This window comes from Leucoraja erinacea, chromosome 16, assembly GCF_028641065.1.
Source record: "Leucoraja erinacea ecotype New England chromosome 16, Leri_hhj_1, whole genome shotgun sequence".
NCBI lineage: Eukaryota > Metazoa > Chordata > Chondrichthyes > Rajiformes > Rajidae > Leucoraja > Leucoraja erinaceus.
Window position 1 is genome coordinate 30,209,524 of NC_073392.1, and position 144,179 is coordinate 30,353,702.

General features: G+C 44.2%; 1 protein-coding gene across 2 annotated transcripts; it reads right to left on the bottom strand.

The window, feature by feature from the left end:
• Nucleotides 1-462: 462 nt before the first annotated feature.
• camkva (CaM kinase-like vesicle-associated a) lies at nt 463-102,227 on the bottom strand. Of its 2 annotated transcripts, none has more exons than XM_055648049.1 (11): nt 101,872-102,227; nt 47,609-47,716; nt 40,430-40,561; nt 35,201-35,275; nt 18,763-18,901; nt 13,460-13,580; nt 8,931-9,006; nt 7,024-7,160; nt 6,105-6,183; nt 5,925-6,021; nt 463-3,387 (listed from the first exon to the last, which is right to left on the bottom strand). In XM_055648049.1, exons 2-11 carry the CDS (start codon nt 47,701-47,703, stop codon nt 3,127-3,129), a joined length of 1,212 nt encoding a protein of 403 aa, XP_055504024.1. In that variant the 5' UTR covers nt 47,704-47,716; nt 101,872-102,227; the 3' UTR covers nt 463-3,126. The 2 variants fall into 2 exon arrangements, with proteins under 2 accessions (XP_055504024.1, XP_055504025.1); XM_055648050.1 differs by having other exon boundaries at nt 466-3,387; nt 5,934-6,021; nt 101,872-102,220.
• Between the last annotated feature and the right edge of the window lie 41,952 nt (nt 102,228-144,179).

The following is a 144,179-nucleotide window of genomic DNA, read 5'->3' on the forward strand; positions in this document are numbered from 1 at the left end:
TCTCTTTCTTGAAAACATCCAGTGAATTGGCCTCCACTGCTTTCTGTGGCAGAGAATTCCACAGATTCACAACTCTCTGGGTGAAAATGTTTTTCCTCACCTTAGTCCTAAGTGGCCTTCTTCAACTTTATTCTTTAATTATTTTATTAAAGTTTTAATCTTAAACTGTGACCCCTGCTTCTGTATCATATGCCTTTAATTCTGCCGCAAGCAAGATTTTCAGTGCACCATTGATTTTCATGCAATGATTTTCTTTACATCTTGAAGGATTTTCAAGATTTTCGTTTGCTCTCCATTTTTAACTTGAGTTTGGTTTGATAGTACTGTGTACGTACAGAGTAATCTGACTAATCTGGATATCATGCAAAACAAAGCTTTTCGCTGTACCTCAATACACTTTACAATATTAAGCCTAAAAGAAGCATCTGGGAGGGGGGCAACAAGGAGACAGAACATGGGAGGGAATTCAACTTGCATCTAGCGTGAGAAAATAACACACCTTGAAAGATTTTTTTTGTTTATTTTTTTTAAGAGCCAAAATACCTTTTCTTCAAACAGTAGTTGTTCAAATTACAGGCCTAAATTCTTCAGCGATTTTTCAAACTGTTTTTTAAAATGGACCTGAATTATTTTACATGTTACAACACAATAAATTACATCATGTTAACCCACTGTTTTAATGTGACAAAATATAAGCATGCAATTACATGTACGTTACAAATTGGCGCGCATGCAACAGACCGCTTCTGTGTGCCTTGTCTTCTCCACAGCACAGAAGAATCTGCACATTTCCGCCACTGATATTTTAATCTCTTAACAAATATATTTCCAAATACATACACGTTGTTACAAATTTAGCGTCCTTAAAATTATTTAGATGTTTATTTTTTTGTTTGCACGTTTCCGCAGTTTATCGGTTTGGAGATAATTCTGAGCAGCTTCTAGTCTGTGTGTGGTTAGTCTGTGCCGAGGCACAGGTACACCAGCGATTTTTAAAGTACTCCCAAGCAAGCCACCGAGAATTTTTACACAAAAGAACTGCATTGCTTAAAATAATGCTCTATTATTACCAGCGTATAAAGTTAACACTATAAAGCACTGAATGCCCTTTCTCCCTCTGTCTATCAACACCACCCCCTAAACTTTCAAAGTACGTACGTTTTAATTCATAGAACATCTGCCGAAGGTATTGCCTTTAAAATCTGTATTGCAGGGCATGAATTAAAGGACATTTGGGATGCAGTATTCCAGGGATTGATATAGTATCAGGTACTGTTATCTTATACTACAGCCTCTTTTGTCAGCTTATCCATGGAGAGCAACAAATGCCGGTAGAAAACCAAGGGTCCGGCCTGATTTTGCCCATGACCTGACACATTGATGCACGAGGCACGGCAATGCATAGTATTGTATCCAACAAACACAAATATGCTTTCATATTCAATGGGAAAGTGGATGAGTTGAAACTAGCAATAAACAGCATAGTACGTCAATGCCCATGTGGAGAGGTCTGTGAACTGAGAGAATTCTACTGGGGGTGATGGTGTATATTGTAACAAGGGGCTGCTTTTTAGCAGAGCTGTGGGATTTAAGGTCAGCTGAAATTCTGCACTGTGGTACTTTACTTGAGATCTTTATTTTACTTGCATTACTTCATTTTTAAAAATTGTATTATCGTTTGTATTTATCAATGCTATGAATAGGGTTCACTCTGTGAGCTTCATTCGAACAAGGATTTTCATTGCACCTTGGGGAATATGGCAATGAACTAAACTGAAATCCAAGGTGGCAATCTGTTTGCTTTAGGATTGGGGAACCAATGTGCAAATTTATTTTCTCAAGGGCATTTTCCATTCTGCAAAGTTCAGGAGGTTGGGATTCGTTCCTTTGTGATGTGGGTTGGGAGCATTGCCAGCTGTATATGGAGATCAGGGAATTGTAAGCATGATTGCTTCTCCTTAGTTTAGTTTCATGTATTGTCATTTGCACCGAAGTACAGCGAAAAGCTTTTTGTTGTGTGCTTTCCAGTCAGCGGAAAGACATTACATGATTATAATCGAGTCGGCCACGGTGTGCAGACACAGGATAAAGGGAAGGTAAGAAATGCTGCTGACAGACCCAAAATGCTAGAGTAACTCAACAGGTTAGGCAGCATCTCTGGAGAAAAGGAAAGGTTAACATTTCAGGTTGAGACCCTTCTTCAGACTGAGTCAGAGGAGAGGGAAACTGGAGGTATGGCTAGAAGCCATACTTTCTTTCTCCTTTGGATACCTCTGTTTTCCTCTCCCATGACTGAAGATGGGTCTCAACCCGAAACGTCACCTATTCCTTTTCTCCAGAGATGCTGCTTGACCTGCTGAGTCACTCTAGCATTTTGTGTCTATCTTCGGTGTAAACCAACACCAGCAGTTCCTTCCTACATATGAAATGCAGCTGTTGGAGTAGAGGTTTAAAATAGTGGAGCGATTGTAATGAGTGATTGCAGATCCGCTTCTGGGACCAGCATACATAGAATCACCTTGCTTGGGTGCCATGATTCCCTCACCGAGAAATCAGGCAAAAATCAGAAAAGAAGAAAAAAAAAAGAAATCAGGCAGAGCAAATACCTTTTCTAGCACACGAGGCAGAGGGCAAAGCTCCCAGACACAAGCATGACATAGTAAAAGTATGCACAGAAGGTCTAGTTGAATCAGGCTGATATTAAGCAAGGTGTATCTGCAGATTGCTTGAGGAAGTGAAATTCCAGGTGTTGCAAGAAGCTAATATGTGGCATGTGTTTTCAAAATAATAGATGCAATGTCAGTAAAATGTTCTAACAGTATGGCAAATAAGACAGGAAGCACAAACAAGTTTTGGCCACAGTTGTTCCTCCTGGATTTCAATCTAGATTCATTTTGCAGAATCAGTACCCACAATTTCCAATTATTGCTTCAAACTTCACAGACCTATTATCACATGCCTTGCTGGATTTAACTGCGGCAATCGTTGCATCTGTATACCACTTTGAATTGTTTTATTAATGCTTATGATCGGTTTGACCGTGCCTGCCATTTTAATAATCGATAAAAATTTTGAACTACTTTTTTAAATTTTACACAATAAGTTCGCTGCGCGAGGCGGTGTGAATCAGCCGTTCTGCTCCTCCCACGCTTCAGCGGCGGGTTTGTGAGGGCTGGCCGCTTCTCCATTACACTTGGGGGAGGCTTTAGTCGTAACGCCGACCTTGGCTGAGTTGTCCGTCTGACTTTCTGGGGGAGGAGTGCTGCCGGCGGCCTTGTTCTCAGTTCCTTCCTGGGGCGCGGGCACTGAAGCTGGGGAGGCATTGGCCGTCTCGGTCTGTTCGGGTGCCCGGAGCCGCTTCATGATTGTTGTTACTCTCACCGCTTTCTGCATGTCGGAAGTATAAAAGGGAAGCGGAGATTAATCTTGGCTGTTGGTATGGCGAGCAATAGTGGTGGATTGTGGGTGAAGGTCGTGAACGAGATGATACGATGCAAAATCATTGAGTCAAAACCATCGTTCACCCACATGGCATCCACCCAGGTTTTATAGTGCAGGGCTTACAGAGGTAGAGTTGCTGCCTCTCAGCAACAGAGACCCGGGTTCATCCTGACTACAGGTACAATCTGTACTGAGTTTGTACGTTCTCCCTGTGACCGTGTGGGTTTTCTCCGGGTGCTCCGGTTTCCTCCCACACTCCAAAGACGTACAGGTCTGTAGGTTAATTGGCTTTGGTAAAATTGTAATTTGTCCCTAGTGTGTAGGATAGTGCTAGTGTACGGGGTGATCGCTGGTGGGCGTGGACTCGGTGGGCTGAAGGACCCGATTCCATGCTATATTTCTAAAGTCTAAAGTAAAAGGGTTCATCTTAACCTCCAGACATCATTAGGTCAGACATTGGACATTGGGGGGGTGGGGATGGGGAGGAAAGGAGGTTGGGAAGGATAGTGGGTGAAATAGGTGTGCACCAGTGTCAGAAAAGAGTTGGAGGGACAGGGGGGTGGAATTTGCACATGTCCTTGTAGTTACATGTATGGTATTAGGCAGATGCCCCCCTAGAGAACTGTCACATTTACATGGGTTTTAATGGTGACCACTAGGTTCAAGAATAGCTTCTTCCCAACAACCATCAGGCTCTTAGTGTTGACTACACAACACTAACCTCAACCATGACCTGTGGAGTGTCTTCAGTTGCACCAAGGACTTTGGGTTATTTAGCACTAGGATTGCAATTATTGCTCCCTGTTGGATTGAAACCTTGTCGTGGTTGGGGAGCTTGTGTGTCTCAGTGACCCCAAGAGCTATGCCAGCGGGAGATTCGTCTCCTGTTAGGGTCTACCATGCTGGACAGGTCGAAGGGTAGAGGCGAGAAGAGGAGCGATCCACTGGTCCTCCAGGTTGGAGGTTGAGCACAGGGCTAACAACTCTGTCTCGTAAAACAAATATGTTACGGACACAGCAACTACTGGGTGTGATGGACTTCCAGACAAATGCTAGGATGAATGTCAATGGTGAAAGAAGAGAACCAGACAGCATCCCAAGAATAGCCCTGCATTGAACACCGGAAGGAAAAAGGAAAGTAGGGAGACCCAAAACCACCTGGCGTCGAACTGTGAAGGAGGAAATGAAAACAATGGACCTGACCTGGGGTAGTGTCCAGAAGCTAGTCCAGAACAGACAGGAGTGGAGAACCTTTGTTGCTGCCCTACATGCCAGCAGGCATAATAGGCAGTAAGTAAGTAACTTGCAATTGTTGACTTGCTGAATTTCCCTTTATTATATATTATCTATTCCAATCAGTATAAAGAAGATGCTGCCTGACCTGTTCAGTTATTCCAGCACTTTGTTTCTTTTTTTGTAAACCAGCATGTGCAGTTCCTTGTGTTTATGTGTATTGTATGTACAGGTCTGTTACGCTGCTGCAAGTAAGGATGTAATTACACTGTTGTCAGTACATATGACTTGATTGAAAAGAGAATGGGCAATCCTTGAACAGACTCAGTAATGGATTTTTGGTACAAAATAATACATTCATCTACATGTCATTTTAATGTTCATTGATCCACACACTTTTATGACTTCCAGACATGTAACAGGTACAAATGTAAATCTTAATAAATGTTCTCACAAAGATGAGTACAACATTTCAGTTTAGCTTAATTAGTAACATTATGCTGGAAGGGGCGGCAGAATGGCGCCAGTGCCAGAGACCCGGGTTTGATCCTGACAACAGGAGTTGTGTGTACGTAGTTAGTACGTTCTCCCCGTGATCGCGTGGGTTTTCTCCGGGTGCTCCGGTTTCTCCTCCCACACTCCCAAGACGTAGGTTAATTGACTTTGGTAAATTGTCCCTAGTGTGTAGCATAGCGCTCGTATACTGGTGATCTCTGGTCACGGGGAGAACGTACAAACCCCGTACAGACAGCACCCATGTTCAGGATCTATCCTGGGTTTCTGGCACTGTAAGGCAGCAACTCTACTGCTGCGCCATCATGCCGCTTGCAGTAAGAAAACGACATTTTTTAGCCGTTAAATTGAACTTTATATTTGAAAACAATTTGTTGTTTTATGGAGGAACTGCTGGGTGGTTGCAGCGAATCCCTTACTCTGTTATAGAGGACAATCGGCAATGACTGACAGCATCTCCCTCTCCCCCCATGGTCTGTTATAACAAGGGATACCTGTATATCACATTCTATTATACAGATGTATAAAACAATGGGCCACTTGCCCAGTAGGCGTTTATCATTATTGCCGAGTACAAGTTTCTAATATTGGTTTTATTTACGTTAGGATCCATGAATGATGGAGGTAAAGTTTATTGAATGAATCAAATGGCAACATGTGTAAAGACAGACACATGCACAATGCTACAATGGTGGTTCATGCAACACACAATTAAAGCCAGTAAAAGTGGTATTTACTTCAAGTACCTTCCATTTCGCTTTGGCAAAGTTTTTCTCAATCTGGGCGCAGACTCCGTCTTTGATGTTCTTGTCTGAAGCGGCATTTCCTGAAATCCTGAGAAGGAGAGTACAATCAGGGTTCTTAAAAGCAATTCCGAATGTTTTGACAGGCCTTGGTCATTCCAATTTCACACTCACCATTCATGATTAATGGCTTCTTGAGCTGTTATCCTGGAATCCTGGTCAACTTCCATCAAACGGCTCACCAGATCCTTAGCTGGGAGGGAACAAATGTATTATCAAAAGTTATTAATCTGAAAAACCCGCTTGTCTCACATTAGCCAAAAATGAGGGAGTGCAGTGTAGGCTCGCCAGGTTAATTCCTGGGATGGAGGGACTGACATATGATGAAAGAATAGATCGACTGGGCTTACATTCACTGGAATTTAGAAGGATGAGAGGGGATCTGAAAGAAGCATATAAAATTCTTAAGGGATTAGACAGACTAGATGCAGGAAAATTGTTCCCAATGTTGGGGGAGTCCAGAAGTCACAGTTTAAGAATAGGGGGTAGGCGATTTAGGACTGAGATGAGGAAAAGCTTTTTCACCCAGAGAGTTGTGAATCTGCGGAATTCTCTGCCACAGAAGGCAGTTGAGTCCAATTCACTGGATGTTTTCAAGAGAGACTTAGATCTCGCTCTTAGGGCTAAGGGAATCAAGGGATATGGGGAAAAAGCCAGAACGGGGTACTGATTATGGATGATCAGCCATGATCATATTGAACGGCGGTGCTGGCTTGAAGAGCAGAATGGCCTACTCCTGCACCTATTTTTTATGTTTCCATGTTCTGCAGAGATGCTGCCTGACCCGCTGAGTTACCCCTGCACTTTGTGTCTTTTTTTGTAAACCAGCATCTGCAGTTTCTTGTTTCTAAATTAAATTAAATACTTGGGATGTTGTGGGAACATTATAGCAGATCAACACATCTTCAGTTAAATATGTAAATCAAGAAATATGGTAATTGAATGGAGTTGAGTTATCGACCAGACATAATTCAAGTGATAATAGAGACCAGACTCAGGGCCAGAGTGACCTGAGCACAGATTTAATGCTCACCTGCATCTGAAATGTCATCCCAGTATGGGGAATCAAACTCATAGTCTCCAGCCAGGATTTTCCGGAACAGGTTCTTGTCATGATTTTCGTAATCCTCATCATCATTTTCGTCGTAGAAAGGTGGATTCCCTGATAACCTGAGAGTAAAAAGGAATAAAGGACTGAATCAGCTTCCATTTGATTTAAAATTAGTCAAGAGTCAAGAGTCAAGAGTCAATTTAATTGTCATTTGGACCCCTGGAGGTCCAAACGAAATGCCGTTTCTGCAGCCATACATTACACACAAATAGACCCCAGACACAACATAATTACATTTTACATAAACATCCATCACATAGCTGTGATGGAAGGCCAAAAAAACTTATCTCTCCACTGCACTCTCCCCCCCCCCGATGTCAGAGTCAAAGTCAAAGCCCCCGGCTGGCGATGGCGATTGTCCCGCGGCCATTAAAGCCACGCCGGGTGGTGCGAGGTCGCACACCGGGTCTTGGTGTTGGAGCCCCCGGTGTGCGCTCGCAAAGTCCCGCGGCCATTCCAGCCGCACGGGGCAGTGGTGTCAGGCCCCGCTCCAGGAGCTCTTCAACCCCGCAACACGGGTGGGAGAATTCGCCGTTGCAGGAGCCCTGAAAAGCGGTCTCCCTCCAGGGATCCGCGGGCTCCCGGTGCCGCCGTCCGCAGACCCGCAGTAGCAGCCTTCGCATCAGCAGCAGCATCGGCAGCAGCAGCAGCAGCAGCAGCGGCGGCAGCAGCAGCAGCAGCAGCGCTCCTCCACCGCTCCACCCGCTCCGGTCTCGGCCAGCTCCACGACGGCAACGGTGAGTCGGCACCAGAGTCCCCGGCTTCTTCCTGCTGGAGGCCGCTCCTCGTTGCGGCCTCCTCAACGACAACTGAGACCCGACGCGAAAAGGTCGGGTTCCAGTGCAGGGAGAGATTCAAAAGTTACCCCCTCCCTCCCACCCCACCCCCCATCCCCCCACACAACACCCCAACATAAAATAACAAAAACTACATAAAAACACAGACAAAAAATAATAAAACACGGACAGGCTGCAGAGGCCGGTGCTGGTCAGAGCCGCGCCGCCTACTCACTAGCTGGAGTTGAAATCAGTAACTCATCAGGGATCCACTGCAGGAGTTGAAGACCTAATGCTCACATCAATGATTGTGAGGAATAGCGTTACAGCCTTTTCAGCCTTGATTCTAAATGAGGTCCCACTGATCCTTGTGGCACCCTTCTTGTTACAGCTTCCCCACTATAAAATAACACATTTATTCCTCACCCCTGTTCATTCAACCAATTCTCAACCCACACCAGTGGATTGGGGTGGCACGGTAGCACAGCGGTAGAGTTGCTGCCTTACAGCACCAGTGATCTGGGTTCAATCCTGACTACGGCTGCTGTCTGTATGGAGGTTGTACATTCTTCCCTGTGACCATGGAGGTTTTCTCCGGGTGCTCCGGTTTCCTCCCAAACGGCAAAGACAAAGGTACTTGTGTGTAGGACAGTGTTAGTCTACGGGGATTGCTGGTTGGTGCAGACTCGATGGGCTGAAGGGCCTGTTTCAATGCTGTATCTACAAACTGAACTAAATATGAAACAATCTTTATGACTGTTTCAGAAAAAAAATCCCATAATTAATGAAGCAGCCCTAGAGGGAATGGGAATTCAAAATGAATTATCATTCATGAAAAAAATAACTACTGAAGAAATGAATATAACTGAAAGGTGATTCCCCATCCTTGCATCTCAAGGTTTTGAAGGTGGTGGATTGAGAGATGATGGGTGCAGTGGTTATCATCTTCCAGTAGGTAGCAAGGACAAGTTTTTGCAGTAAAAGCTAGCAGACTAATTGAAAAACATTCCCAATTCCTCCCGTAATCATGAGCCTCAGGGATGGCGTACGTACAGTATGTACATGATCACTCCGATGGCCCAGCAGTCAACTGGCCGTCCATATTTCTGTCGCCCGACAACCTCTGGAGCTGGAAAGAGACACAAAACACAATCACGCAATCCTGAGCAATATGGGGGAAAAGTATCCACCCTCACTAATAGTGAACATATTTGGGAAACTTCACTTAACAAAGCACTCTTCAGGTTTTGCGAACCGTTCAGGTTCTTGGTTTCTTGGTCCTCCAAAATATTCCAAATGGAATTTAAACTGGAGGTGGTGGAGGGAGGACTTAAGCCAGAAAGGGTTATTGGGAAGAAATAGCTACTTTAAATTTAGTTGCATCTGGTTGGGTAACTATAGTAGGGTGGAGATTATTCCATGCTTTAATTGTGCGGGGGAAGATCAAATTGCTGTACACATCTGTCTTTGTAGCTGGGATCACAAATTGGATCGAATGCCCTCGTCTGCTCCTAATTGGTTTGGGTTTTGGTGTAGGTCTTGTAATCTATGTCGAGCTGACCATTTAACATTTTGGATAGTATCAAGTGAAGTGAAGCCATTTCCTTTAACAGATGATTCAAGGGCTTGAGCTTGCAATGTTTAGGTTTTGAGCAGAATCTATAAGGTGGTTGTGACGATCCCAGAGAGAATTAGATTTAGCTCTTAGGGCTAAGGGAATCAAGGGATATGGGGAAAATGCTGGAACGAGGTTCTGATTTTGGATGATCAGCCATGATTATATCGAATGGCCTAATGGCCTACTCCTGCACCTATTTTCTATGTTTCTAAGATAGGCAGAATGTGGTCATGATCTGGAACTCACTACCTGTGGAGAAGTGAGAGCCAGCCAGCACTTTCAAAGGGGAAATAGAAGGCAATCGAAAAAGAATAATTGACAGGACCATAAGGAATGGGGGCGGCAATGGAACTGATAGGATTACTCCTGTAGGAGCCTGCCTTGTTTCGATGAGCAGAATGGCCTCTTAAGCCATAGAAGTCTGACGAGAGACAAACAGCACACAAACAGGCCTTTTGGCCCAGCTCAACCATGCTGACCAAGGTGTTTGTTGAGCTAGTCCCATTGGCTACATTTTGCCCATATCCTTTGAAACCTTTTCTATTGATGAGTCTGTCTAAATATCTTTTAAATATTGTAATTGTATCCGCCTCTACCACTTCCTCTGGCAGTTCGTTCCATAAACCAAACAGCCCGTATGCGAGAAACAGCCCCTCAGGTCTCCTTTAAATCTTACCCCTCTCACCTTAAACCTATACCCTCTAGTTTAAGGCTATTCTACCCTTTCCCTTATCTATGTCCCTCATGAGTTTATAAATCTCTGTAAGATCACCACACAACCTCCTTTGCTAAAATAAAACCCAATCCCAGCCGATCGAGTCTCTCCAACTTCAACTCAAGCCCTCCTGCCCTGGCAACATCCTTGTGAATGTTTTCTGTAGCCTCTCAGGATTAATCACATCTTTGCTACAGTATTGTGACCAAGACTGCCTACAATATTCCAGGTACAATCTGACCAACATCCCCTACTGGTATAACATGCTGTCCCAACTTTGGCACTTAATGTCAAAAGAAAGCTAGTCGGCCAAATGCCTTCCTCACCACCCTGTCCACTCGCGTTTCCACTTTCTGAGTCACCCTAAGGTCTCTCTGTTCTACAACACTTTCCAGTGCCCTGTCATTCATTGTGTATGTCCTGCCCTGGCTTAACTTCCAAAAATACATCACCTTGCATATTTCTGAGCTACATTCCATCTGCCATTCCTTGGCCCACTTTCTCAGTTGGTCTAGAATCTAGACTCTTGATTTTGTTCTAACCATTTTCACTATCCACCACACCACCAATTTTGGTGTCATCTGCATACTTCTGGATCATGCAAACCGATAATGTATACTGCAGTAGGCCATCAACAGAAACAATGGTTCATGCTTTAAGAGGAGTTCAATCCAGCATTTAAAAAACATTAGAGCAAGGATAAAAATGTTTAATCCTTCACACCACTTGTGACAGTTGACATGACTCACGGGCCCAGCCAGCGGGTTTTTCCTGTGCTTACAAGCACTTGATGGAATATAATTTGCAAGACTGGGAGGGAAAGAGCTAGAGAATGGGACTGATTAAATTGCTCTGCTCAGAGCCAGCACAGACTTAATGGAGCAAATGGCCTCCTTCTATGCTGTAACAATCTACCATTTTATGGTTCTCTCATCGATAGAAGGTGTCTCCAGTGGCAGTAGAGTTCATGAAATCATGAAAGGTTATGAAATGATTGCTCTGCATTTCTCTCCACAACTTGGACTTCAGTGAGGCATTCGACAAGGTTCTGCATGGTAGGCTGCTCTGGAAGGTTAGATTGCATAGGATCCAAGGAGAGATAGCTGAATGGATAGCAAATTGGCTCCATGGAAGGAAGCAGGGGGTAATGGTGGAAGATTGCTTCTCCGATTGCAGTAGGATCTGGAACGATTGGCCAGGTGGGTGGCGGAATGGTTGATGGAATTTAACACAGAGAGGTGTGAGGTGTTGCATTTTGGGATGGCGAACAAGGGCAGGACCTACATAGTAAATGGTATGCCTCTGGGTCGTGTTTTAGAGCAGAGGGATCTAGGAGTACAGGTGCATGGTTCCTTGAAGGTCAAGTCGCAGGTAGATAAGGTGGTCAAAGAGGCTTTTGGCACTTTGGCCTTCATCAGTCAGAGTATTGAGTATAGAAGTTAGGAGGTCAAGTTACTGTTGTATAAGACATTGGTGAGACCGCATTCAGAATATTGTGTTCAGTTCTGGGCACCATGTTATAGGAAAGACATTGTCAAGCTTGAAATGGTTCAGAAAAGATTTACAACAATGTTGCCAGGACTAGAGGGTGTGAGCTATAGGGAGAGGTTGAGTAGGCTGGGGTGCAGGAGGATGAGTGGGGATTTTATAGAGGTGTATAAGTTCATGAGAGGAACAGATCGGGCATAGTCTTTTGCCCCGAGCAGGGGAATCGAGGACCAGAGGATATAGGTTCAAGGTGAAGGGGAAAAGATTTAATAGGAATCTAAGGGGTAACTTTTTCACACAAAGGGTGGTGAGTGTATGGAACAAGCTGCCAGAGGAGGTAGTTGAGGCTGGGACTATCCCGTTGTTTAAGAAACATTTAGACAGGTACATGGATGGGACAGGTTTGGAGGGATATGGATCAAGCGCAGGCAAGTGGGACTAATGTAGCTGGGACATTGTTGGCAGATGTGGGCGAGTTGGGCCAAATAGCCTGTTTCCACACTGTATCACTCTATGTCTCTCTACTGACTATTTCCAGCATTTTCGGCAAATGCAGTTTCATACTTTTGTATTCCTGATTTTACACAGTAGGGGGAGATAATGCCTTCACAAAAACCATTATATGCAAGTTCTTATTAATTCCCACTGCTGAACCCTGTACATGCATACGTTCATAGGTTGTAGGAGCAGAATTAGGCTTGTCAAGTCTACTTGGCCATTCAATAATGGATGATCTATCTTTTCCTCTCCATCCCATTCTCCTGCTTTTTTCCCCCCATAACCTCTGACAACCTTACCAATATGTCCATTAGCGCCTAAAAAAAAACCCAGTGACTTGGCCCCCACAGCCTTCTGTGGCAACGAATACCACAGATTCACCACTCTCTGACTAACAACATTTCTATCTTCATTCCCGAGGGCTGTAGTGATAATTCAACTATCAATGTGGCCGGGAGATTGATCAATGCACAGAATGTGGATCCCTTCTTGAAATTTACTTTGAATTTATGATCGTCTTTTGCCCTACATCTTACAATCCTACTTCAAAAAAAAAAAATGAGTAGAAACTTCACAGCAAGCAGATAGCAACAATATTAAAAACACATGGTCTCAGTCCAATTCACCATCTGCTACCTCATAAAATAAACTACAGGTGGAACAATTTTGTTCCAATAGTTTAGCTGGTGATTGTTTGTCTTTTAAGGCATTAACCAAAATCTAGGACTGAGGAGCAGGGGAGTGTTCCCCAGTCCTGTCCTGTGCATTTCCAGAACTAACCTAGATATCTTGATGTTTATCTGTACAAATCTCTTGCAGTACAATATATTAAATGTAGAATTTAAGGGCGGCATGATGGCGCAGCGGTAGAGTTGCTGCTTTATAGGGCCAAGACCCGGGTTCGACCCTGACTACAGGTGTACGGAGTTTACACGTTCTCCCCGTGACCACGTGGGTTTTCTCCGGGTGTTCTGATTTCCTCCCACAGTCCAAAGATGTTCAGATTTGTCGGTTAATTGGCCTCTGTAAATTGTCCCTAGTGTGTAGGATAGAACTAGCGTGAACGGGTGATCGCTGGGCGGCGTGGTCTCAGCCGTGACCCTGTTTCCACGCTGTATCTCTAAGCTAAACTAAACATTCAGTGAGCACACTTTGGAAATCACTTCATTGATTGTAAAATGCTTAAGAAAGTTCTAAAACGTATATTAAAGGTACGCTGGTCTCTCCACTTATCTCTCGCACGTGTATCTGCGGAGGTCTCACCTAGATACTCCGGCGTGCCACAGGGCTCTTTGATCAGACCGTTCTCCAATTTTGCCAGATGAAAATCGCTTATTACGATCTTGGAGTTTTTTAGGCGATTGAAATAAACTAAGTTCTCCAGCTGAAAGAAGCAGCAGAAGATTGCACAGGTTCAGAAGCATTGGAGGGAAAGGACAATTATTGTTAGTAGTCGCTGAATGTCAAGGCTCATCAGCTGTCTGGTTTAAGCAAGGACTGACAATAATCAGTCAGTACATCACATCACATCGACAATTTAAAAACAACATCGCAGAAACAACAGAAGTGGTTTTAAAAAAATTAAAAACTTGGTTGTTGTAATCAGTGTGAACAACACGGTGCTGGAGAATAATATTCTAGTGAGAGAATTGATTATCGGACAGGAAGAAAAGAATGTTAAAAAATAGACCCTTCACAGTTTGACAAAATTGTGTTATGTGAGCTCCTGGTTGCTAAACACTTTAACTTCCCCTCCCATTCCCATACTGACCTCTCTGTCCTGGGCCTCCTCCACTGTCAGAGTCAGGCCAAATGCAAATTGGAGGAAGCATCTCATATTTCGCTTGGGTAGCTTACAACCCAGCGGGATGAATATTGACTTCTCTAACTTCAAGTAACCCTTGCTTTCCCTCTCTCTCCATCCCTCCCCCATCTTTGTTCTGCGACTAGTTTCACCTTCCTCCTGATTAAAGTTTACTGAATGTATGCCTTGTTGTCACCTTCCCTTCAGCTAACAATGATCTATTCTACATTTTCCTTGAACTTTGTCCCCTTTGACTGCTCGTTTTCACACAATTACCCTTCCATATTTCTTAGTCTCCCTCTCTCCCGACTCTCTGTCTGAAGAAGGGTCTTGACCGAAAATATCACCCATTCCTTCTCTCCAGAGATGCTGCCTGTCCCGCCGAGTTACTCCAGCATTCTGTGTCTATCTTGGGTGCGACCAGTGGAGTTTTCTGGGGTTAGTGTTTGGGTTCCAGCTGTTCACCATGTCAACGATATGGCTGAGGGAATACATAGTTAAATTTCCAAGTTTGTTGGTGATACTAAATGAGATGATTGTTGATTAAGAACGGAGTGAAGAGGTTTCGGGGTGATGTGGATAATTTGAGCTAGTGGACCTGACCCACAGCACATGGAATATAATGTGGCAAATTGTGATTTTACCTGCTTTGGTGAACATAATAGAAAAGCAGAATATTTGTTAAAAGGTGAGAGATTGGGTGGTATTGATGTTAACGTGCTCCTGGGGTGCGTTTATTCAAGTCACTGAAGAGGGATGTTAGGGTCTTGCACAGGTAGACACAAAGATAGACACAAAGTGCTGGAGTGACTCAGTGGGTCAGGCAGCACCTCTGAGAAAAACGATGGGTGAGGTTTTCAGTTGGGACTTCAAGTAGGTTAATTGACCTCTCTATATTTCCCCTAATGTGCAGTTAGTGGGCTAACATGGAACTAGTGTGAACAGGTGATTGATGGCCATTATGGACTCGGTCATCTGAAGGATCTGTTTCCATGCTGGATAACTGCTGTATACTTGCAGATTAGCATGATGGCACAGCGGTAGAGTTGCTTGCTTATAGCGCCAGAGACCCTGGTTCAATCCTGACTAAAAGGTGCTGTCCGTACGGAGTTTGTACGTTCTCCCTGTGACCGTATGCGTTTTCTCCGGGTGCACGGGCTTCCTCCAACATTCCAAAGTCGTGCTGGTTTGTAGGCTAATCGGCTTGGTATAATTGTAAATTGTCCCCAGTGTGTAGGATAGTGTTAGAGTGCGGAGATCGCTGGTTGGCACGAACCCGGTTGGCTGAAAGGCCTGTTTCGGTGCTGTATCTCTAAACTAAACTAAACTAAAATTCAATAAATAGTAGCATCTCAAGATATCCTGCAACTGGGAGATGGAATAAAATATTCTGGTGCATTGTGTATATTGTGCAGCACTTGCCCGGTGAGGTAAGGGTTAAGGCATGGGTATAATCATAGTGCAAAGCATATGGAGCCCCTGTGCATGTAGAAGACTGAGATGTAAAGAGCTAGTCATAGACTTGTTGTGGAGACATATGGAGCGCTCGCTGTCGAGCTGGGTATATTTTGAATACTTTTGTTTAAATCATGAGTGTTCTGACGCCAGTGCAGATTGGCTTGGAAGGGCTTTGAGCAGCAGCAGAGCTGACGGTATGAATTAAAATTTAACAAAAAATAGCTTGGCCCAAACATTTGCTAAAAGTCACTTGATAAACATCTTCAATGATGTCACCAAATCTCTCTTGCCGTGGGTTTGGCAACCTGCCAATCTCTCTGTCGTCAACACCTACCACATATAAAAATAATTGGAAATAAAATCTACAAATAGAAATTTGATGTTAATATTCATCTTAAAGGATTACTCATTGTGAGACTCCATCAAAAGATAATCGTTTTAAAAAAAAACTCTGTTTAATACCCGTCCCTGCAACTGATTGTGGTAGGCAGGCTATCTCAGATGCACTTAGATTCATTCAGAACTGGGTCTAGAGTCGTGTCTAGGACAAACCAGGGCAGGACAGTATGTGTAGGAAGGAAATGCAGGTGCAGGTTTATACTGAAGAGAGGCATGAAATGCTGGAGTAACTCGGCGGGTCAGGCAGCATCTCTGGAGAATAGGAATAGGTGACGTTTCGGGTTGTAACCCTTCAGAACCATGCCTTGGGTCTGATGAAGGACTGTGACCAGAAACGTCACTGATTCCTTTCTCTCCAGAGATGCTGCCTGACCTGCTGAGTTACTCCAGCATTTAGTGTCCATCTTAAGGTCAGTATCCATCCTGAAGAACGTTAATGAAGAATATATGGACTGTTTAAGATGATACTCACCATTACTGATTATTGGGTTTCATTCCAGATTTCTTTAACTAACTGAATAAAACAATGTCATTAGCCGTAGTGAAATTTAAACTCATATGGCTGCATTATTTATTTATTTCGAAAAGCTGGACACCGTTAGGAAGGTCAGCACTTATTACTTACCGCTAACTGCCCTTGAGAAAAGTGGAGGTGAACTGCCTCAGGTGAAAATAGTCCCATGTTGCAGTTAAGTAAGAAACAAACTGCTGGAGGAACTCGGCAGATCAAGCAGCGTACGGCAAAAGAGGAGTCGTGCTTTGGGCCGAGGCCCTGTATAGATCTTGTTGCAGGGACCCAACCCAAAATGTCAACTATCCCTTTGCCTCCACAGAAGCTGCTTAGCCAGCTGTATTCATGTTCATGTTATAGGAGCAGAATTAGGTCATTCGACCCATCAAGTCTACTCCACTATTCAATCATGGCTGATCTATCATTCCCTCTCAATCCCATTCTCCTGCCTTCTTCCCATTACCGCTGACAGCTCCAGGAGTGTGACTTTTCCACCAGATTACTGCAGTTTCTTGTGTCTCCGGATTGCTGTTGGGTAAGGGGTTCCAGGAATTGAACCCAGCAATGATGAAGGGATGGTCATACAGCTCCAAGCGAGAATAGTGCATGAATTGGAGAGCAAGCTGAAGCTGGTGGTGTTCCCATGCACAGCTTGCCCTTCTTTTTGACTTTCACACTATTTCTATGTTATCGCACTTTCACACATCCACTGTCTACACTAGGGGCAATTTAAAAAAAAAGCAAGGAACTGCAGATGCTGGTTCGCACAAAAGGACACAAAGTGCTGGAGTAACTCAGTGGCACCTGGATAGGTCATGTTTCCCTTCGGGACCTTTCTTCAGACAATTTTCATTTGAAGGCAAATATTCTAACAATGAATTGTTACAATTTATACATCAAAAATGTTTTTATTTTTATTTATCAGTGAAAGTTTTTCATTTTCATGACAGTTTTTGGCATGAAAACAAAAATGGCAACATTTATAGAGGGCAATTAACCTACAAATCTGCACGCCTTTGGGATGTGGGAGGAAACTGGAGCACTCGAAGGAAACCCATGCGGTCACAGGGAGAACGTGCAAACTCCACACACATAGCACCTGAGGTCAGGATCGAACGAGGGTCTCTGGCGCTGTGGGACAGCAGCTTTACCAGCCATGTCGTGTTGTCTCCACAAACTTACCACCCTCTACTTTTGCTGGATGATGCTGCGGGTTTGGGTGGATTGCAAGTGGGGAAGTCTAAGTGAGTAAATGCAGGACACACTGTAGATGGTGCACACTGCTGCCATTGTGTGTCAAAGGTAGGGAGAATGAATCTTTCGAGTGGTGAGTGGAGAAGCAATCAAATGGACTGCTTTATGCTGGATGGTGCTGACTTTCTTGAGACTCATTGGAGCCACATTTATTCTGGTAAGTGAAGAATACTCCTTCACACTTCTCACTTGTGTCTTGAAACAGATCGAGAGGCTTAGTGGTCTCAGAAGGTGAGACACTCAATGGAGGTTACCCACATCTGACCTGCTCTTGTAGACACGGGGTATGTGTAGCTGTACCAGTAGGGTCTCTGGTCATTGGTAACTCTTAGTTTGTGGTCATGCACATGATTAACTGGTGTTTTGATATCAAGAGCAGTAACTCCAATGTAGCCTCACCAATTAACTGGCATTTAGACCAACAACATAAGAACGTTAATTAAAGCAGGTATAGGCCATTCAGCCCTCTGTGCCTGCATCACCGTTCCACAATGTCGTGGCTGACCATCTACCTCTGTAGTGTTTGTTTTGCATGATCACCTTATCCCTCGATTGTTCTCATACCCAAAAACTGATCAATCCTTGGTTTTGCGGCCCCAAGGTATTTCAATCTGGGACAAGACACCAGCCGCAGCCCTCCAGGATAGGGAATTCCAAAGATTCTCCGTTCGTCTGATGGAAGAAACATCTACTCCTTTCAATGGGCAATCGGCACAGTGGTGCAGTAGTAGAACTGCTGGCACACAGCGCCAGAGACCATGGCTCGATACTGACTACGGGTGCTGTCTGTGCGGGGTTTGTACGTTCTCCCTGAGACAGCGTGCGTTTTCTCAGGATGTTCCAGTTTTCCCCCACATTCCAAAGACATGCAGGTTTGTAGATTAATTGGCTTCTGTAAGTTGCCCCTAGTGTGTAGGGAGCTGATGCCGAAGTGGGATAACATGGAACTAATGTGAAAGTGCGATTGATGGTCGGAGTAAAACTCGGTGGGCCGAAAGGCGTGTTTCCACGCTGTATTTTAAACAACGTGGCAAGAGTTTCCTTAAAGGGGCAGTAAGGCTGAGGCACGATTGACCTGATGGAAACAATTTGGTGCAAATCCAATTGAGTAAAGGACTAATTGATTTACTTATCGGTTACCTTCAGATTTCTGTGGACAATCTTGAGGGAGTGCAAGTAAGCCACAGCCTCCAATACTTGTCGGATTACATTGCTGGTATCTCGTTCTGAATAGTATCCTTGGTCCAGAATCCAGTCAAAAACCTCCCGACCTGTGGCGCTGAAAGAAATAGAAACAGTTAGTCATGGAATCTACCCAAAAGTTTTAGTTCCAATTTTCCCAATGTGCTGTCGTTAGGCATGGTAAGATGCAATGATTAACATTTTAGGAGAGTCTGAAGAAGGGTCTCAACCCAAAATGTCACCCATTCCTTCTATCCAAAGATGCTGCCTGTCTCGCTGAGTTACTCCGGCATTTTGTGTCTATTTTCGGATTAGTCCAGCATCTGCAGTTCCTTCCTACAAAATTTTAAGATGTGTTTTAATTCCAGCAATTATAATAACCGCAAAGGAAAAAAATTAAAGTGAGGATAAAAATATTGAATCCATCACATTAGTTGTGACAGGTGACATGACTCACCAACTCAGTCAATGTGTCATTCCTTTGCACACCTCACAGAGTGTGTCGTGTAGCTTTTGCTTCCATGGCAACACCTGCCCTTTTAAAATTACCAGCGCCATTAACAGTAGCTCCACATCAAACAGCAAAGATTTGTTCGAATGGAACAATTCAGTCGCTCAAATGGTGCCAACTCTGCTCCAACCAGATACTCAGTGGCTATATATTCATTTACAAGGAGTGGGCATTGCTGGCAAAGCTGGCATTTGTTGCCCATCCCTAATTACCCCCCCCCCCCCCCCCCCCCCCGATAAGATGGTGCAGTCTTTAGACTTTAGAGATACAACTCAAAAACAGGCCCTTTGGCCCACCAAGTCCATGCCGACCAGCGATCACCCCAGATACACTAGCACTATCCTACACATTAGGGACAATTTATATTCTTACCAAACCCAATTAACCTACAAACCTGTATATCTTTGGACAATCTGCTTGGCAACCTTTGGCAATCTGTAACATTTTGCTCCTTTGTTCTTGATGGCTTTGAGTGTCTTCAGCGCTATTAGGAGCTTCATTCACTGAGCCAAGCAGAGAGCATTCCATCAAACTCTTAATGTGGCTGGTAGTCAAAAAGTCACGTTGTTACTTGGGTTTCTCAGGCACAGGTAACCTGTAAAGGGGGGCTTTCAGAAGATATTTGATCTCTGGTCCAAACCCTACTAAGTGTTAGTTGTTACACAGTTGAAAGATTGCTTCTGGCTTCTGACCCAAAACATCGCCTGCCCCTTCCCTCCAAAGATGCTGCCTGACCTGCCGAGTTTCTCCAGCACTTTGTGCTTTGCTCAAGATTCCTGTATCTCCAGTTCCTTGTGTTGCCATTACCCTGTCCCCAACATCCTGGGGTCACCATTAACTGGCACAGCTGCAGAAAACAGATATTGGGTATCCTCTCTGTTCCCATTGTCGTCCCGCAGTTAAAATAATATCAATCTATTTGAGCATGACTGCAGCTTCTTGGGATTATTTTTTTCCCCCAATTTCCTTTCCTGCTTATGGAACAGATGGTCTTTCTAGGTCCTTTTTTATGCTCAGTAATTGACACTAATTGGGGCTGCACAAGTGGCACAGTGGTGGAGTTGCTGCCTTACAGTGCCAGAGACCCGGGCTCGATCCCAAACATGGGTGCTGTCTGTGCGGAATTTGCACGTTCTCCCTGTGACCAGGTATAGTCTTCTCCGGGTGTTGCGGTTTTCTCCCACATTCCAAAGACGTGCAGGTTTGTAGGTTAATTGGCTTCAGTAAATTGACCCTGGTGTGTAGGATAGAATGGGTGATCGTTAGTCGGCATGGACTCGGTTGGCCAAAGGGTCAGCTTCCATGCTTTATCTCTGAATAAAAACTAAACTAAAACCAAAACTAAACTAATCCATCATCATTCCTGTGTGCTGCGTAACGTTGCCTGCATCAAAATCTTTGTATGATTTTGATATCTAACATGCGTTTCAATGTAAATTTAAATTACAGGTGTTTTTCTGATCTTCAGCTACTTCTAAAAGCCTATTTACGTGCAGCCTATGCTTTACACACCCATGAACTGGAACTAAATGATACAAGCACTCCATAAGCAACTCTATGGCACAGATTGTGTTTTTACTATGCACACAAATTCTAAACAATTTAGTTGTGAGAAATTGACTCCACCATCTATATCGGAGCTAGTTAAACACTATAACGGATAGCACTGTGTAAATGAACAGCCTGACCTTTATTCCTACCTGTTAAGATGGTTCTGAATCCCAAGCGTAATTGATTTGAAAGGTTACACTGTGGCACATTGAATCATTGTTCATCGAGATCTGCTGGAAGAACATACTGCCAGGGCTTATTTCTGTCCATTAGGAAATGATTTAGATAATCCAGTGGTTTCAAGATGAATCTATAACATTGCACCAGCATTGATAGTGTGCTTAGTTTAAAGCACTGCACAGGAGTGAGTGGACTCCATTGAAAGGCTATGGGATCGAACCTCATCCCAAAGACATAACACTCCAACCAGGAAGGAATTTCAAGGCAGATGCATGGAACTGCAGATGCTGCAACCTTGAGCAAAACACAGTGGAGTAACTCAGCGGGCCAGGCGATGTTTCGGATTGGCACCCTTCATCATACTCCGATGTCTGATTCTGAAGAAGGGTCCAGACCTGAAACATGACCTGTCCATTCCCTCCACAGATGCTGGACGACATCTGGCATGAAGATGCTTCAGACATCTGAGTCTGAGGAAAGGTCCTGACATGAAATGTCGCCTGTCCATTCCCTCCACAGATGCTGCCTGACCAGCTGAGTTACTCTGTTTTTTTGCTCACCAGTTCCACTGTTCGTGTCCTTGTATCCCTCTTGCCCTCTTGTCATCACACCTTCCTCAGCCAACAATGGACCATTATGGCTCCACCCTTCCTGAGGTCATCTGTTGCCGCCCCTGATTCATTCAGTCCTTTTCTCGCCATCAGTGCATTCTCTCTTCTTCCCCCCCCCCCCCCCCCCCCCCCCCCCCCCCCCCCCCCCGCCCTTCCCGCCACCTCTACTTTCAGTCTGAAGAAGAATTCCGACTTGGAATGTCACCCATCCTTTTTCGCCAGAGATGCTGCCCGACCTGCTAAGTTACTCTAGTATTTTGTATCTAGCTTTGGTATGAACATGCATCTGCAGCTCCTTCATACATGTTTTTTGCTATTCCTGTAAAGAAGTTTGCTTTACATCTCCCAGAAATTAGACAAGAGTCCAGTACTGCAAACCTGATGTGTTGGGTGAGTGGTAGAATCTGGGAGAGGTGATGAGAATCTGGGGGAAATGTTTAAAAATGGGATTGATGAAGTAAAACATCAAACAGTACAGCAGAGGAACAGACCGTTTGGCCCACAGACATTGTTCGCTGAGCGACCTGTCCCTGTGGTGTATTTGTGATCTCTGCAGTCTTATTCAGCAAATAGCCTACACACTATATTTGACACAAAGTGTTGGAGTAACTCAGTGGAACAGGCAGCATCTCTGGAGAAAAAGGATGGTTTCCTCCCACACTCCAAAGGCGTACAGGTTTCTAGGCTAATTGGCTCGGTAAAATTGTATAAAGTTGTCCCGGGCGTGTGTTGGATAGTGTTAGTGTGCGGAGATCACTGGTCGGCAAGGACTCGGTGAGCCAAAGGGCCTGTTACGGTGCTGCATCTCCAAACCAAACCAAACTAAACTAAAAGATGCTGCCTGACCCGCTGTGTTACTCCAGCATTATGTACGTATCTATCTTTGGTAGAAATCAACATTTGTAGTTCTTTGTTTCGACACTAATTTTTGACAATAAATAAGAACAAACAGGGTAAATTGTGAAATATTAATGTCATTAGCTGCTGATCTATAACCATTCCCATCACTAATATTAGTGCTTCTGTGATTTAGATTTCACCTCCAGGTGCCTAGTTATACTGTATCTTTTTACCGTAATTGAACACCGATTTTACCCATGAACCAGTATAAGGGTCATCTTCAAATTCCTATTATGGACAGGAAAGATCAATATCTATTTGCTTCTTTAATGTTAATTAATTTCTGCTTAAAAGCCCCCCTTGATGTGCCACTCAACATCCTAACCATGTTCTCTGCCAGTGTTGCTGGCAAATGTTGCTTGGAGACTTTCTGCATTGCTGCCAAAGAAATTGTTTGCATATGAAAATTGAAAAGAAAACGCAGATGCTCTCAATCTAAAATTGGAAACTGAAAATGCTGCAAATAGGCAGCAGATCAGGCCACAGCTGTGGGAAGGGAAGCGGAGTTATCGTTTCAGGTCACAGACACTCCGTCAGTTGGGGATAATCACTGAACAGAAACTTAACACAACTAGCCTAAGCTGCACTGTGGCTACAAGAGTAGGTCGGAGATACGACCTCCTTAAGTAAGTGACTCACCTGCCGACTCCACACAGCCTTTCCACCTTCTGCAAAGAATAAGCCAGGAATGGCATAAGCTGTTACAGGAAGGGGTGGAGCAGAAGAGGTTTACTAGAATGTTGTAGGAAGGAACTGCAGATGCTGGTTTAAACAGAAGATTGACAGAAAAAGCTGGAGTAACTCAACGGGTCAGGCAGCATTTCTGGAGAAAAGGAATGGGTGCCATTTCAGGCCGGGTGATGGGTCTTTACCCGAAACGTTTACCAGAATGTTGCCTGGCCAGGAGGGTAATGACTATAAGGCGAGGTTGGACAGATTTGGATTGTTTTCTCTGGAATGCCAGAGATTGAGTGGAGACCCTATCGAACAAGTTGAAGCTAGAGGCCTGTTTGTGTGCTGTACAGCGTGGAAACATGCCCTTCGTCCTATCTTGCTCACACTGACCAACATATCTCATCCTCACCTCGCTAATCCCACCTGCCGGCATTTGGCCCATATCCTTCTAAACCTACCCTATCAACAACCTGTACTGTTGTAGAAAAGCCATGACATCAAGAATCATGCGCTACTGAAAGCTTCATATATAGTTCCTAGTTCCCCAATCCAGTCATTTACTTGAACACAAGTGGCATGTACTGTCGTATATTTTTATCCTGTGGGACATCCTGGGGGGGGGGGGGGTCGAGAACAAAGAAGGGCATCGGGATTATGATGAATACTTTTGTAAATTTGTCAGCGCCTGCACTCTTCATCATCATCATCATCATCACCATCATCATCATCTTGAAATGCTGCTGACAACACATTTGTGACCCTGTATCAAGCGTGTTCAATGTTGGTGGAGCCTTGCGTAAGAAACCTGAAGATTTGCGCTCCCTTTCTCACAACTGACATCCGTCATCTTAATGAGGACAAAATGTAAATTTGGAAAGTTACATTTTCTCAAGAGCTAAAATTATCACGTTGCCATGGGGATGGAACGCTGGTTGCTGACAGCATTCATTTCAAACCAGTTGGGAAGGTATTGTTGAAGCTTTCCAAAAATACAATGGGACAGGTACGATTGGATAATCCGCGGCCCTCGAAGGAGCCCAGGAGATACTAAGAACTCAACTTATTCATAAAAATGTTGCCGCAACTCACAGGCAAGGGATATTGGGGGAAAGGGATAATCTTGAGTTGGGACATTGATCGGTACAGCACAGCAACAGGCCAGTGGTCTGAAGAAAGGTCCCGACCCAAAACATCACCATTCCTTCTATCCAGAGATGCTGCCTGTCCCGCTGAGTTACCCCTCCGTTTTGTGTCTATCTTCCATGTAAACCAGCATCTGCAGTTCCTTCCAACACAGGAACAGGCCCTTTAGACCTTAATGTGCCGAACATGATGCCAAGATGCCAACGCTAGTCCATCTGCCTGCGTTTGGTCCATATCCCTCCAAACCTGTCCTATCCATGTACTTGAATAAATGTATTTTAAATATTGTAATTGTTCTCACTTCTGCAGCTTCCTCTGGCAGCTGGTTCCATTTACCAATCACCCCGTGTCAAAAAGCTACCCCTTCAGGTCCCCTTTACCTCTCCCCTCTCTCGTTAAATTCATTCCCTCTTGTTTTAGACTTTAGACCTTATCTACACCCCTAATCATTTTATATACCTCTATAGGGTTATCCCTCAACCTTCTATGCTCCAGGGAAAAAGTCCCAGGCTATCCAGCCACTCCTTTTAACGCAAGACCCCCAGTCCTGCCAGTATCCTTGTGAAGTTTTTCTGCACTCTTTCTAGCTTAGTGATAAAGTTCCTGTGCTGCACATGACATTCCAAGTGTTGTCTCACCAATTACCTGTACAGTTGTAACATAAGTTCACGTTATAGGAGCATAATTTGGCCATTCAGCCCATCAAGTCTACCCCACCAAGCAATAATGGCTGATCTATCTTTCCACCCCAATGAATTCCCTCTCAATTAATTTCACCACCTTCTGACTTTTAGATAGAGTGGATGTGGAGAGGATGTTTCCACTAGTGGGAGAGTCTAGGACTTGAGGTCATAACCTCAGAATTAAAGGACGCTCCTTTAGAAAGGAGATGAGGAGGAATTTCTTTAGTCAGTGGGTGGTGAACCTGTGGAATTCTTTGCCACAGAAGGCTGTGGAGGCCAAGTCAATGGATATTTTTAAGGCAGAGATAGATAAATTCTTGATTAGTACGGGTGTCAGAGGATATGGGAAGAAGGCAGGAGAAATAGTTTACAAGGGAGAGATAAATCAACCATGATTGAATGGCGGAGTAGACCCGATGGGCTGAATGGCATAATTCTGCTCCTATCACATGACTTTATGTCTAAAGAAATTCCTCATGACGTCCCAACTCCGGCACTCGATGCCCTGACCGACGAAGGCAAGCATGTCATAGGCCTTCTTCACCATCGTCTCTGCCTGTGTCAGGAGGTTTAATACTTGACCATATGCTGGTACACATAGGAACCCTGTGGATTTCCTTGAGCTACAAATTGAGTTAAGCAGACACAAGGAACTGCAGACGCTGGTTTACCAAAAAAAAGATACAAAGTGCTGAAGTAATTGAGTGGGTCAGGCAGCATCTCTGGAGAGCATGGAGTCAAACGTCCTAGAGAAATAGACTCAGAAGACAATAGAAGAAGACACAAAGTGCTAGAGTAACTCAGCGGGTCAGGTTGCACCCCTGGAGATCATGGATAGGTGACGTTTCTGGTTGGGACCCTTTTTCAGACTCCGAATCTTCAGACTATTCTCCAGGATCTCCAGTTTCCTCCCACACTCCAAAGACATATAGATTTGTAGGCTAATTGGCTTTGGTAAAATTGTAAATTGTCCTTAGTGATTGTGGGATGGTGCTAGTGCACGGGGATAGCTGGTCAGAGCGGACTCCCCTGGCCGAAGGGCCTGTTTCCACGCTGTATCTCTAAACTAAACTAAACTAAACTAAGCAGGCGATTTTCTTCTCCAAAGCTCATTCATGAACCAGATGCATTTTTATAACAATAATTCTTGGCCACAGACGTTTCCCTATATTCCGGATTCCAATCTCCTGCTGCCTCCCTGGGTTTTGAACTCATGCCATTAGATCAATAACCCAGGCCCTGCGTCAGTAGTGAAGGAACAAACTACTGTGCTACTTCACCACTGATTTAATCCCTCAGGCTGTGCAACAGAATTCAAGTCCAAGAATACATAGCCTGAAAATATCCCAAATCTAAATTACAAATTTATAAATGTTAACAGATGCTGGAAGTAAACATAATGAAAGTTTTATGCAGACACAAGGAACTGCGGATGCTGGAACCTTGAGCAAAAAACACAGTGCTGGAAGTACTCAACGGCGCAGCCAGCATCTGTGGAGGGAATGAATTGGCTTCATTTTAGGTTAGGAACTTTCTTCACAGTGATAGCGGTGGGGAAGAGAAAACTGGATACGAGAGGTGGGGTGGGGAAACAAAAGGCAGGTAAGTGATAGGTGGATACAGGTGAGAGGGGGTTGAGGGGTTGATTTGCAGATGGGTTGAATAAGTGACAAAGGCTAGAGGTGAGAACGGGTCAAAAGGATGTCAGATGGAAAAGTACAGCGCAGGACAAGTCCCTTCGGCCCACATAGTCTGTGCCCATAGATTGTGTCTGATATGATGCCAAGTTAAACTAAACTCCTCTGCTCCATGTCGAAGCATCTAGCATAGGATGAGTGTAGAAAACCCTCTCGAGTTGAGTAGACTCATAGTCATACAGCGTGGAAACAGGCCCTTCGGCCCAACTTGCCCACACCGACCAACATGTCTCATCTACACTAGTCCCACCTGCCTGCATTCGGCCCATATCTCTGCTTAAAAGTTGCTCTCGTCCCTGCCTCAACTACCTCCTCTGGCAGCTTGTTCCGTACACCCATCGTAGAGCTGCTGCCTCTCAGCTCCAGCGTTGTACATTAAATCCCAGCTGAGTGGAGTTTGCACATGTTCTCTGTGACTGTGTGAGTTCACTCCGGCATCCCACAAATGTGTGGGCTGGTACTTAATTGGCCATTGTAAATTGCCTCTAATGTGTAATGTGGCAATTATGTTCTGTACTCCACATCTTCCCCTTTGCTCTATCTATTTTTGAGTTTGACTTGACTGTATCTATGTATGGTATGTATATCTGATCTGTTTGGATAGCAGTCAAACAAAGCTTTTTGCTGTACCTCGATACATGTGACAATGTGGGACGACAGATGGCACAATGGGCTAAGTGTTCGGCTGGCGACCGGAAGGTAGCCGGTTCGAATCCCGCTTGGAGTGCATACTGTCGTTGTGTCCTTGGGGCAAGACACTTCACCCACCTTTGCCTGTGTGTAAATGTAATGTAATTATGTGAAGCACTTTGGGGTCAATGCAAGTTGACTAAAAATGTGCTATATAAATAAGAAAAAAAATAAATAAATAAAAAATAGTAAACCTAAACCTAAACCCAAACCTGAACTGAAGTTAAACACAAAATGCTGGAGTAACGCAGTGGGTCAGGCAGCATCTCTGGAGCAGGTGACGTTTCGGGTCAGAACTGGTCAGGTCGGATCAGCCTGAAAGATGCAGAATGCCAGAACAAAACAGGACCGGCAACAGATGACCTCACGAAGGGTGGAGTCCATAATGGCCCATTATTGGCTGGGGAAGATGTGCTAACGACAGGGATACAAGGATGTGAACAGTGGAACTAGTAGGAAGACTTGGGGTTACCAAAGGGTTGTAAGCTGCCAAAGCAACATTTTGAGTCCATATTCTCCAGAGACGCTGCCTGCCCCGCAGTTACTCCAGCACTTTTTTTGGTATGAACCAGGATCTGCAGTTCTTCATTATTACTGCTGAGAATGTTATATGTTTTGAAACGGTCACCTCTTATTATTTTGTTCTCAGTCTAGAATAACCAATCTCTTCACATAACACAGACTCCATGTCCTGGGGACTATTTGGTGTATCTTCATTGTACTTCCACTACAAGACTCCCTTTGTAGCAAGTACATTGTTTTTAAGGTGAGTGGCCCAAAACGGTACACAAGACTTAATATAATGGTAGGAAGGTATCTTTCTCAAATCCCTGTGCAATAAATTAAAAATAAAGCTATTACAAAGTTGGAACCCAATAATTAAATTTGATATAGCAAACTCCCACAAACAATGATGAAATAAAATGTTGCTTGAAACTAAATTATTGGCCGCCGAGAACAAAGAGGGAACCGGCAGGGGGTGGGGGCGATGCACCGAGAACAAGGAAGGATCATTGGGACTATAATGAGTACTTTGTAACTTGGTTGGCGCCAGATATGTGGCAACTCTTTGCTTACTTTGTGTATTGTAGACATAAACAAAGCATTTCACTGTGCGTAGGTACATGTGACAATAAGGTATGATTGAATAATTGAAAAGTCTTCTGATCTTCTTCAGAAGAATGCAGTGATATCTTACATATTTCCCCGTGAGACTAAATGGATTGTTGCCAAGATGACCCGATCCGAAACGTCGCCTGTCCATTCTCTCCCCAGATGCTGCCTGTCATTGAGTTCCTCCAGCACATAATGTGTTTTGTGTTTTGCTCAAGATTCCAGCATCTGTAGCTTCTTGTCACCATAGTTGCACTCAATGGCGATTTCTTTAAAATAAAACCTTTTTATTGAAAGGTTAAAATTGTGTGTGCGATTTATAAACTCTGCTGCAATCAAATGCAAGAAACATTTTACTCTGTATTTCAAAGGATAATGTATTGGAGTAACTCAGCAGGTCAAGCAGCACCTCTGGAAAAATTGATAGGTGACATTTTGGCTGAAGACCCTTATTCTGACTGAAGATACCTATCCACGGCACATTGACCTTCATCAGTCAGTGTATTGAGTATAAAGGTTGGGAGATCATGTTGCAGTTGTACAAGATGTTGGTGAGGCCGCATTTATAGTATTGTGTTCAGTTCTGGGCCCCATGTTACAGGAAAGATTTTGTTAAGATGGAAAGGATGCAGAGAAGATTCACAAGGATGTTGCCAGGACTCGGGGGCTGAGCGACAGGGAGAGGATAAGCAGGCTGGGACTTGGAGCTCAGGAGGATGGGAGGTGATCTTATAGAGATGCCCATTCTAGTATGGGGATCAAGAACCATGGTTTTAGGGTGAGGGGGGAAATATTTAATAGGTTCCTGAGGGGTAACATTTTCACACAATGGGTGGTGGGTGTATGGAGCGAGCTGCCGGAAGAGGTAATTGAGGCAGGTAGTATCGCAACGTTTAAGAGGCATTTGGACAGGTACAGGGATAGTATAGGTTTAGAGGGATATGGGCCAAATGCAGGCAGGTGGGACTAGTGTAGATGAGACATGTTGGTCGGTGTGGGCAAGTTGGGCCGAAGGACCTGTTTCCACACTGTATGACTCTTTAACTCTATGTTCTCCAGAGATGCTTTCTGACCTGCTGAGTTACTCCAGCACTTTGTGTCCTTTTGCTTATTAACCGGCACCTGTGGCTCCTTGTTTCTACACTCTTACTCTGTACTTCACTTAGTGCCAGCCAGAATTTTTATGGTCAATTCTTTTGTACAGATGCAAATATTTCTGGATCGTGGTCCAGCAAAAGAATAAATTAAACGTTTGGACAGATATGAGCTTAAATTCTCCACAGGAATTGTTAGATGGGGGAAGAAGACAAAGTCAGAGTGCAAATTGGAATGAAAATGTTAATGTACTTAATCTGGTAATGGGTTGAATTTTCTCAAAGCAAGTTTACGAAAAAATAAAAGCAGGGGGCAAAAAAAGTATCTGTAAATGTTGGATCAGATGCACTTTGAATCTGCAATGAATCATACATCAAGAGTGTGTCACATTGAAGCTGCCTCCAGACCTGCAGTAAACATGCAACTTCAAAAGCATTCCGAGGCTTTCATGGGTTTGACACTGTGGGACTTTATTTTCGCCAATGTAAGCTGGTACACAAGCACACAACAAAACACAATCCTCCGTGTCGGAGCAGATTCATCTCTCACTTTCATGAACCTATTTAAGTATGGTGCCTTGGGCGGCTTCCAGTCCGGGTGGAAGTTATCTGCGGCAGAGAGCTTATTCAGCAAATATTTAATCAGGGCAGATGGCTGTGAGAAATTAAATAAAGATGAATCAAGACTTGGCAGGTGAAAGAACGATAAAATATCAGACCAGTGGCAGTGGTTTCAATTGAATCATCCTCACCTCTGAATTGAAGGTCCAAGGCCTGATCTGAAGATAACATAGTGTAGTGCAGGAACGAGCCCTTTGAGCCATGATGATTCAATTCAATGATTCAATGACACTTTATTGCCACTTCAACCTAGGTACAGTGAAATGCACACAACCCGGTAAAATCATGCGGCAGACCTCACCCAGGCAGGACACGAGAGTCGCCACCTTTCTGGCGCCGACAAAGTTATAAAAAGTTCATCGAACAGCCATCTTCTCGCAGCGGCGAACCAGGCTTGCCACCGCCTGTGACAGCAGTTCCCCCCCACGCAGGGTCCCCCTTCATTCTCAGCGGCCACCCGCCCCTGGCTGAATGTCGGTGCTAAACATGATGCTATTTAACTAATCTCCTCTGCTTGCATGTGATCCGTATGCTTTCATTCCCTGGATATCCATGTTATTGAAACTGCTACCACCACCACTCCTGGCAGCACGTCCCAGGCACCCAACACTTTCTGTGTAACTAAACTGGTCCTGTATATCTCCTTTGATCTTTGCCCCTCTGACCTTAAACCTATGCTCTATATCCTCTGCACCACTGTGTCGCCCCAAGGTATTCCACTTGGGTAGATTAACAACCCAACTGTAAGAACATTGAATTTTCCAATTTTTAGTAATATCCTTCCCTCCATTGACAACTGGCCTATGGTACTTCGACTTCCCCTTTCTGAAGTCAAGGATTAGCACCTTGGTTTTGTTGACGTTGAGTGTGAGGTTGTTTTTGCGGCAGCACTCAACTAAGTGTTCCACCTCTCTCCTGCACGCTGACTTCTCACCACACATAATTTGGCCAACAACAGTGGTGTGTTCAGCAAATTTATAGATGCATCAGACGTGTGCTTAGACACAGAGCCGTGGGTCATTGGGTGTAAAGAAAGTAGAGCAGTGGACTAAGCATGCTGCCTTGAGGTGTATGTGTGTTGATGGTCAGTGAGGAGGTGTTGTTACCAATCCACACTGATTGAGCTCCACTGGTGAGGAAGTCAACGATCCAGTTGCAAAGGGAGGTGCAGAGACCCAGACCTTAGTACATGGTGTGGATTTTGGAAGGGATAATCGTGTTGAATACCGAGCTGTAGTTGATGAACAAGAGCTTGATGTACGTGCCCAGTTAATCGGGGGGGGGGCGGCACAGTGATGCAGCGGTAGAGTAGCTGCCTCACAGCGCCAGACCCTGGTTCGATCCTGACTATGGGTGCCGTCTGTATGGAGTTGGTACCTTCCCCTTGTGACCGCGTGGGTTTTCTCCGGCTGCTCCAGTTACCTCCCACACTTCAAAGATGTGCCGGTTTGTAGGTTAATTAGCTTCTGTAAAATGTCCCTGGTGTGTTGGATAGAACTAGTGTGCAGGCCATTGCTGGACAGCGTTGGCCGAAGGGCCTGTTTCCATGCTGTATCTCTAAACTAAATTAAACTGATTGCGTTTGCCGATGAGGAAGTCAAGGATCTAGTTGAAAAGGGAGATGCAGGGACCCAGGTCTTGGAGCTTGGCGATGAGTTTGGAGCAGATAATTGTGTTGAACACCGTGCTGTAGTCAATGAACAACAGCCTGATGTATGTGTCCCATTAACCAGATGATCCAGTGTGGATGGCTGTGGGATAGCATTGAGTTTTGACGTTATGGTGAAAGACAATTTGAAGCAATTCTGGGTCATTTTTGAGGTAGTTCCAGGTCATTTCTGAGGCAGGATTGGAGTTGACTGGTGCCATAACCAACCTATTGACACACTTCATTACAGTGGATGCAAGTGGTACTGGAGAGTAGTCTTTGATGCATGTCACCATGGTCTTCTTGGGTAATGGTATGATAGATACCAGTGACAAATCTGGTGATATCTATACACTCATGATAAAATGATTTGGTCTCAGAGGTTGAAACAAAGGAACCCAAAGTGCTGGAGTAACTCAGCAGGTCAGGCAGCATCTCTGGGCAACATGAATAGGTGATTTTGGGTTGAGAGCCTTCTTCAGACCAATCAGCCTGAAGAAGCATCTTGACCCGAAATGGCACAAATCTGTCTGCAGAAGGGTCTCAACCTGAAACGTTATCTATCCGTGTTCTCCAGAGATGCTGCCTGACCTGCTGAGTTACACCAGCACTTTGCGTCTTTTTGTGCACTTTAGTTTAGTTTAGTTTAGATATACAGCACGGAAGCAGGCCCTTTGGCCCACCGAGTCCGCACTGACCAGCGATCCCCATACACTAACGCTATCCTACACACTAGGGACAATTTACAAATTTACAGAAGCCAATTAACCTACTAATCTGCACGTCTTTGGAGTGTGAGCAAAAAACCAGAGCACCTGGAGAAAACCGTCACGATTATGTGGAGAACGTATAAACTCCACACAGACAGTGCCCATGGTCAGGATCGAACTATGGTCTCTGGCGCTGGAAGGCAGCAGCTCTACCTCTGCGCCACCGTGCCACCCTGTGTATTAACCAGCATCTGCAGTTCCTTGTTGGAAGGAAGAGAGCTCCCTTCACCATTACAACAGTCCTGCTGATGCACATCACCTACTACTTAAATTCATGTTTCAGCAAAGCTGCAAAAAGCAGCTGAAATCTCTCAAGACCAAGCCAGCACCGACCCTCAATCTCTCAGGACCAGGCCAACATCGACCCTCAATCTCTCATCGACCCTCAACTGATCTCACGAGCACAACTGTGATTAAGAAATTAGATACGGAGCAATTGTTGAAAATCCCCTGGGGGCTAAATGTTGACAGTCCCTCAGCCACGGAACACCCTGTTCTCTTATACAAATGGAACACACAACCTTGCTGCAGGAGCTGCCATTGCTGCCAGCTACTTAATATGAATGATCATGAGCCTTACAGTGTGATAACTGCAAAAAGCCTCCTAGGAGACCCCGGTTTATGCTAAACATTCCTCCTTCAATCTCACACCCTGGAGCTTGTTATATACCAACGCAGTACAGAGTCAAATCAAATATAATTCATCTTTAGGACTGGGCCTCACTTCTTGATCATAGCCACAGTTCATGTAGATAACCATTCTTCACATTCTTTAATCATTTAGAGACACAGCATGGAATCAGGCTCTGCCCCACGAGTCCATGCCAACCATCGATCGCCCGGTCACACTAGTTCTATGTTATTCCACTTTCTCATCCACTCCCTACACACTAGCATCAATTTGCAGAAGCCAATTAACTTTAAATCCGCACATCTTTGGGATGCAGAAGGAAACCGGGGCACCCAAAGGAAACCCACGTGGTCACAGAGAGAACGTGCAAACTCCACACACAGGCAGCACCCGAGGTCAGGAACGAACCTGGGTCTCCGGCGCTCTGATGCTATGGCTCTACCGCTATGCCACAGTGCCGTTCTATTTGTGGCGTTTCAGGTCAGGGCTGGACCTCTCTACGTGATCATCCCCACAGTTCACCACTGTTCAAATGGGTCCCGACTGAAATGTAACCTATCCATGTTCTCCAGAGATGCTGCCTGACCTGCTGAGTTACCCCAGCATTTTGTGTGCGCTGCAGGTGATGGTTTGTGTAAACCAGCATCTGCAGTTCCCTTGTTTTATCATCCTTTGTGCTGGTGCTTTGTGGAATGGTTACTAGGAAAATGTACAAACTCTACGCAAACGGCACCTGATGTCAGGATTGAACCTGGGTCTCTGGCTCTGTGAGGCATCAGCTCTCCCAGCAGTGCTACTGTTCCACCTCTTTGTTCCTCTCTACAAATGCTGCCTGGCCTGCTAATTATCTCCAGCGTTTCCTGAGTTCAGATTTCCAGCACCTTCGGTTTTTTGCTTTACATAGTTCACTATGTATTAGGCTGGAAAAGATTAGAGATCTCAGCGAGGATAAAGGATGCATTTTGTGTATTGGCCCTTTAGGTTGCTTTAGGAGTGAGGCAGTTCTTTGCCTGCTGGCTTCAGAAGATCTACATACAACTATTGCAATCGATCCACTCTTTTAAATCATTATTCTAACGATTAGCTATTATTCTTATGTCACTGAAGATAGACACAAAGTGCTGGACCAACTCAGTGGGTCAGGCAGCATCACTGGAGAAAAGGAAGGTCACGTTTCGGGTCAAGACCCTTTTTCAGAACCAACAATGGACCATTGTGGGCTCCACCTTTCCTTGGTCATCGGTGCCGGCTCTTGATTTGTTCTGAACCTTTTCATACTAGTTTAACTTTCAGAAGCCATGTGCTAGATATACAAATTGTGCAAGGATGTTGTTCTTGTGATGTAGGCATCATGGATGACTGTGGTTTAGTTTAGTTTTTCGTTTTGGTTTTGGAGATACAGAGTGGAAATAGGCCCTTCGGCCCGCTGACCAATGATCACCCACACATTAGTTTAATGCTACACACTCTTGGGACAATTTACAGAAGCCAATTAACCTACATGTCTTTGGAATGTGGGAGGAAAACAGAGCACCCGGAGAAAACCCACAATGTCACAGGGAGAACGTATATACTCTGCACAGACAGCACCCATAGTCAGGATCAAACCCGGGTCTCTGGCGTTGTGAGGTAGCAGCTCTACCACTGTGCTACCCTTTCCTTGAAGTCAAATCCTCTTCAGTTGTTAATAGACTTGTTATCCAGCCAAAGATCAGAGAATTAAGTATACATGTAGGGTTCCCGTAAAATGATAACACCATTTGTCAAAACATGTAAAATGTCAGATGGATAGATCGGGAATTGGTAGCCATTTGGTCATCATTCATCAGGTCAGCTCCAGCCCTCTCCCACCCCAGCCTTCCGATGCTGTTAACTCACAGTTCCAGGAAGATGAAATATTCCTTGCGTGTTTCAAAGACATCCACCAGCTGCAATATGTTTGGATGCTTCACCCTGGGAGAGAGAACAAAGTGTTTCAGTATTGGCTGAAGAAACAGGAAACCTGCGCTCCCTGAGGGCAGGGAGAAGTGAGTCAATACTAATGATGGTGAGAGCAGCAAACATCTCCAAAAGCAACAGTCCCTTGCGAGGACAAACTAAACTTTTCAAAATACTCCTATATCTAATGTAATCTTTTTTAGCTTATTCTGATCATTTATTGAGCTACCGTTTATTGCATATTTCTTTCCTTAATTTTTTGCGTTAATGTGCCTGTAAAACTGCAGCAAAAGGAAGATTTTTTCCGTTCCTGACAATCAAACACTCTACACTCTCACGCAGGGACATAGATATCGCTGGTAATACTCTCTTCCCCCCTCACGCATCAGGTAAGAGGGTACAGAAGTTTGAAAACAACTTACCTCCAGATTTAGGGACTGTTTTTTCCCAGCTGTTATCAGGCAGCTGAACGGTCCTCTCATCAGCTAGAGTTTGGTCCTGATCCCCCGTCTACCTCATTGGAGACCTTTGAACTATCTTTAATTGGACTTCATCAGACTTATCGGTGTTATATCTTTGCACTAAATGTTGTACCCATCATCTTTTATCTGTATAATGTGGACAGCTTGATTGTAATCAGGAACGAATGATTCCACAAATGAGTGGGTTAGCATATGACGAGCGTTTGACAGCACTGGGCCTGTACTCACTGGAGTTTAGGTTGGGGGGGGATCTCAGTGAAACTTACAGAATAATGAAAGGCATAGAACGAGTGGATGTGGAAAGGATGTTTCCACTGGTGGGAGAGTCTAGGACCAGAGGTCATAGCCTCATAATTAAATGCCGCTCTTTTAGAAAGGAGGTGAGGAAGAACTTCTTTAGTCAGAGGGTAGTTAATCTGTGGAACTCATTGCCACAGAAGGCTGTGGAGGTCAAGTCAGTGGATATTTTTAAGGCAGAGATAGACAAATTCTTGATTAGAAACGATGTCAAGGGTTATGGGGGAAAGGCAGGAAGGGATGAATTCTACAGCACAGGAACAGGACGTGTGGCCCAACCTGCCCATGCCGAGCGAGATGCTCCATCTACACTACCCACGTTTGGCCTGTATGCCTCTAAACCTTTCCTATCCATGTACCAGTCCAAATGCCTTTTAAATGATGTTATAGCACTTGCCTCATCTACCCCCTCTGTCAGTTTGTTCCAGATACTGTCCAACCTCTGTGTGAAAAAGTTGTCTCTCTGGTTCCTATTAAACCTTTCCCCTCTCACCTTAAAATGAATAAAAGTCTACAGGTTCACTGTTGAAAGTATCCTAACTGGTTTGCATGGTGCAGTGGAATGCAAGAGGCTGCAGAGAGTAGTGCACCCAGCCAGGTCCATCATAGCGTGTAGGAAGGATCTGCAGATGCTGGTTTACACCAAAGATAGGAACAAAATGCTGGAGTAACTCAATGGGATCAGCAAGTCCAGGAACAATACTCTCTATATTAATAAGGGTCTTGAACCAACTTGCCTACCCTTAATCCTACCTCAATATAAAACACTACAGACCACCTCTTGCATTACCATGTTTTTTTTCTAATTGTGATTTGCAATGATGTTTAGCTTTGTTTAGTTGAGAGTTGCAGCACAGAAACAGGTCCTTCAGCCCATCAGTGTTTGCCCCGACCAGCGACCCCCGCACACTAGCACTTCCTACACGCACTAGGGACAATTTACAATTTTACCAAGGCAATTGGCCTACAAACCTGTATGCCTTTGGAGTGTGGGAGGAAATCGGAACACCCGGAGAAAACCCACCCAGGTCACAGGGCGAATGTACAAACTCCGTACAGACAAGCACCATTAGTCAGGATTGAATCCGGGTCTCTGATGCCGTAAGGAGACAACTCAACGGCTGCACCACCGTGCCGCCCTGCCACACGTCCCATTTTATTTTACCTTGTCTTTTCATCCCTTTTTTGCGTTGTCTTTTATTTTTGCCTCGCAGAATTTATATGTATTTTATGGTCAAATCTCTGGACTTGTGTGCTGCCCTTGATGCTGCTGCACGCAAGATGTTCATTGTGCCTGTAGATCACCGAGTCTGTGCACATGACAATAAACTCAAATTGATAAACAACAATACTTACAATGATTGAAACAAAGAACTGCAGATAATGGTTTATACCAAAGATAGACATTTAGTGCTGGAGTAACTCAACGGATCAGGCAGCATCTCTGGAGGGAAACGAATAGGTGACATTTGGGGACGGTACCCTTCATCAGATGAGTCTGAAGAAGGGTCTCGACCAGAAACGTCACCCATTCTTTCTATCCAGAGATGCTGCCTGACCCCCTGAGTTACTCCGGCACTTTATGTCTATTGTTGGTATACTAATGTGATATCTGCAGCAAGTATGAAATGTACTTCACTTTAAACCAGATATAACATTAAAAAAAGAGGAAATTATTGTGTTTTTTGTTTTAGTTTACAAAATGACCAAACCAGCACAGAATAATTATCTTTCTGCAAAACGTTGAAATTATTTTTATTAATTGTTAAACTTACAAACAAAATCTCTGGATTTACAGACACGCCAAATGGATTTACAGAGCTGTTGATTAAGGATTAGGAGAAGGCCTGTAAATACCAGGATTATGGGTGGTTTGTGTGATAGCTGATATGGAGAAGGTGGAGATGTCAATGCCAAATACTTATTTGACTGGCAGGAGCGGCGAGCTTGGTGACGGCCTGTATTTCCAGCTTGCTGGGACTCAGCAACTTCCTTGGAGTGGAAGAACAGGCAGGCACGATTGAGACAGACTAGTGCATCAAGGTAGACTCAAAGTGCTCAGTGGTTCAGGCAGCATCTCTAGAGAAAAAGGATGGGTGACTTTTTGGGTCAGAACCCTTCTTCAAATGGATCTGAAACGTTATCCATCCTTTTTCTCTCGAGATGCTGCCTGACTCACTGAGTTTCTCCAATGTCTATGTTCAGTGTTGCTGAGTGTCTATGTTTGGCATAAACCAGGGTCTGTGGTTCCTTTCTACACATGGTGCATCAAGGTAATGGATCATCATATGAATGTGATGCTATGTACACAAACACACAGGTACAAACGCATTTACAAATGTGTTCACCAAATAACTAATTTCAAATGAAACTATTCTTTTCTTGGAAAGTGGAGTCACATTGGCATTGATGTGAGGGAAAGAACTGCAGATGCTGGTTGAAATCAAAGATAGACACAAAATGCTGGAGTAACTCAGCAGGACAGGCATGATCTCTGGAGAGAAGGAATGGGTGACGTTTCGGGTCGAGACCCTTCAGACATATCGGCATAGACATCTCCAAAGGATATCAGCAATCTGCAATTTTACTGAATGAGATGAAATCATATTCATTTCAAGAGTCAAGAGGGAGGGTCAACATTATTTTATTGTCATATGTTCCAAAATTGAACAATGAAATTTCAATAATAATTGATAATTTAATAAATAAAATAGTGATCATTTAATTAAATAATGGTTCATTTAATAATAACCTTTTGATCTGAAACAATAAGTAAGCAAGGTGATTGGCTACACTTGATTTTTGCTTAATACTTTATTAAATGCCGCAAATACTTTACTTTCGAGTGAAAACTAGTCACATAATACACTCAAGTTAGTTTAGTTTCAGTTTCATTTAGTTTATTATTGTCACGTGTACTGAGGTAGAATGAAAAGCTTTTTGTTGTGTGATATCTGGTCAGCAGAAAGACTATACATGATTACAACGGAGCCATCGACAGTGTACAGGTACAGGGTAAAGGGAATAATGTTTAGTGCAAAATAATGTCCAGTAAAGTCCAAGTAAAGACAGTCCGAGGGTCTCCAATTAGTTACTTGTGGACGCTGAAACAGTTAAGACTGCAAAAGGCATTTTTGAAGAATTGGCAATACATTTAATGCAGAAATCCTATTTGTGGATAACTTTAATTGACTGCCTCGAAACAGATTTCTTGGAAGTGTTACATAAATAATTTGTACGAGTCTATCCTTATCTTTTTTGCAGGTAATAAGGAATGCACTGAAATGGATTAAACAAAGTGGCATTGTTCATGTACACATTTTGTCACAAAGAGGTAAGTGAAACAAGGAATTAGAACAGTAATGAGCTGGAAAAAACAGGGGAAGATTTGCGATGGAGATGAGACAGGGATGAAAGTAGATATTCACTATGGTGTCCAATAACGTCAGTGTCTGAAAGTCAAAGCAGGAAAACGTGCCTCTGATCCCCACAGCAGGTGCAAAGGAGCATATTCTTGGAGGAGGGAGATCACAAAGCTGAGAATCCTACTCTAAAGATCAGGCAGAGATGCCAACAATTATTTTCAAAGCCTCAAATCTTAGATTTGCCAGCATGTTAGGTGACCGAGAGATAGCAAAATCATTCTGCATGGATAATCATGAATCATCATATGAATGTGAAGCTATATGCACACACACACACACAAGCACACACAAGCACACACTAATGTCATTGCCAGCATGTTAGGTGACTAAGCGATAGAAAAATCATTCTGGACAGCAGCATAGCTTTGGTTCCAGTTGGGACCTGTTAGGCTTGAGCCTGAAGGAAATGGTTTCAAGTTCCAATACAAAATCTGTTCCAAATCAAAAGTAAACTGGCAATTCTGTGCATCATTAATGGACACGCATTGTTATTTTTGATTACATGCGGCTTTTGGTTTAGTTTAGTTTGGAGAGACAACATGGAAACAGGCCCTTTAGCCCACTAAGTCCACGCCAACCATCGATCGCCTGTTCATACTAATTCTATGTTATCTCACTTTCTCATCCACTTTCTACACATTAGGGGCAATTTCCAGGGGCCAATTAACCTACAAATTAACACATCTTTGGGATGCGAGAGGAAACTGGTACACCTAGAGGAAACCCATATGGTTGCAGGGAGAACGTGCAAACTCCACACAGACAGCGTCCGAGGTCAGGATTGAACCCGGGTCTCTGGCACTCTGAGACAGCAACTGTATTAAAAACAATGAAATGTTGACTTTTCTCCTGCCTGGGTTCACTCACGTTAGGCAAGGAAATCAATATGTGGGTTGCATGTAACTTAAATGATGGTGATGGATTAACTTCACAACGGAAGAGGTGACACAAGTGCAGGGACTTACATGTTTAAAATCATAATTTCATTTTTTGCTGCTTTTCTAACTTTTCTTCCATCTTTCTTTAAAAACTTCTTGCAAGTGTACATTTTCCCAGTAGATTTCTCTTTTGCCCTTAATATTTCGCAGAACTCCTCCCTGTTTTTGAAAAAGAGAGAGGATTAAAATGAGAAACTCCACAAAATGTCATCATTTAATTTCTGAGGTTCATTAAGAAATTCAACTATCGGACCAATGTTCATTATATATAAATGAACAATATACGTTATACATAAATGCATATTATTCATTATGTTTTAATGTATATAATTACTCGTATATACATTATTTTTTTGAGATTCAGCGTGGAAACAGGCCCTTCAGCCCACCAAGATCATGCCAACCATTGATCACCCTAACACTGGTTCTATCCTACACACTAGGGACAATTTACAAAAGGCAATTAACCTGCAAACCTGCAAGTCTTTGGATTGATGGAGGAGACCGGAGCTCCCGTAGAAAACCCACGTGGTCTCAGGGAGAACGTACAAACTCCATACTGACAGCACCCATGGTCAGGATCGAACCTGGGTCTCAGGCGCTGTGTGGCAGCAACTCTACTGCTGCGCCACTGTGCCACCTTTGTGCTTGGGTCTTTTTAAACATTGAGAAAAGGTACGACTGGTGAGGAGATAGCAGGAAAAGTTGTGAGGACACTGGCAGACTAGTTAAATGGGCCCACACCTCATACATTATTTAATGCAGAGAAACCTTAGATCCTACATTCTGGATAAAAGAATCAAGATGGAAAGGCAATGTAATCTAGAACAAAAAACTTAGAAAACCACATCACAGGAACAAGCCACAACGTCTATGCTGAACACAATCACAAGATAAACTAGTCTTCCCTGCCTGCACTTGATCTATATCTCTCCATTACCTCCTGTATAAAAGATTCTTATTTACCATCATTGTATCTGCCTACACCACTACCCTGGGCAGCTCTTTTTGGGCACGCACCACCATCTGTGTAAAGAAACTAGCCTTCATATTTCCTTTAAACTTTTCCCCTCTCGCCTTAAAGCTCTGCCCCAGAGTCTTTGACATTTCCACCATGGGAAAATGATTCTGGTAGCAATATTCTGATGAAGATGGAAGTACAAAGGGTCTGGGGTCAAGATTAACACATCTTTAAAGATGACGGAACAGTTTGAGAAGAGATTGGATACTAGGCTTTGTAAATAGGGGCACTGAGCACAAAAGCAAGGAAGTCATTCTAATGTCCTCTGGATGAATCGGTCTCAGTTGGTGTATGATGAGCATTTGGCGGCCAGTACTCACTGGAGGGGGAACTTCATTGAAACATCGAATAGTGGGAGAGTCTAGGACCAGAGGGTACAGCCTCAGAATAAAAGGACATACCTTTAGAAAGGAGATAAGGAGGAATTTCTTTGGTCAGAAGGTGGTGGATCTGTGGAATTCATTGCCACAGATGGGGCCATGAGCGTTCACTAATCTTTCCACCACCACGCACAAGAAGCAGATGCCGAGAAGTGTGTTCAGCTCTGGCTAAACAACTTCTAATCTTGCGTGTGGACTCAAAGAAGAAGAAGATTGCCACAGGTAGCTGTGGAGGCTGACATGGGTATTTTTAAAGTGGACATTGACAGATTCTGACTTGGTAAGGTTGTCAAAGGTTGTCAAAGGTTATGAGGAGAAGGCAGGAGAATGGGGTTGAGAAGGAAAGATAGATCAGCCATGATTGAATGGTGGAGCAGACTTGACGGGCCAAATGGCCTAATTCTGCTTCTATGACATATGAATTTATAATGTGCCATGTAGAATTTTCAACACCGCGGCTTTGACAGGGTCACATTAATAATTTGTTGGGGGTTTGACGAGGAAAGATTATACATGCTGCGATTATTTCCTGAGAGCAGAGAAAATTAAAGGAAGGTTTGTTTATAATTTGTTCATTTGTAAGTTGAGATATTTCACATCATTAAAGTTTCCGATAAAGAAAGCAGAATTTGTTCATTTGCCAAGTGGGTAATTGTTTCAAATATTTTTTAATTAGCACTAAAGTGGGAAGTGAGCATGGTTCTTTTCCAATAGAGGGTGTTCAGATCCAGAATGGAATACCTGAGAGAGTCAGAGTCATACAGCGTGGAAACAGGCCCTTCAGCCCAACTTGCCCACACCAATCAACTTGCCCATCTCCACTAGTCCCACCTGCCTGTGTTTGGCCCTTCATCCCTCTAAACCCGTCCTATCCATGTACCTGTCTAAATGCTTCTTAAATGTTGCGAAGGTATCTATCTCAACCACCTCCTCTGGCAGCTTGTTCCATACACCCACCAGCCTTTGTGTGGAAAAAGTTACTCTTCAGGTTCCACCCCTTAGGGGCGGCACGGTGGCGCAGCGGTAGAGTTACTGCCTTACAGCGAATGCAGTGCTGGAGACCCGGGTTCGATCCCGTCTACGGGTGCTGTCTGTACAGAGTTTGTACGTTCTCTCCGTGACCTGCGTGTGTTTTCTCCAAGTTCTTCGCTTTCCTCCCTCACTCCAAAGATGTACAAGTTTGTAGGTTAATTGGCTTGGTAAATGTAAAAATTGTCCCTTGTGTGTTGTAGAATAGTGTTAATGTGTGGGCATCATTGATCGGCGCAGACCCGGTGGGCTGAAGGGCCTGTTTCCGCGCTGTATCTCTAAACTAAACCTTTCCCTCCTCACCTTAAACCTATGTCATCTGGTTCTCAATTCCCCGACTCTGGGAAAAAGACTGTGCGTTTGGCTGATCTATTCCTCTCATGATTTTGTATACCTCTATAAGATCACCCTTCATCCTCCTGCGCTCCAAGGAATAGAGTCCTAGCCTGCTCATCCTCTCCCTATAGCTCAGGCCCTCGTGTTCTGCCAATATACTCATAAATCTTCTCTGCACCGTATCCAGCTTGGCAACATCTTTCCTATAACATGGTGCCCAAAATTGAACACAGTACTGACAATAGCTAACACCATTCCAAAAATAAATGCTGAAACTCCAAAGCCACTTCATCAATACTTAATGACACCTTTCATAAACTTCTATTTCTATTTCCCATCTCTGACAAGCGTGAATTTATTTTATTTTTATTGGTTCCACGTTGTGTTATGGACATGATGAGATACCAAGTGAAATTCGACGTTACTCTAGCCTGGATTTCAAACACATTTCCTCAGGGACAGTTTTTGCAGAGGATAATAGGTAGTTCAAAAAGTCACTTTGGTGCAGTGGCACAGCGATAGAGTTGCTGCCTTACAGTGCCAGAGACCCAGGTTCGATCCCGACAACTGGTTGTGTCTGTACGGAGTTTGTACGTTCTCCTCGTGACTTGCGTGGGTTTTCTCCAGGTGCTCTGGTTTCCTCCCACATTCCAAAGACCTGCAGGTTTGTAGGTTAATTGATTTGGGTAAAATTTTCCCAAGTGTGTATAGGATAATGTTAGTGTATACGGAAATAGCTGATCGGCACGGACTCGGTGGGCTGAAGGGCCTGTTTTTGTGGTGTATATCTACACTAAACACTAAACTAGCTTCAAAAAGTCACTTGTTGAGCAACATTAGAAAATCCGCTAATCTGCGATACCAACAGAATTTCAAAAGGTGGTTCAGAATTTAAATTACATTGTTCAGATCAATTGAAACCTCAATTAACCTTTGTATTCAAGAGTGGCACATTTCTACAGGTAATATTTCCTCAATCAAACGAAGTGGGTTAGAAAATCCATTCTGGGATGAGAAATCCAATAACTACTCACAATCCCTTCTAATCCCTTTCTAATGCAGATTTAAAAAAGATGACTTTTTAAGAACAAAAGGCCAACGATTTATGTTCAGTCAACTCAACCACTCAGGAATTGACAATCGAACAGTCGTAACCAGTAGGCTCCTCAACAATGCACTCCATTAAATTATTTCATTGCCCTGTTAATATTGAGAGCAAAAACATTCCTTCAGAATTTTGTCACCCATCGAGTCATACAGCACCAAAAACAGACCCTTCGGCCCAATTCTTCCATGCTGACCAAGATGCCCCATCTAAGCCCATCCCATTTTTCCGCAGTTGGCCCGGAGAGAGTCATAGAGGTATACAACGTGGAAACAGCCCCTTTGTCCCAACTTGCCCAAGCCGACCAACATGCCCCATCTACACTGGTCCCACCTATCCGCATTTAGCTCATCTCTCTCCAAACCTTTCCTATCCATGTACCTGTCCAAATGTGTTTTAAATGTTGTTATAGTACCGGCCTCAACTACCTCCTCTGGCATCTTGTTCCTATACCTACCATCCTCTGTGTGAAAGCGTTTGAACCCAGGTCTCTGGCGCTGTAAGGCAACAGTTCTACCGCTGTGCCATTGTGCCTCCCAAGCTTTGCTTTGTAGCAGAAACGGCCAGTTCACATGGAAAATCCATTTCACCCTCTCCACAGGTAGACAAAAATGCTGGAGAAACTCAGCGGGTGAGGCAGCATCTTCTCCAGACTGGAGAAGGGTCTTGACTCGAAACGTCACTTATTCTTCTATAGATGCTGCCTCACCCGCTTTGTTTCTCCAGCATTTTTGTTCACCTTCGATTTTTCCAGCATCTGCAGTTCCTTCTTAAACATTTCTCTCTCTCCCCAGATGCTTCCTGACCTGCTGAATATTTCCAATTCTTTTTTTAGTTCACATTTGCGAATGTAGTGTTCTTTGATTCACAAATCAACACAATACGACTGTGACATTAAAGAGGCTCTTATATCGGCAGGTGGAAGTGCAAGGAATGGAGGGATATGGATCATGTGCAGGCCTGTGAGATTAGTTGGACTTTAATTTAGACTTTAGAGATACAGCATGGAAACAGGCCTTTCAGCCCATCAAGTCTGCGCCGACCAGCGATCACCCTGTACACTAGCACTATACTACACACTAGGGACAATTTACAATTTTTTTTACCAAAGCCATACAAACATGCACATCTTTGGGGTGTGGGAGTAAGCTGGAGCACCTGGAGAAATCCCACGCGGTCACAGGCAGAACATACAAACCGTACACATAGCATCCGTAGTCAGGATCGAACCCAGGTCTCTAGTGCTGTAAGGCAAAAACTCTATCGCTGCTCCACTGTGTCATGGTGTCATGTTCGGCACAAACATCGTGGAGGAAGGGCTTGTTCCTGTGCTGTACTGTTCTATGTAATTCCAGCACTGCCTTTCTCACTCCTCACAGTTCTCATTCATCTCCATCTACAATGCCTACACTTCCTCCCATTCAGAGTTGCTGCTTGTAACAAGTCTCCCACACCCTCATTCAGTCCGCACCACCACCACTTTTGACATTAAGTCTCATTCAATTCCCACCCACTGCAGAAAGCCCCCCCTGCAATTTTCCCCATCTCTAAAATGGTAGCAAGGAAGGCAAATGCAATGCCAGCATTTACTAGACCAAGTGCGGACCTGTTGGGCCTCGTATCTGTGCTGGCGTTTGGAGCGGGTCTAGAGGAGGTTTATAAGAATGATCCCAGGAATGATTGGTTTGAGCATTTCACGGCTCTTAGGTCTTACTCACTGGAGTTTAGAAGGATGAGGAGGAACCTCATTGAAATTTACCGAATAGTGAAAAGCCTAAATAGAGTGGATGTGGAGAGGATGTTTCCACTAGTGGGAGAGTCTAGAACCCGAGGCCACAGCCTCAGAATAAAAGGACGTACCTCTAGAAAAGAGATGGAGGAATTTATTTTGTCAGAGGGTGGTGAATCTGTGGAATTCATTGCCACAGGCGGCTGTGGAGGCCAAGTCATTGAGTATTTTTAAGGCGCAGATTGACAGATTTTTGATTAGTAAGAGTGTCGGGGTTTATGGGGAGAAGGCAGGAGAATGGGGTCCAATGGGATAAATAGATCAGTCATGATTTAATGGCGGAGTAGACTTGATGGGCAGAATGGCCTAATTCTGCTCCTATAACTTCTGAAATGTTAAATTTGCCCAAGCTGGGATGAAGGATCATCAATATGAAATATTAATACTGCTTCTCCCTCCACCATTTCTACCCAACCTGTTATTTCTAGCATTTTCTATTCTTAATTAATTTCCAGCAGCAGCAGTTCAGTTTTTACTTTCCAATAAACAAATATTGCTATTTAACATTCAACAGTGGCGCAGGTGGGAGAGTTGCTGCCTCACCGCGCCATAGACCGACCGGGTTGCATCCTGACCTTCGGTGCTGTTTGTCCAGAGTTTGCACATTCTCCCTTGTGACCACATGGGTTTCCTCTGGGTGTTCCGGTTTCCCCCTCTATCCCAAAGATGTGCAGGTTAATTGGCCCTCTCTAAATTGTCCCTAGTGTGTCGGGGGGTGGATGAGAAAGTGGGATAACATAGAACTAGTGTGGATGGGTGATCGATGGTCAGCATACTCATGGTGGGCTGAAGAGCCTGTTTCCATTCCGTATTGCTAAAACTGAACTCTAATGAGGGCATTCAACCTATTTTTTTCCTTTGCGTGTTTTGTAATTTATTTGCATCAATTCAGCATCAACAGCAGAAGCTGGAATTGCCTTAAACAAGTCTTTTATAATGGAGATAGAGTAGAGATTTTCTCTTCATTGGTTGGATTTAAGTAACTGGCCCAAAAATGAAGGGACACGTTATAAATTCACCATGTCTTGTTCAATTATCAACACAGTTCAAATTTATGTTTACCATTCTGTACGACCACATTATATCTCAATAAAACGATGCTACCATGTATTTGCAGGTAATATCGCAATGTTTAAGAACCATTTAGACAAGTACATGGGTAGGGTAGGTTTAGAGGGATATGGGCCAAAAGTAGATAGATGGGTTTTGTGTTGATGGGGCTTGTGGTCGGCATGGGCAAGCTGGGCCGAAGGGCCTGTTTCCACGCCGTATGACTATGACTCTCGATGACTGTATATTCACATCCATCTTATTCGTGTTTCCAGCAGTCAAGCTTTGTAACATATTCATTGATTAAACTCTCTTCCATTCAAGAGTCGTCAAGGGTGTTTCATTGTCATATGTCCCAGTTAGGACAATGACATTTTTACTTGCTGCAGCACAACGGAATATTTAAACGTAGTACATAACGGGAGAAGAAAAACATTTTTTTTTTACCATGATGATTATAATCTGAAGAAGAAAAGATATCTCAGTGTATACTTACGTCTTGACTGTTTGTCCCAAGTCATATTTGTCCGTTACATCTGAAGGGTTATTATAATCCTTTTTGTCACCAAGTGTTATGCAACCAAAAGGCATTGCTGATGTTGGCCTATGTGAGAAGCAAAACAAAGCCTTTGGTTAGAAAGTTCTGCCTTCCCAAGGTCCACATAGATTCAGGATGTTCATTTTAACTCCACCATCTTGAAGTGGTCTCACCATCAATGGGGAGGCGGCATTGAAAGCCTTTCATTAAGTTTTGGTCGCCATGCTGTGGGAAATCTGTCATTAAGCTGGAAAGGGTGCAGAGAAGACGTATGAGTATGTTGCCAGGACAACCGAGGGCTTGAACTGTAGGGAGAGGTTGGGCAGGCTAGGACTTTATTCCTTGGATTGCAGAAGGCTGAGGGTTGAGGTGTATAAAGTCATGAAGGGAATAGATAGGATGAATGCACAGAGACTTTTTACACAGAGTAGAGGAACCAAGAAGCAGAGGATGTAGGTTTAAGGTGAGAGAGGAAAGCTTTAATAGGAACCTGAGGGGAATCTTTGTGGATACAAGCTGCCACATGAGGTAGTTGAGGCCGGTACTATATTAGCATTTTAAAGACACTTGGATAAGTGCATGGACAGGAAAGATTTAGATGGATATGGATCAAATCCAGTCAAATGGGACTAACTTAGATGGGGCAGCATGGACGTTGGGCCTAAAGGCCTGTTTTCATGCTGTATGACTCTAAGATAATGTCAAGGCCTGGCCAAGCCAGGTTTGAATCCCAGTGGCCCAGGAGCCCAGAACCAGAACATGATATCTGGTATCTAGGAGAGACGTTGGGTTCAGGAAGTCTTCCTACTGTCCATGGTGGACCGTTATATTTATAATTCAGCAGTGTGGCATCCACTGGGTGCACGCAACTAAAAAGCAAATATTTTCTACACATTTTCCCTCGTTATAATGGACCACACGGGGTGGGGATGGTATCTATTATGCCGAATGTCTGGTATAAACTGTACAAAATCATGCGAGCAAGTGTATGAAGTCATGAGGGGAATAGATCGGGTAGATGCACGGAGTCTCTTGCCCAGAGTAGGTGAATCGAGGACCAGAGGACATGGGTTTAAGATGAAGGGGAAAGGATTTATTAGGAATCTGAGGGGTAACTTTTTCACACAAAGGGTGGTGGGTGTATGGAACAAGCTGCCAGAGGTGGTAGTTGAGGCTGGGACTATCCCAAAGTTTAAGGAACAGTTAGACGGGGATAGGATAGGCTTGGAGGAATATGGACCAAACACAGGCAGGTGGGACTAGTGTAGATGGGACTTGTTGGCCAGTGTGGGCAAGTTGGGCCGAAGGGCCTGTTTCCACACTGTATAACTCTAAGACTCTAAACAAATAAAGGGGTTAATATGCACATTACTATTGCAAAAACAGCCAATAAATGTACACTGGGTAATAAACAATAGAAGACACAAAATACACCGTACCTTGGGACGGCACAATGGCGGCACATAGAGTTCCTCACTTACAGCGCCAGGAACCAGAGTTCGATCCTGAACTGGGGTGCTCCCTGTGACTGCGTGGGTTTTCTCCGGGTGCTCCAGTACACTAGTTCTATCCGACACACTAAGGACAATTCACAGTGTGTAGGATAGGCATACCAAAAGATATGACCACTACCGTAGTGATGTGGGAGGATAGATAGAACTATACAGTATAGTTCTAACCTACACGCTGCAAATTGTCTGTAGTGTGCAGGATAGAACTAGTGTACGGGGATCGCTGGTCAGCATGGACTTGGTGTTTCCACGCTGTATGTCTAAATTAAACTAAGCTAAACACTATTCAAATGTGTAATTCTCCAAAGTATTCAACATTTTTTTTTCTGTGCAGTAGTTTAGTTTAGGAATATAGCGCAGAAACATGCCCTTCGGCCCACCGAGTCCGTGCTGACCAGCGATCAGCCCATACACCAACATTATCCTGCACACTGGGGACAATTTGCAACCTTACCGAAGCCAATTAAGCTACAAGCCTGAATATCTTTGGAATGTGGGAAAACCAACGCGGTCACAGGGAGAACGTACAAACTCCATACAGACAGCACCTGTAGTCAGGATAGAAGCCAGGTCTCTGGCGCTGTAAGGCAGCAACTCTACCTGTGTGCCACCGTGCTGCCCAGTAAGGACAGCTGAAGGAACCGAGCAACATTAATGTACAATATCAGTCTGAAGCAGTGGTCTCCATAGATGCTGCCTCACCCGCTGAGTTTCTCCAGCATTTTGGTCTACCGTTAAAACAAGGGCTTACTGTACACGTGTACAGTTTCAAGGCACAGGTCACTCCTACTGAAGACCTGTGGGTGCTGGTGTCTAATGAAGGGCTCCAAGCTAACCCTGTGCTGCTGCCTTTGAGATTGAAGTGATTAGAGAACGTCTCCTTTGGTGTCTGTCCATCCCCACCCTCCCACTTCCCAGCCAACAACATTGACCATGTTTCTGCTCTTTGCTTCAGCTGATCTCTGGACTGGCCAACCTCTGCCAATCCCAACATTGTCAACTGGGTTCCCCAATTCTCGTACCACCCACTACACTAGTTGCCAATATTAGAAGGGGGCGCTGCAGTGGCAGCAGCCTGTCAGCAGCGCGTTAGTTTTTTCAACTTTTTAAATTTTTTTTAGTATGTTTTAAAGTATGTTTTTTAATGTTTCTCGGTGTGTTTTGTGTGGGGGGTGGTGTGGGGGGGTAAGTGGGAAACCGCTTTGGTCGCCTCCTCCACGGAGAGGCGACTTTTTCCAGGTTGCCTCCCCCATGGCCTAACAGCAAGGATCGGCGCGGCCTTTTCCCGGAGACGCGCACAGGGTCAGCGGCTCCTAGTGAAGACTCTCGGCGCGGTGCGGGTGAGCCCTCGCTGGGGTCGTCTAAGCGCTCCGAAGCTGGCCCGGGGCTCGGCAGCCTGAAGCGCGGTCTGCAGAACTCCCTGGTGCTGTCTGCCGTGATCCCTCGTTGAGAAGAAAGTGACTTAGAGAACGGTCTTACCCTTGGAGGGGAGTCTGTCCATCGGCCCCAGTCTACCTTCTTGCTGCGGCGCGGCGGGAACCTTAAATCTTCCCAGCCCTACAACAGCCGCATCCGGTGACCAGCCGATTCTGGACTTACCTCTTTGACTTTGTCCCTTACCATCTGGACGCCCGCAGCAACGGCTGCGGAGGTGGCGGTCCCGACCACGGGGGAAAATGGAGGAGGTCTGACCAAGCTCTGTGCCTTCCACCACAGTGATGACTGCTGTGGGTGATGTTTGTGTAAAATGTTTATTGTGGTTGTGTGTTCTTTATTACTGTACCGCTGCTGGCAATCCAATTACCACCGACCCTGGTTGTGTGGCAAATAAAATTCTATCTATCTATCTATACCTTCCACCCAACACAACAGTAGGATGCAAGCAGCAAAGATCAAGAGTGTTCATTTGTCATATGTACCAAAACGGAACAATGAAATTCTTACTTGCAGCAGAATAATAGGTTTGTAAAAACTGTACACAATAGATAACATAATAATAAAGAAAAAATGTATTTATTAGCACAAAACAAAACAAAAGCCCCTGTCCCTCGACTCTCTCTTCTCCCCAAGAGGTACAGAAGTGAGAAAACGCACACCTCCAAATTGAGGGACAGTTTTTCCCCAGTTGTTGTCCTTTATCTGATCCAACAACGAGGGAGCAGTCTTGCGCTACCATCTACCTCATTGGAGACCTTCGGACTATCTTTAATCAGACTTTACTGGACTTTATCTTGCACTATATATTATTCTCTTTAACCTGTATCTGCACACTGTTGATGTCTTAACATGTAGTCTTTTCGCTGATAGGATTACACGCACCAAATTGCTTTTCACCGTTCCGCGATACACGCGACAATAAACTAAATAAATTAAATTAAACTTGTACAACCAAGATAGTTTGTAGTTTAGTTGGGTATTTGTAGTTTAATATTCTGCTTGTTGGGGGAAAAGTTGCTCCTGAACCTGGGCGTTACAGGTTTCAGGCTCCTATACCTTCTTCCCGATGAGTGAGATGAGAGTGCGGCCAGGGTGGTGAGGGTCTTCGACAAAGATGACTGCCATATTGAGGCCTCTAGTAGATCCTTTTGTTGTTCATCTAGACCAGCACTTGAATTGTCCAGGCATTGAAGACTATCGGGCTGGATAGAGTACATGTGGAGAGGATGTTTCCACCAGTTGGAGTGTCTAGGACCAGAGGCCATAGCCTCAGAATAAAAGGACGTACCTTTAGAAAGAAGATGAGGAGCTATTTCGTTAGTCAGTGGGTGGTGAATCTATGGAATTCATTGCCACAGACGACTGTGGAGGCAGTCAATGAATATTTTTAAGGCGGAGATTGACAGATTCTTGATTAGTAAGCGTGCCAGGGGTTGTGGGGAGAAGGCAGGAGAATGGGATTGAGAGGGAGCAATAGATTAGCCACAATTGAATTGTGGAATAGTCTTCATGGGCCGAATGGCCTAATTCTACTCCTATAACTAATGAACATGAGACCAAATGCTAGTAAATGGGACTAATATAGATAAGTACAATGGCTGGCAGGGGCATGGTGGGCTGAAGGGCCTCTTTCTATTTTGCATGGCTCTGTGACTCTGCAACTCAAAGTGCGGGAATGGGATTGATGGGACTGTTGTGAAAGCCAGAACGGACTTGACGGGCCAAATGCCCTCCTTCGCCATTGTGAGAAAATATAAGAGAAATCTGAAAAATACGAGAAAATAAATCAGTCCCTGAACCAGGCAAACACTGGCTTATTTGTTATCTAGGATGCTCTGTGAGAACATGTGCCTTCTATTGAAAGCCACATCCTTAATCCAGTCAAAGACTCCCGAGAAGAAATAAATGTAGTCTCCCAGAGTTACGCAGTGTTACCCATGAGTTAATAAAGAAAATGTAAATCAGTTCAGTTTAGTTTATTGTCACGTGTACCGAGGTACAGTGAAAAGCTTTTTGTTGCATGCTAACCAGTCAGCAGAAAGACTATACATAATTACAATCAATACATTAACAGTGTATAGATGAGGGAATAATAAGGGAGTATGATTTACATGATAAGGGAATAACGTTTAGTGCAAGATAACGCCAAGAACTGTCCGAGGGATATCAGAGGTAGATAGCAGTTCAGCACTGCTCACTGGTTATGGTAGGATGGTTGAGTTGCGTGCTCACAGCTGGGGAATCATGCTTGCAGCAGAAGGCTTTCCATGTAGAATATCTCAGAGAGCTCACAATGGCAGCAGACGCCAAGCTCATACTAATTGCGCTGAACAAGACAGCACACAACTGATTACTTGTACAGCAGGCGTCAGAGTGAGTTATGATTGTGTTGGGATTGGAGCACTCCCCACTTTCAAATGTGCTTGGTCAGCAAACACGGGTTGATGAGAGCAGCGCTCCAATGAATGTTGGCGGCAATGGTCTAAATGAATGTCCACTTTTATTGCAAGGTTTCATTCCTCATGCGGTATTTCAGCTCGCCTTCCCTTCTGCAATCAGTCTCTGCTGGCAGGCGGGACATTGACCACAGAGCACACAATGAGGACGATGGTTAATAATGCCGGAGACGGAGGGATTAAAAATGAGTTGTTAATCGAGGAAAGATATTGTACAGCTGGTAAGAGTGCAGAGAAGATTTATGAGGGTGTTGTCTGGACTTGAGGGCCTGAGCTATAGGGGGGAGAGGTTATGGGGGTGACACTGTGGCGCAGCGGTAGAGTTACTGCCTTGCAGCACCAGCGACCTGGGTTCAATGCTGATTATGGGTGCTGTCTTTATGGTGCTGTCTTCTTATGGAGTTTCTTAGTGCTGTTTCCTCCCCACTGAAAGACAAATAGGTTTGTAGGTGGCCGGTAAAATTGTAAAGTTCCAAGTTTGCAGGATAGTGTTTAGTGTACTCCAGTTTGGTGTGGACCCACACTCCAGGATCGAGCCCGGGTCTCCGTAAGGCAGCAACTCTACCGCTGCCCACCGTGCCACCCTAATTTATTTATTTTCTCATTCACACTACCTGATCTCATGCATGGTATGATTTACATGGGAAGCATGCAAAATAACATTTATCACTGTATCTCAGTACACATGACAATAGTAAACCAATTATTACCAATTACATTGCAGGATCAATGTGTTTCTTTGTAATTAGAAACATATTGTGATAAATTGATTTTGTGTCAAAATGTTACTCTGGTACATTGTACATACGGCTCGCACAGCCACGCTGAATACCCCAGAAGGAAAATAGAGTAGGTGTTAACAGACAGTGTATGTAGCCTTTATTGAAACTCTTGAGATAAATGACATATCCTGCTGCTCCTTGCTCTGCATCCTTTTACATTTTCATGAAGAGTTCTACAACGGAATCCGTGTAAGGTTATAAATTATACATGATGAATCACAGTTTGTATTACATATTAATAAGAGTGAATATCTTCATGCTGCCAGATTCTGATTGGTGGATTTAGACTTTAGCCTTTAGAGATACAGCGTGAAAACAGGCCCTTCGGCCCATCGAGTCCGCGCCGACCAGCGATCATCCCATCCACTCGCACTATCCTACACACAAGGGACAATTTACAATTTTACCGAAGCCAATTAAACCCACAAACCTGCACGTTCTTGGAGCACAGGAGGAAACCTGAGCACCTGAAGGAAACCCACATGGTCACAGGGAGAACATACAAACTCCGTGCAGACAGCACCAGTAGTCAGGATAGAACCCGGGTCTCTGGTGCTGTAAGGCAGCAACTCTATCCCTGCACCACCGTGCTGCCCAAAGATACTTCACATCTCACTTCCAAAGTCTTAGTGGATCATGGGATATCTCTCAAATGAAATGCTTCTGCTTGTTTTCTGATCTATATAAATTCAAGCTTACTTGGTGGAAACAAGTCTTGATTAAAAAAAAATAATGCAAGACCTCACATTTACAGTATTTCTTCAATAACGGTTTAGATTAGCTTAGGTATACTGCGTTGAAATAGGCCGTCTGGCCCACTGAGTCCACTCCGACCACGATCACTCGTTCTATCCTAGATGCTCGAGACAATTTACAGAAGCCAATTAACCTACAAACCTGTATGTCTATAGAATGTGGGAGGAAACTAGAGCACCGGGAAAAAACTCATACTGTCACAGGGAGAATGGACAAACTCCATACCGACAACGCCCATAGTCAGGATTGAACCTGGATCTCTGGCGCTGTAAAGCAGCAGTTCTACCGCTGTGCCACCGTGTTACCCCGACTAGTTGTCTCAGATTGTATATAGCCACAGTCTGCAACACCAAACCAGTCTCTCACCTTCTTAGCTCTGTCTCCAACCACCTGCTTCTCCCCTTTTACACCTTTCTTCTCCCCCCACCTCCCAACAATCAGTCTGAAGAAGGGTCTCGTCCCAAAACGTCACCTATCCATGTTCTCCTGAGATGCTGCCTGACCCACTTGAGTTATTTCAGCTATTTGTGTTCTTTTTGGAAGCCAGCATTGCAGTTCCTTGCTTCTATGTTCTGGTTAGCTACCCTATCTATGCCTCGCATTGTTTAGTCTAGTTCAGCCATTAGAGGTTTTGGGTCGGAAGTCTGAAGAAGGGTCCAGTCCTGAAACATCACTGAATCGTGTTCTCCAGAGATACTGCCCGACTTGCCGAGTTATTCCCGCACACTGTGTCTCTCTTTGTTTGTAAACCATCGTCTGCAGTTCCTTATGTCTCCACCCCAACAGCAGATTTCCAAATATCACATTTGTTCAGTGGTGTCTACAGCACAAACTCGATCGTGGTCTTGGCATTGCTTTTATTTAAATTATGATTTGAGTCATAATTTAGTTTCTGCCTTCATTTCACCTGTTCTACTCTCTCCTTACAATTTGGCTCAATCGTGCTCTGAGTCACCACATCATTAGTAAGTCAGCAGGAGTATAAACTGTGCTGGAACGTGATGTTATTTTGCAGTTGAGTGAGGTTTGCTTAAGTAATGTCTCCCTGAAAACTTGTGTAGGAAGGAACTGCAGAAACTGGTTGACACCTACGATAGACATATAAAGCTGGGGTAACTCAGCAGGTCAGGCTGCATCTTTGGAGAAAAGAAATAGATAATGTTTTGGGTCGAGTCCCTTCTTCAGGGGAAAGGGAAACTTTAGGTATCACATTCCCCACAGCCAACAATGGACCATTGTGGGCTCCAGAATTCCTTGATCATAGTTGCTGGCCTTGATTTGTCCTTTTCTTCACAACCTGTGTCAGTTGACAACTCATTTCTCAGCTAATAACGCGGCTTCCTCTATATATTTTCGGTCCATCTTTTTATTTCACTCCTTCAGAGCAAGATCTTTGTATGTTTTCTCAACCATCTCTGTTGGTGCAGTCTGAAAGTCATTTTCCACCATGTGACCACTAGAAAGAAGTGAAAAATGATTTACGAGGAAGTTACCTGGTCTGGTAGAGCCATTGAGTCAGAGAGTGATACAGTGTGGAAACAAGCCCTACGGCCCATCAATGTCCCAGCTACCGTAGTCTCACTTGCCTGCGCTTTGTCTATAACCTTCCAAACTGGTCTTAACCATGTAACTGTCCAACTGTTTCTTAAACGATGGGATAGTCCCTGCTCCAACCATCTCCTCTGGCAGCTTGTTCCATACATGTGTGAAAAAGTTACCCCTCGAATTCCCTTTCACCTTGAACCTATGTCCTCTGGTCCTCAATTCCCCTAATCTGGGCCAAAGACTCTATGCATCTACCGGATCTATTCCTCTCATGATTTTGTACACCTCTATAAGATCTCCCTCATCCTCCTACACTCCGTGGAATAGAGACCCACCCTACTTAACCTCTCCCTCCCTATAGGGTGATGTTTCACTTCAAGACCCTTCTTCTGAGGTCTTCTGAAGAACGGTCTTGACCCGAAATGTCACCTATTCCTTTTCTCCAGAGATGCTGCCTGATCCGCTGAGTTACTCCAGCATTTTGTGTCCATCACACTGTTCCCCAGGATAGTGATGTATAAAACTAAATGCCACAGTTTTACATTGAGGGGAAAGGCTTCACATACAGAGGGTGATGTGAACATGGAACAAGCTGCTGGAAGAAGTGTTAGAGGCGGGTACAATAATGACATTTAAGAGGTTCACTTGGACAGGTACATGGAGAAAAGGTTTAGAGAGATATCAGTCAGTGGGTCTAGCTCAGTTAGGCAAGTTGGTCAGCATGAACTAGTTGGGCCGAATGGTCGCTTTCTTGTCTATATATAATTCTATGGTTCTACTACCTTTAATTCGAAATTTCACACCATGTCTGAATTCTTGTATGGTAACCTTGACAACGCAACTGCAATTACATTTAGTTTCAAATTTCTGCATTTGACTGTGGAGTAATATTGCGATAAGAGGATGGCCAAACATTCAAAGGCTCAAATGTACCTTATTAGTAAAGCCAAAAATTGTTAATAAAGGTTTATGGTCCGTGACCAAAGAAAAATAGCTGTCCAAATAGCAATTAACATAAACTTTTCACTTTAAAGATAATTCTCCAAACCTCTCTCATTGTCATAGATTCTTAAAGCCATACAGCATGGAAACATGCCATTCAGCCCAACTTGCCCACGACCACCAAGATACTCCATCTACACTAGTTCCACCTGCCCGCGTTTGGCCCATAACCCTCTAAACCTCTCCTGTCCATGTGCCTGTCAAAATATAATATCTGTCTCATTGGAGACCCTCAGACTACCTTTGATGGGACCTACCGGCATTAAACATTATTCCCTCTATCATGCATCTGTACACTGTATATGGTTTGATTGTATTCATGTACTGTCTTTCCGCTGACTGGTTAGCACGCAACAAAACCTTTTCATTGTACCTCGGACAACGTGACTATAAACTAAACTCTAACTCAAATTATATTATTTGACCGGGTTGTATGCAAAACAAACCATTTCACTGTACCTCGGTACATGTGCCAATAATGTATCATGGAACCATTGAACATTGTAGCTCATACTCATCTTAAGCAGAGATATCTCCCATATGTGACAAAGTCGCAGTTCACCAACTTGGACATTGATCATCACACGATGGAGTACATCGCCAGCTCCAGAAGTGGAAGCGTCATATATAGGTTTCAATGTATGCACAGTATGGTCATGAACTAACAAAGGCTCTTCATAAGTAAGACATAGGTGAGGCCACATCGAGCATTATGTTCAATTTTGGTCACCCTTCTATAGGAAAAAGGCTGGAAAGAGTGCAGAGTAGGTTTATGAGTATGCTGCCAAACTCTAAGGGCCTGAGGTGGACTTTAGAAATACAACACAGAAACAAGGCCTTTGGTCCCCTGCGACTGAGCCAAACAATGACACTAGAGACAGTTTACAATTTTTTTTTTCCCTAAGCCAATTAACCTACGAACCTGTACATCTTTGGAGTGTAGAAGGAAACCGGAGCACCTAGAGAAAGCCCACAATATCACAGGGAGAACGTGCAAACTCCAAACAGACAGCACCCATAGTCAGAATTGAACCAAGGTCTCTGGCATCGTGAGGCAGCAACACTACTAGTTGCACCACTGTGCGGCACTGGCTTCCGGTTGAGTAGACACCCAATGCAGCCTTGAGCCAAAATGTCCACCATCCCTCTGTCTTCACAGATGCTGCCTGACCAGCTGAGTTCCACCAGCAACTTGTTTTTTGCCTCAAATTCCAGCATCTGCAGTTCCTTGTGTCTCCATCTCTCTCTGGCTTTTTGCTGCACACCATTTTCCCCAGTGAAGACATAAAATTACCAGAGTTGACTTAATCACTACCTTGGTTTTAGACTTGGATGTCGAGGATATATATTATTTCCACAGACAATTAAAATGTTTACAATTTGAAATTGCTGCTATTGTGATAGATGGCTTCCATTGCATTCATAACAGCTATTTGCATCAATCTCACTCATGTTTGTTGTTCAGCTTTAAATCTCGAGCCTTGACTACTAGTTTATGATTATAAAATACAGTTGCGATTGTTCCTCACAATGTACAAAATTCATTGCTATTTCAATCCGCCATCTCCATGGATTTCAATTTTGGAAGCAAGACAAATACGAGGTGAAGTGCACTTAATCACTTCAACTGAATTCATTCTTAATTAAACGACAAACAAATTTGACAAAGACAGAACTGTCTAAACATCCAACGTCAAGACAGATCCTTTAACCTGTAAAAAACAAAGAACTGCAGATTCTGGTTTATACAAAAGATAGACACAAAGTCTTGACCTATTATTGACCTATTCCTTCGCTCCATTGATGCTGCCTCACCCGCTGAGTTTCTCCAGCATTTTTATCTACCTTCAATTTTTCCAGCATCTGCAGTTCCTTCTTGAATACAAAGTGCTGAAGTAACTCAGCAGGTCAGGCAGCATCTGAAAAAGGATAGATGACATTTCAGGTCGGTTCTCTAAGACTCTGAGGAAGGGCCCCGACCCAAAATGTCAGCTGTCCATTTTTTCCAGAGATGCTGTCTGACTCGTTGAGTTACTCCAGCACTTTGTGTGCATCTATCAGATCCTTTAATACAATAATATACTTGATTATGGTCTCCGAATTGTCCAATTCCTAGTTCCAGACTTATTATTGTCCATAATTTCTGTGGGTTTATGATTAAAATGATCCTCATGCTTCATCACAACTTCATCATTACAAACCTCCGTTTTGAGGAGAGGCTGAGAGAGCTGCTGCCTCACCGTGCCAGAGACCCGTGTTCTTGACCCTTAGGTGTTTATGTGAAGTTTGCATTTTTTCTATGTGACCGAGTTGAGCGTTTGACGGCACTGGGCCTGTACTCGCTGGAGTTTGAAGGGCGGAGTAGATTTGATGGGCCGAATGACCTAATTCTGCTCCTAGAACATATGAACTTATGAATTTATGAACTGCGTGGTTTTCCTCTGGGCACTCCAGTTCCCTCCCACATCCCAAAGTGCAGGTTTGTACGTTAAATATGAGAGGGCATAGGTCAGATGCTAGAGGGCATAGCTTTATGGGGAGGGGGGGGGGGGGGGGGGGAGGGCGAAATTCAAGGGAGATGTGCGGGGCACCTTTGTTTTTTATACAGAGTGTGTTGAGTGCCTGGAACGCGCTGCAAGGATTGATGGTTGGGACAGAAACGATAGTGGCGTTAAAGAAGCTTTTGGATAGACATGTGCATATGCAGGAAATGAAGGGATATGGATTATACGCAGGTAGATAAGGGATGGTCTTGGCAACAAGTACTGCACAGACATCGTGGGCTGACGGGCCTGTGCTTGTACTGTTCTTGTTCTGTTAATTGGCCACTGTAAATTGCCCCTGGTGTTTAGGGAGTGGCTGCGAAAATTGGTTAACAGAGTTAGTGGGAATAGGTGATCGATGGCCAGAGGGCCTTTTCCCATGCTGTATCATTCAATCTATCAATCATTCCTTTGTTTTCTGAGAGAAATAGAAAAAAAACCTGCTGGAAATACTCAGCAGGCCAGGCAGCATCTCTGTGAAGAGATACAGAGTTTCTGTTTCATGTTGAAGGCCCTTTGTCAGAACTGGGAAAGCAAGAAAGCATTTAGGGTTTCGGCCCGAAACGTTGCCTATTTCCTTCGCTCCATAGATGCTGCTGCACCCGCTGAGTTTCTCCAGCTTTTTTGTGTAACCCAAGCAAGAAAGCATGTTTGTTTTGAATTACAGAGCACATGGAGGTAGTGAATTAAAACATACATCATGGAGAAAAAACCTTCGACCCACTGAGTCCAAGCCGACCATCGATCACCCGCTCACACTAGTCTATGTTATCCCGCTTTCACATCCACTCCCAACACACACGGGGCAATTGACAGAAATCATTTAACCAACAAACCCGCACGTCTTTGGGATGCAAGAGGAAACTGTAGCACCCAGACGTAACCCATGCATTCACAGGGAGAATGTACAACTCCACTCACTGTACCCAAGGTCAGGATCAAAGCCAGTTCTCTGGCGCTGTGAGGCAGTAATGGTAGGATGGGCAGAGCAATGACTGAGGGACTGGATTGACAATCCCATTGTTTACAAGACAGAGAGAGAGAGACAGACAGAGAGACAGAGAGACAGAGAGACAGAGAGACAGAGAGACAGAGAGACAGAGAGACAGAGAGACAGAGAGACAGAGAGACAGAGAGACAGAGAGACAGAGAGACAGATAATCTTTTGGTTTCTATGCTGTTGAAAACATTCCTGTCATCAAACTAATTTTAAGACCCCTGGCAGTGAAAAATAAGTTCTTTATGCTCCTATGTAGCGTCAATTTGTTCCTGTACATTCCCAACATTGTCATCAACCTCCACTATCTAATTTGTTCTGAAGGACATTGCCATTTTTGTTCGATGGCTTACACACATGACTGCACACACCAAGGCTCCCAACACAACCTGATCAACAGAGACACGAGGAACTGCAGATGCTGGAAACTCGGGTAGAACATAAAGTGCTGGAGTAACTAAGCGGATCAGATAGAATCCCTGGTGGGTCATGGATAGGTGACATCTCAGGTTGGAACCCTTCTTCAGACACAGTTTGATCAATACTGAGTTGTCATTTTCATCTTCTAAATCCAATCCCATCAACCTGGCAGAGACCACAAAAATATCCGGCTATTTTCATACACCTTGTAACATTTCTATCTTCATTCTCTTGTCCACTTTGTTCTCATTTCCTTTCTCTTTTTTCCTTTTTTTCCCCCTTCATTCTACCTATTGTACTTGTGGTTGTCTGATTTGATTGCATAGTCATAGTTATAGAGTCCTAGAGAGTTGGAACAGACCCTTCGGCCCAACTTGCCCACACCGACCAACATGTCCCATCTACACTGGTCCCATCTGCCTGCATTTTTGAGCCATAACCCTCTAATCCTGTCCTATCCATGTACTTGTCTAATTGTTTCTTAATATAGCAGGCGAACAAAAGCTTATCACTAAACAAAAAAGACACAGAGTGGTGGAGTAGCTAAACAAGTCAGGCAGCATCTCTGTTTGGGGTCGGGACCCCTCTTCGGACTGCTTGTAATTATGGGAGTTGAAAGCTGGGACAGATGTATATTGTCATTGTATTCATTACTATTATAGTCACCTTAGTACACGTGACAATAATAAACCTGAACCTAGACCTCTTCACACCATGTATTTATGATTTGAATAGTACTGAACCATTGAGATTATTCCTGTACTGACCCGCAGACACCCAAAGTCTTTTCCTAATTGAACTGTATCCAACCTGTTTTACTGCTCTAAGAATTATCTCAGCCCTTGTCCTGAGCCTTGCTATCCACCTGCTTTATCCCCTTCACCTGCACAAAGTATGCCTCATACCAACCCTTGATTATTCACACTAACTGCAATCAAATCTTCACCTGGCCACTGCACATTTGCAGCTACTTCTGTCCTCAATATGCAGTGAAGATCTTTATTTCCCTCTAAGGTAGACACAAAATGCTGGAGTAACTCAGTGGGAGAGGCAGCATCTCTGGAGAAAAGGAATGGGCCACGTTTCGGGTCGAGACCCTTCTTCAGACTGATGTCAGGGGAGGGGGCGGGACAAAGATAGAATGTGGGTGGAGACAGTAAGACTGGTGGGAGAACTGGGAAGGGGAAGGGGATGGAGAGAGAAAGCAAGGGCTATCTGAAGTTAGAGAAGTCAATGTTCATACCGCTGGGGTGTAAACAATCCAAGCAAAATATGAGGTGCTGTTCCTCCCTCTATTCACTCAAGCCTTAAACCTATGTCCTCTGGTTCTTGACACCCCATTCTCTGCATTCACCCTATCTATTCTCCTCATGAATTTCTACACCTCTGTAAGACCACCCCTCATCCTCCTGCACTCCAAGGAATAACGTCCTAGTGTGCCCAAGCTTCGCCTGGAGCTAGGGCCCTTGAGTCCTGGCAACATCCTCGTAAATATTCTATGCACTCTTTCCAGCTTAGTGTCATTCTTCGTATAGCAGGGTGTTCAAAACCGAACAGCTGTCTCCTCCCATCCCTCGGGCTCCTCCTCCTCTTTTTTCCTTCCTTCTCCCCTCCTTCTATCAGTCTGAAGAAGGGTTTCAGCCCGAAACGTTACCTATTTCCTTCGCTCCATAGATGCTGTTGCACCCGCTGCGTTTCTCCAGCATTTTTTGTGTACCTTTGTTCAAAACCGAACATGGTGCTCCAAATGTGGCCTCACCAACGTCTTGTCTTAATCTGGGATGGAGCCGGGGAAAAGGATTACACTATGCCAAATCCTTTGATATCTATTGTCAAATTACACGAGTGCATTATATTTAAAAATATATACATTTAACAAATGTTCACTTCAGCAAACATTTGTTATCCTGCTTATAGTATACCTAATCTCCAACAAATACCAGGCAAACAAACCATCATGCCACATACTGATTAGATTATTATCATACACATACACATCAGATTATTATCTAACTGGTGTCAAGTTGGGAAAAGGGGAAATACAACGGGATCTGGGGGGGGGGGTCCTTGTTCATCAGTCAATGAAAGTAAGCATGCAGGTACAGCAGGCAGTGAAGAAAGCGAATGGCATGTTGGCCTTCAAAAAGAAGAGTTGAGTATTGGAGCAAAGAGGTCCTTCTGCAGTTGTACAGGTCCCTAATGAGACCACACCTGGAGTATTGTGTGCAGTTTTGGTCCCCTAATTTTGCTATTGTGGGAGTGTAGCGGAGGTTTACAAGGTTAATTCACGGGATGGCGGGACTGACATTTGCTGAGAGAATGGAGCGGCTGGGCTAGTATACTTTGGAATTTAGAAGGATGAGAGGGATATCTTATTGAAACATTTAAAATTATAAAGGGTTTGGACACGCTCGAGGTAGAAAACATGTTCCCGATGTTGGGGGAGTCCAGAACCAGGGGCCACAGTTTAAAAATAAGGGGTAAGCCATTTAGATAAGAGATGAGGAATCACTTTTTTCTCACAGAGAGTTGTGAGTCTGTGGAATTCTCTGCAGACTCCGGGTGGTGGAGCCGGTTCTCTGGATACTTTCAAAAGAGAGCTAGATAGGGCTCTAAAAGATAGCAGAGTCAGGGGATGTGGGGAGAAGGCAGGAACGGGGTACTGATTGGGGATGATCAGCCATGATCACGTTGAATGGCGGTGCTGGCTCGAAGAGCCGAATGGCCTACTCCTGCACCTATTGTTTATTGTCTATTGTCTATACTAAGCAATATCGCTGCTTTGATCCAATCTGATTAACGGCTCTCCATCAAGGCAAATGCCTAACAATTCTTCCACATGGAAGACATGCAGAATCCCGCACTAACTGCAGTAATGCAGAATGCCGTACTAAACAGCTTGGCGGCATGTGGCGCAGTGATAGAGCTGCTGCCACAGAGCCGGATTCGATTCTGACTGTATGGAGTTTGTACGTTCTCCCTGTTGCGGCGTAGGTTTTCTCCGGGTGCTCAGGTTTCCTCCTACTCTCCAAAGACATACAGGTTCATAGGCTAATTGGCTTGGTGAAATTGCAAATTGTCCATAGTGTGTGGGGATCGCTGGTCGGCGTGGACTCAGTGGCCCAAAGGACCTGTTTACGCGCTGTATCTCTAAACCAAACCGAACGACTGATTCACTTTCCAACAGGCACCTTCGCAATCTTGCTCTTTAGCAATCACTACTTTGCAATGCTTAATCATTGCATTAATTTAGATTAGTTGGGTTTATTATTGTCACGTGCGCGGAGGTATAGCAAAAAGCTTTGTTGTTGGTACATGATTACAATCAAACAGCCCACAGTGTATAGATTCAGGAAAAAAGGGAATAATGTTTAGTGAAGGATAAAGTTCAGCAAAGTCCGATTAATGATCGTCCGAGGGTCTCCAGCGACGTAGATGGGAGTTCAGGATGCTCTCTAGTTGGTGATAGGATGGTTCAGTTACCTGATAACAAACTGAACATGGAGGTGTGTGTGTGTTTTCAAATTTCTGTACCTCTTCCCTGATGGGAGAGGGGAGAAGAGGGGATGACCGGAGTGAGACTGGTCGTTGATTCTTTGATAATGCTGGCGGCCTTGCTGAGGCAGCGTGAAGTGTAGATGGAGTCAATGGAAGGGAGGTTGGTTTGTGTGATGGTCTGGGCTATGGGCTAATATGATCAAGCGATGATTCCTCTAATTCCCAGAAATCTATGGAATCGTGGTGGGAATTGGCAATAAGGCTGAAACTGGGTCACAATCTAGATACAATGCACATGCTAAGATTACTAAAATCAGTTTATTTCGTTTAATTTAGGTTAGTTTAGACACAACATGGAAACAGGCACTTCAGCCCACCGAGTCCTCGCCGATCAGCAATCTCCCCGTACACTTGTTCTATTCTACACAGTATGAATAATTTATAGAAGTCAATTAACCTACAAACCTGTGGGGCTTTGGAATGTGGGAGGAAACTGAAGTACCCAGAGATGCGGTCACAAGGATAACATACAAACTCAGTACAGCCAAACGCCTGTAGTCAGGATCGAACGTGGGTTTTTTGCTCTGTGAGACGGCCACTGTGCCTCCACTATGTTGACAATTTTTCCATCCCTGTTATGAATCCAACTAATCTTTACCTCCGGACATTTTTATTTTGTTTATTTACCTCTTCATGGGTCTCTGGCAATGTGAGGGAGCAACTCTACCGCTGCCTCACTGTGCCGCCACTTCTTATTTCTTACATTTACAGCCAAAATGACTGTACAACAATCGGCAGCCTTTCTGCTTCAGACAAATAGTTGAACAGTCGGCTTTTGAGTAGCCATGGAGACCATGAACTTAAATCATGAATTGGATCGTCCAGTTTCCTTTGATGAGATGCACATAATCTTTACCCACCTGGCCATCGCGAGTGATGGAGGTTTCTCTTTAAGTTGAGGGAACAAGAATAAATTGACAGCACTCGAATGCCACCAGGCGAAAGGTAACATTTTTAGAAGAGCTATTTAAACGCAGTTTGGCTGGCAGTCCAGCTACCCGCTGTATCGCAATCTGTTACAGTACCAATTCGCATGCAGCAAATGGGACATTAATTCAATTTTTTTTAAAAGAGCTCGGTAAAATCTATAGCCTGAATGTTTTTTTCTTTCTTTCTGCACAAATAAGACCTTTGCAAAATGCTTCTCAGAGTACGAGTGCAGAGCAGGAGAACGGTGCTGGATTGCAACTGAGTGTCATGACAACATCAAGGAACTGACATGGAAAAAAATATTTCCCCCTCATTATTACCGTGCCAATGTTGTTCCTGAGAAATCAGGGTTTCCACTTGCTTCAGATGTCATTTAGACTTTAGAGACACGGCGCTGAAAAAGGCCCTTCTGCCCACCGACTCCGTGTCGACCAGCTATCGTCCCAGCACACACACACACTATCCTACACACTCTGGACAATTTACATTTTTGCCGAAGGCAATTAGCCTACAAACCTGTACGTCTTGAGTGTGGGAGGAAACCAGAGCGCCCAGAGAAAACCCACGCGGTCACAAGCTCCATACAGACAGCACCCGTACTCAGGATCGAACCCGGGTCTGACACTGTAAGGCATCAACTCTACCGCTGCGCCACTGTGATCTTAATTACTGCACGACAGAGGCTATCATTCATCAGTGGTGAGAGAAATAACTAACACTGCCTCCAGCTTTATTCCAAGGAGACCTGCATTTCTTTTTTTGTTAAATTAAGCACATTAAAGATAAATATATTTTAATTTTCCTTCATGGAAATAGAATGGTGTGTAAGAAGCAAGGAACTGCAGATGCTGGTTTACAAAAAAAGACACAAAGTGCTGGAGCAACTCAGCAGGTTAGGCAGCATCTCTGGAGAACCAGGTTAGGCGACAAAATGTGTAGGAAGGAACTGCAGATGCTCTCTCTACATCATCGTCTATATCTCTCGTTTCCCTTATCCCTATCCAATCTGAACACCCATTCCTTCTCTCCAGAGATGCTGCCTTTCCTGCTGAGTTACTCCACTTTGTGTGTCTATCTAAGAATAGGTGATGTTTTGGATTGGGACCCTTCTTCAGACTGGATTACAAGTATTTCACATGCATTAAAAGTTGAGCAAAAGGGCCTGTTTCCCTGCTGTACAAAGAAAGCTCCCGAACCAAAACATCACCTTTTCGTGTTCTTCATGCATGCTGCCTGACCCGTTGAGTTACTCCAGCACTTTGTGTCTATTTTAGCTGAAATAGTAGGAATGGTTACCAGATACACAGAGTCGTAGAGAGTTCCGTGCATTGTCCCACAGAGTCAACGATGCCTTTCAAACAACCATCTACACTAATATTATACTCTTCCCAATTTATTTCCTCTATTCATCTATACTGGAGGGGCAATTTACAATGGCTAATTAGCCTACTGCACAGTAGCAGGGGCAGCATGGTAGCGCACCCTGGTTTGATTCTGACCACTGGTGCTGTCTGTATGAAGTTTGCAGGTTCTCCCTGTGGGGTTTCCCCAGGTGCTCCGTTTTCCTTCCACATCCCAAAATGATAAAAGGTTGATAGGTTATACATTGGCTTCTATACAGTGGAAGTCCGTTGGGCCTCCAGTATTTGAATTTAGGATACGAAACACTATTCCTGAGTCTGGGCTAACAGAACAGCAGTGTCCAAACGCAGGGTGATCTTTGGCTCAGCCCTGGAGCCAATGATCTCTGCGCTGTCCTGGTGAAGGGCCGAAGGGCCTGTTTGCCATGCAGTATGTAGCAGGCTCTCTAAACTAAGGTCAGCAGCAGGTTAGAGTCTGGTTGTGCCTGAGGACCCTCAGCAAGCACTGGGGCGTTGAGGATACAAACGTGGACTAGCAGAACTAGTGCCGCGCAGTCGCCCTGGTACCTGTGCTGTTTCATGCTGTATACTAAACCTGTAGTGGAGTGGGGCTTGATTTCTCCGCGCTGCCCTGTGCTGGATGTAGTGTACATCTCACAGTACACACAGAAATCAGTTATTTCAACGAGGACAAGACCCTATCGTTACGAGTCCAACCTGCAAACACGGTTGTCAAATGTAATCCTAATTTGCTGCTCTTTTTGTGTCCTTTAATATCCTACTCCAGGCCAATATTTAATTCATTTCTAATTCCCGAGAGTTAGCTATCTTAATGTAATGAAAATCTGTGATGGATGTCTGTGTAAATTGTGTTGTGTCTTGGGTCTTTTTTTTCATGTGTGTATGACTGCAGAAACAACATTTCATCTGAGCCTCTATGAGGTTCAAGTGACAAATAAATTGTATTGTGTGTACATTTACAACACTTTGCCGCTGATTCACTGAGCGTAGAAATACATTTTATCATTCCTTCCCTTTTAGCCAATGCTCCACATCTTGTGGTCCTCTTATCTTAATCAGTCTATATTTATGCCACCTTTCCCATGCATTCTATCATCTCTCTGCAATGAGGCACCTAAATCATGGCTAAACTAATCATTGGCCAGACTGTGTTCAGTTATTTCAGTTTAGCGATACAGCATGGAAACAGACCATTCGGCCCACCGAGTCCATGCTGACCATCGATCATCCGTTCAACACTAGTTCTTTGTTTCTCATCCACTCTCCTACACACTCGGGGCAACTTGCAGAAGCCAATTAACCTACAAACCTGCACGTCTTTGGGATGTGGGAGGAAACTGGAGCCCCCCCCCGGAGAAAACCCACTCGGTCACAGGAAGAGCATGCAAACTCTGCACAGACAGCACCTGTAGTCAGTATCAAACCTGGGTCACTGACTCTGTGAGATGGCAGTTCTACCGTTGTGCTACTGTGCCACTACAGTGTTGACAAACTTTCTACTCCTGTTGCGAATCCAATCCCAGCATCACATGGGAGGGCTGGTCACCAACGCAATATTCCACCACTCCAACAATTCCAATATTACTCGCCAGTGGGGGGGCTGTCTGTTGTGCTAGTATGGGTGTTGCGGGCGGAAGGTACTGGTTTCCAGAGGGCTAGTATAGACATTGTGGGCCGAATGGATTCTTGGGCTGGCATCCAACTGTTGCAACGATTTTAAAAGCCAAGCCAAGGCAAACAATTGGGCTGCAGCCACCTGACAACCAAAATTCATTTTATGAACACATTTATTTTTAAAAAGGCGAGGCAAACAATTGGGCTTCAGTGCGTTCAGTGTTATTCGCAGCTCGGAGAGCCATGACCCTCTCGCTTCCTGGGTCTGGCAGAGACTGAGTGAGGGACTACACTTCCAGGTTTTATAGTCCCTCCCCCCTGCCGTCAGCGGGGGCAGCAGAGAGAATGGCAATTCTTTAAAAAACATTAATATCTCTCAGATTTTTCATCGATGGGAAAAATCCTCTGGTCCCAGAAGGCGGAGAGGGGCTCTGAGTGAGGTGGTCAAAATTGACGGCCTTAGGTGGCGGCATTCTCTCGGAAATCGCAGCACGGTGGGCCAAAAGCGGTCAAGATCAGACTTTTAGTAATATATAGATTACAGTGCATTCAGACCCCTTCACATGTTCCACATTTTGTTACGTTACGACATTCTAAAATGGATTACATTTTTCTTTTAAATCATCAATCTACACACAATACCCCATAATAAAAAAAAGCGAAAACAGGTGTAGAAATTCTTGCAAAGTAATTAAAAATAAATAACTGAAATATCACATTTACATAAGTATTCAGACCCTTTACTCAGTATTTTGTTGAGACACCTTTGGCAGCAATTACAGTCTCATGGCTTCTTGGGTATGACGCTACAAGCTTGGCACGCCTGTATTTGGATAATTTCTCTCATTCCTCTCTGCAGATCCTCTCAAGCTCTGTCAGATTAGATGGGGAGCGTCGATGCACAGCTATTTTCAGGACCCTCCAGAGATGTTCGATCGGGTTCAAGTCCGGGCTCTGGCTGGGCCACTCAAGGCCATTCACAGACTTGTCATGAAGCCACTCCTGTGTTGTCTTGACTGTGTGCTTAGGGCCGTTGTCCTGGTGGAAGGTGAACCTCTGCCTCAGTGTGAGGTCCAGAACGCTCTGGAGCAGGTTTTCATCAAGGATCTCTCTGTACTTTGCTCTGTTCATCTTTCCCTCGATCCCGACTAGTCTCCCAGTTCCTGCTGCTGAAAAACATCCCCACAGCATGATGCTGCCACAACCATGCGCACTGTAGATATGGTATTGGCCAGGTGATGAGTGGCGCCTGGTTTCCTCCAGACATGATGCTTGGCATTCAGGCCAAAGAGTTCAATCTTGGTTTCATCAGACTAGAGCACCAGAGAAAACAACCCTTTGGCAAACTCCAAGCGAGCTGTCATGTGCCTTTTACTGAGGAGTGGCTTCCGTCTGGCCACTCTACCATAAAGGCCTGATTGGTGGAGTGCCGCAGATATCGTCCTTCCAGAAGGTTCTCCCATATCCACAGAGGAACTCTGGAGCTCTGTCAGAGTGACCATCAGGTTCTTGGTCACCTCCCTGACCAAGGCCCTTCTCCCCCGATTGCTCAGTTTGGCTGGGCGGCCAGCTCTATGAAGAGTCCTGGTGGTTCCAAAGTTCTTCCATTTAAGAATGACGGAGGCCACTGTGCTCTTCAGGACCTGCAATGCTGCAGACAATGTTTTATACCCTTCCCCAGATCTGTGTCTCGACACAATCTTGGAGGTCTATGGACAATTTCTTCATGGCTTCATATTTTCTCTAACATGCACTGTCAACTGTGAGACCTTATATAGACAGGTGTGTGCCTTTCAAAATTATGTCCAATCAATTTAATTTACCACTGGTGGACTCCAATCAAGTTGTAGAAACACCTCAAGGATAATCAATGGAAACAGGATGAACCCAAGTTTAATCAATTTTGAGTGTCATAGCAAAGGGTCTGAATACTTATGTAAATGTGATATTTCAGCTATTTCTTTTTAATTACTTTCCAAAAAATTCTAAACACATGTTTTTGCTTTTTCATTCTGGGTTATTGTGTGTAGATTGATGATTTAAAAAAAAGGAATTTAATCCATTTTAAAATGAGGAAATTAGAGAAAACTGGGAAAAAGAATTAATGACAAAAATCTCAAAAGAAACATGGGAAAAGTATTTGATATATATACATAAATGTTTGATTAACACTAGACACAATTTAATTCAATTTAAAATATTACATAGATTATATTATTCAAAAACTAGGTTGAATAGATTTTATCCAAATATCTCTCCCATTTGTGATAAATGTCTTTCTCAAAATGCCAATATTACACACTTATTTGTTACTTGTTAAAACGTCATAAATTTTGGTGTTAAAACTTCATAAATTTTGGTGTGATATATTTGATATACTCACAAAGTTATTTAAGATAAAAATGGAACCGAATACCGAAATGATTATATTTGGAGTAAGGGGAGACGGGAATAAATTAAATAAACTCCAAAACTCATTCTTTAATTATGGGTTAATAATAGCAAAAAAACTTATACTTAAATTTTGGAAAAATGCTAATACATCAACAGTTAAAATGTGGATCAGTAACATGTTGGACACAGCACATTTGGAAGAAATGAGACTCCTCCTAATAGACAAACAAGACCAATTCTTAATGAGTTGGTCTCCATTTATTGATTTCTTGGAGTCATGTGGTGCAACAGTATCGTAAAAATTAAAAGTTTCAGGTGTGGGTGAAAGACGACCCTAGAATATAAAAAATCATCTCCTTGTGGCGATTGGATAAACTCCCTCCTGCTTTCCTTCCTCACTTATTTCTTCACTGTTTCCTTTTTCTGCTTCTTACTCACGCACACTAGTCTATCCTTCACTCTTTACTACCTCTTTTTCTTTTTCTCTTCTTACTTTTCTTGTTAAAAAAAAAAAAGGAAGTTGTACAGAGAATGTAATATGTTAACCTAATTTTGGGAACCTGGAAAAAGGTACCACTGTATTGTACTGACTTCTAATAAACAATAAATAAATAAATAAATAAACAAATAAATAAATAAATAAATAAATAAATAGATAAAATAAAATAAGGCTGTAACGTAACAAAATGTGGAAAAAGTGAAGGTGTCTGAATACTTTCTGAATGCACTGTAAATAGTGGTGAGGAGTTGCCTTCTTGAGGAGCATGAGAATCTAGATCTAGCCATGGGGAAGAATGGGTGAAATTTAGTAGGAAACTTGGAGATTCTTCATGTTCATAAATTATAGGGTCGGGATTATGCCATCTGGCCCATCAAGTCTACTCCATGCAATGCAATCTTGGTTGATCTATCTTTCCCATTCGCCTGCCCTCTCCCCATAACCCCTGACACATGTACTAATCAAAAAACAGTCAATCTCTGTTTTTAAAATATCCATTGACTTGGCCTCCAAAGCCATCTGTGGTAATGAATTCCATAGATTCACCACCCTCTGGCTAAATAAATTCCTGCCCATCTCCTTTCTCAAGGTACATCCTTTTATTATGAAGCTATGGCCTGGACTCTCTCACTAGTGGAAATATCCTCTCCACCTTCACTATTCGGTAAGTTTCAATGAGGTGTCCCCTCATCCTTCCAAACTCCAGCGAGTACAGGATGGGTGCTGTCAACGCTCATCGTATATTTGACCCAATCATTCCTGGGATCATTCTCGTAAACCTCCTCTGGACCCTGTTCAACGTCAGCACATCCTTCCTCAGGTATGGGGCCCAAAACAGCTCACATTACTGCTGGTCACGGTCCTCACAAGAGGTCATGGCCTCTTGTCATTCCTAAAGTTTGGATCATTAAGCACTCGTATGGCACCAAAGTGCCTAATATATATTTTCATAATACTGGACCCTTTTTTTTTTGTTCAACATTCAGATGCACATAGATAGTAAAGGATCCTCACGGTGAAGAAAGTTGAGAGGGGAAAAGGAGATCATTAAAACCTCGTCCAGTCTGAAACAGTTATTTTTTTTACAATTGTGTTGCACCATATGATTCCAAAAAAAACCGAATGGAGACCACTCGTTATGAATTGGTCCTCATCCATTAGGAGAATCGCATTTCCTCATGGCCAACATACTTGTCATTTTCCGTTGGTATTGATGTTTAAGTATTAATTTTTTTGTCATAATTAAGGAATAGATTTTGAGACGCGTTCAATTTATTCCCATCTTCCATTACACCAAATATAATCATTTCAGTATTAGGTTCCATTCTTGTCTTGAATAATTTTGTAAGTATTTCAAAAATATCCTTCCAAAATCTATAATGTTTTATGCAGGAAACTAAGGAGTGTGTTATAGTTGCCTTTTGGGCTAGACATTTATCACAAGTGGCGGATATATTGTCATTGTAATCTTGAGATGTGATGTCAAAGTAGCGGTGGTGAGTTGATGAATTGAATCTTGCAGTTGGCATTCGTAGTATTATTTATTGGTTACATACTCCTGTCATCCATCTAAAATGTTAACTCTGTTTCTCTTTTCACAGATGCTGGCCGACCTGTTGAGTGTTTCCGGTATGCTCTGTTTTTATTTAGGATGCCAGCATCTACAGATTTTTTTGATTTTCATTAAGTAAAGAAGAACTCAACTCTACAGACCACTGTGGCAGCATGGTGGTGCAGCTGGCAGAGTTGCTGCCTCACTGCGCCAGAGACCGGGGTTCAATCCTGACCTCGGGTGCTGTCTGAGTGGAGTCCAAACATTCTCTCAGTGTCCGCGTGGGTTTCCTCTGGGTGCTCTGGTTTCATCCCACATCTCAAACACATGTGGGTTTGTACACAATTGGACATGTGTGTGGGGAGTGGATGTGAAAGTAAGATAACAGAACTAGTGTGAAGGATGATCGCTGGTCGGTGTGGACTTGGTGGGCAGAAGGGCCTGTTTCCACACTGTGTCTCTAAGCTAAGATAAACCTAAAACAAATGCTGTACTTTAGCCTTGAGAGATAGGCTATGCTCAGTCCTATTTAAGATCAATCATTCCATACCGTTGAGCAATTTCTCACCAAAGATTATTATAGTTGAGTTTTCAGACTGAAAACATTTATTATTTTGCAGTAAAATAGCTTCAAGGCATCTGTTTTGAAGAATTTATTTTTGTGTTCCGTGGCAGTTTGATCTCAATCCCCTATTGTGAGTAAGGGATTCATCTATATAGAATCAAGGTGGTAAGAAGAGACAAAGGCTGCATATCCAATATGGACCGGGCTCAACTACTCACCACATCTAAAGTATCCCAGAAAAACACATATTCAGGGTCATTCAGGATACAAAGTCAGGTAGCAATGAAATCAATGTGGATGTGAACAAAACAATAATAATAAATTAATAAATAAACCTAAAAGGGGAGAAATATTTAAGGCTAATGAATCTCAATTTAGACATAAGGTGAATATACAATGTATTTTACCCAGGGTAGGGGTACCAAGAACCAGAAGACAAAGGTGAGAGTGAAAGAACTTGAAAAGCAACTTTTTCACACTGAGAGTGGGGGGGGGCGTATGGGACAAGCCGCCAGAGGAGGTAGTTGAGGATAACAGTGTTTAAGATACTTGGATAGATACACCTGGACAGAATGATCAGAGTAAGCATGGGGTGGAGAATTTAAGTGACAGGCCACTGTGCCGCCCACAATTCAGGTCATTCCAATTTTTATTTCAAAATCCAGATTTATTTATTAAACCACCCAATATCAGGGTGGGGAATGAAACTCCAGATTAGGGGACTGGGCGACTGTTTACTAGTCATGTACTTTTAGCACTATGCTCCTGTATACACATTAGATGCTCAGTAGATTTGTAGTTTTAAATTTGATTTTGTTAATCAAACTTAAGGCACAGGTGACAAAGGTAGTCGTAAGGAACCAGGTCACAAATCAATCACGGTCTCAATGAATAGCAGAAAAGACTCAAAGACCTGCTCACGCTTTTGGGCTCTAATATACTATATATAGGAGCTGCACAGTGGTAGAGTTGCTGCCCTGGTTTGATCCTAACCACGGGTGCTGTCTGTTGGGAGTTTGCACATTCTCTCCCTGTGACCTCGTGGGTTTTCTCCGGGTGCTCCAGTTTCCTCCCACACTCCAAAGATGTGCAGGTTTTAGGTTAATTGGATTCTGCAAATTACACCTAGTGTGCAGGATAGAACTGGGTGGCATGGTGGCGCAGTGGTAGAGCTGCTGGCTTACAGTGCCAGAGACCCGGGTTCGATCCTGACTCCGGGTGCTGTGTGTACGTTCTCCTTGTGAATGGGTGGGTTTTCTCCGGGTGCTCCAGTGTCCTCCCACGCTCCAAAGATGTATAGGTTTGTATGTTAATTGGCTTTGGTGAAAATTGTAAATTGTCCCTGGTGTGTAGGATGGTGCTTAGTGTACGGGGATTGCCGGCCGGCGCGGACCCAGTGGGCCGAAGGGCCTGTTTCTGCGCTGTATCTCTAAACTAAAGAACTAAACTGGTCCTTGATTCGCCGTCAGTGACTGCTGAAAATTTTAGTGTTCAGTTGGCATCTTGTTTCCAAAAATTTACAGCAGTGCTGTGGCACGGTATATGTCTCAAAATCCTTTCATTTTGGTTCGCAAGCCAATCTAATTATTACAATGTCAAAGCAACTTCTATGTTCTGGAAGATGGAACCACACTTCCCACTCTGTGGTTCAATTCAATTTTAGACCCAGAAATCAAACACAACCAATATATTCCTCTTGTTTCTTTGTCCTCTCGAAAATGTATAAATAAGTGTTCAGCACAAGCAGTATCCATCAGCCTTCAGAGTGTCAAAATTATGTTTTAATTTTTTTTAAAAAGCAAGCTTACTGCATTTCTGAATTCCATTAGCTCGCTTCTTCCCAAGTGACAGCTCTATTGAGAGGTTTCTATCAATAATTATCCTCTAATTGATTTCGCTGTGCCCATTTGGGGCTACTCACTCAGAGCGTACTGTTTAGCATCAAGAGAAGTGAATCATGGTTTTATTTTAGCAGCTGAACAAGCAACGATCTACATGGCACACGAGTAATTTCTGACTGCCTATCCTAATGAATTTTTCCAGCACTCTCCGCATCCATTTACGATGCTATGTTCTTAAAGTGCCAGTTCCTGAAGTTCACTGCTCCACTGCCTTCTGCTCCCTAAACCAGGTTAGTTAACTTTAAGAAGGGATACAAACAGTGAATCTAGCAGGACAACCAGGGTGTCCTGGGGCTCCTCCATTGTCAGAGTGAGGTCACATGCAAATTGGAGGAAGAGCACCTCATATTTTGCTTGGGCAGCTTTCAACCCAGTGGCATGATATTGATTTTTCTCATTTCAAGTAACCCTTGTATTCTCTCTCTCTCTGTTCCTCCCCCACCCTGGTTATCCTGCTAGTTTCACTGTTTGTATCCCCTCGTTATCATCTCTTCCACAGCCAACAATGGACCATTGTGGGCTCCACCTTTCCTTGGCCATCGGTGCCTGCTCTGATTGTTCTGTACCTTTTCGTACCTCTAGTTTTCCTCACCCTGGATTCTCAGTCCGAAGAATGGTCTCGACCCAAAACGTCACCCATTCCTCGTCTCCAGAGATGCTGCCTGACCCGCTGAGTTACTCCAGCATTTGTGTCTACCTTTGGTGTAAATCCACATCTGCAGTTCCTTCCTACACATTTAGTTTTGGTTAATATTGTCACATGTGCTGAAGTATAGGCAAAAGCTTTTTGGAATACGTTTGATAACCAAAAGTCCTTCAATATCAAATTTAAAACTACAAATCTGCTGAGCATCATTATTTGTTTTGTTGTCATTTAAGTCAGCGAAAAGCCAATGACAATATTCTGAACTAAAATGAAGACCAATTCAGACCCGAAACGTCACTTTTGCATGTTCTCCAGAGATGCTGCCTGACCCGCTGAGTTAGTTTAGTTGGTCACATGTACCCAGTGACAGTGAAAACATTTTTTGTTGCATGCTATCCAGTCAGCTTAAAGACTATACATGAATGCAATCAAGCCGTCCACAGTATACAGATGCAGGATATAGTGTTTAGTGCAAGATAAAGTCCGGTAAAGTCTGATTAAAAACAATCTGAACATCTCCAATGAGGTAGCTGGTCGGTCAGGACCGTTCTCTAGATGGTGATAAGATGATTCGGTTCTCACTGTGACCATGAGGGTTTCCTCCAGGCGTTCCGGTTTCTTCCCAGATCCCAAAGTTGTGCGGGTTTGTGGGTTCATTAGCCCTCTGTGAATTAGTCCTGGTGTCTATGGAGTGGATGAGAAAGTGGGATAACATGGAACTAATGTGAATGGGTGATCGATGTTCGGCATGGACTTGGTGGGGCAAAGGGACTGTTCCCATGCTGTATCTCCCAATTGAATCTAATCAAATGCAATTTGCGTTCCTGGTTTTGCCGAGTGCTCTGTTCACTGGCTGACACCCTGAGTTTTGAGCATGGACCACCAGACTCGGTAACAGCTGCTTCCTCTCTGTTATCAGACTTCTGAATGGTCCTCCCATGGCATAAGCTGGGGTGTGTTCCCGATTTACCATATAATGACGAGGAACTGCTTTACATTAGTTTCATCGCATCCCCCAATCATTCTCGGCGGCCCCCCTGCCGGGTCCCCCCCTTTGCAACTCAGGGGGTCAGGCAGCATTTCTGGACCCCCAACACGTTTCGGGTTGGGACCCTTCTTCAGTCTGAAACGTCACCTATCCATATTGTCCAGAGATGCTGCCTGACCCACTGAACCAATACTATATATTTTGGTTTCAAATATACAACTACCTCTATATACCTGTAGAAACATCTCCACATGGTTTAACATGTAAAGGTACTATAGAAATGCTATTTCCATTATTGGTTTTGCTCAGTGCTCTGTTCCCTGGCTCAGTGACCCAAAGCTCAATGTCTCTGTGAGAAGAGCAGAGAGTGATGTTGGATTGCACACAGCCACAGAGTCATACAGTGTGGAAGCAGGCCCTTCAGCCCAGCTTGCCCACACTGGCCAACATGTCCCAGCTACACTAGTCCCACCTGCCCGCCTTTGGTCCATATCCCTCCAAACCTGCCCTTTCCATGCACCTGTTTAACTGTTTCTTAAATGTAGGGATAGTCCTGGCCTCAACTACCTCCTCTGGCAACTCGTTCCATAAAGCCACCACATGCAGAATGTTGCACCACCTGCATGCTGAATGTTGTTGCAGTACATGGTGAATCTTTTACCTACCTCTTGACATTGGCATGAGGCCGAAGTAATTCTGGAGCAGTGATTGTTTTCAGGAAGCTCATCCTTTAAGAATGCAGAGTTTCAATGGAATGCACCCACATCTTAAAGATGCGGTTTAGTTTAGTTTAGTTTAGTTTAGTTTCGAGATACAGCATGGAAACAGGCCCTTCGGCCCACCCAATCCAGGCTGACCATCAATCACCCGTACACTAGTTCTATCCTACACACTAGGGACAATTTACATAAGCCAATTAACCTACAAACGTGTAGGTCTTTAGGTTGTGGGAGGAAACCAGAGCACCCGGAGGAAACCCACATGGTCACCAGGCGAACATGCTAACTGTAGTCAGAATTGAACCCGGGTCTCTAGTGCTGTAAGTCAACAACTCTACCCCTGCGCCACTGTGCTGCCCATGTCAATGTTATGAGTCAAACTGAGGGGCTGTGAATTGAATTAAAAAGGTGCAGCATGGAAACAGGCCATTCTGCCCACTAAGTGCATGCTGACCATCTTTGATTGACTTTCTCGTCCACTCCCTACACACTAGGGGATCATTTACAGAGACCAATTAACCGGCAAACCCGGACGTCTTTGCGATGTAGGAGGAAACCTGAGCACCCGAAGACAAATTCATGTGCAACACCAGAGAACACGCAAACTCCACACAGACAGTATCGGAGGTCAGGATCGAACCCGAGTCCCAGTGGCAGCAGCTCCACTAGCTGTGTCACTGTGTCACATCTATAGCTCAGAATTCTGGCTGCTCATTACACCAAAATAACATTGGGGAAAGCTAAAGAAGTCTCAAAGCTACCAGGAAGTATTTTTAAATTAATAAGCAAAGGCAGGTAATTTAAGAGAGAGGTTAGGAAATCTCTCCTGGCACAAATCAGGTAATGTTTCAATGATGTAGAAGGAAAAGGTTCCAGATAGGAGCTCAGTCAGTCTCGAATATGCCAAGATCTTACACAGTGGCGGTGCAGTCTTGATGGGATGAATGGTTTGGTGATTCTATAAATTCAGTGAGATTATGTAGAAGGCAACCTATCGAGATTCATCACAACTTGTTTTGGCAACTGCACTCCCCAAGATCGCAAGAAATAGCAGAGAGTTGTGGACGCAGCCCAGTCCATCACTTAAACCAGCCTCCCCTGTCAATCGGATCAGGCTACACTTCAAGCTAACTCGGGAAAGCGGCCAAATACAATCAAGGATCATGCACACTCCCGTCATTCCCATTCTCCCCTCTCTTTATCAAGCAGAAGATACAAAGGTTTGAAAGAATGTGCTGCCAGATTGTTCTCCACTGTTACCAGACTAATGAACAGACCTCTCACAACGAAAGATATAATCCCGATCTCCCAATCTGCCTCATTGTTGCCGCTGCATGTTGTTCAGCAGCACTTCCTCTGAAGCTGTAACATGATATGTAGTTTAGTTTAGAGATGCAGCGTGGAAACAGGCCCTTCGGTCCACCACATCCATGCCAATTGTCGATCACCCGTACACTAGCTCTATATTACCCCACTTTCATATCCACTACCTATACACAAGGGACATTTACAGAGGTCAATTAACCTACAACCCTGTACGTCTTGAGAATATGGGAGATAACCAGAGCACCCAGATAAAACCCGGATGGTTATTATAGTTATTCAGTAGTTCCATTGAGCAGCGCAGAGTACAGAAGCCATTTTTGTGCAGTCTGGCAGTTTCCTGGCTAGCATCACAGGAGCCAGCTTCCTAAAACACCTCCAGATTCAGGGACAGTTTCTTCCCAGCTGTTATCAGGCAACTGAACCATCCTACCATAAATTAGAGAGCAGTCCTGAGCTTCCATCTCCCTCATTGGAGACCCTTGGACTATCTTTGATCGGACTTTACTGGACTTGATCTTGCACTAAATGTTATTCACTTTATTCCCTTTATTATGTATCTGCTTACTGTGGCCAGCTCGATTGTTATCCTGCATTGTCATTCTGCAGACTGGTTAGCACAGCACAAAAGCTTTTCACTGTACCTCGATACATAAACTAAACCCAAATGCAAATTCAACTAAAGACGAACATGTGACTTTAAATCCCTGGCTGTCTTGGTGATATGGTAGTGCATTAGTGGCTCAGAATTCTGACTCCTCTTTACACTACAATTAACAATCACAATACCGTGCCTGTATTCCTATCTGCATGTTTTAATTACGCCCATAGCTATTTCTGGGCAAGACTTCTGCCTGCCCAATTGGAGGTCTGTGGGGGAAAAAAAAAAAATTACAATGGATAGAATAGCACTAGGTAGCCGACAGTTCATTTCTCTTGTGTAGGAAGGACCTGCAGATGCTGGTTTATACCAAAGATACACACAAAATACAGGTGTAACTTAGCAGGTCAGACAGCATCCCTGGAGAAAAAGGGTAGGTGACATTTTGGGTCAGGACCCTTTTTCAGACTGACCAAGGATAGACACAAAATGCCGGTAGGCGGCGCGGCTCTGGCCAGCAGCGGCCTCTGCAGCCTGTCCGCGTTTTATTATTTTTTGTCTGTGTTTTTATGTAGTTTTTGTTATTTTATGTTGGGGTGGGTGTGTGGGGGGAGGGGGGGGGGAAACTTTTGATTTTCTCTCCCTATAAAACTGGAGTTGGAACCTGGCATCCTTTTCACAGTCGGGGCTCAAGGGTCGTTGAGGCCGCAACGAGGAGTTCCCTCAACGGGAAGAAGCCGGGGACTCTGGTGCCGACTCACCGTTGCCGTCGCGGAGCTGGCCGAGACCGGAGCGGGTGGAGCGGTGGAGGAGCGCTGCTGCTGCTGCCGCCGCTGCTGCTGCTGCTGCTGCTGCTGCCGATGCCGCTGCTGCTGCTGATGTGAAGGCTGCTACTGCGGGTCTGCGGACGGCGGCACCGGGAGCCCGCGGCTCCCTGGAGGGAGACCGCTTTTCGGGGCTCCTGCAACGGCGAATTCCCCCGCCCGTGTTGCCATTTTTGAAGAGCTCCTGGAGCGGGGCCTGAAACCACTGCCCAAATGGCCGCGGGACTTTGCGAGCGCACACCGGGGGCTCCAACACCAAGACCCGGTGTGCGACCTCGCACCACCCGGCGTGGCTTCAATGGCCGCGGGACAATCGCCATCGCCAGCCGGGGGCTTTGACTTTGACTCTGACATCGGGGGGGGGAGAGTGCAGTGGAGAGATAAGTTTTTTTGGCCTTCCATCACAGCTATGTGATGGAATGTTTATGTTAAATGTAATTATGTTGTGTCTGGGGTCTATTTGTGTGTAATGTATGGCTGCAGAAACGGCATTTCGTTTGGACCTCCAGGGGTCCAAATGACAATTAAATTGACTCTTGACTCTCTTGACTCTTGACTCTTGACACAAAATGCTGGTGTAACTCAGCGGGTTAGGCAGCATCTCTGGAGAAAAAGAATTGGTGACTTTTAGGTCGGAACCCTTCTTCAGTCTCAAGAAGAATACTCCAAAACCAATCTGCAGAAGAGTTCTGGCACAAAACCATTTTGACTTCATCTCTCTTGATTTTTGTCCTTATAAAAGTGTAGGAGAGGAGTTGGAACCTGGCATCATGTTCAGCACAGCTACTGTGGGCCAAAGGGTCTAGTCTTGTGCTCTACTGCTGTATGTTCCATCATCGACAATTCTGGAATGCATTGATTTTGTAAGCTTCTACATGGTCAGGTTTCCCCAGGTACTCCCTTGCACCGTAGAACTACTGTGAACTGATGATCAATGGTTGCCATAGACTCGGTGGGCCGAAGGGCCTGTTTCCACGCTGAATCTCTAAACTAAACTAAAACTAAACAAATCTGAGACCCGGGAAGAAGGGTGTCGACCCAAAACATCACTATCCATGTCCTCCAGAGATGCTGCTTGACCCACTGAGTTACCCCAGCTCTTTGTATCCATTTTTGATAACTACAATCTTTTTCCAAGGGCTAAATTCCCAAATGCTAGAAGACATATGTTTAAGGTGAGAGGGAGAAAGTTTAATGGAGATGGGTGAGGCAAGTTGTTTTTAACACAAGGAGTGTAGGTTACTCCTGAACAGAGCTGCCAGGGGAGATGGTAGAAGCAGTGACAATAGGATTAACATATATACATGAACATAATTTATACGTTCTTCTAAGAGGTCAGAGGGAACCAAGAGCCAGAGGACATAGGTGTAAAATGAGGAGGGAAAGATTTAACAGGAACTTGAGGCGTAACATTTTCCCACAAATGTTGGTTTTTAATTTTAGAGATACAGCACGGAAACAGGCCCTTCGGCCCACCGGGTCCGCGCCGACCAGCAATCCCCGCACATTAACACTATCCTACACCCACTAGGGGCAATTTTTAACTTTACATTTACCAAGCCAATTAACCTACAAACCTGTTCATCTTTGGAGTGTGGAAGGAAACCGAAGATCTCAGAGAAAACCCACACAGGTCTCGGGGAGAACGTACAAACTCCGTACAGACAGCAGCCTTAGTCATGATTGAATCCGCGTATCCAGCGCTGCATTCACAGTAAGGCAGCAACTCTACCGCTGTGCTACCGTGACTGGGTGTACGGAACGAGCCGTAGTAGTTGAGGCAGGTACTGTCACAATGTTTAAGAAACATTTATACAGGTACATGATGAGGACAGGTTTGGAGGGATACGGGCCAAACATCGGCAGGTTGGACTAGTGTAGATGGGACATGTTGGCCGTTATGGATAAGTTGTGCGAAGGGCCTGTTTCTATGCTACATGATTCTATGACTATGCAAGGAATAGATGGATATTAACCATGTGTAGGCAGATGGGGTTGGTTTGACAGTCATGCTCATTGCAGGCATGGTGAACTGAAGGGGCTTTTCTTTAGTTTAGTTTAGAGATAGTGCAAGGAAACCTGCTCTTCGTCCCACCGACTCTGCGCCTTCCAGCAATCCCCATACGCTAGCACTATCCTACACACTAGGGAGAGTTTACAATCTTTAACAAAGCCAATTAAGCTACAAACATTTTACGCCTTTGCAGTGTGGGTGGAAACCAGAGCACCAGAGGAAAACCCACGCGGTCACGGGGAGAACGCACAAACTCTGTACAGACAGCACCCATAGTCAGGATCAAACCCGGGTCTTTGGCGCTGTCAGGCAGCAACTCAACTGCTGCACCACCCTGCCATCTCTCCTTCTACTACTAAGTTCAAGTACTACCACTGAACATAATTGGCAGCTATTTTGCAGTAACTATTTGTATAGATTATTCCAAGTTCTATTCTTGCTATTATGTCTGTGACTTACAAAGAATCACATTTAAATACCTTCACAAACACTTATGTCTAAATCTCTGGCACACCATCAGTCTGCAGTTTGTCAACGTGGCTGTTTGGGTAGAGTTTATTTTTCAATTTCAGCTCAAAGTCATGAAGATTAATGCAACAGACCTGCTGCTTATCACAACATTACACTGCCTGCTGACTTTTTACGAGACTTTATAAATGAACGCTTTCTCAAACCATTTAAAAAGCATAGATCTCTATTCAATTGTCCTTCCCAGGAGATATGTTGGAGATTTCCAAGAACAATTCATATGCAGATTAACCATCTTGTATTGTTCCATGACAGACAGCGAGCCGGTTAAGTTGTGATTTGAAAGTAAGGGAATTACAATACTTCAATATGATATGTCTGACTACAGCAATGTAACTTAAAAAAGATAGTGATAACGTACTTTAGCTACAGGAGAGACGAGGCTGAATAGGAATGTAATTTGAGAATCGGAGTCAGGAAGTCACAATGCAGCTTTTATAGGACTTTGTGTGTGGGAAGGAACAGCAGATGCTAGTTTACAATGAAGACAGGCACAAAGTGCTGGAGTAACGTTTTCAGTCTGAAGAAGGGTCTCGACCCGAAATGCCACCTATTCCTCTGTATGGGACTTTGGTTGGGCTGCATTTAGAATATTACATGCAGTTCTGCTCACCCCATTACAGGAAGGTATGTGAAGGCTTTGGAAAAGAAGCAGAAGTGGTGTAGATCATAAGATCATGTGATAGGAGCAGAATTAGGCCATTCGGCCCATCAAGTCTATTCCACCATTCAATCATGGCTGATCTATCTCTTTCCTAACCCCATTCTCCTGCCTTCATAACCTCTGACACCTGAATGCATCCTTTTTTAGAGGGTATTTACCAGAATGCTTCCTGTATTAGAGGGTATTAGCTACAAGGAGAGGTTGGACAAACCTGGATTGTCTTCTCTGGAACGTCAGAGGCTGTGTGGAGCCCTGATATAAATATATAACATTATGAGAGGGATAGATTGGGTGAACAGTTAAAACCTTATTCCTGGAGTGCAAGTATCATAGACTAGAGGGAATATTTTCCAGGTGAGAGGAGCAAAGTTTAAAGACGATGTGCGAAGCAATATTTTTTTTTTTACACAGAATGGTGAGAGCCTGAACTGTTGCCCGGGGCACTAGGACTAGACTAGACTGATTTAGAGCATGAAACACCAATGTACCAAGAGATATTCATTGGAGACCAATAGACTCCAAGGGAAAACATTTCACAGCCACAATTTAACAGGGTTTAAATGTTTAAATAAAGTTATTAAAAATGTTCCTTTAATTTAAGCTGGATATCTCAATAAAGAAAAATGCCTCCAGACTGTTGCAAATTACCACAGATAATAACATTAAATATTAAACATTTTGACCATCATAACCATAGCTTAGCTGCAATTTCTTGTTCTTTCATAATTTAAATAAGGCACTCATAATTTATACTTTCATTGTCATCGTGATTGATATTAGCTTTTAAATTTCAGGTTCTATTCATCTCAAGTAATTAAGATCCCTGTCTCTGGTGATCCCTGTCTCTGGTAATTAAGGTCATAAGGGATAGGTGTAGAATTAGGCCATTCAGCCCATCAAGTCTACTCCGACATTCAATCATGGTTGATCTATCTCTCCCTCCAAACCCCAATCTCCTACCATCTCCCCATAACCTATGACACATGTATTAATCAAGAATCTATCTATCTCTGCCTTAAAAACATTCACTGACACGGCCTTTGTTTCAATGAGGTCCCCCCTGATTCTTCTAAACTCCAGCGAGTGCAAGCCCAGTGCCGACAAACGCTCATCATAGGTTCACCTACTCATTGCTGGGATCATTCTTGTAAACCTCCTGTGGACCGTCTCCACAGCCATGTTTTTAACGGGTGGGAAAGTGCGTGTTTTGCCATCCACTAACATGTACCGGAACTCTAGAATGTCCTCCACTTGAGATTTTTGGTCACGTGGGTGCGGATCTACGCTCCAGTGACCTTTAGTGAAATCACCCTATTCGCACCAGTTCACAAGCTGCGCCATGTCCTCTCTATAGGCCGTCTCTTTGTTGTCTCTGATGAGGCCCACCACTGTAGTATCATCTGTGAATGTGATTACTTGGTTGGTGTTGTCTTTGGCGGCACTGTCGTGGGTAAGTAGTGTGAATAGTAGTGGACTACACACACAGCCTCGGGGGGCACCGGTGTTGGTATGGTGTTTGAGGTGTTGTTGCCAACGTTGAGGCTGTGCAGAGGGAGCTTCCCCACCAGCTTCTGATGGATCGTGTTGAATGCCGAGCTGAAGTAAAAAAATAACATTCTAGCGTAGGTGGTTTTTTTGTTGTCTATGTAGGAGAGCGTGGAGGGTGGAGGGTGGGGGAGATGGCGTCTTCTGTGGAGCGGTCAGGGTGGTATGTGAACTGGTGGGTCTAGTGAGGTGGGGAGGCTATTCTTGATGTGTACCATGACTAACCGTTCGAAGCACTTCTTCACGATGGAGGTCAGTGCCACGGGCCAGTCGTCATTGAGGCAGGAGACAGATTACTCTTTTGGCACCGAGACGATGGTGGCGACTTTGAAGCAGGTGGGGACGGTGGCCTGGCTCAGGGAGATGTTGAAAACCCGCCAGCTGGTTAGCACATTCCTGGAGCACACAACCAGGTACGTTGTCTGGTCCTGGGGCTTTCCGTGGGCCCACCCTGGTTAGGGCTCTCCACACGTCGGCCCGCTTTGCTCTCTTGATGGTCCGGGAGAGCTCGGTTCTTGCAGACCTGAGGAGGGGCTGGTTGCCTTATCCCCTGTAGGCAACGTCCCTGGTCATCAGCTGCGTACGGACCTCCGCCGTCATCCATGGCTTCTGGTTGGCTCGCGTGGTGATGTTCTTAATAACAGTCACGTCCTTATTGATGTCGCCGGTCACAAGCGGAGTTGGCATATTCTCCAATGTCAGTGTGGGTGTCGTATGTGGCTGCTTCCCTGAATATGTCCCAATCTGTGGTTTGGGAGCAGTCTTGTAGTTCTGTAGTAGATCCTGCTGGCCATACTCTGATCTGTCCATGTGTTGCTTCTGTCCGTTTAAGTAGTGGGTTGTACGAGGAGGTGAGCATGATGGCGATGTGGTCTGAGTATCCGAGGTGGGGGAGGGGGGGAAGCCATATATGCTTCCTGAATGTTTGAGTAAACCAGGTCTAGTTTGGTCTCCCCTCTGGTTGCAAAGTTGTATTGGTGGAATTTGGATAATACAGCTTTTTGGTTGGCATGCTTAAAATCCCTAGCAATCACAAAGACCCATCAGGGTGCGTGGTCTGTAGATCGTTGCTACCTCCATAAGCTCCCACATTGCCTCCTTGGAATTGGCGTGGGAGAGATATAAACAGCCACAACAACAATGGCTGTGAACTCCCTCGGCAGGTGGAATGGCCAACATTTAACCAGTGGTGAACTGTGTGTCTAGATTGTAGAATAGTTCACAAACCAGTTGTTATTGATGTACACACAAAGCCCCCCTCCGCGAGGCTTACCGGAGGACAACGGCATTCCTGTCCACACGGAACGGTGTTAGCCCCGCTAACTGGATGGCCGTGTCGGGGATATTATAATTCAGATTCAGATTCAATTTTAATTGTCATTGTCAGTGTACAGTACAGAGACAACGAAATGCATTTAGCATGTGGCCACTCTTCTGTGAGAATGAAGACGCAGCAGTCCCACATCACTCAGTTGAACTAGAACAACATAGAACTGGCGATCGATGGTCATCATGGACTTGATGGGCCGAAGGACCTGTTTCCATGCTGTATCTCTTAACTAAACTAATCTTGTGCCAGGACAACAGGCCTTCATGGTCAGGTTAAGAAACTCTGCACTTACAACAACTGGGACTTAAAAATGGTGCCTAACCATTTTTATTCCCCTACTTCTATTCAATAGTATCATACTCAGTAGTGTTCACATCTATCGTTAAACAAAACAAACCCTTACCACTCATGTGACCCCCCTGGGTGCTAATCCACCCCTTATTTGAGGGTTGTCCACTCTGCCCCCTCAATGTCCAGCAGCAGAAGGACCCTGGACTGTGGTCCCCCCCCACAGTGCCTTTGGCGTTGGCTGCACCAAGCTTCAGTGCGTCCGTCAGCACATACTCCTGCAGTCTGGAGGGGGCCAGTCGGCAACATTCCCTGATGGACATCTCGCTGTGGCAGGAGGCCCGCAGGTTTCGGGCTGACCAAAGAGCGTCTTTCATCGATTTGATGACATTCCCGCAGCACTTGAAAATGGACTATGATGGTTCAATGGTTCTTTTATTCATACGTGTACCAAGGTACAGTGAAATGTGTTTTCCCGTATAGATCTGCAAGATTATTGTCATACATAAGTACAATCCCCGGTTAACTACACAATACATAGAAAACAGTCTTTTGGCACAATTTTCTGCCTGAAGGGGATGACCCGAAACACTGCCTGTCCATTTCCTGCCACAGATGCCACCTGATCCGGCTGATCTTCCAGATATTAACATGTAATGTTGTAGATGTTTAAAGAAATAATAGAAAGTGTTTTCCTTTAAAAACAAATATCATTTGGTCTCTTGTAATTCAGATCCATTTTCCAAGATATGCCGATGTTCTTTCTAATGGTACATTACTGGAATAACAGTTAGTGTTGTGCAATTACATTTGTCAGCTCCAGTGGTATTCACTAATCAACGAATTGGTTTTAATTTCAGATTTGGCACTTCATGTTCCATTTGCTGAACAATGATTATTTGGGGAAAAATTCTAAACTACATACAAAAATCTGAATTTAGGACCAGAAGTCAAGGACTTGCCATTGCATAGGATCATGGCTGATGTGAACGTAAGCACCATTCCACTTTAGATTAGTTTATTTTAGATATACAGCGTGAAAGCAGGCCATTCGGCCCACCTAGTCCTTGCCAACCATCGATTATCCATTCACTGTTTTTATGTTATCCCACTTTCTCATCCACTCCCAACACACTATAGGTCAATTTACAATGGCCAGTTAACCTACAAACCCGCACGTCTTTGTGATGAGGAAGGAAACCAGAGCACCCGGACGAAACCCACTCGGTCGCAGGTAGATCATGCAAATTCCACACAGACAGCACCCAGGGTCAGGAACAAACTCGAGTCTCCACTGCTGTGAGGCAGCAGCTCTATCAGCTGTGCCACTGTGCAGCCCACTTTGTACCTACCTAGAGGTGATTTTTCACCCATGCTTAACAAGAATTTATCCGTCTGTCTTAAAAATAATCAAAGACTGTATATTTGGAGTTTGTATATTCTCTGTGACCGTGTGGGTTTTCTCCAGGTACTCTGGTTTCCTCCCTCACTCCAAAGACACGCAGGTGTGTAGGTCAATTGACATGTAAATTGTCCCTAGTGTGTAGGATAGTGCTAGTGTGTAGGATAGTGCTAGTGTGTGGGATGACTGTTGGTCAGCATGGACTCGGTGGGCCGAACGGCCTGTTTCCACGCTGTATCTCTAAACTAAACTAAACCTTGGCTGCCTCACTCGCTCTTTGAGCAAAATAATTCCAAAAGCATGTGACTGTCTGAGAGAAAGGATTTCTGCTTTAGACTGTCTTAACTTGGTGGCCCTTTCAATACAGATTCTCTCTCAAGAACAAAAATATTCTCTCCACATCCATCTCGCCAAGATCCCCTAAGGTTTTATGTTTCAATCACATCACAACCAATACAACATGTCTAACCTTTCCTCCGGACTTCAAACCCATTCCAGGGGCCTCTGGTCTGCAGCCAAATTAATAACATCCTTTCTTACATAAGGAGAACAATGTTATTACACATTGTTGCTTCAGTGACCTATTTTACAGATTAGATAATTGGGTACTAGAGTCTTAGAGTGTGGAAACAGCCCCTTCAGCCCAACTTGACCACACCAACTAACATACCCCACCCACACTAGTCCCACCTGCCTGCGTTTGGTCCATATCCCGCTAAACCTGTCCTATCCATGTACCTGTCCAATCGTTTGTTAAATGTTACAATAGTTCCTGCCTCAACTACCAGCTTAATAAATACACCCGCCTCCCGTTGTGTGTAAAAGCTACACCTCAGATTTAGGTTAAATCTTTCTCCCTTCATCTTAATCCTATGTCCACTGGTTCTTGATTCCCCTTCTCTGGGCAAGAGACTCTGTCTACCCGATCTATTCCTCTCATGATTTTATACACATCTCTTTGATCACACCCCATCCTCCTGCACTCCAAGAAACGGAGTCCCAGCCTGCTCAATCTTTCCCTATAACTCAGACCATCGAGCCCGGCAACATCCTTGTAAAATGCAACATTTCCTTTTTTTATATTTGTTTCTCTAGAGATAGGTTTTACCCAATGCCTTTAATGAAACAGTGAAAAGAAAGGATTTAATGAATGAATTCTAGAGCTTAGGGCAGTTGAGGTTTGTAATCAATAAATATGTGGAAGATCAAGTAGCCACCATTGGAGGACCACGGGTGATGCCGGTTCGGAGTTTGCACGTTCTCCCTGTGACCGTGTGGGTTTTCTCCGGCTGTTCCAGTTTCCTCCCGCACTCCAAATACATGCAAGCTTGTAGGTTAATTGGCTTCTGTAAATTGGCCCTAGTGTGTAGGAAAGAACTAGTGTACGGATAATCGCAGGGTATTAGTGTATGCGTGCTGAGTATTTCTAGCATTTTCTAGTGAGATTTTCCGAAGATACAGCCCAAAAACAGGGCTTACATCAGTCGCCCATTCACACTAGTTCTATGTTATCCCATCTTTTCGCATCCACTCCCTGCACACTTGGGGCAATTTACAGAGGCATGTTAGCCTACAAATCCGCACGTATTCGGGGTGTGGGAGGAAACCAGAGCACCCGGAGGAAGCCCACGCAATCATAGGGAGAACGTGCAAACTCCACACAGACAGCACCAAACGTCAGCATCAAACCCAGGTCCCTAGCGCTGCGTGGCAGCAGCTTTACCAGCTACGTCACCGTGCCGCCCTAATAGAAATAAATCACAAATCCATCTTCCTTTATCATTGCTAGGAACTATTCTTATGCATTGGTTTCAATTTTAACTGCAGCGAAGGTAATGCATTTTGTTTCGTACCATTTAATCTGCGGACCCGCGGTAATATTCCATCCAAATGGAATACCAGCTACACACAATTATATATATTTTTTTAAAGAACCCTTTTGACAAAGATCTCTGATTTCACTTTGGAACACTGCACGCCACATCCAGTTCTACGAAAACATTATTCTTAAATGTTCTGCCCAAGTATAGATCTCCTGACACCCAGCTCATTACTGTTTGCTAATTTAGATTAAATAACAACAAGCACATATAAAAATAACTGCTGGCTTGTAGAGCGCTCGGAGTTGATTCTGGGAAGCAATGAAACTCTCGGCTAAAAACAATAACAAGTCTTTGGTCCTTCGCAAGAGATTAAATACCAACTGGAAAACAACACCAAGTCACCACATTGAAATTATTGTCTCTTTGTTCACTGGACTGATTTTTAATCTATCCACATATTGCGTGTAGTCGCGTGTAGTTTTTTTTAACCACGAAAGAAAGCGCGATTTACTTCTTTGAGGGACATGAAAGGATTTCTTTAATAATGGGTTTCATGGTTATCATCTATAATGCAGGTTCTTTAATGGCTTCAATAAATACCCCGGCTGCCTCGAACTCTCGACAGTGTATCCATAATCCTTGCCTCTGGGTGCTGGTTCTGCAACATATTTAATATGTCACTTTGTTAGAGGGATAACTATTCTTCGAGTGTGAAGGCTTGAAAGGAGCGACACACAGTGGCGCAGCTGGTGAAGCCGCTGCCTTGCAGTGCCAGGGACCCGGGGGAGGGGGTTCGATCCTGACCTCGGGAGCTGCCTGTGTGTGATGTTTGTTATTTCTCCCTGTGACCGCGTGGGTTTCCTCCGGCTGATCAATTTTCATGTTTATTAGTTACATCTTACAGGAGCAGAATTAGGCCATTTGGCCCATCAAGTCTACTCCACCATTTAATCATGGCTGATCTATCTATTTCCCTCTCAGCCCCATTACCCTGCCTTCTCCCCATAACCCCCGACAAGCTTACTATTCAAGAATCTGTCAATCTCCGCCTTAAAATATCCATTGACTTGGCCTCCACTGCAGTCTGTGGCAATGAATGCCACAGATTCCCCAGCCTTTCCTATCCATCCTTGTTTTGCATGCTATCCAAATAGATCAGATATACGAGTCCATGAATATCATCAAGTCAAACTCAAATACAAGAGCTCGAGCAAAGGGAACGATACAGAGTGCAGAATATATGTCTCAGCATTGCAGTGCATCAGTTCCACAGTCAGAGACTTATGCAGGCCCTTGAGCCCAATATGTTCATGCCGTATAAGATCCACATTAATGTTAGTCCCATACCACTCTGAACCTTTCCTATCCATGCACCCAACTAAACTAGGAGGTAACAGTACAACTTTATGGAACATTGTTTATGCCACAGTTGGCGAGTACTGTGGACACTTCAGGTCACCACCTTATAGGAGGGGCATGATTACACAGGAGGGGATACAGAGAAGATTCACCAGGATGCTACCTGGGGTGGGATGTTTCAATTAGGAGCAGAGGCTGGACAGGGATGAGTTATTTCTTTACAATGGAGAAGGCCACATAGAGAGTGGCCCTAATGGAGGCATTCACAATTATGGGGGGCATAGATAGATCAGAAACTTGTCCACCATGACAAATGTCTAGAACTACAGGGTGTAGGGTTAGGATAAGGGGAAGGAGGTTTAGGGGGGGTCCGCGGAAGATTTATTTCAGTCAGAGTGTGCTTGTAATGTGAATTGCAATGTTAAGTTTAGTCTAGAGATACAGCGTGGAAATAGACCCATGGAGACAGAGCCGACCAGCGAGCACAGTACACAAGCACTATCCTACACACTTGGGACAAATTACAATCTTTGTCAAAGCCAATTAAACTACAAACCTGCATGTCCTTGGAATGTGGGAGGAAACCAGAGCACCCGGAGAGAACCCACGCGGTCAACGAGAGAACGTAAAACTCCGTGCAAGCAGCACCCGTAGTCAGATTCGAACCCAGTGCTGTAAGGCAGCAATTCTACTGCTACGCACACTGTGCTGCCCCAGGTGTTGAAGACTATATTTCTATTTCATCAATATGTAATGTTCACTCCCTCATTACAACAACGGGCCATTTGTTTTTAATATTGATTTTCAGAGGTGGAGATTGAACCTCCCCCCCCAGATAGATGCACAGAGTCTATTTCCAGAGTTGGGGAATCGAGAACCAGAGGGCAGAGGTTAAAGGTGATGGGTGAAATATTTAATAGGAACCCGAGGGGTAACTTTATCACACAAAGGGTAGTGGGTGTATGGAACGAGCTGCCAGAGGAAGTAGTTGAGGCTGGTACTATTGTTATGTTTAAAAAACATGTAGACAGGTATATGGATAGGACCGGTTTAGAGGGATATGGGCCAAACGCAGACAGGCAAGTTGGGTCAAAGGGCATGCTTCCATGCTGCAACTACTATGACTACTGGAAGATTTTAAAGACTATTTGATCATCAAACATCCTGGATAACATGGTCTTTATCACATCATTATTTACCACAGGAACTGATGAGGAAAAGTAACAACATCTGACATCAAGAATGTGATATAGCAATTCAGATATCTGCCACCTTGCAACATTAAAACACCTCATTGGCACTGTTGGGTTCAACTACAATAGAGTCTGTGGCAATATCATCTGTAGTCATTTCTTACGACCAAAGTATTTCTAATCTCCCACACCTCTCCCACATCTTCTCCATTGTAGTTTATAGCATGAGGAATTGAAAGAGGAAGAATAGCATGAGGATACTTTCTGATTAATTAAATTCTTGCAGAGAATTCTAATGAAGAAAAGTGATCAGAATTCTTTGCAAGAGCTGAATTTGTGAAAAAGTAGCCTCGTGCAATCCATCGTGTTATAAACTACAAGGGAGGATTAGAGATACAAGTCAAGTCAAGTTTATTCGTCATACACACATACGAGATGTGCAGCGAAATGAAAAGTGGCAATGCTCGCGGACTTAGTGCAAAAAACAAACTACAAACTACAAGACGTTTGGATGGCACAGTGGCGCAGCGGTAGAGTTGCTGCTGTACAGCGCCAGAGATCCGGGTTCGATCCTGACTAGCGGTGCTGTCTGCACAGAGTTTGTACGTTCTCCCTGTGACAGCATGGGTTTGCTCTGGATTTCCTCCCACATTCCAAAGACGTACAGGTTTGTTGGGTAATTGGCTTCAGTAAATTCTCCCTGGTGTGTAGGGTAGTGTTGGTGTAAATAGTGATCGCTGGTGGACTCAGTGGGCCAAAGGGCCTGTTTCCACGCTTCATCCCCAGTCTAGATACCTTTTATTATTTTGTAGCATCAGCATGGCTCAATTGGTAGAATTCTTGGTGTTCCATTACAATGGGAAGTCCTACTGCAGGAGCTGAACCCATAGTTTATACTGGGTAACTGGTGCAGTAAGAGAGTGCTGTCATATCAGAAGTAAGTCATTCTGGCCACATAGTTACTATGGCATCTATCTATTTCTTTTGAACAGAGATGAAAGTTATTGATCCCTATTTACAGAGAAAGGACTTTTGCTGGGGTTGTGATATGGGGTGTTGAAAATTATATTTCCATTTAAACAATATGATTAAAAACAGTCACTCACTTCCTTACATATTACGGCTTTGTGTGCTTGGAAATAGTGGTAGCGTTGTCTGGAAGAGTGACACAGCTGATAGAGCCACTGCCTCACAGCTGCAGAGACCCCAGTTCGAACCCCAACTCCAGTGCTGTGCGTGGTGTTTGTACGTTCGCCCTGGATAGTGGCGATCTAGATGGGGGCAACAGCTGCCACGGGCCTTTATGCAGTGGGGACTTTGAAAATGGCCCCAAAACCTGGCGACTCTTGCATATGGACTCAGTGGGTGTTTCTATACATTCTGTACTTAATCTGGGATTGTATTTACGCAAGGCAATAATCGTACTGACTTGTATGCAAAAAATAATAATTTCACTGTATCTTGCTACTCGTGATAATTAAGGAACCATTGACCATTGATTAGTTTTGGCCAAGTCCATTCGCCTGTGTGCATGCAAAGCAAAAATAATTATCTCATATGTAATATTTTATTAAAGTTCCTGCTCAATAATATTCTGTTACATCCTGCCCTCCACGTATTCTTGTTTTAGATTGAAAACAGTAGTGATAATGACACCCTCCGCTGATCAATCAAGAAGAAAGCGAATGATGGCTTTTCAGCTCTGTATGATACAGGGGAAAAAATATCTAAATGCTTATAAGTAATAGAAGGCAAAAGCAGCAGGGCTCCTGCAGCTACTGTTAAAGCAATTATTTTTTTTTGCACAAGAAAGTATGTTGTGAGTCATTGTCTGATACAATTTTGGTTTAATTTATTCTCCTCGTTTGTCTCATCTCAGTTTTGTTAAATTAACCCACCGATCGTCCTATTCAATTCCACTGCCTGCTATGATACTGCTGCCTTGTTACGGGAGAAAGGTCAGTCCTTTGTTCTGCTGCTGACCTCAGGAGAGGAATATGCAGGGACAACTCATACCATGGTGTAGGGTACACAAGTAAAATATGCTACGTAAAAAACGAATTAAAATGTTTTTAAACAAATTGAATAACTTAAAAACATTTCAAAATCCCCAGGCTTTTTATAGGTATGTTACACAGAGTGGTGGGGGCCTGGAATACATTGCCAGGGGTGGTGGTGGAGGCAGATCCGATTGTGGTGCTTAAAACGCATTTAGAAAGGCACATGGAATAGAGCGATATGGATCATGTACAGGCAGATGAGATCAGTTTAACTTGGCATCATGTTCAGCACGAACAATGTGGGCTGAAGGGCCAGTTCCTGTGCTGCACTGTTCTACATTCTATGTTAACTATTTTGCCATTTAAGCCTATCGCATGGACAATTGTTTCACAGAAGGAAGCTTATGTCTTGACATACACATGGTGTTTAATGTTGGGGAAGTGGGCACAATGTTGGGGAAAGTGTCGGAAAGATGTCAGGCATTTTTCTATTGTTGCTGGTGGGAAGCAGTGACAAAAATTGGCACATTTTTGTACAAATATTGACACAATTTCTGTACAATTCCACATGCTGCACTGCGCAGAGACATTCAAGAGAAGAATGCCACCATAAGAATGGATTGCCGCAATGGAATTGTCTATCCTTTATCCTCAACTTTCATGTCGACTTTGCCATTAGTTCAGCTCTACATCATAAGCAGCCGTAGAATCACACAGCACGCAAACAGGCCCTTTGATCCAACTCATCCATGCCGACCAAAATGCCCCACCCAAGCTAGTCTTGTTTGCCTCACGCCTATCCTCTAAACCTTTCCTATCGAAATACCTGTTCAAATGTCTTTCAATTGTTGTTAATGCACCTGCCTCAACTACTTTATCCAGCTTCATCTGGCCATAGTTGAATCATCAATCACACCATTATTCCCAGATACAATATTCGGTTCTATTGTGTAGACCAAGCCTCTTGTAAAACTTTATTCTGAATTGAAGTCTCGAGGCTGTTGAATAAAAGAGGCCAGTCTTTACTTTTTATTTAAAATTTTGTTCATCTCAAAACATTTAGGTCTCTCCTTCGTGGAAACAAAACATGAGGAAAATAGTCAAAACACTTGCTTTTTCTCAGTATTATTTTTACCCTTTCTGCCTATTTGGCTAGAAAAGGCAGATTGAAGAAGGCAACAGGAATTAACTCATCATGTAGAAAGCAATACCAAGTACATCGGTCCCAACCAAAGTAAAACACACTTCACCAACCTTTGAAAAAAATGGCTTTCTTGAGATCCACAATGGTTCTTGTATGTGCCTCCAAGTTAAGTTGATCAATGAAAAGGTGATGTTTCAGTCTGAAGAAGGAGTTCGACCTGAAACGTCACTTATTCCTTTCCTCCAGAGAAACTGCGACCCATTGAGTTACTTCAGCATTTTGTGAAAATCTTCGGTGTAAACCAGCAACTGCAGTTCCTTCCTATACATTAAGTTGGTAAATGCTTGAAGCACTTTGAGTATTTGCTAAGTATAGAAAATTAAGGCAATGTGCCACAGAGTGATTGTTAATTATCTGCAAAGTGTCAGATTTCACTCGAGAAGCGCAGTCTGTATTCATATAACCAAATTAATAACTCCTCTTTATATATCTGAATTTGCTAATTTACTAAATGTTCAATTAAATGGGCCACCCAGTCTCAGTAGCCCTGACTGTTATATAGGTCGCATAAAATAATAACCTCCTAACCTGTTACTGTTAATAGAAGCCAACTAAAAATGTTTAGAAACCACACTGGGACATTGTTCAAATTGGGTTTGGGCACAGAAAGATTGGGAGGGATTAACTAAGCATTAACCAACCTATCGTGCAAACGCACGGGTTGCTTCATTTAAACATATGCAGATGGAAAATTGCAGTTCCGTTAGACTTTGCAACTAATTCTTGCCAATATTCTTGTCAATGTAAAGTAGGATTGCATAGTTGGAAATATGTGTCCGATTTGGAAAGATGTCACCAAAGACAAATAAAAGCTTACGGAAACACACCGCGCAGTTACACAAACACAACCACATCTTAAAATGTGAATTAAACATCCATTTTAAATGTGCAGAGCACAGACTTGTTGGAGTTTGTCACGATGATTTGTGCAATGTGAAATGTTGAGGTAAATTTCCCTGTTGATCTCTAGCTCATAAATCTCTCTGCAACTGACAGTCGAGTTGGTGATGCTACTGGAGATCGATTGAATTATCCTCTGCAAATCAAGTATTAAATGTTTTGCGTGCGAGTCCAGGTCAAAGAACTACTGAAGGAATCACGCAGGGGATAATAATGTGAGAAACTATAATTGTTCACCCGTGTGTAGTGACAGAGGTGGATGGTCGCTCCCCATGCCCCCTGCCTGACCCCAAGCCATGACTGAGTTGACCACAGCACCTGTACCCACCACCGCTCATCTAGCTGAAATGAAACCCAAGCAAATGGCCTTCTTCTATATCAGATGGTAGGAGTTACGAACATTTTAATCACTTGGAATCACTGCGACGCAAATGTAGTTCAGAAAATGTTACAACCAGGTTGTCTACATACATCTCTCCCACTCTCAACAATTGTCAACGGGCTCAAAGGACAAGGAACGACAATATCCTGAGAAACATATCATGCTTAAAAATAGACACAAAGTGCTGGAGTAACTCAGCAGGTCAGGCAGCATCTCTGGAGAACATGGATGGTTGACGTTTAGGGTCGAGACCCTTCTTCGTCTGAGGTGGAGGATTCTTGACCCAAGACATCACCTTTCCTTGTCCTCCAGGTATGCTGCGTTCCCGCTGAATTACTCCAGCATTTTGTGTCTTTTTTTGTAAATCAGCATCTGCAGCTCCTCGTTTCCACAAAATCTTGTTTTTTGTTTGTTAATCTAGTGACACATTGATCTCCCCTTTGCTTCTTCCGATTAGCCAGTGACGGGTTGCTCCTTGATCCATCGCTAAAGGCACAATGGAAGTGGGCACTAAAGGTGTGCAGGCCACTGACATCCTCCCATTATCAGCCACCTAACACATTCCATACTGAGGGAGCAATGGTTTCTTCGAATAAACACAGGGAACAGTGAAGGAACAGCCACTGCTGTTCCTTCATTAGAGTCATGCAGCATGGGAACAGGCTCTTCGATCCAACTTGCCCATGTCGACCAGCATTTCTCATCTACACTAGTCCCACCTGCCTGGTTTGGCCCATAACCGCATTGCCACAAAGGGCTGTGGTGGACATGTCAATGGATATTTTTAAGGCAGAGATGGATAAATTCTTGATTTGTATGGGTGTCAGGGGTTATGGGAAAAGGCAAGAGAATGGAATTGAGAGGGAAAGATGGATCAGCCATGATTGAAGCTTGATGGGTCAAATGGCCCAATTCTGCTTCTATAACATGAAGATAACCTTTTTAAACCTATTCTATCCATGTACCTGGCCAAATGTCTCGTAAACGTTATAATGATACCTGCCTCAACTATCTCCGGCGACAGCTCTTTCCTTATACCCACCATCATTGTGTAAAAATGTTATCCCTCAGGACCATATTAAACCCCCCTCCCTTCAAACTTATGTCCTCTATACAATTCCCCTCCCTGGGTAAAATGTTAATTTACCCTATCTATTACTCTCACAATCTTGTACTCTATAAGATGATAGAATATAGACGTATTCCGATTTCCTCACCACCTGTCCCTTTCTCCAACAATGGCCTAAGGCAATCTTGGTGCCTGTTTCAGGTCGAACCCCTTCTTCAGCCTTGGCTTGATCGACACACCGTTGTTCTGAATGCTTTATATTCCACCTTTATATCTATGACTGGGTCAGATTCTTCCTCACTTACTGCTGAAATCCCCAATCGTACCTACACCTCTAGCCCTTCCACCCAGTCCTGGTCTGTGAACCCCCACCCCTCTTTGTAAATGTGCAACTACACAAAACCCTACTGCCCTGGTCCCATCCTAACTCCCATTCACCCTGCCACTGGCTCCCAGTTATATTACACCAAATCCTTATTGCCTGGTCCCACCATGCCCTCTGTGGTCCTCCCTGACAGAACATAGAACAATGCAGCACAAGAACAGGCCCTTCGGCCCACAATCTCTGTGCCCAGCATGATGCCAAGGCCATCTCTTATCCACCTGCGCACTATTCCAATATACCACCATTCCCTGCTTATACATATACTTGGTCAAAAGCCTCTTAAATACCGCTATCGTACCTCCGTCAACCACCAACCCTGGCAGCGTGGTCCAGGCACTCATCACCCTCAGAGTAAAAATGTTGCCCCACACATCTCCTTTAAACTTTGCCCCTCTCCCTCTATCCCTCCAGTTTGTGCCTCATGAAGAATTATTAGCCCAACCACCCTGAGCCCTGCCTATAGTTGCCAAAAACTCTGGGATTCCTCTCTTAAAACTGCCCAAAGCCTTTAACACCCGCCTCTTTGACCAAGTCTGTCCTCTGCGCTTTCCGATGGGTTGGATAGCACCCCTGCCGCGTGCTTTGGAACTTGTTGCGACCGCGGGGAAAGGCGCTACATAAATGCAAGTTGTATTTTTTGTTGTAAACAAAGCTGGTTCGGATGTACACAGACAGCGCATTTTGACACCTCCAATCGGGATTTGCATCAGTTTACCAACGGTTCCTTTCACCGCTGAGAGTTGAAATATCTGTCGCCTTTGCCAATGCACACCATCAAAAGATTTATCCCAGCGTTGGCATTTTGTTCCGTGTTGGACGGACAGATACGGTGCGATGCAAAGTCACGACACACGGGGTGCACATTTGGGGATGGGAGGTGGGGTGGAGGGGAAGCATATGCACTTTCCGCTGTATATGACCAACAACAACCTCCTTACACGACAGAACAAGCGGCACGCTGCTGGAAGATATATCTGGCACTTAAACATTTTCCGCCGGTTTGAAATTCACAAAATGTGCAATGTTAGCGCCGCGGGTTTAAACATCAACAACATTGTGCAAGTTATTAATCAAGTTGCGAAGTTACAACACTATATATATATATTATTATGTGTTTCAAAACGCGTCTAAATCCTACCGCATGCACTTAGCACAATTTGTCTGCGTTTAAAGATGAAACTGCAGTGACAAGTTAAGTCAAGTTATCTTTGAATGGAATAGAAGCAAAATTTGATTGAAAAGCCAACCCCTTTGGCGGGGGACAAGCGAGACAGTTGGGAAGGGGGAACAATATTTTGTAAAAATCAAGTGCGGTATAGCAAGGGATTTTAAACTGGAGTGCGCTGTCACCGCGGATTACCGATATCTCCACTCGTTTTAAGGGACGCTTTGGATGATTTTCCGAGCATTTGATTTGTACAGGCACCTGGGATAGAGGGGTGAAACGCACCTTGGACTCCCAATTAGTATCAGGGTCCCGACCCTAAACGTTGCTTGTGGAGAAAGGAACTGAAGGTGCTGGTTTAAACTGAAGATGGACACAAAACGCTGGAGTAACTCAGCGGGCCAGACAGCATATGTGGAGACAGGGATTATGTGGCGTTTCGGGTCGAGACACTTCTTCAGACTCCATTTCCCTCCACAGATGCTGCCTGGTCCGCTGAGTTCCTCCAGCACTTTGCGTTTTGCTCGTGATTCCTGCATCTGCAATTCATTTGTGTCCATCAGTCCGTATAATCTCTGAAAAAACAAGCCCATCACCTAACCCAAGGGGTCGTCAAAACAGTTCCGATCCACATAGCCGCAGTGTTATGCAATAATGGGAAAAGGGGAATTTATAATGCCGCGTTATGCAAGAAGGGGAATTAGAACATGAGTTTATTGCATGCTTGATTACTATATCATTTTGTGCATTGCGTTTACAGGTCTGTTTAACTGCTGCAAATTGTTCATTTCATTGTTCGGCACCAAACGACATTACACCAAAAGACAGCGAATCACTTTTGACTCTTGAAGAGTCTAATTTACAAAAATAAGACACCATGTCGGAGTAATTCAGCGGGACAGAGGTATCAAAGGTATTTTATTAGTCACATTCACATACACCCAGGTGTAGTGAAGTGAAATGCTTTTTGCCATTTTGCAGCACACAAAAAAATAATACAGGCAGCATCTCTGGAGAACATGGATATACCACGTTAGGGGGATCGAAGCACTTCTTCAGACCCGACACGTCGCCTATCCGTGTTTCTCCAGAGATCTTGCCTGACCCGCTGAGTCGCTCCAGCACTTTGTGTGTGTGTGTGTGTGTGTGTGTGTGTGTGTGTGTATGTTTTATATAAACCCGCATCTGCAATCCCTCGTGTCCATAGACTGTCTTAAACGTTGTTTCAAATTGAATGACTGAAGTTTTGAGCGAGTGTGCCAGCGAGATGCAGCAGAGGTCGTTACATCTCAACTGGATTGTCAAACGATTATTTCAGTCCGCCTTGGAGAGAGGGGGGTGAAACTGACACAAACGGACCCGAGCGTAGACACTCTCGCCGTGTTCGTCGCGGAGTAACTGAGAGAGAAAATGCAAAGAACAATCTTTGGCAGACGATGGTGCTGTTTCATGAAGTTAGCAGCTTTAAAAATAAAAAAACCTCAACTAAAACCAGGCACATTTTAAACCCACAAGAGATCAAGTTCTTTTTTTCTCCTCCAAAATCGTCTACCAATTCCGTTATTTGGAACAGAAACACCCGCAGTCTCTGGCCCCGTGCACTCCACCAAACCAAGCGGACCGTCTCGCTTGCTCAAATTCCTTCCACCTTTTTTAAACCCCGCTCTTTGCACCGGGGAAAAAAAGGGGGAAAGATCCACAACTTTATATATTTTTAAATTTGTTTGCAAATCGCAGTTTAAATATACAGTTGCGAAGATATAACTAACAACGCGAAGGGAAACCTTCTCCCAACAGAGGTGTCCGCGCAGAGAGGAACAGGAGTCTTTCTTGAACAAGAGAAGACAAATAACCCTGACTGCAAGCAACACAGAAATTCACAAGAAATACATTCACAGGAAACGGACCTGAAACAGGTCAAATTACATTTGTTTTGGCTGTTTCAAAATCAAAGTCCTAGTCAAATTTCACCGGACCTAATAAATAACAGTGGTGATGTTAACACGACTGTACAACAGTACTCACTTAATCCTCCTTGCGCTCGGAAAGGAGTTGTCTTATCCCGCTGCTCTGGTTCGAGTTAAGGTTAGCGTGCCACAAGGTAGCTCGATTCAGTGTAAAGAAAGAAAGCAAGTTTGTCGTGTGTCCAAGCAGTTCACCGGCTTGTGGTGGAAGGCGCGGCGCTTCGAGTGGCACATGAGCAGCCAGCCAGCCAGCCAGCCCTGCGCTCCGCAGCCGGCGCTGGGCTCAGATATTGCCAGTGGCACACTGGGGGAAGAGGAGGGTCCACACAGCGACCGGCAGCAGGGCTGGGAGAGAACAGCGCGGAGTGGCGGTGGGAGGGGTGGGATGGATACTGGGGCGGATGCACCGCGCCCGGCATTGATATAGCAGCCCAGTACTGATACACCACTGATACACCAGCCCAGTACTGACACGCCATGCCCTGTTCTGACATACCACGGCCAGTACTGATAAACCACCCATACAGTTTAGAAGGATGAGAGGGTATCTCATTGAAACTTACCGAATAGCGAATAGAGTGAACGTGAAGAGGATTTCCACTAGTGGGAGAGTCTAGGACAAGGGCCATAGTGTCAGAATCAATTTATAAAGGAGATGGGAAGGAATTTATTTGGTCAGTGGGTGGTGAATCTGTGGAATTAATTGCCACCTATGGCTGTGGAGACCAAGACTTTGGGTATTGTTAGGGCGGAGATTGAGAGACACTTGATTAGTAAGAGTGTCAAGGATTATGGGGAGAAGGCAGGTGAATGAGGTTGAGAGGGAAAGATAGATCAACCAAAATTGAATTGTGGGGCAGACTCGAAGAGCTGAATGGCCTACTTCCGCAACTATGACATATGAAGTTATGATCGAAGAAGCAATCTTAAGGGGATTGAAAATCTGATCCAAGTTTTTCATCTATTCTTAATCACGTTAATTACTGTCACAAGGAAGATGCTTTCCCTACGTTTCAATGAATGTTTGGTCTTTATCAAGATAGGTTAAGTGTCACTACTAAGTGTCAACACTTCTAGATATAGGCACAAGGTCAAGATGTACATATTTAAATGTATGATATTGATACAAGGTCAAGATGCACACTTTTAGATATAGCATATAGGTACAATGTCAGTTCTGTATGTTTTGTTGATACAGGATATATGTACAATGTCAACACATGTTCGTTTCTAGATATAGGATATAGGTGCAATGTGAATACTTGTATGCTTCTTGATATAGGATATAGTCACGATGTCAATATTTGTATGCTAGATAAATTACTGTTAAAACACAACGTACTTGTGCTATAACACCAGGATAAGCGCTTAAAAAAACCAAGCTGAATGCCAAAGTTGTGTCAAAACTGCCTATGCACACGTATTTTATAGGACAATAACTAACTCCATTTTCAGTAAGAAGCGATCTACAGCACATGTTAACAAGCACAGAAAAGCGTATAGATGCCAATATATCATTGGGGTTTTTAAGTGATCTTTCATCTACATAGGATATAGGTACGTCAATACCTGTATGCCTCTAGATATAGGATATAGGTGCAATGTCAAGACTTGTATGCTTTTAGATCACCTCCTCCAACCTCATCTACTGTATCCGCTGTTCTAGGTGTATCCACTGTTCTAGGTGTATCCACTGTTCTAGGTGTACACTATACAACGCATTCAGAAAGAATTCAGACCACTTTTTCCACATTTCATCACGTTATAGCCTTATTCTAAAATGGATTAAATTATTATTTTTTTAGCATCAATCTACACACAATACCTCGTAATAAAAGAGCGAAAACAGGTGTTTAGACATTTTTGCAAAGTAATTAAAAATAAATAACTGAAATATCACATTTACATAAGTATTCCGACCCTCTACTCAGTACTTTGTTGAGGCACCTTTGGCCGCGATTACAGCATCAAGTCTTCTTGGGTATGACGCTACAAGCTTGGCACACCTGTATTTGGGTAATTTCTCCCATTCTTCACTGCAGATCCTCTCTAGCTCTGTCAGGTTGGATGGGGAGCGTTGATGCACAGCTATTTTCAGGTCCCTCCAGAGATATTCGATCGGGTTCAAGTCTGGGCTCTGACTGGGTCACTCAAGGACATTCACAGTCTTGTCACAACGCCACTCCTGTTGGAAGGTGAACCTCCTCTCTAGTCTGAGGTCCAGAACGCTCTGGAGCAGGTTTTCATCAAGGCTCTCTCTGTACTTTGCTCCGTTCATCTTTCCCTCTATCCTGACTAGTCTCCCAGTTCCTGCTGCTGAAAAACATCCCCACAGCAAGATGCTGCCACCACCATGCTTCACCGTAGGTATGGTATTGGCCAGGTGATGAGCAGTGCCTGGTTTCTTCCAGACATGACGCTTGGCATTCAGGCTAAATAATTCAATCTTGGTTTCATCAGACCAGAGAATCTTGTTTATGTGCCTTTTGGCAAACTCCAAGTATGCTGTCATGTGCCTTTTACTGAGGAGTGGCTTCCGTCTGGCCATAAAGGCTTGGTTGGTGGAGTGTTGCAGATATAGTTGTCCTTCTGGAAGGTTCTCCCATCTCCACATAGGAACTCTAGAGCTCTGTCAGAGTGACCATTGGGTTCTTGGTCACCTCCCTGACCAAGGCCTTTCTCCCCCCGATTGCTCAGTTTGGCCAGGGGGCCAGCTCTATGAGGAGTCCTGGTGGTTTCAAAGTTCTTCCATTTAAGAATGACGGAGGTCACGGTGTTCTTCAGGACCTGCAATGCTGCAGAAAATGTTTTATACCCTTCCCCAGGTCTGTGTCCCAACACAATCCTGTCTCGGAGGTCTACGGACAATTCCTTCGTCTTCATGGCTTAGTTTTTGCTCTGACATGCACTGTCAACTGCGGGGCCTTATATAGACAGGTGTGTGTCTTTCCAAATCATGTACATTTAATTTAATTTACCACATGTGGACTCGAATCAAGTTGTAGAAACATCTTAAGGATAATCAATGGAAACAGAATGCTCCAAAGCTCAATTTTGAGTGTCAAAGCAAAGAGTCTGAATACTTATATGTGAAATTTCAGTTATTTCTTTTTAATTACTTTGCAAAAAATTCTAAACACCTGTTTTCGCTTTTTTATTATGGGGTATTGTGTGTTGATTCATAATAAAAAAAATAATTGAATCCATTTTAGAATAAGGCTGTAGTAGCAAAATGTGGAAAAAGTGAAGGGGTCTGAATACTTTCTGAATGCACTGTATATCGACGCAGGCGATCATTTCGCTGAACACGTACGCTCAGTCCGCCTAGACCTACATGATCTCCCGGTTGCTAAACACTTTAACTCCCCTTCCCATTCCCCACACTGACCTTTCAGTCCTGGGGCCCCTCCACTGTCAGAGTGAGGCCCAACGCAAATTGGAGGAACAGCACCTCATATTTTGCTGGGGCAGCTCACAACCCAGCGGTATGAATGTAGATTACTCTAACTTCAAGCAACTCTTGCTTTCCTTCTGTCTCCATCCATCCCCCACCCTAAATCGCCGACTAGTTTAACTGTCCTCCTGATTACATTTATGCCTCGTTGTCATCTTCCCCTATTCTTCATGATCTATTCTACATTTTCCTTAATCTTCGTCCCCGTTAATCTCACACCTGACACTCCCATATCTCTCGTTGCCCTCTCCCCTGACTCTCAGACTGAAGAAGGGTCTCGACTTGAAACGCCACCCATTGCTTCTCTCCAGAAATGCTGCCTGTCCCGCTGAGTTACTCCAGCTTTTTGTGTCTATCTAGAAATAGGATATAGGTGCAAGGTCAAACTACTTATTAATTTTTGGATGCAAGATCATCAAGCTGAAGGGGGAACTCCGTTTTCCACTCCACAGTTACATCTGATCTGCTGTGTTTTTCCAGCATCTTCTGCTTTTATTTCAGGGTCTCAGAACTGCAGAGTTTCACATTGAACCAAAATCTTCCTGGCTGTGACTGGCGGCTCCCCAGGATCTTGCCGTTCCTCTGGGCATTGGTGACTGACAGCAGTCAGGGCAACCTTGCCCCTGGTCTCCACCTGAAGTCCACATGGTGGAGACCTGCCTCAGACATCGCTTTCCAAATCCTCTACAAGGTTAGAAGAGGCAGGGACCCATGGCTGATCTGTTCCCCCAGCTCCATGCTTCCACTGACTCCAATTGCTTTGCCCAATTTTAGGTTTCGTCGACATGCCAAAGTGATAAGTGATGTTTTGGGTCGAGACCTCAAGGGTCCTGACCCGAAACGTCAGCCATTCCTTCTGTCCAGAGATGCTGCCAGACCTGCTGAGTTACCCCAGCACATTGTGCCCTCTTTAGTTTAATTTAGCTTAGTTTCATTTATTGCCATATGTACCTTTCTTATTGCACGCTATCCAGTCAGCGGAAAGATTATACATGATTACAATTAAGCCATCCACAGTGTACAGATACAGGATAAAGGGAATAATGTTTAGAGCAAGATAAAGTCCAGTAAAAGTTTGCTTAAAGATAATCCGAGGGTCTCCAATGAGGTAAATGGTAGCTCAGGATCACTCACTAGTTGGTGATATGATGGTTCAGTTGCCTGTGGCGAAACTGTCCCTGAATCTGAAGGTGTGCGTTTTCACACTTCGGTACCTCTTGCCTGATGGGAGAGGGTAGAAGAGGGAATGAGTGGAATGAGACTTGCCCTTGATTATGCTGGTGACCTTGCCAAGGCAGCGTGAGGTGTAAATGGAGAATAGAAGGGAGGTTGATTTGTGTGATGGTCTGGGCTGTGTTCACAATTGCCTACAATTACTTGCGGTCCTGGATGGAGTAGTTCCAAAACCATCCTGTGATGCTTCCTGGTAAAATGCTTTCTGCAGCACATCTGTAGAAGTTTGATGAGAATGACTGGGGACATGTCGATCTTCCTAAGCCTTCTAAGGAAGTAGAGGCATTGGTGTGCTTTCTTGGTCGTTGCTTCAATGTGGTTGGTCCAGGACAATTTGCTGGTGATATTTACTCCTTGGACTATGAAGCTTTCAACCATCTCTACTTCAGTGCTGTCAATGCAAACCGGGGTATATGTATTGCTTCACTCCTGAAGTCAATCACTATCTCCTTTGCCTTGCTGACACTGAGAGAAAGGTTGTCTCAACATCACGTCACAAGGTTCTTAATCTCCTCCCTGTACTCCGTCTCATCATTATTTGATGTCCGGCCCACAATGGTGTTGTTGTCTGCAAATTTGTAAATTGAATTGGATTTGTACATGGTTACACAGTTGTGGTTCTATCATCAATCACATCCCCTTGCCATGAATGATACCACAGGGGAGATACCTTCTCTGCTTCTCTCGCAATACTTTTAAACAAAACTCCTCAACCACCTTGCTGAAGGAAATATTTGTTCCATTTTACTATTCAGACTTTGACACAAGTGTGTAGTTGGCGAAACCCTCTGTGACACCTCGTTCGAGCAGTGGCTGATTTATTTGTCATCAAGGTACAGGCATTATCAGAACAGCTCACTGCTGTCAAGGGAAAATAAACACAGTATTCACATAGAAGAAATGTATTGACACATTATCTTCTAGTTGCGTTTCTAGTTTGGTCCTAATGCCACTGAGTGCTTGATTCAGATAATTGCATGGAAAACCTAATTGAGTGTTAATGGCAGATTTTTGCTAAATTGATAATTTGCTGACTCTGTACTCCCTATAGAATCTACAAGATTAATAAAAGTCTACAATGCACAATGGGGCCATTCAGCCCAGTAATATCTGTGCTATTAACAAAGAACCTGGCATTGTTTTTTTTTGGTCACCGCATTGGTATCAGCTGCTGCCTCACAGCACCAAAGACCTATGTTCAATCCTGACCTCGGGTGCTGTTTGTGTGGAGTTTGCACGCCCTCCTTGTGACCGCGTGAGTGACCTCCATATGCTCTGGGTTAATCCCACGTCCGAAAGACCTGTGGATTCGTAGATTAATTGGCCTCTATTGAATTGCCTGCAATTTAGTTTTATAGTTTTAGAGATACAGCGCAGAAACAGGCCCTTTGGCCCACCGAGTCCACACCAACCAGCGATCCCCGCACATTAACACAAGCCTGCACACACTAGGGACAATTTACACTTATATCAAGTATACAAACCCAAGCCAATTAACCTGCATACCTGTACGTCTTTGGAGTGTGGGAGAAAACTGAAGATCTCGGAGAAAACCCACACTGTCACGGAGAGAATGTACAAACCCCGTACAGACAGCATCTATAGTCGGGATCGGACCCGGGTCTCTGATGCTGCAAACGCTATAACTCTATGCAACAACTCTACCGCTGCGCCACCGCACCACTGCGCTGCCCTAATGTGTAGGGAGTGGATGACAGTGGAATAACATACAGTAGAACTAGTGTGAATGGGTAATTGATGGTCGGCATGGACTTGGTGGGTTGAGGGGCCTGTTTCCATGTTGTTTCTCTAAACTCCACTAAACAAACTAGCTCAATTCCACTATCCCACACAATTATCTTACCTTTTTCATATGTCATGACTACTTTACTGAGGAGTTGTTGAATGAAGTCACTATTAATCATCATCCCTATTCATCCTTTAAGCAGGTGTTCTATCATTGACACTTAAGACTGATTAATGGCATTAACTGAATGAGCTGTGATACAGTTGTCATCTTCAAGTCAAAATGGATTACGTAAGCACTTAAGCATGAGTGACAAATCAAACCCACATTGTGAATGCGGCAATCCGGTTCAAAAAATAGACTTCTTAGATACAAAATCGGTGTAGATATCATTAGGTGGACACAAAATGCTGGGGTAACTCAGCGGGTGAGGCCGCATCTATGGAGAGAAGGAATTGGCGACGTTTTGGGTTGAAACCCTGCTTCAGTTTAGTTTAGTTTAGTTTAGTTTAGTTTAAAGGTAAGGCGTGGAAACAGGCCCTTCGCTCACCGGGTCCACGCTGGCCATCGAACATGGGTACACCAGTTCTACATTATCCCACTTTCATCATCCGACATACTAGGAGCAATTTACAGAAGCCAATTAAGCTACAAACCTGCAGGCCTTTGGGATGTGGGAGGAAACCACAGCTCTCGAACAAAACCCACACAGCGAGAATGTGCAAACTCCACACAGACAGCGTCCGGGTCAGGACGAACCCGGGTCTCTAGCGCTGGGAGGCAGTAACTCTACTGCTGCGTTACTAAAAGGCTATCAGGTGGCTTTCAAGCCTCAGACTTAATGCCTAAAGATAGGCGCAGGGAATCGCAAGGTGATTTGCACGGTGCGGCGCTGACTTTAAGTGACTTGTCAAGTCATAAAGTCACGTTCTTTCCCTTGTTTACAAATCTCGAAGTAGCCTTGAACCCGCAATTCTGTAAACTAGCCCGCTCCAACATCCTTGCTGATCCGCTCCGACAATAACGAGTTGTGAATTTGTAACCTTCCAGTGCGATGGAGCTCACAGTTCTGGCCTTTGTCACCCTTAGCTCAGTGCTTGTCCTTTCATCTCCAAATCAAAGATTATGCTTTCAAGCTCTGCACCGAAGACTTGAGCTCATAATCTGGGTTGACATCTCAGCGCTGTTTGCAGGGTTTATGGCGCTGATGGAGACGAGATTTCACCAAAGCGCTATCTGTCCACTCAGGTGGACATGTAAACCTCACGACATTATCATAATCATAATCATGCCTTGTAAGTATGTTTTGCAACATACGAGGAATTATGTAATTAAAATGGCAGTTTTTACAACGTTCACAAAGTCCAACTTCGACATGTGTCGTGATCGTGGTAGAAAACTATTTCTCCTCATACTCCGACACCAAACTGAAAGTTCTAATCTACGAGTCTGCGCCAGACTCCTCTAACAAAAGAACACACCCCCACTATGTATCAACCCTCACCGACATAAAAAAAAGGCAGATAAAAACGAAAACTAGAAATATCAGACATGATAATAATACTGACTTAAGCTTAATGGCTCCTACAGTGTCGAAAGGAACTGCAGATGCCGGTATGTACCGAAGCTACTGAAGATAGACACAGAACTGGCCCTCACCCTTAACAACAATGTTCACAAGTTCTAGAAGCCATTCAGACCATCACATCTACACTGCCGTTCAATCATGGCTTTCCCTCTCAATGCTATTCTCCTGCCTTCTCCCCATAACCCCTGATACCCTTACTAATCAAGAATTTGTCAATCTCCTCATTCAAAATATCTATTGACATAGCTTCCACAGCCATCTGTGGCAATGAATATCACATTCACCACCTTATAGAAATTCCTTCTTATCTCTAAAGGTATGTCTTTTTATCCTGAGGCTATGACCTCTGATCCTAGACTCTTCCACTAGTGGAAACATCCTCTCCGCATTCACTCTATCTAGGCCTTTCACTATTCATTAATAATGCCCATGTAGATGCTTCTGACCACTAGGAAGAGGATGTCAGCCTGCCTAAATACTAAATACTGTCTTCTGAAGGAGGGTCCCAACCCAAAACATCACCCATTCTTTTTTTCCAGATATGTCGCTGAGTTACTCCAGCAATTTGTGTTTATCTTTGTTATAAACCAACATCTGCAGTTCTTTGTTTCCACATTTTGTCTGCTCCACTGTGAATCTCCTCGGGATGTGCCTATTTTGAAGAAGTTCTGTTCCTCTCACTGATCAGGTCTGAAGAAGGGTCCTGACCGAAAACGGCACCCGTCCTTTTTCTCCAGAGATGTTGCCAGACCTGCGCTCCAGCGCTTTGTGTCTATCTTTGTCTAAATAGATCCCTGTTTCCTGTGAACTTGGGCTATTAAAGATGAAATTACCAGGGAATTACTTTGTCACATAAGTGTCACAAGGCAATTACAAGCCTATTCTTTTGCAGCAGGTATCTGTACACTAAGTTCAGAACAATCGGTTGAAAGTAAATTGCCTAAAGGTAGAAAGTTCCAATTTTTCATCAGCTTGTTGATCCTGACACTTGAATAATTCTTGACAGCCTTGTAGTTTACAGCCATTCACAATTGTGTCCGTTTTCAAAGAATGCAAAGAATATTCACTTAATGCCATCCTGTTTTCCAAAAGCACATTGCAGTTCCACTACCGATTTTCTGGCAACTGGGGATACGTTATTCGTTTTGCCGGACCAACGGAAATCACTGCCTCCGAGAGGAGTCCGAGATGTGTGGGCCAATCGCCTAGGCAGCCGAGGGACCATGATACCGACCCACAAAGTCGGCCTCGAAAGTCAGCTACGGGAACGGATCTGCTGGCTCCGGCTGGGCCAGAGTTCCAGAGCCCCGGCCGCATTGGGGCAAATGCGACCCACCGTTCTGTGCGGAAGTCCCGATGAGGTTGAGATAATAATAATAATAATACATTTTATTTATGGGCGCCTTTCAAGAGTCTCAAGGACACCTTACAAAAATTTAGCAGGTAGAGGAAAAACATGTAAGAGGAATGAAATAAATAGTAGAGACATGACTAGTACACAAAGTAAAGACAGAATACAATTCAAAACACAATATGAGGCAATTAATGCACAGATGAAAAGGGAGGGGGACATGGGGCTAAGGATAGGCAGAGGTGAAGAGATGGGTCTTGAGGCGGGACTGGAAGATGGTGAGGGACACGGAATTGCGGATCAGTTGGGGGAGGGAGTTCCAGAGCCTGGGAGCTGCCCTGGAGAAGGCTCTGTCCCCAAAACTGCGGAGGTTGGACTTGTGGATGGAGAGGAGACCGGATGATGGGGATCTGAGGGACCATGAGGATTGGTAGGGGGAGAGGAGGTTAGTGAGATATGGGGGGGGGCCAGATGGTGGAGGGCTTTGTAGGTGAGGATCAGGATTTTGTAGGTGATCCGGTGGGAAATGGGAAGCCAGTGAAGTTGTTTGAGGACTGGAGTGATGTGATGCCAGGATTTGGTGTGGGTGATGAGTCGGGCGGCTGCGTTCTGGACCAGTTGGAGTCGGTTGATGTAGGTGGAGCTGATGCCAAGGAGAAGTGAGTTGCAATAGTCCAGTCGGGAGGAGATGAAGGCATGGATGAGTCTTTCAGCAGCGGGAGGTGCGAGAGAGGGTCTGAGTTTGGCGATGTTGCGGAGATGAAAGAAGGAGGTTTTAATGACATGGCGGATGTGAGGCTCAAGGGAGAGGGTGGAATCAAAGATCACTCCAAGGTTGCGGGCCTTGGGAGATGAGGAGACAGTGGTGCCGTCGATGGTGAGAGTGGGGTTATTGATTTTGCTGAGTGTGGCTTTGGAACCTATGAGGAGGAATTCTGTATTATCGCTGTTGAGTTTGAGGAAGTTATGTTGCATCCAGGTTTTTATAGCTGACAAACATCTGAGATCCGCTGCCTCGCCCGGCCTAGGCGCCACATTTTCGGGTGGACATCCGAGAGAGGATTTCACGTGCTCTCACGTGATTTTGTCCGGATTAAAGGAGGCACCGTACCACCAGTTGCCGGAAAATCGGAGGTGCACCTGCAATGCGCTTTTAGGAAACAAGATGGCAATAAGCGAATATTCTTTGCATTCTTTGAAAACGGACGACAATTGTGAATGGCTGCAAACTACCAGTCAAGGATTATTCAAGTGTCAGGATTGATGGATCATCACTTGGCAGAAAAGGGGAAAAAAAAATCTTATTAGTGATTAATGGCGACATTTTCCATGAGGTTAACTTCAAGAAGTAATAGGATGTGAATACTGAGCATTACATCATTACTGTCAAGTTTACGCGTTTCTGATGATGACAGGAAATACAAAGATAAATGCTCTCACCAAAATAAGGCTGCTGAGCTAGCGATGAGCTCAGGGTGCTGTAAATGGCAGCTTCCCGTGAGAGCTCTTTGTCCTGGCAGAAGCTGGCGCAAGCTGGTGCTCTTGGCATCAGTGGCCTCCCAAACTGAGCCAGGCTCTTACACGTAGGCAAGGGCTCCAGAACTCATTCACGCCCTTTGGCCCATAGTCTCTGTTCTTAGCATAATGTCCTGCTAGTGGGAGGGTCTAGGACCAGAGGGCACAGCCTCAGAATAAAAGGATGTACGTTTAGAAAGGAGATGAGGAGGAAATTCTTTACTCAGGAGGTGGCGAATCTGCGGAATTCATTGCCGCAGACAGCTTTGGAGGCTAAGACAAAGGGGATATTTTTAAGGCGGAGATTGACAGATTCTTGATTAGTACGGGTGTCAGGGCAGATGGGGAGAAGGCAGGAGAATGGGGTTTAGAGGGAAAGATAGATCAGTCATGATTGAATGGTAGTAAACCTGATGGGCTGAATGGCCTAATTTTATCCTTATAACTTATGAATTTATGAATTTAAGATAAACTAATCTCTTCATCTATAAACGATCCATATCACTCCGTTCTCTACATTTCCATGTGCCTATCTAAAAAGCCTCTTAAACGTCACTATCATTTCTACCTCCAGTGTGTTTCCAGGCACTCACCACCCTCTGTGAAAATAACCTGCCCTGCACATTCCCTTTAAACTTTAATGAAATAACAGGGAACTACAGATGCTTTTTTTAACCAAAGTTAAATACAAAATGCGGGTCAGGCAGCACCCCTGGAGAACATGGATAAGTGATGTTTGGGGTCAGAACCCTTCTCCAGACTATTTTGTAAACTTTGTCCTTCTCACCTTAAACCTATGCCCTCTAGTCTTTGACATTTCCCCCCTGGTAGAAAGGTGCTGACAGTTTCTCTCATCTCTGCCTTCGGAGATAATCTACTTCAACCACCTTGTACTGAAGGTAGCAGTCAGCAAATTCTATAGTTGCTACAGAATAGCTGAGATGGAGAAACAAACATCTGTGGATGCTGGTTTACAAACAAAGCACCCAAAGTGCCGGAGCAACTCAACACCTCTGGAGAACACGGATAGGTGAAATCTCAGATCGGGAACCCACTGGGCTGATTTTGATGTATCCATCCTAGACTATAAGTAATTGCAGAGAATTGTGGACACAGCCCAATCTATCACGCAAACCAACCTCCCTTCCATTGACTCCATCTACACTTCACGCTGCCTCGGCAAGACCACCAGCATAATCAAGGACGGATTGTAATCATGCATTGTCTTTCTACTGACTGGTTTGCACGCAACAAAAGCTTTTCACTGTACCTTGGTACGCGTGACAATAAACTAAACTAACAAAGGGGCCAGTTGTGCAGCTTCACAGTCACCTGAGGTCTGTCTTGTCAACCTTAATCATGACTGTAGCTGGTTATGGTGGAAGTGACTAGAGTCAATAAGTCACTCCGTTGCAGCCTTGAAAGTGATTTTTCATTAGGCTCGCCATTCTGCAGTTCAGTATTTCACACAAGACATCACTGACTCTTTGCTTTCCAGGATTGTTGCCCTAGATCTAGGGTCGCTGAGAACAAAGAGGGGACCTGGTGGGGGTGTGGGGGCTGCTGCCACGTAGAGCGGCAGGCTGTAGATAGGACTTTGGTAAACATTTGCAACTTTGATGGTGCCAAAACGTGACGACACGTGTCTACTGCCTAGATGGGGTCCACTATATGATTTTACTTGGTTGGATGCAAAACAATGCATCTCACTGTACCTAGTGTTTTATTGTCATATATCCCAGATAGAACAATGACATTCTTACTTGCAGCAGCACAACAGAATGTGTAAACATAGTACTATGCAAACAATATAATAAACGAGAGAAAAAAAAATTCAGTGTGTGTATAATATACACATACTCACAACTACACAAATATATATATATATATACTAGACTAAGTGGGACCCAACTCCCATGTTCACACGGTTGGGCTGGTCCCCCAACGCAATATTCCACCTATCCACCAATTTCAATATTGGTCGCCAGTGGGGGGGGGGGGGGGGGGGGGGGGGGGGGGGTTTCTGAAGCACTAGTATGGGTGTTGTGGGCCGAAGGAACTGGTTTCCAGGGGGCTAGTATGGACATTATGGGCCAAATGGATTCTTGGGCTGGCAGCTCAGTTACTCAGGCCTGATGGGCTGGCAGCTCAGTCACTCAGGCCTGGTGGGCTGGCAGCTCGGTCACTCAGGGCTGGTGTGCTGGTAGTTCACTCACTCATGGCTGGTGGGCTGGCAGTTGACTGACTCACGGCTGGTGGGCTAACAGTTGATTGACTCACGGCTAGTGGACTGGCAGTTGATTGACTCACGGCTGGTGGGCTAACAGTTCACTCACGGTGGCATGGTACAGGCCACCAAATTCAATTTCATATAATTAGAGTGCAGGCCACCAAATTCAAACGCCGTGATGCAACCAGTCAATATGCTATCATTGAATCATTGTGAGTTTTTTTGCAGCAAAATCACAGACTGTTGGCCAGAATGATTCAATCATCTCCATATCATGCCATGCTCCAAGGTTCATTTTAGTTCTATACGACTCCCGGAATCTTCAAACACTGAGTGAATCTTGCAACACTGAGTGACTAAGCAGCCAATCACTTTGCAACATTCTCTCAGACAGCACACCAGGAAGGAAAAAGCATGAAGAGAGAAAAAGACTGCAGATGCTGGAATCTTAACTGTTGCAGGAATCCATGGGTCAGGCAGCATGTGTGGAAGAAAATATAAGAATATATAAAATTATAAAAGGACTGGACAAGCTAGATGCAGGAAAAATGTTCCCAATGTTGGGGGAGTCCAGAACCAGGGTCCACCGTCTAAGAATAAAGGGAGGCCATTTAAAACTGAGATAAGAGAAAAAAACGTTTTCACCCAGAGAGTTGTAAATTTGTGGAATTATCTGCCACAGAAGACAGTAGAGGCCAATTCACTGGATGAATTTAAAAGAGAGTTAGATAGAGCTCTAGGGGAATCAAGGGATATGGGGAGAAGGCAGGCTTGGATGATCAGCCATGATCACGATGAATGGCGGTGCTGGCTCAAAGGCCCAAATGGCCTCCACCTGTATCTATTTTCTATGTTTCTATGTTTAAAATGGAGAGGAGACATTTTGGGTTGGGACCCTTCTTCAAACAGGAGGAAAAAACATTGCGAACATTATTAACTTTTTATATAATGTAAAGAAAGATTAGAGTATGTAGATAAAATTAAGGTAGCTAAAATGTTATGAACCTAATATTGAATATATATTTTGTTTATTCAAAAACACCATCATATTGTGAAATCTTTATCTGGATGGAGAAGGAAGGGAAAATAAATCTTCTGCCCTCACCCAGTTTGGGTTGTACACGACTGAGGACTCACAAAGTGGTCCATTTTTCAATGGCTTCTCAAAGGCTTTATAACCATATAACCATATAACAATTACAGCACGGAAACAGGCTATCTCGACCCTTCTAGTCCGTGACGAACACATATTCTCCGCTAGTCCCATATACCTGCACTCAGACCATAACCTTCCATTCCCTTCCCGTCCATATAGCTATCCAATTTATTTTTAAATGATAAAAACGAACCTGCCTCCACCACCTTCACTGGAAGCTCATTCCACACAGCTACCACTCTCTGAGTAAAGAAGATCCCCCTCATGTTACCCCTAAACTTCAGTCCCTTAATTCTCAAGTCATGTCCCCTTGTTTGAATCTTCCCTACTCTCAGTGGGAAAAGCTTTTCCACGTCAACTCTGTCTATCCCTCCCATCATTTTAAAAAACCTCTATCAAGTCCCCCCTTAACCTTCTGCGCTCCAAAGAATAAAGCCCTAACTTGTTCAACCTTTCTCTGTAACTTAGTTGCTGAAACCCAGGCAACATTCTAGTAAATCTCCTCTGTACTCTCTCTATTTTGTTGAAATGGGTAATAATTGGTGAGGTACAAGTGATGTCCCTATCTGGTTAATGGTATTGGTTTAATAATATCAAGTATACAGAGTTGCAGTGAGAAGGTTTGTTTGTGTGCCTTCCAGTCATCATCCCACTGTATACACGATTTCAATCAAGACATACACAAGTACAAGAAACAAAGACACAAAGTGCTGGAGTAACTCAGCGAGTCAGGCAGCATCCTTGGAGAACATGAATAACCAACATTTCGCGTCAGAACCCTTTCCCATACCTGAAGTGTCATCTCTACATGTCCTCCAGAGGTGCTGCCAGACATGCTGAGTTACTCTAGCACTTTGTGTCATTATTTGCAGCATAATCAAGGACCAGTCTCACACCAGTCACGTTCTCTTCTCCCCTCTCCCATCAGATCAGGCAAGAGGTACAGAAGTGTGATAGGCATACCTCCAGATTCAGGGACAGTTTCTTCCCAGCTGTTATCAGCAACTGAATGGTCCCCTTATCAGCTAGAGAATGGTCCTTGCCTCTCATCGACCTCATTGGAGACCTTCAAACTATCTTTAATTGGACTTTATGGTTATATCTCAATGTTATAAATTGCTCTGAAAGTTGTACCTTTATCTGTTACCTGTGCACTGTGGACAGCTTGATTGGATTATTTTTCAACTTTTTCTTTAAACTTTAGAGATACAGTACGGAAGCATACTCTTTGACCCACCGAGTTGGCGCCGACCCGCGATCACCCCAAACACTAACACTATCCTACACCCACACACGAGGGACAATTTACAATTGTACCAAAGCCAATCTGCATGTCTTTGGAATGTGTGTGTGTGTGTGTGCGGGGTGGGGGGGGGAGGGTGGGGGAACTGGAGCACCCACTTGGTAACGAAGAGGACCTACAAACTCCATACAGACAACACCCGTAGTCAGGATCGAACCTGTGTCTCTGGTGCTGTAAGGCAGCAACTCTACCGCTGAGCCACTGTGTCACACTTCCTGCAAAGTCTGACTGGATGGCACGCAAACAACTTTTCACTACACCTTTATACATGTGACAACAATAAACTAAAATAACCTTTACATCCTGTGGGCAAGGCAGTCTCAACAAGTCGCTAGCCTGCTCGTAAACTGAATGTCTATCACCACTGTAACTCTTTGCGTTCTGACCAAAATGTGTGTGTTCTCTTGAGCTACCAGGGATGCTCTCTTTCACTCGTTGCATTGATCAAAGGCTCTGCTGTAGAATCCATCTGGCTGCCTGTCTATTATTAATATGTCATAGAAAGCACCAGATTCACAAAGATTTCTAAATCTGGGTTTAAAGTGGAACATGTGGTGTTGCGAAATGCAAGGTGGCAATACATAGCGATGCGCGAGGGAGAGAATGTTGAGGTGGAAACGCAGTAAATCAGCAATAATTCTGTTCTGACACAGTTACACGGACAGAAGCCGCTTGTGTTTTGACAGCCGTGGACTTCATTGTGCTTTGCATTTTCCCCTGCTGAATGGCAACCATTACAGGTGTGACTGGCAGAGTGAGGACCTTCTGCGAACTGTATCACTTATAAGGAGTAAAATTTAGAAACTTGTCATCACGAGGCTTTGTTGCGACACGTGGCGTTGGCACATTTGTCGGCAGCACGGTGGCACTGCCGTCGAGTTTGCTGCCTTACGGTGCCAGACACCCGAGTTCGATCCCGATCCTGCTTGCACAGAATTTGTATGTTCTCCCCATGACCACGTGGGTTTTCTCCGGGTGCTCCGGTTTCCTCCACATTCCAAAGACGTGCAGGTTTGTAGGTTAATGGACTTCTGTAAATGATCTCTAGTGTGCAGGATAAAACTAGTGAACAGGTGAACTAGTGAACTAGTAAATTACCCCTAGTGTTTAGGTGTAGGATAGTGTTAATGTACGTGGTGACGACTGGTCAGCATGGATTCGGTGGGCTGAAAGGGCATGTTTCCACACTGTATCTCTGAACTAAGCATGTGAGTTTCCAAGCATACAAAAGTGTTAACCCTTTCAGAAGAGAGGGGTTCATTGCAAAGACACTCTTTACTATCCACCCATTTTCTCCAACCATGAAGGTGCTAAGACACATCGTGCTGAGCCGAGGAGAGCAGTGCTCCATTTGAGAGTAGTGGCCAAAATACCCAAGCTAGTCAGCGATTTTTTTAACGAGACAGGGTGGGTGGCAGGCATGAGAGATAGTGGTGTACAGTTACTACTGCAGCACCCTTCTTGATTTATCTGCTCCATTATGTCTGATCAACTGATCGAGACCCAGACTAAGTTACACCTCTGCCATCTTTCACCAACTTCCATTGTCTCCTCATCCTTCTTCCAACCTACTGAATTACAAAAAAAATCCAAACTCTTACTGTGCACTCACCTTTATCCTACATCACCAACCTCTCGGTACTTATTATACAGCATAGGAACAGTTCCTTTGGCCCACATGCCCACTCCGACCAAGATGCCCCACCGCCACTAGTCCCACCTACCTGCGTTTGCCCCATAGGTTTCTAAACCTTTCCTATCCATGTACCTGTCCAAATATCTTTTAAGACTATGATAGTCCCTGCCTCAGCTACCTCCTCCAGCAACTCGTTCCATATACCCACCACTTTTTGTCTGGAAAAGTAACCCCTCAGGTTCCTATTCAAACTTTCCCCTCTCCTTGGAACTATGTCCTCTGATTCTTGATTCACGACAGTGAAACTAGTACAACGACTCAGGTGGGGACAGAGAGAGAGTGGATGCAAGGGTTGCTTGAAGTTAGAGAAATAAATATTCTACCGTTGGGTTGTAAGCTGCCCAAGTGAAATGTGAGGTGCTGTTCCTCCAAGTTAAAGTTGTGCGGGGATAGTTTATTACATCAAAAGGCCATAAGACATAGGAGCAGAATTAGTCCATTTGGCCCATCAAGTCCACTCCATCATTCGAACGTGGCTGATCTACTTTTCCCTCTCAACCCCATTCTCCTGCCTTCTCCCCATAACCTTTGACAGCTGCACTAATCAAGAGTGGTGGGTGTCTGGAACACACTGTCATGGGTTATGATGGAGGCAGAAACAAGAGTGGCGTTTAAGAGGCTTTTAGATGGGCACATAGATATGCAGGGAATGGAGTGATACAGATCAGGCAGAGGAGATTAGTTTAGCTTGTCACCAAGTTCGGCATGGACAATGTGGGCTGAAGGGCCTCTTCCTGCACTGCAATGTACTATGCACGCAATCTTCTATTACTCCGTACGTACTTCACCACCCCCCCCCCCCCCCCCCCCCCCCCCACCGGACACTTATTATTTTTTTTAATTCAAATCGTTTGCTATGTCGCTCTTCAAGGGAGATGCTAAATGCATTTCGTTGTCTCTGTACTGTACACTGACAATGATAATTAAAATTGAATCTGAATCTGAATCTGAATCTGAATCTGAATCTGAATCTGAAATGACCTCAAGAACCAAAGGAATAGTTAGATCTCAAGCCGGGTGTTGAGCAGCCAGGTTGCTGTCTCTGCCAGTTGATGGGCTGGATCCCCAACTTGTTCCTGCCTGGTGTCGGACGAGGACGCTACGTGCCATGACCTTGCCGCGGAGACCAGCCAGGAGTTGACCTGTAAGCGACCTGTCCAGCTTTACGCCGAGGTAAGTGGGTGTTTGAGGTAGTTCCATGTACTGGGGTTAGCTTGAAGACACTTTGTCCTCTGTCCTCTGATACATGGCACGAAATTCAGTTCAGACCGAAAGGTCTGAATGACAATAAAGGATACTTATACTTATACATATGTAGTGGACGGAACAAAATAAAGCTTAGTCCTGGCTGTAACTGTTGGCATTGGAAGTCATAATTACAAAACCCTAAGGAAAGGAAGCAGAAATTAGTCTGAAGAAGGACCTTGACCCGAAACGTCACCCATTCCTTCTCGCCAGAGATGCTGCCTGTCCCGCTGAGTTACTCCAGCATTTTGTGTCTACCAGGAATTCGCCATGTGGCCCAGCAATTTAATAAGACCATGTGAGATTTTATAGTTCAGATCCGCTTTCCCGCCCGATTCCCATAAAAAGCACCATCCTTTGTTGCCAAGAAACACGTTCCTATTTATTTTTGGAGTCAGCTGTTCTACTGCTGCGCCATGTAATGTGTATAGAAGTGAGGTTGCTAGGTTACGGGATTAGCAATCCAGAAACCTGGACTAATAAAGGGCTCAACTTCCACACTGGCAATTTGAATTCATGTTTTATTTGAAATGCTGATAAAAAGAGTTGACATCCAGAAGACTCTCAGAATCATTCTTGATTCATAACATTTGACAAGTGACAATGCCATGAAGGCAATCAGATTCACTTTCAAATGACGAAAGGGAAGGGTGCCCTGAAAGAAGGGTCTCAACCCGAAACGCCGCCAGTCCAATCCCCCCCAGGTACTGCCTGGCCCGCAGAAAACCCGGAGAAAACCTGGAGCATTCGGAAAAAACCCACACGGCCACAGGGAAAACGTACAAACTCCGTACAGACAGCACCCCTAGTCAGGATCGAACCCAGGTCTCCTGTGCTGTAAGACAGCAAGTCTACCGTTGCGCAACCATGCTGCCAGTCTATAATGCGATAGTCTTTTTTACAACTCAAGCTGTTCTTATTAGTAAAATTTCATTAAAGTTGTCACTCTGTTACTGAGATGTTGTGCCTTCAGATCACTGTCCTGCGTGTAACTACCCCTCTGTGAGTTGAGACTCCTCCTCACCTGTATCCACTTATTACTTGCACGCTTTGTGCCTCGGGGCAGCATAGTGGGGCAGTGGTAGAGTTGTTGCCATACAGCGCCAAAGACGCAGGCTAAATCTTGACGATGGGTGCTGTCTATACGGAGTTTGTACATTCTCCCTGTGACCGCATGGGTTTTCCCTGGGTGCTCCAGTTTCCTCCCGCACTACAAAGATGCACAGGTTTGTAGGCTAAATTTTCCCTCGTGTGGAGGAGAGTGCTAGTGTACAGGGATAGGTGGTCATCGCGACCTTGGTGGGCCGAAGGCATGTTTCCGCGCTGTAGCTCTAAACTCTAAAAACTCTAAACTCTCTTATCCAACTTTCTCCACCCTGACTCCATCCAGCAAACTCCACACAGACAGCACCCGAGGTCAGGATTGAACCCAGGCCTCTTCTGAGGTGTACCGACCAGAAACGTCATCTGTTCAATCCCTTCACTGATGCTGCCTGACGCTCTGAGTTCCCCAGGCACTTTGTGTTATCGTCTCTGTATGGAAGTGGGTTATTGTGATAGTGGTGCAGTGCCCTCCACTTACTTTGCAGAAGTCACTCTGGATGCTGCCCAGTACTACTGATGATAACCTATGCTTTGTGAGTGCTCATGTAGGCTGGAGATGGATTGTGTTCTGTTCTGTAAGTCTGATCCTGGTCACGGTGACCTACAATCGGGAGGTATTAACTTTATCAATAGTTGGATTGCCAGCTTTTATAACTCCTTGCCCTCTATACCACTTAGGAACTGATTTATTATGGTTGTCGTAGACTTGGATTACTTTGATTTGCACTGCGGCCAATTGTTGCCCCTGGTTCTTGGTTTCGTAAAACCCCTTCCCACATGTTACTACAATGCTTCTGGAGAGTCTGAATGTGTGGAATTCTCTGCCACAGAAGGCAGTGGAGGCCAATTCACTGGATGTATTCAAGAGAAAGTTAGATATCGCTCTTGGGGCTAATGGAATCAAGGGATATGGGGAGAAAGCAGGAGCTGGGTACTGATTTTGGATGATCAGCCATGATCATATTGAATGGCGAAGCTGGCTTGAAGGGCTGAATGGCCTACTCCTGCACCTATGTTCTATGTTTCAGTGTTTCAAAAGACATGAATGTTTTGATGCAAATTTTCTCCACCTTGTCATCTTCTATTAGGAAGCTTTAGTTGAGGCTCCACATGAAAATTGATAGGTTTTTCTCTCGTGTGGTATGACAGACTCAGTCAGTGTTTACTTTGGTTTATTTAGTTTAGAGATGCAGCATTGGGAAAAAAAGCCCTTTGCTCCATTAAGATCACCCATTCACCCTAGTTATTCCACGCTCGCATCCACTCCCAACACACTTGGGGCAATTAACCTGCACGTCTCTGAGATGTGGGAGGAAACCGGAGCACCCACCCGATCACAGGGGAGAACGGGCAAACTCCACACAGACAGCACCCGAGGTCAGGATCGAACCCAGGTCGAGGGCGCTGTGAGGCAGCGACTCTACCAGCTGCACCACTGTGCAGCACAGTGTCAACCTTAATGATGTTATTTCATGGGATTGTGAGAGCTAGTCTTTCATTCATTATCTCGGGTTCACTGTATGTTTTGTGATGAATGACAGAATAGATGTTTTGGATTAGTGCTGGAATACTTTTCAATTATTTCTTGCCCTTCTGAGCTTCCCTTCGTAAAACATAAACCAATCTAATCTGCCCTCCCAAGTATTATGGCTGCATCAAGCCCCATTGCCTCTACTGTATCAGTTCCCCAAATCTCGCAGCTTTCGAAAATTTAGTTTAGTTCAGTTTATTGTTGTCATGTGTACTGAGGTACAGTGAAAAGCCTTTTTGTTGCATGCTAACCAGTCAGCCAAAAGATTATACATGATTACAATCAAGCCATCCACAGTGTACAGATACAGGATAAAGGGTATAACGTTTAGTGCAAGTTAAAGTTTAAAAAAATCCGATTAAAGATAGTTCGAAGGTTTCCGATAAGGTAGATGGCAGGTCAGGACCATTCTCTAGTTGGTGGTAGGATGGTTCAGATGTCTGACAGCAGCTGGGGAGAAACTAGGAGAGGGGAGAAGAAGGAGTGACTGGGGTGAGACTGGTGCTTGATTATGCTGTTGGCCTCGCCAAGGCAATGGTTTGTGTCCACAACACTCTGGAATTTCTTGTGGTATTGGATGGTGCTGTTCCCAAACTATGCTGTAATGCATCCCGATAAAATGCTTTCTACTGCGCATCTGTATAAATTGGTGAGGGTTGTTGGGGACGTGCCAAACTTCCCAAGCCTTCTGAGGAGGTAGAGGAGTTGGTGATATTTATTCCTAAGAGCGTGAAACTCTCAACCATTTCTACTTCAGCTCTGTCATTGTATACAAGGACATTACTTCCACTTTAGACACCTCACCATTACAACTCTCTGAAATAGAGATCTCCAAAGTTACAAGTCCCTTGAGGCTCTTTTTAAGATTATGCTGAATCTTCCAACGCATTTTCTCATCTTTTCCCAATCTACCGCAAATCCTCTAAAACCCCAAAACCTGTCAATCTCAGTTTTTGAAAGCAATCAGCCCTCTAGGATAAAGAATTTCAACCACATTTGACCACATTTTGAGTGAGGAGATTTTTCGATCCAACGTTAGAGTGCGCAGCTATAAGGTGAGAGGAGGAAAGTTTAATGGCAAGTCTTTTACACAGAGAGTGGTGGGGGCATGGAACGCATTGCCTGGGGCAGTGGTGGAGGCAGATATGACAGTGATGTTTAAGAGGCTTCTAGGTAGGCAGTTGGAAGTACAAGGAATAGAGGGATATGGATCCTGCACTGGCAATTGAAATCAGTTTAATTTTAATAGGAAGGAACTGCAGATGCTGGTTTATACCAAAGATGGACACAAAGTGCTGGAGTGACTCAGAGGATTAGTCAGCATCTCTAGAGAACACGGATAAGTGATATTTCAGATCAGGAGAAGGGTCTTGACCTGAAAGGTTACCTATCCTTTTTCTCCAGAGATGCTGCCTGAGCCACTGAATTACTCCAGCACTTTGTGTCTATCTTCGAGGTCAGTTTAACAGTTTAATTTGAGTTTTAACAGTAATTTAGTCATTTCTTTTCATGGAAAGGAGACCAAAGTTTTCCTTGAATGCAGTTAAATTGTTGATATGGTGCTTTATTTTTCACATGTGCAACTGCACAGTAAAATTAGTTTTGCTTTTTTTGGCACCATTTCCAAAGTCCAAAGTCGGCCCTGGTTCCTCCAGGGCCTTCCTACTTCGCCTTCGACCGGATCGGCCCGTGAGCTGATGTCCCTCTCCTCGCAGTTAGTAAAGCCGCTGCCTCACATCACCAGCGACCGAGGTGCTGTCTGTGTGGAGTTTGCACATTCTCTCTTGGGTATCCTCCCACATAACAAAGACACGTAGGTTGGCAGATTAATTTTCCATTATAAGTTCACCATAAACTGTAGAAAGGTGATGAGAATATACAGGGAAGAAATAAAATTAGATTAATGTAAAATTTATGTAAATGGCCAGTTGATGGTTGGCATGGACTTGATGGGCCAAATGGCCTGTTTCTGTGATGTATCCATCTCTGACTGACAGCAAAGCCCAACGTAATTGTGGCACGAACCTTTATCCATCTACACAAAAATTGTGATTTGTAAAGGACTTGGCTTCACTCTGTCTGATGAGCATTTCATTCTGAAGATCTGGCATCTTCTCTATGAAGATGAACTTGTCAGCATTCAGCTGCAGCTCAGCCCTTCCAATTCTTTCCATCGCCTCATGGAGATGACAGTTGCGCACGTTGTATTCAACTCTGCCGATTTGGATGTCATCTGCTGCACCTTCTGCTCCCTTGCACTGCGTAAATCCTGACTCCTTTCTGCTGAGACACATCCTGACTTCTTCCAAAGCCAAAAGATAGATGTTGGAAGGCAGCCAACATCATCAAGGACCCACACCACCGTGACCATGCTCTCATTTCACTCCTGCCATTGCAGAAGGTATAGAATCTGAAAACCATGACCTCCAGGTTCAGGAACAGCTTCTTCCCAACAACCATCAGGCTATTGAACACTACAAACTCCAATTTAACTTCAAAATACAAATTGCCTTGGTTGCACTAGGGACTTTGGGCGTTTGATTGGTTTTGCACTAATATTAGGGTTTTTGATTGATTGAACTATTTTTTGTTTATTTATCATGTTATTGATTGATCATGAGAGTAAACCGGAGCACCTGGAGGAAACTCACGTGCAAACTCTGCACAGACCACCCAAGGTCAGGATCAAGCCTGGGTCTTTGGCAGTATGAGGCAGCAGCTCCACCAGCTGTGCCATTTTGCCACACTTACTGCCAATAATTAAGATTCTGCTTCATGTTTCACATTCCATTTCTGGCATCAAAGTGTGTTGAAAGTTTGACCTTTGCCAATAAGGATGTCATTTTTTTACGGAGCTGGGTTTGGGTTGCGTTCCATTTAATTGCCGGGCTCAAGTCTTTCACGCAGAAGGACATCCTTAGACATCGCCCAACTCTAGAGTGTCAGTACGTTTAGTAACTTTGACCATAAACCGCATCTGCCAGTGGACATAGTCCGGGGGGTCTCCAATGAGGTAGATAGTTGTTCACGACTAGAGAGCAGTCCTGCACTACTATCCACCTCATTGGAGACTCTCGGACTATCTTTGATCAGACTTTACAGGCTTTATCTTGCACTAAATGTTATTCACAATATTCCCTTTATCGTGTATTTGTTCATTGTGGATGGCTCCATTGGAAACATGTATAGTCTTTCCGCTGACTGGTTAGCACACAAAAAAAAGCTTTTCACTGTACCTCGTTACATTGAGCAATAAACTAATGACCAAAGGTTTATTTCTAGGGATTCCTTTTTAAGGTAGATATCAGTTATCACAGTTAAACTACAGTTATCTACAGTTTGCTTAATACTTTATATGGGAGTGATCAAGGGGATTGTGATGTTTGGTGGACTGTGTGGGGTGGGAGGACTTGTTGCTCCTCCCGTGCAGCAGGTGGTGCTGCACAGGACAAAGGGAGATGTTTTTGTATATAGTTTATCCTGTCTGTAGTGTGTGAGGGTGCAGCCATTTTGACTTGTCTTGCTGCCAGCATTGAGTAAAGTATTAAAGACTTCTGTTGTAAATTGAAGACTCTCAAGTTTTGTGCAGACCAAGAAAACGAATACGAAAGGGATTAATAGATGTGATGGTTGAAATCATCAAAGCATCTGACTGCTTGATCAAAAGGGTAGATAAGGTTTCACAAAAAAGCTGGAGAAACTCAGCGGGTTTCTCCGCTCGGTCCGCAATAACCAAGCTGACCTCCCGGTGGCTCAGCAGTTCAACTCCCCCTCCCACTCCGTCTCCGACCTCTCTGTCCTGGGTCTCCTCCATGGCCACAGCGAGCAGCACCGGAAATTGGAGGAACAGCACCTCATATTCCGTTTGGGGAGTCTGCATCCTGGGGGCATGAACATCGAATTCTCCCAATTTTGTTAGTCCTTGCTGTCTCCTCCCCTTCCTCAGTCCCCCTGCTGTCTCCTCCCATCCCCCAGCCTTCGGGCTCCTCCTCCTTTTTCCTTTCTTGTCCCCGCCCACCCCCGCCCCCGCACCCGCCCCCGATCAGTCTGAAGAAGGGTTTCGGCCCGAAACGTTGCCCATTTCCTTCGCTCCATAGATGCTGCTGCACCCGCTGAGTTTCTCCAGCTTTTTTGTGTAACCTTCGATTCTCCAGCATCTGCAGTTCCTTCTTAAACACGGGTAGATAAGGTTTGTTTTACTTATTCTTGAAGGGCGGTTCAGCAATCACCATATTTCTTGCAGTTCTCAGTAATGTCTTCTCCATTTTGTGATATACTGAGATCTATTGCAGTTATAGTCATAGTCATATAGCATGGAAACAGGCCCTACAGCCTAATTTGTGCATGCCTACCAAGTAGCACTGTTACAAAATTTTGAGATTTAAAAAATCAAGTCTTTAATTTATCCCATCAGATAAAGCATAAAAAGAAGTTTAATTTAATTCACCTAATTCACTTTCATATCTTCAGTATTAAAAAAGGTATGGCCATTTTCATACTCGGAAATTGGCATCTTGTTCCCTATTTTCATTGACTTAACACAAAAGCTGTGATCGAGAACATTTTAAAGCCCATAACTTTCTTAAAATTTAAGAGAACTGAAAGAAAATGTCAGTTATTATAGATTGAAGCATTCTGAAACAAATATGAAACAATCTTACTTAGATGACTTGAAATTAAAGCATATAATTAGTTAGTTACCTAATTGTATCTAATTACAAAATTCAATTACTAGATCTAAACATCCATCCATTTCTTAAGAATAGATTAACATTTTTAAATAGCCTACGTGTCCAAATAACATTCACACACGAATTCAGAATATAACATAATGTTTAAATCTCATTGTCATGGATTTATAGGCCAAATGGAAGGAATTTAATGTTTAATACCTGTAAATGAATGGCCATTTAAATCAACTTGCGAGTGGGTTTTTCTGGAACGGGACCATTTGGAACGCTGAGGTTGCGGTGATTTTAGCTCCATATCGGCAGCAAATACACTGCCGGTTCTTCGGGGAAAAAAAGTCACCGTTTCGCAACTTAAAATGTGAATTAAATGCATCTTAAGAAACACTTTTATACATAAAAATAAACTACTTTATTTTACCTGTCCCCTACATAAAATCCGGCCCCGTTGTCAGCATTGACAGCTTCAGAAGCTGATTTTAAAATGACTCCAGCAATTAACTAGTCGGGCGAATGTTTTTTAAAAACACACACAACGGCCGTAGGAACGATTCTTTTAACAACATCTTGCACTCCAACAAAATATAATCCAGGACCAGGTAGTGTGAGAACCGCGTTTTTTAACCCCCCCCCCCCCCCCCCCCCCCCCAAACGCGCCAAAAACCGTGCACACACGGCCAGTGCAGAATTGCAGCGCCGCTGAAGGTAAGTATTGTAACATACCTACACCAAGATATCCATCTAAACTAGTCCAATTTTCATGCTTTTGGCCCATATCCCTCCACTCCCTGTATACCCATATGCCTATCTAAAAGCCCTTTAAAAGCCACTATTGTATCTGCCTCCACCATCACACAGAGCAGTGCATTCCAGGTACCTACACCTCTGTAAAAATCTTGGCCTGCACAACTCCTTTAAACTTTGCCCTTCTCACCCTAATGCTCTGCCCTCTAGTCATTGAGATTCCCACTTGAGGGAAAAGGTTCTGACTCTTTACCCTTTCTAAGCCTCTAATAAATTTAAATGCTTCTATGGGTCTCCCCCCACAACCTCCGGAGTTCCAAAGAATACATCCAAGCCTGTCTGACTTTTCCTTCTTTCCTGTAATTTTTCCATATGCCACTCAGCGTTCCCTGTTAGGGCATTTTCCTTCAGAGACTCCTTTTCTCAGGTTCACTAGGAAAATCAGCTGGCATTACATGACTGATAGCATGTTACAGGGTCACAGGGAGAACATCCAAACTCCGTACAGATCACCTGTAGTCAGGATCGAACCCAGGTCTCTGGCACTGTAAGGCAGCAACTATGCCGCTATGCCACTGGGCTGCCCTTAGCTCCAGTAGAAGGGTCTCAATCTGAAAAAGCACCCATCCTTCTCCACCAGAGATGCTGTCCGACCCGCTGAGTTACTCCAGCACTTTGTGTTCTTTGTTTGGTTTGAGATTAGTGATTTATGTGTCACCCATTGTCTGTTCTGAATGGCCATGTGAGCTTCATTTCTCTAGAAACTGTCACATCCAATCATTCTCTGGAGATGCATGGGTTTAATATCTAGATTGCTCTTACACTCCCTTGTCCTCTGAAAGGAAGATCATTTGTATTTTGTTTTCTCATGCTGGTCTTTTTACACATCCTTTTTACACTTCCTACACAAAATGTCTTCAACTATTATTTGCACCTCATTCCCATTGATTGAGTTTGCTACATCATCTGCAGTTTGATCTACAGGCACAATATTTTACTCCTCTCTGAACGTATGCAGTCATCATTCACAGTTCCAGCATTAGTCTGTTTTATTTTTCTTCTTTTGTTTTGGTTGTCCAACAGTATTAAATATCCTGTCTTTCCTTGTGGCATAGAGGTACGCAGGGATGAAATTTGCAGGACACGTACTCAGAATGTCACCAGAACGTGCACCCAAGACAGCAATGGCATGGCAACCCGACGGAAGAAGGAAAAGAGGCCTGCCCAAAACTCACATGGGGGCGAACATTCCAGAAGGATTTGGAAGGTCGGGATCCAAATCTATTGAGGGTGGAAGACGTTGCACATAACCGAACAGAATGGCGAAAACCTGCTGCCCAATGCACTCAACAGTGTGGGAGGAACTAAGTCTAAGTAAGTCTTCTCTCCTTCTCTCATCACAGCCTTTTGTCTTCCTCCCCTATCTGGCCTTTGTCCACCCAGCTGCCAAACAACCCTTCCTCCCTCACCTGCATCCTCCTATCACGTGTAGGAAGAACCTGCAGATGCGGGTTTACATCGATGATAGAAGCAAAATGCTGGAGTAACTCAGCGGGATAGGTAGAACATCATATTTTGCTTGGGCAGCTTACAATCCAGCGGTGTGAATATTGATTTATCTAACTTCAAGTAAACATTATGTTCCCTCTCTCTCCGTCTCTCTCCCATCCTAATTCTCCGACTAGTTCTACTGTCCTCCTGATTAAATATTGCTGATTTCATGCCTCGTGGTCACCTTCCCGCAGTCCAATCAATATTTCATTATCCCCATCTGCTTTGATCTGTTGTTTTCACACCTTACCCTTCCATACCTCTGGACTCCCTCTCCCCTAACTACCAGTCTGAAGAAGTGTCTCGACGCAAAAAGTTACCCATTCCTTCTCACCAGAGTTGCTGCCTGTCCCACTGAGATACTCCAGCATTTTGTGTCTATCTCCCACCTATCACTTACCAGGCTCTGTCCAACCCCATCTCTGTAACAGTAGTCTCCCCTTCCGCTCCCTCCCCCCCGCCCATACTACAATCAGTCTGAAGAAACATCCATGGCTATTGAAAGTAAGAATTGCAGATTGCAGACACAAAAGGTCACCAAGTGCTGGAGTAACTCATGAGGTCAGGCAGGATCTCTGGGGACGCTTCATACTGAAGAAGGATCCTGACTGGAAACGTCATCTATCCATGTTCTCCAGAGATGCAGCCTGACCTGCGGAGTTACTCCAGCACTTTGTGGTGAACTGGTTTTAGTTTGAGCTGTGCAATGATTCTTCCAAAGATCTCGTTGGGACTTTCATTTTCTGACTCATTCAATTCCCAGTTGTTGAAAAAATCGAATACTTTCTTCCCTGTTAATAAAAGGGCACAGTTGACCTTCTGCCGCAGCAGTGCATTGCTCTCAGCCATCTCTCACACGTTCTCTACCCACAATCATACATTGCTATTGATTTTTGTTTTAAAGGTTAAACTTAGCATTTAATTTGCTTATGTATCATGGAACATTTTTCACCAGCCTGTTGCCACCTAATGTTCCCAGACCTCTGTTCACAATTATAGTTTAGGACTCAAATGTGTTAAGACTTGCATCCTGTTTATATTCATGCTGGAGGCAATATGTTGCCGACGGATATATGTGTTTTCTAGACGGGTTATAATGTTTAAGCAAGTAGTGTTGTACAATAAATACAAATACTTCTATAGCAGTATAGAGCTCTATTCATTCCTGTAAAAAGGTATTGCAAGCTGTATCATATCTGAATCTTATTCACCCACACCTGCAATGGACCTCAACTTCACTTTATCCTTCAGCTTCCTGTCTGTGATTCCTGCTGCTCTCCTGCTCGTCGACTTTGTTCCGACCCGGTTTTGCCTCCACAGCCATGTGTGTTTCCTCACCACTTGCCTGTGCAGCCACCTTGTGCCACATGGCTTCCAGCTCCGTTTCCAGGCCTCCCAGTTCAGGCCCAGCCGTCGGCCTGGCTCGGCTGCCACAGAGCCAGGAAACCCACCAGTGGAGGGTGTTGTCGAGCCCGGCCCCTGCTCGTCCCCGAGGAGCTGAGAAACGGAGAGGAGGGTTGCAGGATTTGGCGACGGCAGCAAACGCTAGGACAAAGGGGCCAGTGAGAAGAACCAGGGTCTTACCTTCCTGCCAGACTGTCAGGGGTTATGGGGAGAAGGCAGGAGAATGGGGTTGAGAGGGAAAGATAGATTACCCATGATTGATGGGGGAGTAGACTAGATGGGCCCAATGGCCTAATTCTGTTCCTAGAACGTATGTGGATATAAGAATGCTCCATCTAACCTTACCTGCCCATTCCGAAGACTAGTCTGGTAAACTTTTTTTGAACTGCTTCCCACACAATCGCTTTGTTTCTTAAACAAGGAGCATGGTGCATAATACTCCCGATGTGATCCCACTAATTGTCTGCTCCTATAGGTTATGAACTTATGAATTTATGAACTTCTGCGCTTTATGGCCAGAAGCAGCGGTGTCAGAAAATGGTGTCAATACCTGGTGACTCTTGTGTATGGCCTCAGTGGGTTGCTTCTAAACGCCTTCTACTTAATCTGAGTGTATTTATGTATGATAATCATTTACTGAACTGTATGCAAAAAATTTCACTATGCCTCGGTACATCCACTGAATGTAGTTGAGGCCAGTTCATTGGCTATATTTAAGAGGGAGTTAGATGTGGCCCTTGTGGCTAAAGGGATCAGGGGGTATGGAGAGAAGGCAGGTACACGATACTGAGTTGGATGATCAGCCATGATCATATTGAATGGTGGTGCAGGCTTGAAAGGCCGAATGGCCTACTCCTGCACCTATTTTCTATGTTTCTATGTTTCTATGTTTCTATGTAACATTAAACATTGATCTAGATAATAGTTCAGGACTGTCGTCTAATTGTGGTTGGATGGGTCAGAAAAATGAACCATACTCCCAAGGTAGTATGAAGTGTAGTTGGAGTCAATGGTGGGGATTAAAATAACTAATAAAACACAAAGTGCTTGTGTTATAACACCAAGATAGGCGTCCAACCAAGCAAACCAAGCCTAAAGCCAAAGTAGTATCTAAACTATAAAAACCTGGATGCAACATAACTTCCTCAAACTCAACAGCGATAAGACAGAATTCCTCCTCATAGGCTCCAAATCCACACTCAGTAAAATCAATAACCCCACTCTCACCATCGACGGCACCACTGTCTCCCCATCTCCCCAGGCCCGCAACCTTGGAGTGATCTTTGATTCCACCCTCTCCCTTGAGCCTCACATCAGCCATGTCATTAAAAACTCCTTCTTTCATCTGCGCAACGTCGCCAAACTCAGACCCTCTCTCACACCTCCCGCTGCTGAAAGACTCATCCATGCCTTCATCTCCTCCCGACTGGACTATTGCAACTCACTTCTCCTTGGCATCAGCTCCACCTACATCAACCGACTCCAACTGGTCCAGAACGCAGCCGTCCGACTCATCACCCACACCAAATCCTGGCATCACATCACTCCAGTCCTCAAACAACTTCACTGGCTTCCCATCTCCCAGCGGATCACCTACAAAATCCTGCTCCTCACGTACAAATCCCTCCACCATCTGGCCCCCCCATATCTCACTAACCTCCTCTCCCCCTACCAACCCTCACGGTCCCTCAGATCCACATCAGCTGGTCTCCTCTCCATCCACAAGTCCAACCTCCGCAGTTTTGGGGACAGAGCCTTCTCCAGGACAGCTCCCAGGTTCTGGAACTCCCTCCCCCAACTGATCCGCAATTCCGTGTCCCTCACCATCTTCCAGTCCCGCCTCAAGACCCATCTCTTCACCTCTGCCTATCCTTAGCCCCACGCCCCCCCCTTTTCATCTGTGCTTGAATTGCCTCATATTGTGTTTTGAATTGAATTCTGTCTTTAATTTGTGTACTAGTCATGTCTCTACTATTTATTTCATTCCCCTTACATGTTTTTCCTCTACTTGCTAAATTTTTGTAAGGTGTCCTTGAGACTCTTGAAAGGCGCCCATAAATAAAATTTATTATTATTATTATTATTAGTATTATTATTAAACTGCTTATACACATTTATGCTAGAGGACAATAATTAACTTCATATGCAATAAAATACATCATGTACATGTTAACAAGCAGAGCAAAACTGATCATGTAGATGCCAGTGTATCATTGGGGTTACCATGTGGGCACCTCTCTTCACTGGTGTTTTATTGAGTTAGGCCCAAAACACCTTGGGAAGGTTTAACAGTCACAGAACCATGAAATATTCATCTCAGATACCCACCGTATGGTCTGTGTGATGGACCGGGTTACATCCACAACTAAATGCAAAATAAACATCTTCATGTACCTGTACTATTATTAAGCCAAACTTTGTTTTATGAAGCGCATTACATCTTACATTGTCTTGGCCAGATGTATCATTTTCCTATGATATTTAATTACATTTTTTAAATGTTTGCTTTGGTTGGATATGGATGCTTTCTGTGTACATTGAAGAGTTGATGGGATGAGGTTTTGCATAACTGGTGATTCATTAACAATGGAGGTTGCTCAATGAGCAAAAGGCCAAAATGTCACCGGCTTGGCCCATGGGTTGGACAACCTGTTGACAGCAGTATGCTCACTCCAATGTCCTTATTGGCTCTCATGATGATTTTCTACTGGAATAGTCTGCAAGGATGAGGTCAGATTCCTTGGTGAAGCAGTTCAGTGTTTCTGTGTTTGAATCTGAAGAAGGGTTCTGACCTGAAATGTCACTTTTCCTTTTCTCCAGAGATACTGCCCGACCCGCTGAGTTACTCCAGCATTTTGTGTCCAATTTCTGTGTTTCACCATGATGTTTATGCTAACATGTGGAATTCCCTCCTTGTGCCTTTCTAGACTCAAAGAGTTACACCGTGGGAAAACAGGGCCTTCAGCCCAACTTGCCCAGACCGACCAACATGCCCCTCCTACACTAGTCCCACCTGCCTGCATTTGGCCCATATCCCTCTCAATCTATCCTATTCATGCACCAAGTGTATGTAACTTTATAAGCTTCCCTAAACTCATTTCTTAGCTCAAGCTGAGATTATAGTCATGAAGACATATAGTCGGAAACAGGCCCTTTGCCCCAACTCATCCATGCCGACCAAGCTAAGATAATCTCATTCTCCCTCATTCGATCCGTAGATCACTGAACATTTTTTATCCATGTACCTGTCCCAGTGTATCTTAAGTGTTGTTATTGTACCTGGCTCAACCACCTTCTCTGGCAACTTGTTCCTTTCACTCCAGCACCAATTATCTTCGTACCTCTGGAAGCAGTTATGCATCATGAGTTAGATTTAGGGCTATGGGGGAAAATGCGGAAACATGGTACTGATTTTAGATGATCAGCCATGATCATATTGAATGGCTCGAAGGGCCGAATGGCCTACTCCTGCACCTTTTATTCCATGTTTCTATAATTCATTTGATAGTGCTCACTTGAATTGTTTTGCACTTTTAGTACATTGAAGGTGTTATATAAAAGCAAGCAGTTGCAGAAGGCCCTGACAACTTGCATTCCTTTGCCTAAAGTGTGTTGGAAGCTGCAAGAACTGTCATACTCAAGAATAATTACCACATATCTACGAAACACATCTCCTGATTAAACCCATAGAGTACATCTTACACCATTTATCTCTGAAAATTCGCACATTCCCTGGGGGATAGATTATTGACAAAATATACACTCTAAATCTTTAATGAAAGCTAAAGAGGCAAGAGAGAGTTAAGAGATTATAATGGTGGAGATATTTCTCATTACTGACATCTTTAGTAAGTAGATGTCTTACAAAACTCAAATCAACAATTTAACGTATAACAAAAGATGCACCCATTGATGGCTGTAGGCAATGTCATCACTCTGGGGGGATGGCTGTATGCCCAATGCCTTTGATATTAATCTTGGTGACGGCTTTAGCCCCAGTTCCTCCTCAAAATACTGCACAACTGTTCTGACCTTTGATCTGTTTACTTTATGCTGTAACGTGACTGAACATTAACCCTAGTAAATAGAGAACACTTTCACTATAAACTTTCCAGTGAGAAAAACAAGACACCTGCTTGATCTTAACAAGAAGCAACATTCAATAGATAGAACAGTATAACACAAGAACAGGCCCTTTGTTCCACAGTGACGATGCTGAACATGACGCTAAAACCAACTCTTAACTGCCTGCCCATATTTCTCCATTCCTTGCGTATCCATATGGCCATTCCAAAAGTGACTTCAATATGTATATTGTGAATGATTTGTTTATATTACCAGAGCGATGCCTGATTTAGGGGGTATTATTAACACATTGTTTTCTCTGCAACACCAGAGGTTGTGAGGAGAACTGATAGAAGTATATAAAATGATGAGAGGTAATAGAAAGACAGTCAGGACCTTTCCCGAGGATGGAAAAAATAAAGGGTCAACACTGGGAAAATATGAATGTCACTGAGGGGACAACGATAAGAAATGATCCTTCTGTGTTTTGGGAGTCAAAACCTTGTGAGGCAAGATTGCACTTGCTCTGGAGTAAAGCAACGTTGAGATGATCTGCTCCTTCTCTACCCCACCTCCATTCTGACTCCATTCCTGACTCTAGCCTTCTCTACTGTTCCCATAAAGTCTGACGTTAAGTTCAAGGAACAGCATCTCTTCTGACCTGACTACAGGTACTGTCTGTATGGAGTCTGCACATTCACCCTGTGACCATGTGGGTTTTCTCCTGGTGTTCTGGTTTCCTCCCACATTCCAAAGACGTGCAGGTTTGTAGATTCATTGGCTTCTGTAAATTGTCCCTGGTGTAGGACATAACTAGTGCAGGTCAGTGTGGAGCCACGGGCTGAAGGGCCTGTTTTCATGCTGTATCTCTAAAATTAAAACTTTAAAACTAAAACATTCGCTCTTTGATCATTCAGTTTCTGCCCTCAAACGTAGAAAATACCTTCCCTTTTAGTTCTCCTCTCCCACTCCCCACTTTCTCTGCCAGTTCAAACTTGTTCCATCCTTAACATTTAATCTAAAGGGCCTGTCGCACTTGGGCGTCATTTGCGCTTCACGCAGGTGGTGCGCGAAGATTTTGTGAATCCCAAAATCCTGGGGCGCCACGCACAACCGTGCGTCACTGCCTACGTCACCACGCACCATGCACACGTAATGCACGCCATGCGCTCGTAATGCACGGCATGCGCGCATCACGTGCCCGTCACAACGCATGAGTTGTGCGTCGTGACGCATAAATGATGTCGCGTAAATGACATGCAAATGACACCCAAGTGGGACAGGCCCTTAAGGCTATTACCTTAAACATTAACTCAGTCTCTCTTCCAATGGATCCCGACTGTCCTGCTGAGCATTTCTTAACTTTTGCAATAATTCAGATTTGAAACCATTGCGATGGTTTGTATGAGTACTGATATAATCATATTGACGGTCTCATCATTGCTAACGTTACTGATTTAATCAATCCAGAAAAGTTAATCTCAAGAGTCAAAAGAGTTTAATTGTCATTTGTACTGACACCCGAACAATGAAATTCTTACTTGCAGAAGCTTTACAAGCACATTAAAAGGAACTACGCAATAAATAAAGATTCAGTAAATCATCAGTTAATCTAGGAAAAACATGATAGTGAAGGTCAAAGTACAACCTTGCACAAACTCAAATTGGTGCCTATTCCTTCTCTCCAGAGATGCTGCCTGACCTGCTACATTACACCAGTATTTTGTGGCAATCTTCGGCATAAACCAGCATCTGCAGTTCCTTCTTACACAAAGTCCATATAGTTTGGTGCTGAGGTAGGGTTGCGATTCGGTTTATGCAGGGTGGTTCAAGAGTAGGGTAGGTGATGGGAAGAAACTGTTCTTGAACCTGGTGCAGTAATGGTTCTCAGGCTGCTGTACCTTCTTGTAGATGGTATCAACAAGATGAGAGCCTGGACGGGGTGGTGAGAATCATTGATGATATTAGCTGCCTTCTTGATACAGAGGTTCCTGTAGATGGCTTGAATTGAAAGGAAGTCGACACCCATGATGGACTGGCCAACTTTCAGCACTTTCCAAAGCCTCCTTCATTGCTAAGCATCGAAATAACCAACCCAGGCCGTGACGCAAACTAGTCAGTATGTTCTCCATTGTACACTTGCAGAGGTTTGATAGAGTGACGGCACAGTGGCTCAGCGGTGTTGCTGCTTTACAGCACCAGAGACCTGGGTTCCATCATGACTCTGGGTGCTGTCGGTATGGAGTTTGTATGTTCTCCCTGTGACCCCGTGCATTTTCTCTGGGTGCTCTGGTTTCCTCCCACACTCCAAAAACGTACAGGTTTGCAGGTTAATTTCCTGCAGTAAAATTGTAAATTGTCCCTACTGTGCAGGATGGTGTTAGTGTACGGGATGATTGCTGGTTGGCACAGATTCAGTTGGCCGAAGGGCCTGTTTTGTGCTGTATATCTAAAGTCTAAAGTAAAGAGTACTTGGTGATCTGTTGAATCTTCTCAAACTTCTGAGGAAGTAGAGGCATCGTTGAGCTTTCTAGGCAATTTCATCAACGTGCAGGGTCCAGGTCAGATCATCAGAGATGCGTGCACACAGAAACCTGATGCTGTTCACTCTCTCCACTGTCGACCTGCTGAGGAAGTCAGGTGATGTTCACATGGATTCTGTGCACAATGGGTTTCCCGTTTGTGATCCGGTTTCCTCCCACATCCCAATGATTTGGAAGTAGTTAGGTTAATCACTTTAGTTTAGTTTAGAGATAGAGAGTGGAACAGGCCCTTCGGCCCACCAGGTCCGCACAGACCAGCGATCTCCGCGCATCAACGCTATCCTACACACACTTGGGACAAATTACACATACGTACTCCAAGCTAATTAACCTACATACATGTACATCTTTGGAGTGTGGGAGGAAACCGAAGATCTCGGAGAAAACCCACGCGATCACGGGGAGAACATGCAAACTCCATACAGACAGTACCCAGAGGCAGTAACTCTGCTGCTGCGCCACTGTGGCTGCCCAGTTGGGTCAGTGGTGGGAGAATCGGGGTGGAGTTAATGGGCACGCGAGAGAGAGAATGGGTTACTTGGAAATAGGTGGAGGAATAGAATTGCACTGAGAGCTAGCACAGACTTGATGGGCTGAATGGCTTCATCCTCTGCTGTGAAAAATAATGTGGAAGTGGACCACAAATTTAAGCATGTTTCTGGATTAGGAATAACGATTAAGGAGAGGGTAGAGAGGTGGGAATGTGCCTGATTTCATTTTGGGTTAGTCGTTTATTTCCTTTCACTGTTACTTCAATGTATTATATGTCATACAATTAAATATTCTCATTAAAGACTATTAATTTAACAGAAACATTAAAAGTGGCAGATTGAGGCCATAGCCTTTCATGTGAGGAAGCTGTATAAATGGCCTGAGGAAAACTCAAAAGTTCTTTTGATTTCTATATATTTTTCCCCAAGTGCTACCATCAAATTATTTTGCAGAGGTAACAAAGTATATTGATGAGGGTGGTGGGATTAACATGGTCCATATGGATTTGTGATAGGGTTTGAAAGGTCCCACATTAGTTTAGTTTAGTTTAGTTTAGTTTGGTTCAGAGACATGGTGTGAAAACAGGCCCTTTGGCCCACTGAGTCCGTGCGGACAACGTACGCTGGTTCTATCCTACACTTTAAGGACAATTTACAGAGGCCAACTTGACAGTAGAGGCAGAAGTGAGTGGCACAGTGGCACGGCGGTAACTTTGATGCATTACAGCGCCAGGGACCCAGATTCGATCCTGACTACGGGTGCTATCTGTACCGAGTTTGTAGGTTATCCCTGTAAGCACATAAGTTTTCTCTGGATATTCCCGGGTTCTCCGGTTTCTTCCCATGTTCCAAAGACATACAGGTTTGTAGGTTAATCGGATTGGGTAAAATTGTAAATTGTCCCTAGTGTGTAGGATAGTATTGGTGTGCAGGGTGATTGTTGGTCGGCGTGGGCCGAAGGGCCAGTTTCCATGCTGTCTAAAGTCCAGAGGAAGAAGGTAAAGGTAGGGGGTGATTGTGTTTGAAGGCCTGTAACCAGCGGTGTCCCACTGGGTGATTATAACACATGGGGCTCACGTTGTCAACCTCCCCGTGATGAGCCCTGTCAACTGACCTCAGTCAGGCCAATGACAACAAACAGAGACTGCAGCAGAAATAACAACGAACAACAGCTTGCAGCCCTAATGCAATCTCAGTCATAGCAGCTTGGCGCCAACCCGGAGCATGCGCCCTTTTTGGGGTGGGCATCTACGGTTGTCGAACCGGATGGCATCACTGTGCTGCATCGACAACAGCACAGTGCCTGGAGGGCGTTACATAACCTCTGCTGCCTCAAACACACGAAGAAGAAGAAGATTATAACACATTGATCAGCAATAACAGTTCAATTATTACTTAAGACTACACTATTCCAGTAATAATTGTGTATTGTTTGTGGCGTCAGGGAACACACCAGGTCAACAATGATTATACCGTCACAAAGGGTAAACTCATACAAAGAGATTTAGTTACAGAGAAAGGAAGCAGGGTTAGGAACCGATCAAAGTCTATGAGTGGGTATGTACCCTCATCATCTGTGGGGAGATCAGGAAGTGCTGGCAGTCTCTGGTCTGACCCAGCAGCTCAGTATTGCTCCAATCCTACAAAGAGAGGCACAGTTAGTAAGGAGACCTCCACTTTCTCCTCATTCCCCTCCTGCCTGGCACTGTCTTGCTTTTTAAGGATTAGGGTTGATGAGGTACAGGGGCTGAATGGTGGCGCAGCGATAGAGTGGCTGCTTTGTAGTGCCAGAGACCAGGGTTCAATCTTGACCGTGGGTGCTGTGTATGGAGTTTGTTTGTTCTCCCTGGGATCACATGGGTTTCCTCCAGGTGCTCCAGTTTCCTCCCACACTCCAAAGACGCACAGGCTTGTAGGTTAATTGGCATCTGTAAATTGTAACTGATCTCTAGTGTGTAGGATAGTGCTAGAGTACGGGGTGATCGCTGGTCGGCATGGACTCGGTGGGCCGAAGGGCATCTTTCCGTGCCCTATCTCTCACGTATAAAGTCCAAAATAATGTCTAAAAAGGCACCACAGATGCTGGTTTCCACGCTGTACCTCTAAAGTATAAAGTTAAGCGTAAAGGTGCAGGGGAACTGATCCAATCTTGGCGAATTTGGATGCAACTACTCACCCTCAGACTGTGGCCTTAGCTCAACCCAGTCCTGGGCGCTGTCCAGAGTGCTGGAGTTTCAAGCTTCAAGGCGCTGTCCGTGGTGCTAGATGTTAGCTCCTCCTGACCCGTGTGGCCGGTGACGGGGCTCAGATAGGCCCTTAGGGAGGATGGGTAGCCACATATTGCAATGTGAAAAGGAATAAGTAAAGACAATGCATGCAATATTTATACCATGCCATACAATGTACCAAATGTGACTGCTGGAGTTATTACTAGAGTTGTGTACTCTAGCAGTAATAATTGCACTAATGAACGTGTTAGAAAGTGACTGTCAGTATTAATTGAAATAACTTCTCAAGATGTGCAGGTTTGTACTTTAAACGGCCTCAGTAAATTGTCCCTGGGGTGTGGGATAGAACAAGTGGGTAGGTGATCATTAGTCAGTTTAGATTAATTCTGTTTATTTTAGTTTAATTTAAAGATACAGCAGGGAAACAGGAAACAGGCTCTGTGGCCTACCGTACCGTGCCGACCAGCAAACCCCTTCACACTAACACTATCCCACACACGCTCGGGACAATTTACATTTTTTACCAAAATCAACAAATATTGAGTTGATTTGTACGTCTTTGGAGTTTAATTTTGTTTAATTTTGTTTCATTTATCTCAGTTTAGTTTAGTTTAGTTTATTTAAATTTGGTTTATTATTATCACGTGTATCAAGGTAGAAATTGAAAGCTTTTTGTCGCGTGCTTCCCAGTTAGCGGAAAGACTAGACATGATTACAGTCGAGCCTTCCACAGGGTACAGATACAGGATAAAGGGAGTAGTGTTTACTGGAAGATAAAGCCCAGTATAGTCCGACTGAAGATAATACGAGAGTCTCCAATGAGGAAGGTGGTAGGCCAGGGCTGCACTCTAGTTGGTAATAGGATGGTCAGCACAGACTCGGTGGGCTGAAGGGCCTGTTTCCAAAATGTATCTCTAAAACTAAAACTTGGTAATAACAACTACAGGTTCAACTCTCTTTGGGAGATGTGTTCCAAGGTATTATTTGTGCTTGTCCTTGGAGTTGTACAGTTGCCATAGTGATTCCATGCACCTCATAATAATTCCTTTGGTCATGATATTTTTCCTTTAGATTGCAGGATGTACTTCAGTCTGCACTACTCTGGTCTGGTTATCTAGTATTTCTGATAATTTATTGTATTATTGATTATCGTATACTTATTTATTGTGTTAATGTAGCTGTGAAGATGCAGCAAGTAAGAATCTTGCTGTTTAGACTTTAGATGCTTGAGATACAGCAGAGAACCAGGCCCTTTGGCTGCCAAGTCCGCACCCACCAGCGATCACCCTGTACACTAACACTATCCTACACACTGGGGACACTTTACAATTTTACATAAGCCAATTAACCTGCAAACCTGTGGGAGGAAACTGGAGCACCTGGAGAAAACCCACGTGGTCGCAGGGAGAACGTACAAACTCCAGAAAGACAGCATCCGAGGTCAGGATTGAACTCGGGTCTCTGGCGCTGTAAGGCAGCATCTCTGACATTGACAATTTTTGATTAGTAATACAGTCAGGGAAAATCCGAAGAAAGGGGTGAGAGGATTGATCAGTCTTGGCGGAGTAGATCTGGGCGAGGGGCTGCTCCTAGTGAAAGAACCTTACTGCTGTGCACTGTGCCTCCGTTTTCAGTGCAGATTTTTGATTGAGTAATCGAGCTTCCGGTCCTCTATGTTTTTAAGTCGTTCCCAACTGCCCTTCACTAACCCCAGCCGTCTCGTTGAATCTCCCCTCCTCTATCGTAGCAACAATCAGAATCACAGGCTAAGAATACGTGGAGGCATTACTTAGAGCAACGCTGTGGACATGCCCAGCAAGTGGCAATGGATGTGAGTTTCCAGTCACAGTCATGCTGCCAAGTGGAGTCAAACCTTGCTGTGATAAAATCCAGCAGCATCTCTGTACCAGGCCTACATTTCATCATCAGGGCACAGCCAACTCGCTGGCGAGCATATTTACTGCATTGCTAGCACACTACATGCAAGTTGTTGAAAATAATAACTGGTTCGATACAAGCTGTGCAAGTGTAACTGGAAGTGGATATAGATGGGGAGATGAAATTCTATTCCACTTTGCCAGTACTCAAAATGCCATGGACATCACACACTAAAGCTGGAAACTACTGCTGTAGGGTCGTGCACACAATATATTCCACATAAAGGAGAAGCATGACTACTGTGCCTAGGGCAGAACAGTGGCATAGCCATAGAGTTGTTGCCTCACAGCGCCAGAGGCCAGGGTTCGATCCTGACTCCAGCTGCTGTCTGTACAGAGTTTGTGACCCTGTGGGTTTCCTCCGGGTGCTCTGGTTTCCTCCCACACTCCAAGGATGTGCAGCTTCGTAGGTTAATTGGTTTCTTTAAATTGTCACTAGCGTGTAACGTAGAACTGGGCGACTGCTGGTTGGCGTGGATGTGGCAGGTTGATCGGCCTCTTTCCATGCTGTACATCTAAAACTAAAACTTGAAAACTAAAACTGCACTGGGAAAAAAGTAATACTAAAATTTTGGAAAGGCCCTATAACCCCCGCAATTAAAATGTGGATTATGGAAATGTCGGAGACCCTACACCTGGAAAGAATCAGACTTGTCTTAATGGACAAACAAGAACTTTTTGTTAGAATATGGTCTCCATTCATTGACTATTTGAAGGGGTTGATCGCTTCAGCATGGGAACCTAACTGAAGCTTGAACTCAGAATTAGACGAAAAGTTATACTTTATAATCCACGAACCTATCTCCAGTGATGTATTATTAGTAAATCATTCCATTCTTTTTTTTAATATTGACATTTGTGGTTTTTATTCCTCTTTCTCTCTTACTTCCTATCTTTAAAAAAAAACTAGAAGCAGAATCAATCCACAATTGATAATATTAATAATGTACCTGATATACATGAAATGTTTATAATATGTGTTTGCTTCTAATAAAAATATTAAAAAAAACAAAAAAAAACTAAAAATACCAGTGTTATTTGACAGAGGAAGAATTGAGTTTATTCACCTTTGGATTACTAATTCCAAGACCGCAAGAAATTGCAGGAGTTGTGGATGTAGCTGAGTTCACCACACAGACCAGACTCCCCACCATCGATGCCATCTACACTTCATGCTGCCTCAACATAATCAAGGGCCTTTTTCATCCCCTCTTCTCCTTGCTCCCCTTGCGCGGAAGCTTTATGGCACGTACCACCAGACCCAGAAACAGCTTCTTCCCCTCTGTTGTCAGACTTCTGAATGGTCATAGACTCATAGAGTCATACAGCATGGAAACAGGCTCCTCAGCCCTACTTGCCCATGCTGACCAAGATGCCCAGTCTACCTACACTAGTCCCACCTGCTGACATTTGGCCCATATCCCTCTAAACCTTTAATATCCATGTACCTGTCTAAATGTCTCCTGTCCACCTGTCCAAAGGTCCTCCCATAAACTAGGGTTGTTACAGCCAGGTGCAGTCACAATCTTCCAACCTACCTCATTGCGGACATTGGAGTTGTCTTG

Excerpts from the sequence above, each read along its gene's own strand:
- camkva (XM_055648049.1), bottom strand. The coding sequence starts at position 47,703 with ATGCCTTTTGGTTGCATAACACTTGGTGACAAAAAGGATTATAATAAC. Across the intron at positions 7,161-8,930 it reads GGAGTGATCATGTACATACT|GTTATCAGGGAATCCACCTT; the intron begins GTACGTACGCCA and ends TTTTACTCTCAG. Across the intron at positions 6,184-7,023 it reads GGATGACATTTCAGATGCAG|CTAAGGATCTGGTGAGCCGT; the intron begins GTGAGCATTAAA and ends GTTCCCTCCCAG.